The sequence below is a fragment of the Motacilla alba genome, chromosome 1 (assembly GCF_015832195.1).
Source record: "Motacilla alba alba isolate MOTALB_02 chromosome 1, Motacilla_alba_V1.0_pri, whole genome shotgun sequence".
NCBI classification, from domain to species: Eukaryota; Metazoa; Chordata; class Aves; order Passeriformes; family Motacillidae; genus Motacilla; species Motacilla alba.
This window is the reverse complement of record NC_052016.1, coordinates 55,507,024-55,650,703: the sequence shown is the minus strand read 5'-3', so window position 1 is coordinate 55,650,703 and position 143,680 is coordinate 55,507,024. Positions and strand designations below refer to the sequence as shown.

General features: G+C 43.4%; 3 protein-coding genes across 6 annotated transcripts; 1 reads left to right on the top strand and 2 right to left on the bottom strand.

Annotated features, from left to right (window-relative positions):
• Positions 1 to 9,768: 9,768 nt before the first annotated feature.
• On the bottom strand, positions 9,769 to 11,446 carry GSX1 (GS homeobox 1). Its single transcript, XM_038145341.1, has 2 exons — positions 11,059 to 11,446; positions 9,769 to 10,607 (listed from the first exon to the last, which is right to left on the bottom strand). Exons 1-2 carry the CDS (start codon positions 11,444 to 11,446, stop codon positions 10,252 to 10,254), a joined length of 744 nt encoding a protein of 247 aa, XP_038001269.1. The 3' UTR covers positions 9,769 to 10,251.
• A 38,091-nt stretch (positions 11,447 to 49,537) lies between these two features.
• Positions 49,538 to 66,932, bottom strand: POLR1D (RNA polymerase I and III subunit D). Of its 2 annotated transcripts, none has more exons than XM_038131666.1 (3): positions 66,754 to 66,932; positions 58,798 to 58,872; positions 49,538 to 50,874 (listed from the first exon to the last, which is right to left on the bottom strand). In XM_038131666.1, the coding sequence occupies exons 1-3, from the start codon at positions 66,777 to 66,779 to the stop codon at positions 50,589 to 50,591; spliced, it is 387 nt and encodes a 128-aa protein (XP_037987594.1). In that variant the 5' UTR covers positions 66,780 to 66,932; the 3' UTR covers positions 49,538 to 50,588. The 2 variants fall into 2 exon arrangements, with proteins under 2 accessions (XP_037987594.1, XP_037987604.1); XM_038131676.1 differs by having other exon boundaries at positions 58,798 to 58,868; positions 66,754 to 66,891.
• A 382-nt stretch (positions 66,933 to 67,314) lies between these two features.
• Positions 67,315 to 126,990, top strand: LNX2 (ligand of numb-protein X 2). 3 transcript variants are annotated; one of them, XM_038131633.1, is made up of 10 exons: positions 67,315 to 67,555; positions 100,047 to 100,571; positions 108,567 to 108,805; positions 109,838 to 110,037; positions 113,591 to 113,962; positions 115,469 to 115,615; positions 117,810 to 117,987; positions 119,698 to 119,929; positions 121,649 to 121,807; positions 124,633 to 126,990. In XM_038131633.1, exons 2-10 carry the CDS (start codon positions 100,171 to 100,173, stop codon positions 124,766 to 124,768), a joined length of 2,064 nt encoding a protein of 687 aa, XP_037987561.1. In that variant the 5' UTR covers positions 67,315 to 67,555; positions 100,047 to 100,170; the 3' UTR covers positions 124,769 to 126,990. The 3 variants fall into 3 exon arrangements, with proteins under 3 accessions (XP_037987561.1, XP_037987580.1, XP_037987570.1); XM_038131652.1 differs by lacking the exon at positions 67,315 to 67,555 and adding an exon at positions 88,624 to 89,342; XM_038131642.1 differs by lacking the exon at positions 67,315 to 67,555 and adding an exon at positions 92,051 to 92,598.
• Positions 126,991 to 143,680: the final 16,690 nt, after the last annotated feature.

Genomic DNA, 143,680 nt, shown 5'->3' with positions numbered 1-143,680 from the left:
TCTTCAAATCTCAGTGGAAAAGTGTGACATATTCACCTGAATGTATATGCCTGCAAACACCACTCTGCTTTTCAGATTGCTCAGATTATGGATGAGCAACACAAAAGCATTTTTTAGGATCAGCTGCTGACTTCAGTTTCACACACTTATGATGATGCTACCATGTGAACAGAGTTTCTGCCTGTATCAGCTCTCCCAGGGGATTGCTCTGCAGAACCTCTGAGCAGCCTGGAGCCTGCGCACAGGGGCCATACGGCCCTTCAACTCTCTCTCCAGCTGATTTAGGCTCTAGTGCCTATCTCAGCCCCATCAATCATTCTACTGCATTTACTGAACCATCCAGAACTTGTGAGTTAAAGCACTGTACAAATCCTGCTTCAGGAAAAGAAGTGGTTCAGCAGGGAGTGAGAACTTTCCCACTGATGAGTTTGCAAAGACTGTAAGAGACTTGGCTAGACTTCAGAATCAAAGATGCCAGAGAAGTTATTTTGTGGTTAGTAAATCACATGTTAGCATCTGGTCCCTGACAGCACTTAAATTATCTTCAGGAATGGGTTTGTATCTGTGGGGTAGATCCTTTCCCCTCTTTTCTTAGGTCAGGGTTTGCTTTTTCCTCATATTTCCCATGAGCTACTGCCAAGGATACCTTACGGTGTCTGATGAGCAACCGGGATGAATACTCAGTTACCACTTTTGCATCCAGCTGAGAATGTTTCACCTCTACACCCTATGCAGTGGCTCTTTGGTGCCACTGCCTCTGATTTCCTTAGAAGAGTTATTTAAGTGCAGCTGCATAAATGAAGTTGTTACAGCTAAGGAACTTAGTTCAGTGAGCAACTATTCTCCAGGGGTTCCCCTGCCTCCCTCTTGGTACTGACAATGCCTCCAACTGCACTGAGGCTGGTCTTTCTAGACTGCCTCAGTTGTGATGGTTTCCAGGGCCTGATTCAGCCAGCCTCACCAAGATTAGTCCTGCAGCAGGAGATAACTCTTATTGTTCAGGGCTTGCTCCTCTGCTCTGACTCCGAGCAGGGATTCTGCTCAAGCAGCTGCAGTACATCTTCTGCGCAGGTCCTGCAGCTGGTGGGAGAATTCCCATCCTTACATTGAAACCATAAGTTAAGGGGTTGCACATGAGTGGTTCAGACAGGTCTTTGCAGATCACCCCAAGTAACAAGAGATGAAACAGGACATCAGGATGTGACATCTCAAGTCCACACAAGCACAGAGAAGAGCCCAATATACAGCAGGGAAGGCCTCAGGCAATGTGAGACAGGTTTGGTGCACTGCCAAGGAGCTCACACACTGCACGTCATATGAAGGGTTATCCTTCTGTGCCCTGTGCTTTGAAACTGTGAGATTGAAGAACCAAGACAGACAGACAGCAAGCTGGTTTTTGTGTTAGTCCCTGTGGCTGGAACCAGTTTGGCTCAGCAGCCCTGTGATTCTCCTTAAAGCCCAGATCAGCAGTGATAAATAGTGCAAAAAGGGGAACTCCTCTGTCTAATGCTCTGAGGTCAGCTGGCACTTACAACTGGCCGCACAACTCTTCAAAAAAAAGTTCATTTTTGACTATGTGGGGTAAAGAGAATTTTTAGTCTCAAACTTACAGTGCCACAGCCATCTAGGAAATGAATTCATTTATTTTGTATGGTAGGACAGTGTTGCCTTGTCGTTGGCTTTGTCTGGGAACGCATTTTCTGCTTGCAGAGGTAAAAGAGGAGATTTGGAGTCAAGTCTGGTGGCTCAGCTTGGATGAACAATTTCCAGGAGTGTATTTTGGTAAATGAGGTGGCTCATCAGTGCCTAGAGTATTTCAGCCCTGAGTTAGTGAGTTAGGGAAAAAACTCTGTAACCTCTAAGTCATTAGTGTGATTCTTCTGTGATGATAGACAGCTTTCCTGTTATCCAGGGGAGGATGGCTGAGTCAAAACCAGGGAAATGCTTTCTTGCTCTGCTTGGCAAGAAGTCATGTTATAAGTGGACAATACAAGGTGCTGACCAGCAGCCTGAGCTCTTGATCCTGCAGTCCCACACAGAGATACTGCTCACAGAAGAGCCCTGCTGCCTTCTCCAGTATTCATACTTCTGTGAGAGGGGAGCAGTTCACCAGTTTAAAAGCACAATTTTCATCACCTCCAAATATAAGTTCTGCATGTCATAACTGCGTTGGTGGGACAGCAGCTCTGCCTGGAGTACATGGTAAATTCCAGTGGTGTTGACAGCATCTCCCAACTCAGATTGGTGTACGCTTGAATATCCTCAGTGACCTGAAGTTGTGTGTCAGAGTAGCTCATTTTTTCTTTTTAAATGGTGTCCTGATACATGAGTCCATTTCTTGTATCTCTGACTCTCCAGAGGATGGAGGGGGTGATGAGCTTTGGACCACTGAGATGCTTTAGCAGTACAAATAAAAACAAAGGTTGGGACCTCATTCGTATGAAGCGGATCCAGCTCTAGTTACCATGACACCATGACAATCAACTTGTTTACTGCTTCAAGGTACAGTCTAAACATTCTTGGCATGTCATTTGCATAGCAATATCCAGAATGCTTTGTGTCACTCTACTGTATTAGGGCTCTGCAAATGCATTGAAAGGTTTCTTTACATGTATGCTTAACTAAAGAGAAAGAAAGGAAGAGAAAGGAGAATGGAGCTTTACTTTTGGTAGCATGTTTCATACAAAGTGTAATCTAAACTGTGTGCAAAATTAAACATAAGAGCTGGATACATGACCCCCATATGTTCTGGGGAAAGAGGGAGGGGGGTAATTATTCAGCAGAGGGTGGAAAACAACTGAGAATATCTAGGACTCATTTTGGCAGAGTATTTAGGCATGAGCTTAACTTTTAACAGGTGATTGGCTGAAATTCAGGAAGGAAAAATAAAAAGACACAAGGAAGTGAGAAAACTTAGATTAGTAGAAGAAAAGGGAATAATGTCCGGGAGCCAGCTTGGCTGTGTGAGCTGGCAGCACTGCAGAAGGGCCAGGGTGGGTGTGTTGGCTGGGAATAGCTGGTGGGTTGGAAGGGTGCATGGAGAGCTGTGCCAGGACAGCGTGTACAGGGAAGCCTGTGTGGTGGTGAATGAGGCACCCAGGTATCACCTGGCATAAACTGATGTGGTTCCTCTGCTTGCTCATCACTGCTGACAACCTGAGTGTTGGCTTCAACAGTTTTGCAGGCAGGGCTGGGAGTGAAACAGAGCCCCAAAATGTCTCTAAAAGGATGAGGCCTGGGGACAAGACAGAAACTGGGGCAAGAATTGTGATCGATGGTAGTGAATGGCCAAAAGTATGCAGAGCTGGAGCTGGAGTCTGCCAGGGAGCTGGAAATGTTACCAGTTAGTGCAGGCAGGAGTACAAGAGGGTAGTGTTGGGGAGGCTGAAAGCCTGGGAGGTGATGCTGCAGCAGAACAGGTTTTTGATATGCTGGAGCAGCTTGTATCTGGGTTGTGAAAGGTTAAGTCAGCTCTACAAAGTGTCAGGGTAGGACTCAAACAGGTCTCAGACACCATCAGAACTATTTCACTGCAGTCATAGGCATCTAGGTAGAAGGCATGAGGTCCAGCAGGTTTGACAATGGCAATACTCCAGTCTTCCCTCTGTGCCCATAGCACATCTAGGCTCAGGACTTGTCATGCTCAAAAGAGCATCTTGATGGCCAGGAACTAAGGACAGGAGTTTCCCACATCACCAGCTTTCATTTACCTTCCCCCTAGTACAGTGTGGTGTCCTCCCAGTTCAGGCACTAAAGAAAACTCAGAGTTGACATAGTGGCATCAAAGATAAGCATCTCTTGTGGATTCAGTGAATCTGTCAGACTCTGAGATCAAAGCTGGTTTTCTCTAGAGGAAAGTATTAATGGAGACGCATGTTAACATTTCTGTGTCTGCTGTAATAAATAATCTGCAATCCTGTACACTGTTCCTAGCTGAGACCATGGGGATAGACTCAGGAGACATCTCACATCACATGTGGACACTTGCTCAGCAGGATGGCCTTTACAGATCAGGCATCTCTGTGCTACCTCCAGTAGAACACCAGCAAAGACACAACTCTGGTCTGAAAGACCAGAGTCTTCACACACCCCGTCTAGTGTGAAGGTCTGAATAAGAGAGCTCCCAGGAGTGTATTTGTGTCATTCCTCAGGTAACAGCCTCTGCCTCATTCAGTCCATGTATCTCCTTTGCACCACCTGGCTTGTGGAGGCCTTTTCTCCCCAGAGTTACTGATCCCCATGAACTTCTCTGGGTTCATATCACACCAAGTGCAAAAAGACTATGACTTTAAAGAAAACGTAAACAGCATATGTAATGTATTTTACCATTCTATGCTTCGTGTTTCACCATATTATGCTTAATCCTTCTGCTCTGCCTTGCACACTACAACCCACACGAACACCCGGACATTTGGCAGGTCTGTAAGGACCATCTACTATTATCTGGTATTTAGCTGAGGCTTGATTGAGAAGGGGATTCTTGAAAAAAAAAAAAAAAAAAGGTGTAATCCAAGGCACTGCACATTTTTGTAGTCTACCCTGACCAGGATCAGTCAAGTACAGGCAGTTAGCCCTCCAGACAGGATATTTAAATATTTTAAAACAAAACCAAATCCAGATGTGTTTGCAGCCACAGCTACCATGTATTCTCTCCAACAATCTGGCTGTATCTGTCTTCTGTGTTTATGTTTTCAGGTGTAAATTCACTTGTGGAGAACCATTTGAGTTGCCTGGATGTGTGCCTAGTGCTATTTCAGATGTACCAGGGTACCTGACATCCTCATCAGACTGGCAGAAGGGACCAATGAGCTGCAGACCTCTCTGGAGCAGTGACTGAAGCCATCCAGACCAGATACTCCCACCCAAGATCTAACATACTAGTACACACCTATGCTCAAGCATGGGAGGCACTGCCCATCCAGCTGCAAAGTGCAGAAAATAATGTATTCATAGTCTATGGCTGTTGCTAAGAGCTTTCATAGTTGGAAACCCGAGGCTGAGTAAAAGGATAGACACATATCTGACAGGAGTTACTGCCTCCAAGGCACGTTTTGGGTCCATGCTAACATCCTATTGATGTGTTTTTCTCCAATTTGGTCTATATAGACTGGTAGCAAATATGTGATAAAAATGTACTCTTTTCCTGGTGTTCTTTGTTGGGAACAAGCCTAACAGAAAATGCCAAGGAGGAAAGGGCAAGTTGGAGAAGGTTGTAGCAGAATAAGAAAGGGGATATAGCAAACTTAACAATGAAGACTTTTTCCTGATTGCGATAATCCCTACTTCTTTATTTGTTAGCTAGTTAGTTTGGTTTTAATTATATATGCTGGATATATATGGGTTATATAAAATAAAGTATATGGAGTAGTTCCAGAGCGGTCAGCTGTCCAGCACCCGGCAGCCATTCCTGTAGAGCTAGAGCCGTATTAAACATCAGGCCCAGCCATTTGCTGTCATCATCAGTGTCAGTATCCTAGGAGATGTTCTGATCTTGCATAATTACACCCTGATAAATGAGTACTTTGTGCTCATAGCAAAAACACTTTCAAAATTAATGTAATTGAGAGAGAGCTACTGTTGATGTACCTGTCTTCAAATCATTTAGAATATCATGCAAAACTGTTTTATTTAGGATCTTTTTTTAACACCCACCTGTATTTTAAAGTAATCACGTTCATAGACCAAATTATATTGTCCTTAGAGAATCAAATTTCAAAGCTGCCCTCAGGAACCTAAGGATTTAGAATTAATGCTTGTTATCCCAGTAAATTAATAGATAAGGTTCATTCTAAGTAAACAAGAGTGATAGAAAAACACCCATTTACCCACAGTGTAATGCAATTCCGAAGCAGCAAGTCTATTTACCCCAAACACTATTCCAAAGCCATGGGGCCAGCTCAGAGCTGGCACTGTGTAAGTACATTAACTGCAGATAAACCAAATTATGGAATTTCTGAGTTAATAATTCTGGTTTTGTGATTAAGAGCAACAACACTTAAAATACCAATGCATGTTTTCAACTGTAAACCTATTTGATGCAGCCTTTATGTGGAGCCAAATGAGGTTGAAAGATAAAAATAGAAATCACGTTAATGTAAAAGCCAAATAATGCAAATTAATATTAAGTAAATGTAAGTACACAGGTAATTAATATTGAAAACGTTCTTCATCCCAAACCTTTGGTTTTTTTCCCCAGGTATCCCTATCAGGTTCACATTTTGTGCCTGTGAAAAGAGAGTGGTTTTGTATGTGATAGGATGGGGTGTAGGACACCAAAATTCAGCTATGCCAGTGTGTGGAAAAGAGAGCCCAGCACAATCTTTGTCCTCCTTCCCCTGCCAGGACAGCCACTTTTGCTCTGGGATACAATCTTTACAGCCTTCATAGCACCCAAAGAGTATCTTCTCTGCATGCTAGGGCAGAAGTAGTTCGACTTTAAGACAGAAATATGATCAAAAAAGTATATGCTGGAAAATATTCAAACCCACTTTGTGCTTTTATAAATCTGTTTCCTGTTTGAATCAGGTGAGACTGGGCATTTTAGATGCTAAAATGCTTAAGTAACTTTCAGAAACCTGCTGCCAAAATGGCTAGAGATAGAAAGTTGAAAATTGGCATGTTATGACATTCGCTTTAGCAGAGGTGCCCACGCTCTTCCCACAGCAAAATGACTTTAATTTGCCCAACCTCAGAGTCCTTGAAAATGACACTCTGAGCATTTGCTGTAATGATTTCTCACTAAATTAGAAAAATGCCCAACTAAGGAGGGATTATCTCTGCATGTGGATGTGGCATAATGACTGTCAAGTGCACTGAGAGCCCCACTGGGCTTTGCAAGGTACACAGGGTCTGCAGCAGAGGCCAGCGTGCATCAGGGAATATTAATACTGTCTTGTTGGGGCCATCCATTGTGATACTCCACTGCTGTTCAGACAAAATTATACCATATGAGGGAATTCTCTTTGCTACTTTACATATATGAGGCACATTTTAGAGCTGAGGATTGCTCCAAATTGTCTGGCTGACAAACTCAGTCCATAAAGGATGCAGTCACATGTGTGCCCATACTCTCTGTAATGTGTACACCAGCTAGGGCAGCATCACTACAAGATCCTTCCTTGCAGCTCACAGACACTGTGCCTGCAGTGAGGATATGATAGTGAACTTGATTCTGCACACCCATAAAGTTTTCCAGCTGTTCCCTTGGATCCCACTGGCTCTGCTTCCTCAGGACAAAATGTGTTTGTCTGCAAGGTACTGTTTGTCTGGCAGGCATGCTGCTGCCCAGCTTTCACAGGGAGCAAGGAGCAAGCTGTGCGGCAAGTGCCACTGCCCCATCATCCCTATCACAGTGGTGAGAAACTCTCCCCGTCTGCTTCTGCTCAGCCTCAAAACACGGGTGTGAGGAGGCACATTTTGTACATCAGAGCTTGTGCCACGGAGGAACAGAGACATGGTGGGAATATGCTGGCAGACAAGGGTGTTGAGAGCTTCAGCAGCCCCACCACAATACCACTCCAAGAACAACACTCAAACGCTCAGTGCTGGTGTTCCTTGCGTGTCCCTGCCAGCCAACTGGCTCAATCCCATGCTGCTGAACAGGCACGAGGAGCACACGCACGCGCCTCTACGGGTGCCACTGACTTCTGTGCCAGTGCTCTGTAAGAGGATGCCAGACCCCTTGCTAAACCTACGTTAGGCTGTTTCGGCCTCTATTTTGCAATGACTTTTCAAAACAAACCTGGTAAACATGAGCAGGATTGGAGGTGAGTGCTGAAAAATCTACAGGGCCCTGCTGTGCAAATTAAGGTGCCCTGAGGGGTCTTTTCTGTTGAAACTGGTCCACTGGGAAGAACGGGCATCCAGGAAATATAACAGGGCCAAGCACCAGGCAAGACTGACTCTTGTATCAAGGCCAGATTTTAGTCTCAAACCTGCCAAATTCACCCCCAACAGTCAAGGGAAAAGAAGCCAGGAAGATGCTGCCCGTGGGGTGTCGTAACTACAAGCTTGCCCTACAGTCCCATCTCAGCTGGGTAATGTGGGAAGCCAGCAGAGGAGGAAGCCAAGACAGAGAGGTAGGAGTTCTAAGGGCCCCAGGAGTAAGTGGGTGAAGGAAGGCTGCCAAGGAGCCTGAACTCTGTCCATTTGCCTCAATCTTGATAATGCAGCTACCTAGTGTCACCAAATCCTTGCAGCTTCCAGACAGGCGAACACAAATCAGGCCAAACCAGCAGGGTGAGAGTATTGCCTTGTGCCTGGCCTGCACTGTCATGTCTAATGGTTCCCCCCCCACTTCACATCGTCCTGAGTGTCCTGGGAGGTCCACAGTGTGCTGTGGGCTGCAGGGTCACACTTTCCACTCATCTATGGGGTGGACCTGCAGGAACCCATAGATCTTCCAGACCCACAGCTCTACAAGGTGTCTTGGGAAGGCTGGAAGGTGACAGCCTTGTTGTTTTATGGACAGGACTTGATATTGTCCCAGCAGTGGGACTTTTACCTGCTCTGTCCTTACCCTGGGTGCCCAGGGATCTCAAACCCACAGCTTCCCACACCAGCTTCAGCCTGTGTGTGGAGCAGCACTGACCTTCTCCTCGGGGATTTCTCATAAAGGATGTACATCTCCCTGCCTCTTCCCGGTGCATGTTTTGGACATGCTCTGGGATGAAAATTGGGTCCCATCCCGGTATGGGCAGGAACCTACGGTAGCCTAGGGACCCAAGTCCATTCCCCGGATTGCAGGGCATGAAACCCGCCGTGCCAGGCGGTGCAGGTCTGGGGCCTCGCGGGGAGAGTCGAGGCATCGGCTGCGGGCACAGGGACGGCCGCTGCACCCGCTGAAGATCGTCCCCGTGAGCCCGAACAGAGCGGGAGTCCCGGCACAAGGAGCTTTTCCCTGCACGAACCGAGCGGCCGCCGGAGCGCCGGGCTCTGAGGGTCCCAGAGGAGGGACCCAGGGTGGGGGTCCCACCCGAGAAGGTTGGTGCCAGTCCAGCCCCGCGCCACCGCTTGTGGCACCCCCGGGGCCGCGGGACCTCTCGGCCGCTTCCGACGGAGCTCCCAGCCGGCCACCGGGACGAGCCACCGCGAGGGAACAACCGCAAAGCGCTGCCGGGCGCGGGGCTGGCGGGACCCGGCAGGCGTGATGGAGAGAGCCCCAGCCCTCGAGGGTTAGCGGGAGCCTGGGACAAGGCACGTCCTTCCTATGTGGCGGCCGTGGACACCGGGACAGAGGAGCCGAGTCGCGGCGGCGGCCAGATGCTCATATTGCCCTACAGCCGTAGGCAGGCTTGCGGCTGGGTTGGCAATGAAAGGTGCTCAGCCCAGCCTCTCCCCAGCCAGATCTTTAGCTTCGCGGGGGAGGACCGAGAGAGTCCCCGCGGTTCTCTCAGAAGGCGGGGGTCCCATGCACCCCGTACCTTCAGCTCGACACGGAGAAAGGAAGACTCCCCGTCATCTGCGCTCGCCGGAGCGGGCGGGTCCCGGTGCCGAGCTGCGGCGGAAAGGTTTGGAGAGCGATGGTGCTCCCAGCGCACGCCCACGGACGCCGGGTGGCTGCTTTCTACGCGGAGAGAAGGAAATAAACCACCAACGAGCTTTTATTGTTATCATAATCATTATTATCATCGCCATCATCGTTTCTCTGCACATAAATAAATAAATAAATATCTCCCGCGGGGAGGGAGTGGGACGGAACGGTACAAGCACAGTTGTGCGCCCGGCAGCGACGAAGTCAAAACAAAACAATTTTGCAAAGGAAAAAAAAAAATATAGGAAAAAAAAGAAGGGGGGGGGGAAGATAGTAACCCAAACAGCCTTCAGCCCTCCCCGTCCGTCCGCCCGCTTTTAGGCACCGCCGAGTTACCGGAGGGAGCCCGGGACAGCATCCCTCCAGGCGGGCGCACCGCCCTTGCCGCGCAGCATCCGCGCACTCCGCGCCCGTGTCGGGGTGCGGGGAGGTCTGCGAGGAGCTTCCCGGGCCCGGGGATGCGCCTGCGGGGAGACAAGTGAGAGAGCACTATGGGGGGACGCCTGGGGTCCTAGGGAGGAGTTTATTTACACCAGGGTGCCGGGACACCCGTCCCCGTGGGCCGGGGGTCTAGAAAGACGAGAAAGTCCTTCGTAAATTACACAAATTATACAAAACAGTATAAAATCCTTCGGCTGCATGTCAGCACCGGGGCAGGCAGGACTCCCTCCCCTGCTTTCGCCACAGTTCCTGCAAAGCCGGTGCGGGTGTGCGGGTGATTAGGGGGTGACTGCGAGACCTCTGTCGTCCTTCCCCGAGGAGGACGGAGACATGCGCAAGTCCTCGTCGTCCTCCGAGCACTTAGTGGTGGAAAGGGACGAGCATTTGCAGCTGTGGCCGCCCCCCCCGCCCCGGTGGGAGCTACTTTTGCCTTCTTTCTTGTGCTTGACCCGTCGGTTCTGGAACCAGATCTTCACCTGCTTCTCGGAGAGGTTCAGGTAGGTGGCGATCTCGATTCGCCGCAGTCGGGAGAGGTACATGTTGGAGGCGAACTCCCTCTCCAGCTCCAGGAGCTGCGTGCTGGTGAATGCGGTGCGCATCCGCTTGCTACTGGGCAGCTGGCTGGACGTGCTGTCTGGGAATGGAGAGGAGCGCACCGTCAGGACCAGCCGGACCCTCCGCCGCCCGCCCCGCCACGCCGGGCACTCGCCAGTCCCCGCTGAGCCCTCCTTGCCGCCCACCCGCGGGTCCGCAGCCCCTCCTCGTCCCCGGGGAGTCTGAGACCCAGCAAGCGGCTGCCAGGCTGGAGTCCGAGCCCACAAGCGTACCGCGGCCGCCTCTCCCTCCCCGTCCACACAGCCCGGACCGGAGGCTCGGCGGGCAGCAGAGGGGCTTCCCCAGCGCATCCTCCGGGGCACCGGCAGAGAGAGGCGCCGGGACTCCCCGTCCAGCCTCCGTGCGCCGGGCAGGCAGCCCCCTCCCCAGGTGTCTTCGGCAGGGTCTCCCGGGTTCCCCATCCCCTCCCCGCGGCGCCCACCGCTGTCATGCAGGCATGCAGCCCCGCTCCCCGCCCCTGCCCGCCTTACCCACGGAGATGCAGTGGAACTGCCGGGGGTCGGGCAGTGGGTAGGCGCCCTGGTAGAGCGCCGGTGCGTGCCCGACGCTGACGGCGGAGACGGAGTGCTGCTGGCGGGCCAGGGGCGAGTGGCAGTACTGGGAGCCGAAGGGAGGGAAGGAAGCCTTGATGAGGGGGATAGCGGGCGGCGGCGGGTGCAGCTGGGAGGCGGTGACACAGAGCGGGCAGACGCAGAGCAGCCCGGCCTTGCGAGCGTGGCAGGCTCCGGCCGGCAGCCCGGGCAGCGGGTGCGAGGGGTGCACGGCGTAGGGGAAGAGCGGCGGCGGAGGACTGCCCTCCCCCTTCTTCTCGCCCGCCTCCCGCAGCACCAGCGAGTCCACCAGGAAGGAGCGCGGCATTGCCCCGCGCAGCCCCCGCGCAGCGCCCCGCGCAGCGCCCGCGCGGCGCCGCTGGCCAGCCCGAGTGGTGCTGAACGGCGCCCGCCGCCGCTTTAAATAGCGCCCGCGCCATGTGATGGCGGCGCCGGGCGCTCAATGGGCTTTCTGTGGCTCTTCTCTTGGCATTCACGCCGCACGCTCCCTCATTATTTCCCTTGTTAACTAAATGAACTGCATAATGTACTCTATTCTTGTCGACCCCACCCACGCCGTAGCAGGCGGCCTCTCCCCTCCTCTCCCTTTGGCGGGGTTATTTTCTCATTCTCTCGCGATTTAATATTCTTTTCTTTCTCTTTATCGCTCTCCTTCGCTTTCAGCCCAGCTTTCAGCCCGCTCCCACTTGTTTATTTTGCCGGCTGCAGCCGCGGTCTCCGCCGGCGCAGCTTCCCCTGCCAGCCCCCCGGTGCCTTTCCCACCTGTGGCACCAGGTCGGCCCCCCGGTGCCGACGGCCTCTCTCTCTCCCCTGGCCTCCGGGACGCCTCGTCCCCGCTGCCTCGCCCGCCGCCTTCCCCAGCCCCGCGTCTTTGTTCCCAGCCTGGGTCCGGGACCTGCCGCTTATCGCTGCCGCCGCCGTCGGGCGAAGTCCCCGGCCGCAGAGATGTGCCAGCCGGTGCTCCACCGGCAAGGACATCCGCCGGGCCTCTGCGCGGGCGTGGGCGCCCGGGCACAGCTAACGGGTGCGGAGAGCCGCAAGCATCTCGGCTGCGCTGGTGCGGGTACAGAAAACCCCACACGCAGGTACCGCTCCGTGCCGGCGGCTCCCGCGGAGGGAGAAGAGGCGCTCGGCACATTCCGCGTGTCTTTACACCAGGTGCCCGTGCCCAGCGCCGGCGGTAACACATGCCATCGCTCCGTGGCACCGTGGCACCCACGTGCGGCGGCCCCGGCCCCGGCCACCACCAAGCCGCGCTAGCCCGACCCCGCATCGCCGCGCACAAGCACGCCGGGGAGTTCCCGGGGCTGTGCGGACGGCAGGGAAACGGCTTATTTTTCCCGAACGATGAGATTTAACTTAAACGCCGCGGCGGTGTCTGGATGTCGCAGCGCAGGGACCTGCTGAGATCACAGCGGTGCCCAAGGCGAGCGCGCGTTCCTCGGAGCTCAGGCGCACCGGCGCTGCCCCGTGCAGCGGCTCCCCGCGCCGCGCTCCTTGGAGCTCGTTGATTTAGTAGGTGAAGAAGGAATGCTAACAAATAAGGGGGGAAAAAAATCGTGGGGATACATATTCTACCCCGGTTTTCCCGTTTAATATGCGGGCAATAAAAAGTGAAACGCACTCTCCTTCCCCTGTCAAAACGTGGGAGGATTGATCCCTACAGTAAGCTCGCCGCTTCGAAACCAAACGGACTTTTTGAAAAGGAGGGGGAAAAAAGGAGGAAAGGAAGAAAAAGCCCTGAGAGTGGTGTACTTCGTGTCTCAGGGCTGTGCAGAGGTTGTTTTGCCTATGGTCACAATTCTTGTAGCAATCCACGGGAATTTTGCCGAGAGACTATTGGTGCCCTAGCCTAAAGATGTACTGATGTGCACAAATGAACGGCGAAAATTACAGAGCGAAGAAAAACGAATGGTAATAAAAACTCAGTCCAGCGATGATATAGAAAGGATTCCCAAGTGTCCTTTCCCCGAAAGTGTTAATAGGGTTTGGATTTTTCTTTTTGATTTTTAAGGAAGAGGTATTTTAAAACATTTTCCGCTGAAGCCGGGTCCCGGGAAGGGGCATTTTTCCCTGCTGAGAAGTGGCTCGCCACCGGGGGTGGTGGATTCAGCCTTATTCCGAGAGATTCCCGCTGCCCAAGGGCTGAACCCCGGGGCTCCGAGCCGCAGGGAGGCAAAGGGTTAACAGCTTCTGAATGCACACCAAGCCCAAAGCTACTGGGAAAGAATATCCAAAAAAATAACCAGTTTTTTTTTCCAGCCGCTGGACCTTATTGAATGTCATTGAAGAAAGTTTTGAATGCCAGATAAAGAGAGGCGAATTAAAGTGTGTGACAGCAGAGGATAAGCAAACACAAAGAGAACTCTGTCACACTTTGGGCAAAATCCGTGGGCTTTTTACCAAGCCTCTTCGCTATGATTGAATTAAGTAATAGGAAAACATTTTCTTTCAGTTTAGAGCCATTAGACAAAAACTTCAAAGCGAATAACACTTTTTAATGTGCAGCTCAACAATGGAATCTGTTTTGTGCTGAAATGTTTAAATGGTTTGTTGTGCAACTGTGGGCTGAAATAACCTAGACTGCAGCAAAATAGCATCCTTCAAGCCGTTTTACGAGCGCTTGAAACTAGCACAGACCTTTAATCCCAGCACTTTAAACTATCTCGCCCCCACCCCCGTCTTTTTGCGCCCCCCTCTTTTCTTGGGTTTTGATTTGTTTTGTTTTTTAATGGAGGAAATTCTCCTTGTATATTTGCTATCTCGAAACGATCGCCGCTGAACGAAAAGGGTTCCGAGAGAGGGGGAAAGAGATCCGCCGGCGGGCTGTGCGCTGCAGGCGGCTCGGGGGGCGCGGGGGGAGCCCCTCCCGGACCTGCGGCTGCTGCGTGGGGCGGGCGGCACCGGCCCCGGCCCCGGCCCCGGGGGCTCCTGCCGGGACAGGGACCCCGGTGGCAACGGGGAGTGCCGGCGCTTGGGCTCCGCACGGGAGAATCGCCGGGCGGTAGCTGCTCCCCCCGCGCCCTGCCCGTGAGGTCACATCCCCCGGGGAAGGGGATGGGGAGAGGGAAGCATCAGGGTGAGCATCAGCTGGGAGACCCTTCGTGAGGGGAACGTCAGGGATCGCTGTGGGGGATGCAAGAGAGAGAGGGCAACAGCGCTGGCACTGAGTGAGCCGTGCCTGCCCCCCTGGGGCTGAGCGACCCGCGACACGGCTGCGGGCGAGGGGACGAGGTGTCACCCTGCCGCTGCCTGGGGGCGGCTGTGCCGACGTCGGCTGAAAGGAGCTCCCTCTTCATTTTGAGGGACCAGCCATCATCGCCTTTTGTGATGAGGCCCTCACTCTCGGCGGGGCTCGCCGCTTCTCTCCGAGGGTAGGTGGTGCCACGGACCATCAATCCCTGAGTAAGGCGCGGAGAGGTGCGTTAGTTTGGGAGCTGTGGGGACGTGAGGATGGAATCCCGCTGGAATGGGAAGGAATCGCTATTTCCAAGGAGACCACGTCCTTGGCAGCAGAGCAGGGCTGACGATTTGTGAGTGACTGTAATTTACCCCAGCCTATCCCGGGTAATTGTTTTCCAATGGCAAATACCAAAATACAAATCAAAGCCAATACTGAGCTGTAAGGCACATCCCATGTGAAGGATTGTCCAAGGAACGTGCTTATACACTGGGCAAACACACCCAGGAGCAAACCTGTGAGACACCTGTGAATCTCTTAAATTAACCTGATCACTGAATGATTCTGAGTTTGAGTAACCTGTAACAGTTTTTGGTTTACTTGGTTTGCTTCTGGCCTCCAGCAATCCACAATACCAGGGATTCCAGAAACATAAGCTATGTTAGTGTTTCATTTCAGTTTTTCCAAAATAAAGGCTAAACTACAGGGAGTTTTGTCATGTGAGTTCTTCTTTATCTCTTGTCTGTTCAACCAACTCCTCTCAGATTTATAATTGTATAATTTTTGTAGCTTATCAGCGATGGTTTTAAAGGAGGTTTTAAAAAAGGGGAGACTATTTACAAGGACAAATATTCATAGCACAAAGGAGAATGGGTTTAAACTAGAAGTGGAGAGGTTTAGATTATTTTTAAGGAAGAAATTCAGAGGGTAGTGAGACGCTGGAACAGGTTGTCCAGAGAAGTTGTGGATGTCCCATCACTGGAAGTGCTCAAGGCCAGGCTGAATGTGACCCTGAGAACCTGCCTATGGTGAGGGGGTTTGGAATATAGATGGTCTTTAAGGTCCCTTCAACCCTAAGTCGTTCCATGTTTCTATGATCCAGCCCTGCCACATTTCCATGTGGTTCATCCAGTTTCATCTGTTTCCCATCACGATTTATCAAGACAATAGCTTATCTTGCCAGTAAAATCTGCGCCACAGGACCAAATGAAATCTGCTTGTTTCTTTAACATTTAATTTCTCTTTCCACAGCAGATACCTAGGGTAGAGATTTACCATTTAGATCTTGTTCAGTTCCATTGGTTCCTAACAGGATTGGTTTATAAGGGGATCTTGTACTCATCTTCTAACAAGACAATTTGTTGCTCTGTTTCTCCTCCTTGATTTGACATTTCACTGAGGAGGCCATTCCAAAGACCTATAGCTGGACATAAATAATAACAAAGTAACAAGAAAAGTGGAAATACGCAAAACCAAATAATTTAAAATAACCTTTTGCTTTTATAGTGAGACCACATTTCAAATTGCTGGTTACCACCAAAGTGCTCAAAGGATGGAGAAGTGCTTGAGAGTAATGAAGACAAGGAATTATAAAAGAGGAGTTGGATATTAGTTCTGCAGATGTTGTTAAAATACAAAATTGTTAGAAATACCATCCTTCAACCTCAGAATCCACCCTATTTCCCAGCTTTTTTTAGTTGCCATCTTCTCCTTTCTCCAAACTTCACACCTTTATGTATTTCAAGTCCTCTACAAACGGAAAGCTTTAGAGGTTGTCAGACTGCTCTTCGAGAACATCCAAGGGGAAATTCTGTCATCTTGCATGGTAAGAAGCTGTATCACGTCTGTTGTTTATATGAAGCATTTGAACAGTTTTCTGTAGCTGATATAATTCTTTTTAATCACATTAATGTGGATGGCATCATCAAACCATATTGATCTGCAGCGTGGGTGCTTGAGGTTGTGGGTACACTGGTTTCAGTGCTGGCTCCTTGTCCCCTTCCTGGCAGATTTGGAGGGTCTTGCAGCAGATGTAGTTATTGCTGAATGAGACATCTGGTTAGTGCATTCTGTAGTGGAAGAGAGAGAACTAAATGTCTGCTAGATTCACAGATAAAGATCTTTCTTCGACTTCTAATTGAAGTTCTACAGAAAACCAACAGAAAAAAACCCCCACGTTTTCCCTATCTTTAAAAGAGAATATCAGAGAGCTGAAGATACTAGAGCCAATAAAGCCACTGAAGAACAAACTCCCAGGTGGAGTTCCTCAAGACACAGAAGGCATTTCCTGGATACTCCAAAGGAGGAGTATGGAAAATGAGGCAGGGTGTTCTGCTATGAATCAGGGGCTGGTAGGTTGCATGTGGTGAGTGGCAAGGGTTGTGAGCTAAGAGGGAGGTTTGCTTACCTGCACTGGGGTTTTCTGGCCGCTGCTGGTGACATGGTGACAGAGCCTGAAAGTTGCAGAACTGTGTAGCTTGGTTCCTCCTCTGACGCTGACAAATACATGTTCCTCAAGTGTTTATCACATATGAACATGAAATGATTATCCTTAATGTTTATTCAGCTTATGTAAAGCAGACCTCACCAAGGTATGTTAATTCCTTTAACTTGCCAGTCCTGGCAGTAGACTGAGAAAATGAGTACTCTAAACTGGCAAAATAATTTTCGTATTTTCATTACATTTTTGAGGACTTCAACACCCCTTTTGAACACAGTAAAGTATCCAGAACATATTAGGTTACTGTGTTTGAGTCTGCATATCCGGACATGAACTGATAAATTATACATGTATATGTTTATGTTTATATGTATTTATATGTAGACATATCAAGTGTGTATGATGGATGTTTACAGCCATGCACAACCATAATGTAGCAATTATATGAGAAATAATTTTCTGGAAACAGAGCCATTTGTTGACCTCCTTATATTTGCATGCTAATCTTTTAGTTTACAGCAGATTGTTTTTTAGGGACAATAAACAATCACTAGTTAACAAAAATAACATCAGGGATATCTAAGCCAGTACATGACAAACATATGTGATGGCACTGCCTTTTTTTTTTTTTTTTTTTTTTTTTTTTTTTTGCATTTCAAATGCCTGTGTAATGCACAGGTAAAGCCTGTGATTTTCTTGCTTCTGCTTGTTTGTTTTGGTAAGCACAGTGACCTAACACTTAACAAAGTTTAGATTTGTGGTTGTTACAGGCTGTCCTGGGTTAGTAACAGACCTGGGGAGTTTCCTACTCAAAATGTGAATGTCACAAATCTGACTTCACACCCTTTTGCTGGTAGGTCTTCATCTTCCACGTTTGGAGAGTGGTGTCAAGGACTCTCCTGTCCTATGCCCCTGTGTACCCAATGGGAAGAATCACAGCTGAGCTACTGCTGGAGATGTGCATGAGCAAACAGGCTCAAGGTTTCTCTTGAAAGAGCTCAATTTTTATCTTTAGTCCTTCCCACCATGGGCTAAGGTGGTTCCTTCCACTGTGGTCCAGCAATACTGTCCACCACATCATCCCAGGCAGCACCGTCTTATATTTTTGGGAAAATAGCCCAAAGCTGCATGCGCTGATATGAAAAAGATGATCCCAAAATATGGACCTTATGCCAGTGAAGTTCAATAGGAAGGCAGCATACTCCAAAGTCCAAGTTGGATTTCTTAGACTTCTGGAATCCCTCAGGCTTGTCAGACCCTTGAAGTTCAACCCTTGAAGTTTGTGAGAAGTACTTAATTTTGAAAGGATAAATTCATGGCTGTATAAATGCTGATCGCCAGCCATTGAAAATATTCTTTCTCCACTATAAGAAACGAAAGAATCTTAGCCGAATTTTATTCATTATATACTTGTACTGGGGCTACATAAACTCTCCTCAGTGCATTACCTGCCACTGCATCTATTACAGACACACAGGGAATGCACTGTTTTAAGAAGAGGGAGTCCACATAAGAGCTGCTCATTGTTGGCTCCCTTTGTACTCAGTGGGAAGAAACACGTACCCGCACAGAAGGGTTCATTTGACTTATTGCAGAAACCCTCAAAGTTAAAAAATACAAATATCCCACCAGAAATGCTTACCTGGTGCTATAAAGGATCCCTAAATGCCTACCCCAAATGCAAGTGTAAGGTGAGGGGTTTGGGTCCTCTGTCCTGCTCTGCCTCAGCTGTTGCCTTCTCTCATGGATGCAGGCTGTGACTCTTTGGAGCATTGAACTCTCCAGAAGCCATGGAGCTGCACAGCGTGAGCTGTGTGGAGCCCCTCTACTCCCACTTTTGAATCACTGAATCTGACAATGAATCATTGTTTTTCTGTCACCTCTTGCAGCTTGTATAGACGAGGTCAGAGCCTTTTAACTCTACTTCTGTCCCAGAGTATGGAAACTAATTAGAACCCTGTGTGGGTTTGGTGTTCCTGTCCCGGGAGACCAGATTGATCCATTAGATTTTAGGCAGCCATTCCCCTTTACTCTGCATCTTCTAACTTTTCCCTCCAGTTTTTCACCTTCACTCCTTTCTTGGATGCTGTCCTTACTTTTCCTTCTCTTCTTCAGAGTGTCTGTAATTTTTTCCATTATCATCTTCCCTTGTTGTCTCTCTTTTCTTCTCTTCAGCCAGATCAATCACACAGTAAATGGAACAAGTCTTCTAATAGCTTTTCATCCAGAAGTGTGAGAGAAAAGTTTTGAGTCTGAAGTCTTCCAGTTATCTCCTCCAAAAGATAAAACTAGAAGGGTTGATAGAGTCTTCTCCAAATTTTTCACATTGCTCAGATGCAGGGCTAGGAGAAAAAATAAAAAACAAAACTAAAACAAACCAACAAAACCCCAAACAGATGAGGAGACTCTGCTGTCTTGGTCACAGGCACATTAAAAAGAAGCAGTAGGTTAAGATCGCCAGGAAGAACAGGCTAGGGGAAAAGAAATGTGGCAATCAGGAAAGAGGAGGAGATAAACTCAGAAATTTCAGTAGATATCAGGAGACTAATTGTTTTCAGAGGTGAATAAATATTTAGATCCAATCTTCAGCGCCAAATGGAAACGCTCAGCAATTGCACAAATTATCCATTCTTCTCAAGAGATTTTAACCAAACTTGTTCTCTTTTGACAGATAAGATGTTTTACACCAAGAAAAAACAGACTGAGGTGTACCTGCCATGATTTTCCATCTCACTTGTCCTATGGACACTCTCTGTCTTTTATTTCATCAAATCCCTTCCAGCAGTATAATTAACCTCACATCAGGGAAACTCCTTCTCCCTTCAGAAGGGAGGGTCTTTTCTATCACTGGTGGTCTCAAAACTACATCTTCCTTTCTGGAGCTGAGGCAGAGAAGGAAGGCTCCTGCTTCTGTGTTGCTGCGTGCATCAGCAAGGCTTCTCTGCTTCTTCATAGAGCAACATGATTTAGATCAATGGTAAAAATCTCCCTTTTGAGGAAGGAGACCTTCAGAGGGAATTACTGTAGTGGTGTCATGTGATAGGCTAAAAGAGCGTGAGAGTACACGTGTGTTGTGCCTGTCTGTTCAGGACCTGTCTGTAGCTGAGATGTCCCTTTGAGACATGTGTTTGCAATCTAAGTTAGATGGAAAAAATGCTTTGCAGACATGACAAAAAATCACACGTAAAACCTGCCCAGAATTAAGCTGAACATCCAGTGGAGGGTGCTGCTACAGGGTCAAAATCATGACAAGTGTTTGCCACTCTCTGAAAACCAAAGAAATAACAGTAATGCCAGTAAAACCTTTAAAAAATTATTATCCAAACCACAAATACACACACATAGATGCAATCCCGAGTCTGAAAGTCACCACTGTGGCCTCCATGAAGCCTATCAGCATGCAGAAATTGATTCAGCTGTTCATTAGCTCAGATTATTTGTCAGGGATCAAAACAACACTGTAATGCTCTTCGGAGACCAGCTCATCCTGCAGACCCCTGGTCACTCCAGCATGAATCATCACAGGTCCTGTCACAATTCTGTCGCAGCTTGGAAACACTGTGTGAGGGCTAAAGAATACTTTCTGGTATGTTTGGTTCATATTTCACCTGGTTGTACGGGCTTGTTCAACCCAGGCAATGTGGGCAAAGCAGCGCAAGTCCAACATTCCTTGCACATGTCCCTTTGGTGGCCCCTTCAGTAACGCTTGGAAGTGAGAAATGGGGAAAGTCATCTCTGCTGCAGCTCCCATCAAATGGGGGGAAGGCAGCCAAGATGTGGAAGTGCAGAAGGGGAAGAGCTCTACTACCTCCAGCTCCAACAAATATTATTTTTTACTTTTAAAATTTTGTGATAAACATGAGGGAATAATAAATAATTAAATAATAATATATAAAAGGGTATTATAAAATGAAGCAATAATCAAGATAAATTTTCCCTTAGTTGTGGAAAAATGTCCCCAGCAGACTCTCACAGAATAGCTCAGGAGAGAGAGGCACATATTTAATTAGAATTAAAAACTAACAAAGGACCACAACCAAAAAACCCCAGCCCATTAACTGGGCTGATAAGTTTAACATCTTTTTAAAACAGCAAAATTAGAAAACATTTCAATTTATGATGCATGTCCTATTTGCTTTTTATTTCTCAGATCAACATATCCATACCTGCTCTGCCACTCTACCCCTCTGTTGTTTCACATTCTCTCCTGGACAGCTGGGCATGGTAGATGGCTCCTGACCTTTAGCCACCTCTCAGCATCCTAACAGGACCAGTGCTGAGAGGCTGTGGGCCCTTACAAGCGAAAAACTACTACATCTACACTTCCTTGCCTCAAATTAAACTTTATTTCTCAAATATTATCACATCTTCAGGTTCCTGATCAGCTATGTTTTGAAGTCAGTGGAAGAACTGCCATTGTTTCCAAGGAATACCTATCACCTTGCAATACTTTCCAGGGGTGTGTTGTTGTCATCTCTTCTAGGAACTTGTTTTGTGCTATTCTTCACACCAACTGAGTAAAAGCGTTCAGCAGTCTCTTACCCTCCTTCCACTTCTTGGTGTATCTTGACAAACCTCTATTTCCCATTCCGACATCAGGGAGCACAGTCCAGCCACCCTCTTCACATCCCACAAGTGCCAAGAGCAGCAGCAGAAGTTGCTGAGCTGTGCTCAAATTTCAGGGGGGCCCTCAAGAGTAGATGCATCCTGTGTGATTAAATCCAAGGTAGGAGCTAATGTCAGGCAATACATCTTGCTTATTTTTGTGTTTATATTACTGTTTTTATAGGGAGCAGTATCTCAATTATTTTGAATAAACACCCTGGCCATCTCCTCATATCCTACCCAGGCTTGGTTGACGGAATGGTTTAAGTACATGTGAGTAGGGTGCCTTCTGGAAAAGAGCAAAAGGGAAGCTTTGCCCAAGAGGGACATGAAGTGGGTACAACCCATAAATGTGGCCATGAGGACCTGAACCAGCTACTGGGCTCTCAAGAAGCAGCAAAGCAGAGGCACAGTGGATGCATTGGCTCCAAATCATGTTCAGAAGATGGCCCCTTATCTGAAAATTAACGTAGAAGAAGGTGTGGCAGAGACTCCAGGCTACACACCTGCCCCTACTATGCTGCATTTCTGCTGGGGTGGATGCAGCCGCAGAAGACAAATGTCACACATCCATGGGGACAAGCTCATTCTCTCCATAGCCACGCCTTCCAAATTCACCGTGCTGAGTCTGTGTCTGTTTCTAAATTACTGAGTGGGTGGAAGGCTGAGCTGTAATGGAAAAACAATACATCTAAACAATACATCTAAAACCTACATACTGTTTATTCTACTCCTAATCACTGTCTATGTTTTGACCACTTTGCTGTAAATATAACAAGGATCTGGGTCTCTAAACCCATCTTTCTCTGCTAGGACATCACTGAGAGCCATGAATGAGACTTGCACAATGCTCATTCCAGCCCTGGAATAGAGGAAGCCACAATCAGCGTGTGGCCTGTCCCCATCTACCTGCACAGTTGTGTTTATCTCCTGGTAGCTCACTTTTATGAAGACTCATGTCCAAAAAAAGACCTAGCTCACTGCTGCATGCTTTGGCTTCTCCGGGTGGACAATTGGCCTGCACGATGCAGCATTTCTGCCAGCACAGGAGGCTGAGCCCCAAAGAGAGAACAATAAGGTGCCTGAGTCACGTTTGTTAACTCCTCATGCATTAGAGAACTGTGTACCCAGAAGTAGGAAAGCCCTAAAGAACAAAGATGTTAGAGCCCAGAAACTACCACAGTCTCATTTTCACCTTATGCAGTACAATACAGCCACCTTACCACACAGACCTGATGGTGAAAACAGTGGTATTTTTAACCTTTGGTAGCACTAGGAGTAGGACAAGGCTCTGAATTTACAGGTTTTACATTGGCTGATATTTTACAGACTTTTTTATTAGTATCATTAGAATAGAATAAACTGTGGCAGACAAGGACATAAGTGCAATACAAATGGTGAATATAATTAATAAAAGGACTGTTGTCTTTCTATGGCAGAAGACGAAAACGAAACACAAACATATTCTTGAACTTCTTTTCTGCATATGTCTCAAAGGTCCCTTTGTCCACTTTCTAGATTTGTCACAGAAATGCCTTTCTCAAGCAGTGACTATTCATGGTTTCACAATGGACATGGAGGTCACTATTGGAATAAAAAAAATTAAAACCTCCAAATTTTTCTTTTGCCATTAACTTCTAATATGAGACAAAAAAAGGCTTTATTTCTGTCAATAATAGATAAGGGTCAAAGGCTACACATTAAAATCCCCTCCATTAGGCACAGTCAATTGGATTTTGAAGTTGGGTTTTTTATTCTGGAGTCTTGGTTGGGAGCTAAATATAAGAAGTCACATTTCCTGGAAAAAAAAAAAAAAAAGCCCGAGGACAAAGGGACCTGCTGATGAGTGTTCACACGACTCCAGGCTATGGCAGCACTGCAGACCAGGTTCTGACTCTCGGCTCTGAGGAGGCAGTGATGGATGATGGCCCAGTGTGAAGGCTGAGCAGTGATAAATGAGGCAGCCACGCTGAGCACACTCAGGGTAGCATGGTAGTTTTACAACACATCATAAAACAACACTGGCTGCTGCTTTGATGGACAAAACTCGTGGAGACTGGAGAGGAAATATCAGCTGTCTGTGACAAGCTGGGAAGGTCTGGCTGGCAACCGAATGCAAACAAGAGCACCTTTGATGGTGCTTCTGTTGGGAGAGCCAGAACAGCCATTCTGTAGGAAAAGACAGTTCATTTTCTCTGTGGCTTGCCACCCTCAGAGGGGCTGTGGGTCAAGATTGCTGAGCAACACAGGAGACAAAACCTCTGAGGTATTTTGAGCCTTGGTCTCAGATACATAGGTATGGTGGGACATTTGGGACCTTGCTCCTGGATTTTGGAAAGAGACAGATGCCAAAAACTTGGTGGCAAAATTTCAAAGAGGTAACCTGAGTGAGTTCATGATTTCATCAGTCCTTTGAGTGGACTTTCCTCATTGACTACTGATGCCCTCAATCCTGGGACAGAAGAGAATGGCCAGCTGATGCATCTACAGTGATAGGGGACCTGTCTCTGTGACCTGCAGCTCTACAAGAGCTCCAGCCAACCTCATTTCCCTGGGACCCCATCCCAAAACTCTGTCAGCCCCCTGTCAGTGTCACACCCTGCCCCTGAGCAGTGACTGATACCACACTGCAGCTTCATTACCCCCAGGCTGAAAACTGTCCTGCACATGCCTGACTCTCCACAGGTGAGCACCTGCTGCTAAGAACATGTGTGACTCCGTCTTGTCTGTGGAAGCACTCTGATGCATTTGAGGAGGAGAAGCAGCTGGAGAATGGACTGGGCTAGGTCAGGCAGGAGGGGATGGCTGGGAGGAGTGCACTGAGCCAGCAGAGTTGCCTGAGCAGGACTGGACATGTGGTGGAGATGTGAGGACTGTGGCCTGGCACAGGAGATAGCCCGGGCACCTCAAGAGTCTGGATCAGGGAATGGGACTGTGAAGAAGGCTGTCACAGAAACATCATCACTGGCTTGTGAGAATGGCTGACAAGATGCACGAAAAGAGAAAAAATGGGGGGGAAATGGCTGAAGTAGAAATTGTGGTGCTAAGGAGATAATGGGATGAGGATGGTCCGAAGGAGTCAGATGGGGGCAGGAGACTATTAGCATCGCACCACAGAATGGAATTTCTGCTCCTTCATTGTTGCTCCTAGGAGCACATAGATGGGTAAAGATGCCACAAGCTTTGAGCTTGGCTTGATACCCTGGGCTCTCCTGCACGTCCTGCAGAGCATTCTCTGTGCAAAGCAGGGGAGAAAGAAACACTTCAGACCCATGAACTGCTAAACTGCAATTCAGCCCGAATGTTGCCCTGCGGCTGCCAAAACTGAATGCAGAGGAATAAGAAACTTGGATTCAATCCCAGGAAAGGCATGTTTGGTCTGATGCAAACAAACATGTTTGTATTGATGTGGACCTCAAAACACAGCAGGAAACAAAACCAGTCCCCAAGCACGAGGGGACTCTCATCCCACGTGATTCAGACCAAGATGTAAGAAACGTCAATGGGGCATTTACAGTGGCAGCTTTGCAAGGCAATGGGACCTCAGAGCTACAGCTGTTGGCCACTGCCTGCACCAGGCTCTGCACCCATCCTGCTGCAGGCCCCTTGACCTGCTCCTCTGCTTAGCTCTGCAGTGTCCCACATCAAGCTGGACATTTCCCCCCAGAATCCTCAAAGAGGATTTGGCTTTGAGGTTTTCCTTTCTTTTTAACTTGTGTTTGGAGAGGCACTATGGTCTTTTGTTGTATGATGCCTTTTGATCTGTGCTACTGTGGTGAAGTCTGTACCTGCAAACTCCTTTCTTTGCGTTCTGGGGAGTTAAATCCGTTTTCCTAACAAGACAGTGTCTTTGCAGACAGGTTCAGAATAAGGATAGACATCACCTCTGGATCTCATCTCAAAGATAAGCAATATGGGCAGCTCCATATCTCAGAGAATAATGTGACTGTAATAATAAATCTCGACTTGTTTTCTTTGTTTCTGGTGTTTTCTACCCAATAGCAGCCACCTTTTCAAGCTCTCCTCTGCAATTTGGACAACATGCAGTATGGAGTTATGGCTGTTTCTTAGCCCAAGCTGAAAACTTCATATAACCCAGAACTGTACAATCAGGACTGAGAAAAAATAGAAATCAAGAGGTATTCACTGCACCTGCCGAACATGGTAAATGATAAAGCTCACTGTTTTTTTGCTGCTGTCCTATTTGCTGTGCTGATCTGGCAAAAAGTAACCCAGGTCAGGACTTGCTGTCTCATTGCAGACTCCCTACAAGGAACTATTTTCCGGACTCTGTGTCCCCAAGTCTTTTCCCTGCCTGCTCCTTCTCATGTGGTCCCTCCTTTCTGTTACCTTGGACACAAGGTGTGTGTTTGTAGCTACTCTGTTTTTCAGCTGCAGGAAAAGCCCAATCTCCAGCTATCATTCAGCCTATGAATTAAGCTTATTTTTTTCTCCACTTCCCTGTCTTTACTATTTAGTTTCTCTTCTCTGCTCTGTCTAAAAAAAGAAAAAAAGTTATATTTGGCTTTTGTTACATAAATAAATGACACACAAAAGAAAAAAGCACAACTATCATGACTTTCACCTTCTCAAGTGAAGCAGCCCCCAACTCCAATATTCTATTGACTGGTTATTGAACCTGGATGGAAACTCCTGAAGACAATTTTCTGTCATATAGATATCTTTGTCAAGAACAAAATGTGTCCAAGGAAAATAACAAGCAAGAAAAATTTTCATTTAGAACTTGCAGTGTGCTATCCTGTTTTTATTATTCCTTAGTAAGGAATGATGGGTATTGTCAAATATTCCGTTTTGATAAGGTCAAAACATAGTGGTTTGACCCTTTTATTCATTATGATGTTACTGTAGCACACAAGTTTTATCATTACTTAACTTTTTATTACAATGCTTTCTCTTTATTAAAGTGAAATTAATTGTTAAATGAAAAGGTACTGAACTACCAAAGTTGAAACTTTCCTAATAAAACACCAAAATGTTTGAACTCATCTACTTTCACCAAGGCCTTGTGCATTGATGACACGTTCACGTTTTGGTTTTGATTTATTGATAATAATTCCTAATCAAATTTTGCTGTTATGGGATGTACATTTAAAGCAAACAAGGGTGTTCATGGCTAAATGTGTTTTAACTCCTGATTTCGGGCAGGCCTTAGCTGTGTTCTGTCACTGATGAGACTGAGCTTATATGTAGAAAGGAAATGTTTCCAGGATCTTGCAAAGCTGAGACACGAGTGCCTGAAACACATCATTCCCCCTCTGCTCTGCCACATGCTCCTCTTCTTGGCTTTCAAGTAGAAGCCTGTATAGTAAAATCCTTTTTTGCATGCCCCTAAACAAAGAGCCTGCTTGTACAACACATCTGGGGGAGAACATATTTGAGTGTGTTTAATCCATCCCGCAAACACTTACCTGGGTGGTTGGGAAAGCCAAGCGTTGAGGTGTTTGTTGGGTTAGTATCTACCACCTCACATGGAGTGGTGGAATAGTGGCAAGAATTACTAAGCCAGACTATCAAAGAATAGAATCAAAACTCTGTGGAAAATAATAGAACATTTCTGACTTCAGTAGTATTGTGAGAAAATATCCGATGTGTTATTTTGATGTTCATAACAGTTTGGAGCTCAGTGGGAAGGCATCAATGTACTCTGAACTTTAAAAAACTAATTTCCCTGCCCATTGTGAAGCATTGTGTAAGGCTTCTCAGATCAAGACAACATTTGTACGAGTCTGACTGTATAAAACAAAGTGAACTCATTAGCTGATGAGATGGAAAGCCTAGGGAGGGCCATAGGTAAAATACTGTTGAATTTCTTCTTCATGGGATAATCAAACAGAGTTCACCTTTCAATATTCTCTGCTCCATGTGGCTTTTGAATGGCGTAGACATGATGTAAAATTTTCCCTTTTTTTTTTCCTCACAGCCAGTGATGCCTTATTCACTGACTTCACCTTTTAGCCCTGCACAAGTATAAATCAGATTTGTAACCTTTTCTTCTGACTTCATCCGGAGTGTTGAGCTCTGACTGACTCTCCTACATTTGCTCACCTGTATCTGCCTTGGCACAGAGGAAGCTGAAAAAGCTGGCTATCATAACAAAAACCCCCATACCTTCTCCTTTCCACAGCAATCATAAAATATCTCATGAGAGACTTGGCAGTTGTCTTGTGAAAATTCCACTGTCCACTTTTTCCAATTCAGCAACCACAAGCAGAAATGATGAAAATGGAGACTTTCACTCTAGAGGTGCATTGGTGTCAGGGCTGGACCCTCCCCAACTCCTGTTCACACTCTGGGAGCCCTGTAAGAGATCTTTTAGTCTTTACTGTGCATTCCCTGTAGACTCAAACTGTAGGGAGAGCACAAACATTTGGCTATTCCTTTCCAAAAACCTGTAGTAGCTTCTACTCCTTTCCATGCCTCCTAGAAACAGTCTATCCACCTTAGTTACAGCCTGGCCCTCAAACTTTACAGCAGAGAAGATGCACTGCCCACCAGAGCTGTCCACCCTGGAGCTTTTGCAGCAGTGCCTGGGCTCTGTGACTGCTGTCCTGCAGCAGGGATGCTAGTTATGGCACTAAAAGGAAAGGTGAAAGGATCATAGTCATCACTATTCCCATTTCCACCACACTTTCTTTAGTGTAGGGTTGTGGCAAGACATGAAATACTGGACAGATGGAAGGTGTACTTCTCTCCATTGTCCAGCTGTGATTCTCAGAGCACTATAAATTGCTGAAGATGTTGCCTTCATGAATCTTACATTCTTCTCCTTGCTGATGGACGTGAGGATATGTATAATACCCCATTGTCTGCCATCCTACATGAAACAGGCACTTGCTCTCTACTGTACTTTGGCTGGTTTTGTCTCCTCATGTGCGAGTGTGTTATACACCCTGTCACCACCAGAATGACTTGTAATACTCTCTACATTTTCAACTACAGAATTGTTAAAATGTTTGGGGCTCATTTTTTGGTTTTTTTTTGGGTTTTTTTGTTTTTTTGTTTTTTTATTGGAACTCAAACTTGTGAATCTAGCAGTTTTGGAGAAAGCTCAGATTGTTAAGGAATCAGCAGGACACATCACCAAGCTACAATAGGTTCACTTTCATGTGGATGCTGTAGCAGGCAAGCCTTCATGGAAAAACTCTGAATGTGAATTTAGCTAGTTTTGGATAAAGACGCCTTTCAGCGTCAATAAACACCATGAATGCAGCCACGGTAGAGTTACAACTTAATGAGATGAGGGGAAGTGCACAGGGTCAGGCCTCATCTCCCGGCCTCTGTCATGCTAATCAGCTGGGCAGCCTGCAGCTGAAAAACTGCTGGAATTTTTATTTGCATTTCATTTAGTTGGAAGGAAATTGACCCAGATGGTCCACAAAGGCAATAGAAGGCTGGCAAGCAGTCTAGTGCTGCACACTTTTCCGAGGGGCTGCACTTGTCCGCCCGTCCCTCTTGGAGCCCAAAACATAAAAGATTAAAACAGCGTAAGGGAATTGATTTCATGATTTTTAGATAATTTCCCTAAGATTCCAGAAAAGACCTAAAAAACCTAATTTAATCAGCCAGGAGCTCAATAGTAATTAAAGGGAAGAAAAGCTGAGATAATGAAAGAGGTGGTGGGGATTTTTGCTGTTGCTGGTGGGAACCTTTCTTAATTAGAAAAAGTCTAAAATCTAAATGATGTTAATGACGACAAGCATGAACATTTATTGCAAAGACACTGTATTCATGGTCAGTTCAGATGATTGATTGCCAAATCTGATAAACTTCCTTAGAAAAAGCTAAAATAATTTGCTACGCATTTGTGCAAGCTGAGTATTTCCATGTGTTTGCTCAAATGAAGTGTATTGGTTATTCCTTTGGCCAAAGCTTAGATATTTGCTCAAGTGTTCTTTGATTCTACACCATCTGCTCATGGTTTCACCTATTTTGCCTTGAAAGCTTAGGTAAAGCTCTGACAAAAATAAGGGCACTTCAGATTCCACCTAGTTTTCAACTGAATTTTTAGAGATTACAACATCTCAGAGCAAGAGCAGCAACCTCACGGACCTGATGGCACATCCACTTAGTTGGAAGATATAAAGCATAACTGTAATTCTAAGGGCAAACCTTCAGAGAGAAATGGTCATGACACCCCAGGAGTACATGAAGCTGGCAGAAATGGCTGGGGATCCTTTACCTTCTAGTGAAGATGCCACTGTACCAGTGAAGGTTCTGCCCTTCACCTCCACCCTTCCCTGGAAGGGGGAACTGACCAGTATTCCATTTCTACCAGCATTACTCCACTCCAGGAGAAGCTTCTGTCTTTGTGGATAGTTCGGTGGCCTCAGCCTTCAGTGTGCTAGCCCCTGTTGTCTGGATTGTTATTGAATATGAGTAAACAAGTCTTCCCAGTGCAAATCCTGGGGGACACCACCAAGGTGACCCAAACATGCCACCTGGTTCCTGCTGCAGTCAAGACAGAGACTTGGCCTGTGTCTTCCAAGAAATCAGTGACTCAGCCATGAGTTGCCTCGAGGATTGGTCCTTGCCGTGGTTAAGACAGTCACACTTCAGTTTTGATTTTATAAACCTTACACAAAGAACTTGCCCTCAATCCTCTATGCAAAGCAGATTGGGATTATTTCCGTTTCCAGCACAATCAGCAGTCCCAAACTGCTCCTAATGTCCCTGTTAACATTTCAGTAGCTAAGAAACAACGGAAGAATGATAGGAGGTCATTAGCTCCTTTTCTTGATCTGGTAGTGGTCCCTCTAGTAACCTAGGGCAATTTATAGGACAAATATTTATAAGGGACATGAGATTTATGTGGTTCTGGAGACCAAATGCCCAAGATGGAACACCTTGAAATCATATCTAAGAGCCATAAGGCAGCATGCAGAGCCGCTGTCCACACTGAAGGTGGCTGAAAGAGTTTTGGGCACTGCAAGTCCTTAAATTACCTCTGAAGAGATCAGTACTTTCTGTGTGGCTTCCAACACCCCAGCTTGCCTTCCACTGTAGATTCTGACTTTTGGAAGTGTCTCAGGAATTGAGCACACTGCATAGGAGTGGTATTGACTTGCTTGGGAGAACAAACCTGTCAACACTTTTGCTTGCACACATCCTCCTATCCACTTAGGAGCTGGGAGGTAATAGGAGAAAATGTGGAGGCCTGAGGTATTCAGATGATGCACACTAAACCTTGAAGCACATGAGAAGCTTCTTAAAAATGCTTAAAACAGCTCTTCCCAATGAGGGCAGCAGTGACTTCACCACAGGATGCTCCCCTGGAAGTAGCAGTAGGCCCAGCAATGTTGCAAAGTGAAAGACTTAGGAAGATCAGGTGTGGTTGTGATATTTTATGAAAATCCCTTTGCTAGGATTTTCTTCTCCTGAGAAGCTGAGAAGGCCTCAGCTTCAAGTGTAAACAATTTGTTATCTGCTACTGTGGAATGCAGCAGGTGCTTCCTCGATGGGTCAATGTGGGATGTTTCTACTTGGTGGCCAATCGAGGAGGCAGCAGCTCTTGGACTCTCCAGGAGTCACAGAACTTTGTTATTCATTCCTTTCTATTCCTGTCTCACCTTCTGATGAATCTTTCTCTCTGTTCTTTGTAGTATAGTTATAGTGCGGTCTTTTTAATGTAATATATATCATAATATGATAAACCAGCCTTCTGAAATGGAGTCAAGATCTCTCCTTCCCTTCACCAAGTCCTAACTGCCCAGAAGACCCGTAGCAATAATCAGGTCAGACATTCAACATCACTTGGACAAACTTACTCACAGACATTGCTGCTTCTGCCTCCTCAGGAGCCTTCTCAGTGCAGAAATCCCACTTTGCAAATGAGTAGGGAGTCAGTGCTATATCTGAACGGGGCAGGCCCTGGTGCACAAGCTACATTTTGACTGGTGCCTGAAATCCAGATGTAAAACAAAAATTGCCTTCTTTTCATACAGGCAAGGCAGAAGAAAAAAAGTCTGAGGTAAGGGCTGAGCTTTTAAATTGTAACTACACCACTGCTGACCCAGAGCTGTCTCATCTGCAGCGTGTGTGACATGCTCACCACCAAGCTGCCCATTCCAGGTTTCAGTGTTGCAGGAAACCACCACTCCAGGGTAGCTGTGGGGAGCACATGGACTGAATTCCCTGCACCACACATGAGGGCAGCGGCAGGCTGGGCCTCAGGAGCCACACTCGTAAGCCCTGAAGGACGCCTACAGGGCAGATGGTTGACTGAGCTTGTTCTCTGCCCCGTCTTGCTCATGAAGCTCATGCTGGAGGAGTTTGGATGAGCACAGTAAAAATGGAAGTTAAAGTAGAAAAAAAAGAAAAAAAAAAAACCAAACAAAAAACCACTTGTGAAAAACAGCAATTTCTTTAGAAATCATTCGTTATGGTTAAAGAGTCCTGCTATCACCTTGGCACATGTTTCAGCAGCTATCACTGAAAAAGGTTGTCAGAACAGAAGCCATTGCTGCTGGAGAAAATGGATTAATTTCAATTAAGCTAAACTAAAAGCTATCAGATAAACTAAACACAGGTCTGAGAACGATGAGTCCAGCAGTCTCTCACTACAACACTCTGAACCCTGCTGGTTTTTAAGCGTGTTTCAAGGCATTTCAGTATCCTTACCACACTTTCCTTAAAGACTGCAAAAGCAAATTTGTTGTTTCTGCTGGAATCCTAAGAAGGTCTCTGGCAAAACAGGGAATGTTTATTCAAATATCTAGCAAGGAGAGCTACAGACTGGGCTGGACTCTGACTAACACTCCCTCCTTGCTCAGCAGTGATTCATGCGGCACCAGGGCTCAGCCTGGGGCCTGCGCACTTGTGAAGGTGCAGGCAAAATAGAGACCCCAGAAAGGACAATAATAATGACTGCAAGTCCAGAAAGGTGATAGACAATGAAAGAACTGGAACTGCTTTATTTTATGTCTGGGATTTTCTGATAATATTTTTCAAATATATCAAGACCTGCAGCAAATGAGCAGAATGCTCTCGCTGCCCGTTCGGGACAAGAAACAACATACTCAGGTGCAGTGTAGGGGTTTCCATGAGACACTTGGAACACTTGCTAACAGCATGAACAGTGAGGAACAGGAGCTGTGCTGGAGAGGTGTGTGCTGTCCAACAGCTTGTGGAATACCCCATCTGACAGATAAGGGTGGTTGTGTCTTACGGTGATGGTTTGTAGTAGAAAACTCCTTGAAAAGCCCTCCAGCCTTATTCTCGTAACCTTTCAGAGTGAATCTGCTTTGATGACTTCAGCTCTCTGGATATCTTTGGTTTTATTCTGTAGAGTCACCTTACACCATCTGCAAGGGTGTCTGCAAGGGTTCATCCCTCTAAAAACAAAATAGTGTCAAGTATAGGTCTCTAGTATGTGGGAACATTAGGTTTGCAACTTCTTGTCCCACGTCTGAATTTGATTTTTGTGAACCCAATAGAAAAGGTGGTATAGAATTGATTAAAGGAAATAATTTCCAAAAAGCTAAATGATTTTAACAGAAGAAAAATCACGCTAAACAGCTCTCTAGTTACACTTAAAATTCAACAGAAAGTTAATTCATTAATAAAGCCACTCAAGCTTGAGTAATAACAGTCTGAGCCAGGAAACCGAGTGATTTAAAGCAAACCCTTAGCTGTGTGCATAACTTGATGCATATGATGCCAGCTGCAGAAATTGCCATTTCAAACCTCGCTCTGTGTTGGCACAATGGGAACAAATAGCTCTCAGCTGCAGGTGAAGCCTACCAGACCTTTCTCCTCAATCTTTGTATAGTGTCAGTTCTTCTTAAAAAACAGCCATTAAATTATCGCCATTGTCTTGGGGGAATGGTGATTGATGCCTCTTCTTTTATGCTAACCCAGCTTGTCTCTCTGCACTAAATGGCCTTGTCTTTGCCATGGGTGTTGGTAGCACATCGTTAGGTTTTGGTACTGGCTTGCAGCTTGGCAAACAAGGCTGTCAGATGAGGAGGCCGTGCAGGATTAACACAACTCTCCTCAACTCTTCAATCCAGGAAGCCACAGGCTCCCACCTGATGGGGCTCAGGCAGGGCATTTTGCAGGGGGTATCCTTCCCCCCCGTGAATGTTTAGGTGACAAGGTACAGTACCAGGACTTTGTGCTCCCATTGTATCAATTGGGTGTCATCCCAGCTGCCACAGGTGGCCTGGGAGGATGCACACAGGAGAGTGGGAGTTATGGGAACTCCCATGATGGCAGTGGAGACAAACCCAACAATTTCAGGTGTTTATGTTGGCATTCGAGTGCTGTTGCTTTGTAGTTGTGCTGGAAATGTGAGCTGCTCCCAGGTGTGCTGGTGCCCTGCAGAGGATGGCTGTGTTTGTACACAGCTGATGCTGCTTGTGAAAGGACAGCCTGCAGAGAAGAACTGAAAAGAGAAGTGAGAACAAGGAGAAAGAGAAAGCTCTAGAGGTCTGTAAGGACAAAAAGCCTGATGTGCAAACACCGGTACAAGCCCTCAGGAAGCACAGAGGTGCTGGTGGCTGTCCCTGTGACCCAGGGTGATTTGTGCAGTCCTGGATTCCCTGGGAAGCACGGCGTGGTTCCTATGGTGACCCTGACATTCCTGCAGGCAGAGTAGAGGGTCGGCTGCCATGGTCAAGAGCAACCTCCCGGCCACACCTGTGTGCTGGGACTGGGACTGGGCTGGAAGTCAGACCTGCCAGCACTGCACTTCTGGATGAAGAGAGTTTTCAGTCTGAGCTATGATTGCAGCTAAATTAAGTTGTTTTGCTAGAGTTGTTTTGCTGTGTCTTCCTACAAAGCAAGAGTAACTGTGGTATACTCACCAGGAGACTTCTGAGAGCAAATTTCTGTGGAGCTGTGGGTGTCTTGACAAGAGGGGCAGGGAGGACAAAGGTAAGAGTGTTTGAAGATACTTTTATTGTGTGAAAAAAATCTTTCTTCTAAGACCATAAATCTTGCAATAAAAGAGCCAGGCTTTACATTTCTCTGGTCTCATGTGTAGCATCACCCTTCACCTCACTGGCCCTGTTCCCCCTTTTCATCCCTCACCCATTTTGATTGCAAGTTCTTCAAGCAGGGAACGTTTCTTGCAACATATCTGAATCAGCATAACATGCCTCAAGTGCTGACTGCAGATAATCAAAACAAAATGAGCTTTAAATGCTTTATTTTATTTCTTTCTGCTCTTCAAACAGCCATAGTTTGAATTAGCTGTAATCTTCACGGTTCATAGGCTTCAAACTTCCAAGTAAAGACAGCAAGTATTAAAATAAATAGGACACATCCAAATTGTTACTTAAATTGATAAAAAAACTTAGCCTATCAGTTGCACATCCTACCCGGGGAGTGTGTGAGGCTTGCCCATGTTTCTGTTCTTCAGAGATGTGTGGCCTGAGCTCAGGGCTTGTTACCTGGGCTCATATTGTTAAGCAGCCTGACCTAGGATGCAGCCTACGTGTGCTGCAGCCACCAGAGCATCCAGTAGGTGTCACATGGACAAAATCTCTCCCACTGTGAACCTTGTTTGAGCCAAAGCTACCCACAGGACTAGTGAGACCAGGACTGCCACTAGTGAGATTACTATGGTGTTCAAGATATAAAACAACCCTCTACATAGTGCATAATATAGTTTCCATTCATCTCATTTCTTCTTCATTTTCTTTTTTCGGAAGAAGAGAGATTGAAAACCTTATTTCTCTCATGCATTGGCTACTGGGTGCAGCTCAGGTCTCCGCATCACAAGAAGGATGTAGTAAAGTCAGAAGACAGAAAAAGACAATGAAAAGTACTCTGGGGTAAGCAGCCAATTTATGTGGAGACACTAAAGAGGCTCCTTAGTTTAGAGGGGAGAGGGCTGAGGGGTTATGTACAAAGTTCACCAAACCACAAACGTGATTGGTAAGGCAAACTTGGAACTGCAGCTCAGTAAATCCCTTAATCCCAGAGAGCGCTCAGGGAAACTTGGGGAGATCAGTTTAAAACAGAGATCAGTGCATGGCTGGTAGCAAATATCTAGAAATCGTGTCCCTGGGAGGCTGCAAAGATGAGTAGTACCAGCAGGTTCCCAGCTGGATTAGACACATCTGGGAACAGCAGGCTCTTCAGCTGGGATTCAGGATCTGTGCAGGTATCTCCCACTAACATCCCATCACCTCTGGGGCTGGGGGCTTCCGCAGCAAGTGATAAAAACCCTGTGCTCTCCCTCACAGGAGCTCCTACTGCCCACAACAAAGGAGGAGTGGATGGGTGGATGGGGGATGACCAGATCTCTACCCTGACCCACTAGGGTGTGTCTCAAGTTCACCTTCTGCAGTTTTCTTCCCCAAAGGGTTCTTGCTCTCCCCAGAGCCCAGGGAAAGCTCTCACTGCCAAGGGGACCACCTTGGACTTGCAGGAAAGGGGAGCATGCCATGGACTAGAAGGTTCTCACATCTCTCAATGTGGTCCTGGAGCTACTTTTATTCTGCTCTGGTGGTCAGAAACTATACTCCTTTAATAGAAACATTGTTTTAGAGTGACCCTGTTTACAGTCAATTCCAAACAGCTTTTTGCAAATGTTTTCCCAAATACAAAATAATCAGTCTTCTTTGGTGGCATTCAACTCCTTCTTCATCTCATTCCTTTCCAGAAATGTGAGAGCAATATGGTTTCTTAGGATATTCATGGACACAGAGGTCTGGCAAACATGTTCCTCCATGAAGAGTCACAGTAGGAGGGATCATCTGGTAAATCTTCAAAGCTCCAGGAATTGCCCAATCGGACATGAGAAAATAGTGTCTCTAAGTTACCAGCTATGACCCAGTCACAAAACATAAAAAAAAAAAAAATCTTGGAAATGTGCAAAGCAATAGACAAGGAATCTGCAGACAATCCAGAGACTGCCCGGTGCTGAGCAGAACGCTATGGGGGAATAATTAAGGCAAACAAAATCCTTCCACAGATAATTTTGCAAACAAGAAAATGTCAAGTAAACCAGCTCTGTTCAGGACTCCTGTTCTAGATTTTGGAATCTTGATTTTGTACAAAATCAGAATAATAGAAAATAATGGCTCAAAGGGCTGTTTTAGATTTGGTTTGGTGGGTTTTTCCCTTAAGTTTGCAATTGTTTCTTTTGGATGAACACTATGTCCTTGGAAGATTTCTGGGAACTACAGAATTCAATCAAAAGTTATAGAAACCTTCCTTCATACCTCCATTTTTCCAGCTAGCCTTTCTGTAAGATGATGTCCTGCCATTAGCCAATGCCAAAGACTTTGCATGTCTTGCTCCTGCTTCTTCCATTCATCTTTGAGGTGATGAGATACATAAAATCATAATTCTGTGAACCTAGAAATAGAAGCAGAGCCTACACTTTTACAGACCTACTGCTATGTGAAAGGGGATTTAACCTGCTCCTGGACTTTCTTTTGAACACTTAAACTCATCAGTGATCCCATATGAGCCGCTGTGTTTACTGAGTTCATTTATTTTATGGACTAGAGCACTGGTTTTGCATCAGCTCGGAGCTGGATGCATTCTGCTGGAAGCTCCTGAGAAAGCATTTTAACTTCTTCAAAGCTCCTGAGAGCATTGCTACTGCAAGGGACCATGAAGAGCTAGCTGTGTTCAGAGGGAAAGAGGAAAAAGGGTGGGTGTCGGGATGGCCAAACTTTGGCTGAGCAGCAATCCAAACACACCACAGGCTAACATCTCTCTGCTCTTTCCTTTTTCTGTCTTCCCCCTCTTCTTATACTCAGTCCCTCATCTCCAAAGGCACCAATCCCCTCAGCCTTTAAGGTGAGTGGGGACCCTCTTGGTTAGGAGTTATTATCTGCAGCCCATGGGCCTGGTGCCTAGTCTGTGAAAACCCTGGAAAAGTCAGGTTTCTCCACCAGGTTATCTTGGTTTACTCCGATTGGATTATGGGGACTCCTGCCCTGTCATCACTGTTCCTCTGTTCTACTTTGTGTTCACAGGGCTGAGCCTTCAGTCACATAACTTAATACCTCTAGGCAGCTGAGTCTCCCTCCTAATGCCAGTCATGAAAACAATTTTTTCTGGAAGGTTGTGCCACCGAATTCTTGGATCTTGCATGATAACTTTTATTGACATTATAAAACTGCAGATCTTCTTAAGGCAAGTTGTTTTTGAAGATCTGTGTGGCCTGTCATTTGACTAAAGTTCACTCTCATGTTTGTAATTTATTTTTATTTCACTCCACTCTTCCCGCTGTAAATAAACCATGAACCTCTGCCAGGCAAGCAAGGTGACCAGTCCAATCCAGCCTCACACAATGGCATCCCAGGAGAAAGACAGGGACCTTGGCTTCTGCTCTCAACCCCATCCCCACGGGGCAGGACCTGCCTCTGGCCTGCCCCTGCCAGCTTACAGTCAGTCTCCCCCTTCTCAAACCCACAACACCAACTGGGTCAGCCACATGCAGAAACATCTCTGCGTCCTTCTTACTGGGGCTGAGTGAAACCCCCAGGTTTCCAGCTGTTTGATGTCTGAGTCCATGCTGAAGCCCAAACTGAGACTTAAACCTATGCTTATTCTCTAAAGGCCTTCGGTTTTATGCTGTGTTTCCAGGCAGACTAAACACTAGTTGCACAATTTGATCTCCAAATGCAGAAGGTTTATTTCCTGATACAGTAAAAGCTGATCACTTCTTTCTCCCTGACAGTGAGGTTGACCCGGACCATGTCGAGAGTCTAACGTAAAGCAACAAATCTCATCCCTGCCTGTCTGTGTGCTAAAGAGATTTAAATATTATTTATCTACCCCTGAACTTTGCTATGCCCTGTTGAACAGATGACTCGGGGCAAGAAAAAAATGGCCAGTGGGACTGTCTGTGAGCTTCAACTTTTGTTGTCCTCATTTAAGAGAGGGAAAGCTCTGATGAATTCCATCAAAGCTCTTGAAAAAACTGGACAAAACTGCCACTCCAGCTATAGCCCACACTTCAAATGGCCGTGAGATGGCCTTTTCTGTATGTTACATAGTTCAAGGAGGCAGTGAAGTGCTCAGTGGAAGATTTTGTATGGGAACTTTAACTTCCCATTCCATTTGACTTTTGGTCTTTAAAATACAGGTCAAATCAATGAATTTAATGAAGGCCGTGGAACACAAAGGCTTTGCCTTGCATTTTGACCTAGATAAAGGAGAGTCAGTCCAGGTCAAAAGGCTTTAGCAGCACTTTAAGTGGTTAGTACACAAATGTGACAGAGTGTTTAGACTCTCGGAGACTTGCAAGACCCGGTGACAAGCCGTTAAAAGTATTTGAAATAGCTGCTTGAATGAACTTTGATAAGGTACCGCTATTGTCTTCCATTGTCTCTTTCTTTTCATACCAAAACACCCCCAAAAGAACAAGAGTCAATGAATGTATAATGCAGTCCCACTTTTACTGGATTTGGGGCTTCTTTTGGCCCTTTGGACTTTTTTTTGTGAACGGTTTATGCCATTTTCATTCATTTCCTCACATTAAGCCTTTCTCAGAAGCCAGTGATTAATGTGACTTGTCAGTAAGAGCTTTTAAAGTGCAATGATACTTTCAGAAGCTATAACATGTCAATCGAATCTAAGATTAAGAACAAATTAAGAATAAATTTACTCTCAGTGAACCTTCTTGAGGGATGGAGCTACCCTATGTGAAGATGGTGGTGGCACTTTCCAGCTCTCACCTCTCAGAGCCAGACATCTGAGGCACAGCTAGCTCAAAGCAGCAGACCTGTATGTTAAATTCTGCATTCATACCTTTTCCCTCACTGGGATTAAGCAACTTGGTGAGACCATCAGGCACTTAACACACGTTCACACGCTCTGTGCTGGCATCTAAGTTAGGCGTTTGAAATCAGCTTGTTGGTAAAGTTAAGTTTCTATCATCAAAAATAAGTATATTTCAATGGTGGAAAGTGTACTGCCGGAAATCACAGGATCTGCCAGATCTGCCAGAAAGCAAATCTCCATTTAAATATGTAATTATTCTTCATTACCAGAAAGCATTTGTCCAAAGAAAACTGGTAAAATGTGTAACAGTTCATTATGCAGGACAAAATTTGTCTAGAAAGACCAAAATCCTAGTTAATTTGTGCAAGGCAGAAAGGTTCAGTTTTGTTTTGCTTTTCAATTTTGTTGTAAAAAGTCTGCTTCTTGAAAGCTTTCCAGGCCAGAGATCAGGTTCCCCCTTTATAATAGGAGCTATTAATGCCTGAAATGGGCCACTCTAAAGAACCACATGTCCGTTTCACATGGTTTGATAGCTCCAAGATTTTGCTCACTGTGCTTTTGGGACTTTTCTCAGTATTCTCTATAGTGAGATTTTTATTGTATTTTACTCTTTTGTCTAGTTTTTGTGTTAGAAATTTTTCCCTTATTCATTGACCAGCAACTTTCTGTCACCCATCTTTGACTTTTCTTCTTACATCTGCATTAAAGCTGTCATTTACTTATGCTTTTTCCCCTCTCTCCATATTTGGCAGCAAAAGCCTTCATCAGCTTTTATCCCTTTTTGTTCACATTATGACATAACCTGCACAAAGTGGCACAGCTCCCCAATTCTTGTATATAAAATTTGCAACATTTTTTGAGACGGGTCAATGCCCATTTTTGGGATCCTTTTCTTTATCTGAGTACCGTGTTAAAACTTTTTGCAGATGTGAGCTATTCAGGAGCAGCCTGCGGCTGCATGCAGAGATGGGGAAAAGAAGAAAAGGCCTTCCTATTTTGTGATTGCCATAGTAACTCAAACATTGCCAGGGTGTTTGTCAGTTTGGTAGGGCACAGCCAGGGAATTTTATTTCCTGTGCAATCAAGCCCTCTACTGGAGATCATGGCTTGTATGACACAGGGTTACAGAGAGGACAGTGGGCTTGTTAGGCCTGGGATTAAGCATTTCACTTTAAAATAATACCCATTTGTATCCATTTTGTTCAACATAACAACAGCTGCTGGCCTTGGGATGACAGGCTTGCCTTTTTAACTGAAGTCTCGTATGACATTTATGAATGAGACAGACTCCATTCATTTTCACTCTGAATTCACACTGGTTATTTTTGGTTTTTTGATTCTTCCTTTCTTTAACCATGTGGTCATAGTCAACATTGTTCCTGCAATTACATTTGTGGTTTATGAGAGGGCAAAATCTAGACTCATTCAGGGTGTCAAAATGTCACTTTCATCTACAGGGAAACAGGTTAAAAAAGAAAGGAGAAAGCAGAGAAGAAAGCATTTTATGTCAGTATAGTGGAAGCTTTTTATTAAACCAATGATACAGATGGGGAAAGAAACCCTCAGGTGTAAGAGATTTCCTTCAGATCTGTACAGGAACCGCAGACTGCAGGCAGAAAAGGTTTCTGTCTCTTTTCTGGGTCAGCAGAAGGACTTGTTGCTCCAAGAACTTCCTGAGTTTCCAGACTGTGACAGACACCACTACTCCCTGCATACTGTGCACCCGCCCATGCCACTCTGTACACCACATCAGATCATTAAAAAAGCTCTCGCCCTCCTTCCCTCCCTCCCCCCTCCCTTACTCTCCTCCCTTCCCTTCCTCCCCTTTTCCCTCTCTCCCCCTCTCCCTCCCTTCCCCAAATTTTTTATTCCTGAATCATAAGAGAGGTTCTAAACTAGGTAAGACCACAAAGCTTCGTTCAGTGCTGGTGACTGAGGGAACAAAGAGGAAAAGCACTTTGATGACACCGGAGGGTTACAGTCTGACTTGGACAGATGAAGCACTTGCTTGAGCTGAGGTAGAGTGAATAACAAAGAAAAGAATGTGCATCAAGATGATGGAGCGGCTGATCTTCTTAAGCCTCTACTTTCCATGAACTACCTGCTTTCAAATTGAAAAGTTGGAGATTAATATTCAGCTATTCCCCTGAAGCAAACAGAATTGTAGGCCATTGCTATTCTTTAAATATGCTTAAAAACCTGGATCCAGATCACTCAGTCCACAGTGCCTTAGAAGCCCGAACGTGCACATTACACATTAACCCTCGGAAAACCTTCCTCAAGGCCAGCTTTCCTCTGCATCACCCTGCTCCACTTTCTGCACTGAGGTGGCAAAGCTAACGTGGGGACTCCTGAAGAGGCTGCCCAACATATGCACCCCTCCTGATGTGCTGCCCACCTGTGGGTGGGCTGCATGGGGCTGCAGTCCATGACCTGCCCTCCTAGTGCCCACGGCTGCAGAGAGCAATACTGTAACCACCTGTAACTAATCATATCACACACAATAAGGCAGAACATCTGGAAACACCACCTCTTGGACTGAGAGCAAGATCCATCTATATTACAACACCAATTCGGCCCTGAGATCAATCCAGTGATCTCAAAAAGGCTCATATGCATATCTTCCTTCCCAGAGGAAGACTTTCTTCATTAGCATAAAGCTGTCTTCATTCTGTGCTCTTGTGGCCTCTCTATTTTGCCAATAAATCAAATTTCACATTTCATCTCTTTCTTCCTCCAAGCCTAAAAAACAATCCAGTTGGGAGAGCCACCGTCAGTAAAACAAACATCTTTATGCTAGCATAATTGATGATCATAATATTCTTGAAGTATTTTCCCATTTCCACTACCAGGAATTCTTCTTGTCCCATTACAGCAGGTACAAAATATTAGAGAGTTGGCATGCTTTTATGGTGTCCATTATCTGTGTCAGTGAAATCAGTCACACTGTTACCAGTAAGCAGCTGAACCAATAAGGAATCATCACAACGTGATGCTTGGAGATACTCACAACTCCTTGGAGATATTCAGAAGTCTTCTGGACATGGTCCTGGTCAACAAGCTTCAGGTGGCCCTGCTTGAGCAGGTGGTTTGGACCAAGTGACCTCCAGAGATGCCTTCCAACTTCAGCTCCTCTGTGATGCTAGGTTGAATGCTGAGTGTTATACTAATGCTAAAAACTCTATATTATATTGATAAACTAATGTAAACAGTCTTCAGAAAGGAAAGGTAGCAAAAATCAGCAAAGGATATTGAACTTTAAGGACAAAATAGACTACAAAACAGCTTCACTTCAAACTTGCACCAGCATAAATTCACAGTAACTTTTTGGTTTACAGATTTGCACAGATGTAAAAAAGGAATCCAGACCAAGTCCTGTAGTTCTGAAGTAGGGTGTCTTAAAGGTAAGTTAAGTACAACAATGCATGGAAAACCACTGCTGTGGAAAACGTCACCTGGAAGCCATTTCACACCTTTCCTACTTACATTATTTGCAGAAGAATTTAACTGCTTTCTTTTTCCCCACAAGACACTTAATTTATAAGCTTTACAAGCCCAAGCAACTCAGAATATTGTATCTTTATTCAGCTGTTTCCATCATGGTCAGACCTATAAACACAGCTCTGCTTTGGTGGGGTCATGGTCTTTCTTCCAAGTGAGTTGTGACTCACTGGGAAGCAACTTTGCCCTTCTTACAGCATAGGAATTAGGATGGCAGAGGTATACACTGCCTTTAGGTTAGAAATATTAAAATTCAGGGAGTGGTGATCTCTGAAATAGAGAGGTTATATGCCTTTTATAGGAATTCCCAGATTTACTCTCCTAAATTTACTTACATAAAATACCTATTTAATTCCAGAACTAAATTACAGGAAAAGCTTACTGAAATAGCACGACACATGGTGTTATCTGGTTCTAGGTAGAGCACTGATGTGTCTCAGAGCTTGTTTGCAAGGTGTGCACATCTTCACTACAGTTGTCACATTAAGGTTGTTATGCAACAGCTAAAATACACCTCTGAACTGGGAAAATCAGTAGGCTGCTATTGCAGCTCAGATATTTTGAACTTAGCAAAGCTTAGAAGCTACTTCCGTGTTTTTATCCTTTGCAGAGAGAAGCTTGCCGTGGGATTTAACTAAACCTCAGTACAATTCTTCTCTGTGTTATTGCTTTACCAGGTACTTCAACGTGATACAAGCACAAAGAAAGCCAAATAAGCCTGCAGCCAACTCCTCCTCAGCAAGGTACATAGTGTACAACTCCGTTGTTGCTGCTGATGGAAAAGGATGCACAGAGCAGAAGCCTAATGGCACAGGAGAGAGGAAAAGAGCCTGTGCTAGCCATGGCACGGCTGTAGTTGGCTCTGGCCCTGGAAGGGTTAAATGCTTTGTGGTGAGGTAGGACAAACTTCACTTAAACTCAATTCTGTGGCCAGTCTGATTGTTTTGACACCTGCACTATGTGAGGGATGGCATGGTCTCTTTTGTGGTGCATAATGACACATCTTCATTATTGTTCTAATACTCTGAAAAAAAAAATCCCTAATCTTTCTGTGGTGCCAGTGACTGTAACAATGCCGGGACGTTTTATTTTCCTCCTTGCTCTCTCTTTCCCTTAACCCGCTATTGTTGCCATAGCCACGATGGTGCAGTACTGCTGGTTCGGGGAAGTTTCTGTACTGTACCGCCCTGAGCTTATTGTTTAAATCTGTATTATTCAACTGTTCTGAAGATTTACATTTTTAATGGCTCATTTATGTAATCCCATAAATAAAGTAGCAGAAAAGCATCCCACACAAATGAGTGAATTGGGGTTTGAAAAAAGCTGCTGAAGCAGGTCACTCAGGGTCTCAGCTGCGGGGCCTTGATTGGTATCAGCGATATAACCACTGTGGCAATGGACTTAAGACCACCCAGTCAGCCCCAAAATGGTGCATTACCAGGGAATAGTGGAATAGTGCTATAGTTCAATCTCCCCTATTTAACAGGGAGCAGAGTTCTGCTGCAAAAACCATTTCAGCCTCAGGCTCATTTACCTTATAGCTTTGACAGCTGCACCTCTCCCGCCTTAAAGTTTAGATGATTAGCTTTTCCCTCCTTGCAGCTGATGGCCATAGGGTTTTTTTTCTTAGCCAGTATATTCCTGAAGGCTGATAAATTCCCTCTGAAGAGCCTGTGAATTCAAGCACCTGTCTGAAGAATTTGTTTTACAAACTGAGCACTGAGATGGAGATACATTCTAACAATTCTAAGCTTCTGCCCACTGTTCCCCTTGCTGGCTCCCTCCCCACACACAAATCTTTCATGAACTGTAAACCCTCTGTGCAGGGCAAGTCTATTTAATTAGTTGTGCTAATAAAAATAACGGGACGATATTTTATTTCTGGTCAGTTCTCACCCTTGAAAGTTGATTTTTGGTTGTTAACTCTTAGAGCAGCCTTGGGGCTGCTGGACACCTGGGGTACTCAGCCTCGGGGCATCCACTGTGGCTCCCGAAGCATCCTGCTCTCCAGGACAGGTACCAGCGGCCGGCTGCGTGGCTGACACCTCATGCCCTTACACTACTCAGCTGAGTCAGTAGCAGAAACCCACCTAATCCCAGGCTTGTGACCCTGGCACAGCTTTGGGTGCACCAAAGCCCCACTTCAGAGGGTGCCCAGCCCAGCGTGGGCAGCTTGCCTGGGGCTGCCCCATTTAAGGTGCTGCAGCCAGGCAGATGTGAGGCGGCATTCCTGGGGCTGAAGGATGAACTGATGTAACTGTGGAGAGCTGGTCCTCAGCACATGCTCTCATCACCAGGACAGCCTGGGCTTCAGGGGAGCTCACATCACAGCAAGACTTGGTAGCTGGGACAAGGGGACAAGCCTGACAAATGGACATAGGACTAACACTCTTCGTTGCCCCAAGAGCTGTCCTGGTGATCCCAGCTGGCACAACACATTTGGAGAACAGTTTGCTCTCCTATCCCCTCCAGGTAGACGTCCTAGCATCCACAGCAGGGAAGCTTGGCAGAGGCACAAGCTGAGACCCTGCACGGGGAGACCTACCCCTAGGGCCAGCCATTGCCCACCTCCCACATGGTACCAACAGGTAACAGTGGGCACCATCCTTCCCCTGGCAGCCAGGCCCGGTTCTCACCGTGCTGCTCCCACACATTCCCTCCTCCAGGAGAGCTGTGGGAGTGCAGGCTCTGAAGACAATGCCATCCATCCTCCTGGCTCTTCCTAAGGCATTCAGGACAAGCGCCAGCCGAGGGACCGGCTGGAGGACAGACAAGCACCACACAGAGCTGGAGTGACATGACCTTGTGTCCAGCACCCCACCTGCAATACCTGGCCTGCTGAGACACACCAACGCTTCCCTATGCACACACGCGCATTTCAAATGCAAAGAACAAGGTGTTTTCCCTAATTCCACAGCAGAGCAGCTCTTCACAGAGGCGTATGCCTGCAGGAAGCTCTGCTGGCAGATAAACTGCAGCGATCCACAGGCGAGGGGCAGACAGACAATAGCCCTTCCTCAGTTTACCTGCTGGATCTTGTTCTGCCTGGCTGCATGGAGCGGAGTCAAAGGAAGCTGCTCGGAGGCAGGGAGCAGGCAGCAAAACAAAGGCAGGGAGAATACCAGCCAGCCCAAAGGAACAGTGGGGAAGCTGGTAATTGGGCCATGTGTGTTTGGCTTTCGCCAGGCTAGCAGGTTTGTTTTTCCCAGGCTGGAGCCTAGACTGAAAGAGACACGAAATTATTAAAGAACTCAACCTAGAAAGGATAAAAAATAAAGGAAAATATGTTAGCAGCAACGGCTGGAGGTGCATCTCAAGTAACGGGAGTGCGGTGGGGGCACACCATTCCTTTCCAAGGGCATAGGGAAAATATTTTCAATGGGCAAAGAAAAATGAAGTTTAGATAAAATTCATCCCAGTTGACTTTTATTGCTAGTTTAACTCACTTCTTAGCTAGGGGCTTACTGGGCAGGATGCAATAGGTCCTGTTACAGAACGGTAGAGCTGTGCCTTCCTGGTCCCTTTCTTGTCACAAGAAATTTCCTGCAGAGATCCAAGTCTAAATGAGACCTGTTGATGAGGCAGATGCAGAGGCACCATCAGGGATTCCCCCACAGTGGGGCTGATTCTCAGTCCTTTTGCCAGGCACACATTGCAAGGAGCTGTACATTTACCTGCAGGTCTGCAGCACTTCTGGCAGGCAGGACGTGTGCAGGAGCTCAGTGCAGAACTGCCCCGATTCACACCAGCTGTGGGTTTACCCATTGACACAGTACCAGCCATGTCCCCAGGAGCCTGTGCTTTCTCACAGAGATTTAACTAGACCGACTCAGGTGCTTGCCATGAAGGAGATCTTTCCAGCAGCCATTCCCCACACAGCATCTTGCTGGAGTCCTCAGGGAGGGAGGTGGAGAGACAGAGCATGAGAAACTTCACCTGCCCCTCCTTGGGGCATCCCCCAACTTAGTAAATGGACACTAGGAGAGAAAGAAGGGGGTAACACTCAAACTTTTCTAGGCAAAACATATTCTGTTCTCCAGGGACTTAACAAGTACCTTCTCTGCATGGAGGCGTTCAGAGCGGTACTGACCATGCAGCACTGCCTAGAGGAGCAATGGCAGGTAGAGAAAACTGTATTTGAATATAATTCAAGAATCAAGACAAGGTAACAGCTCATGTAGGGTCTTGGTTTTCCTTCATGTGTTATACTCCTTTATTAATACTCTTATTATTTAACTTAAACAACAGTTCATTACCAGCAACTGTCAGTTGTTGCTGGTCTTGATGGATTAGTTGCTTGCTGGCTGGCATTTTTCTTAGAGGAATTTTTATTGGCAAGCATTAGGCAAACTTTTCTCCCTCGTGTGGTTCTTTAAAAGACACGGGCAATTCTTTACCAGGAAAAGCTGGAGAATTCAGAAGACAGAGTCTCAAGCAGAGCAGAATGCCCACTCAAGTTTCCCAAAAACAGACTTTGGTTGTAGTCACACAATTGATATTGAGATGAGTGGTCATATTGCTACTGTGGCACCTTCGGCAGGCAAAATTTTTAAGGCTCTCTTTTAACCAGAGCCATGTGCTCTTTAACATTTACTCTTGATTATTTCCTATTGACAGTCACTAAAACAAAGTGTATATTAATGCAGACAGGAGTTTCATTCATAGATGGTGAGCTACAAACAGGATTATTTGCAAGTGCAAAGATCACTCACATGAATAAAGATTTGGTGGATCAGTCACTCCACTGGTAAAATGACTAAAATCCTTCTTCAAACACAATCCAGATATGTTTTCTTGCTACTTATCCAAACAAGTCTGCTTTTGTGTTGTTCCAGCTTAATTAACTGAAAGCACATAATTATTAGTGAGAGCTTCGACAGGACAGGAGAGGAAACATGCTTCTTGGTGATCAACTTGCAGCCACAACAAAAAAGAACCCAAACCAGCTATGTGCAGGAAAAGCAACCCCCTCCTGCTACATTATTCCATTGATCCACAAACATTTACATCTCCTTTGTTAACTAGTTTTCTGTAGAAATTTCATGATCACTAAGGCACAGTCTTTCAACTGCACCTCAAGAAACTTCTGGTTTAGAGTGATCCAGTCTAAAAAAGAGTATGTGTTTTTGCCCTTAAGTTGTGTTATACACGAAATCTGTCGGACTTTTCTTGGACGTTCAAGATTCATTGTAAATAATTCAAACTGGATTTACAAAAGAGAGGAGGCTGTACAATGAATGCAAGAACTGCATGTCACTATCTCTCTGACAGTCAAAACTAACAAAAGCATTTTATGAAGGCTACATAAAATGTTTTCTCCTCTTTCACATTGTTTTGTGATCTACACTCAGTACCAGATTGATAAATATGAACATTTGGAGGATTTCTATCTAACATAATAATAAAGTCTAAAGAACAAATTGTTCTGGCTATGGCAAGAGAACAGTCTCACCTGAATAAACTTAATCCACATAATGTGCACTGAAACTAAACACAGACAACACTGGTAGTTCACAGATTAACAAGGAACACCTGTGAAGTACTGCTGCAGCAACACTAAGGTGAGGTGCATTCCCTTCCCATGGGAGTAACTAGGGAAGCTGAGACCAAGAACATACTATTTATTTACATATCAAGGCACTTTTATAAGTAACAAGGGCACAGCAGTTAGTAACACATTTGGAAAAGTCATGTACAAGTCTTAATTTTCAGGGTTAAATCCTATCTTTAGGTAGCCTTATAAACATGATGCCGGGGCTGCGCAACATGAGCAACTGCAGACAAAATACAAAACTGGCTTTGTGCACCCAAGCTCTTATTAAAAAAACACTGTGATCCTTTCCAAGTTTACCCATTCTGTGATTCTATAAAGAGTTGCCTTAAGAACAGTTAATGAGCAGTGGAGGATTTTGTTTTTATTAAGTACATTTACAAAAGCATTAAAAGGTGGAATTAACCAATGCAAGATTAATAATTTGTGTGCATTCTGTAAGTCAGAAAAATGTGGAATCGAATCTGAACCTACCACCACCACTGACAAAAAGCTTTCTCCAGTTATCAGTGCAGGTCACGTCAGATCCTTTAGCTGAACATTTCCAGTATGCAAGCATTATCAGCAATCCAGACTAATTTTGAGAGCATGCTCTAATCAGTTTCCCTACCTGAAAGCCTGGCATAAATTAATATAGCATCAACAACAGCCCTTATCCAAAAGTGATGTTTGAAGGTCTGAGAACTGAAATCTCTCAAGACAGCATATACCAGCACAAGCCAGACCAGCAATAATTCACAAAAATTTTTTCTGTGGAACATCTCCAGGCCAAATTCTGACCAATAGTGAAATGAATTCTCTGCTTCAAAGTCACATCCATACAGCACTGTCACTGCAGCAGAACTCAGCCCGTGTTATGGCTGCTGTCCTTCCAAAAGGGATTATTAAGGAGTGCACAACAGCGACTGTACTCAGCAAAATAAGGACCGCAAACACCATCTGTTTATTTACACTGAAGACAGTCCTTATATTCTCCAAAGGTACTACCTTTTCATTGATCCCACTTAAATAATTGTAAATTTTCTGAAAGGCTAAGAATTCTATTTTAGTGCTGTGGGTTTTGCAGGGAAAAGAGGACATGTACATAACTCCTCTGGGGAAACGTCGAAAGTATCCCACTTCACCGGATATGCTGACCCTGGCAGTCTCCAGAGGGCTCAGCACCAGTATTTCTACTTTCCCACTAGTCAGAGGAGCAATTCCCAGTTCATGCACCACAATCCAGGCAGAGCAGACCGCCACTCTGTCCCTGCCCCGCAGCCGGCAGGAGCTCGGGAGGGGCAGCTCCGCGCAGGGGCGGCACACGCCTATAGGTGGCACTCTTGCTCTGACTCAAGGCGGACGGGCCGGGAGCGCCGCTCCGCCCGCCCTCACTGGGGCACGCCTCATTCAAGACACGGCACCTCCGACGAACATTTTCGATTTTATTGTCAACACACTCAAAAACAAACCCATGGTGAAAACAGTTATTTCCGAGAACAGTAAAATACAAAATATTTCACGTAGGAGTTTGTTAATGTAACACAAACAGAAGTGAGACATAGAGGATGCCAGTATGTATCATTTGTGCTCATGGTCACAAGTTTAAGAACTGCACCACTACAGAATTGTCACACAGGCTTGGAAAGTGAGCATTTGAGTTTAAGCATCACCTCGGTATTTCTAGTATTACATATTTACTTGGAAACTTTCTAGCAGTAGACAGAAAAGATGGAAATTTCGTCTTCAGGGTTTGTTTTGAAAGCACCATGACAACAGACTGTTCCAACTACTTCCTTACAGAGGGAAGTCTAAACAGAGACAATTATTGCAGCTGCAGCTTTTTAGGGGTAATGTTTATTGTTATCTATGATAGGTTTGTGAATATACATTAACAAGCAAAATCAGTATTTCCCAGCAGTCCCTCCTGGAAAGCAAAACCAGCATTGCCCAATTTTAATTTGTTCTTTTTATATTAAAGACAGCAATCTCTTATAGTCTATACAAAATGCATATGCTTGGCCAGGCACTGGCCAGCTTTCTCTTCTTCTAGATTCTAACCCAAATAAGCAAAACTTCCTTATTGGTTAGCAGCAAAGAAGTTCTGCAAACTTCACACAATAAATAGAATTCTGCTTGATTTATTTCCAAAAGAGTGACATGACTAAATGATTTGTATTAGACAGTGACACATGTATCACACTCCATCACCAAGACTCTAGGCTTAGTCAGAAGGGGAGAGAGGAATGGAGTAAAGGGAATGCCTGTTCTAAAACAACTGAAAGTGTTATGCTGTACTTTGCTTTTCTCTTAAAGGTCCCAAAGAAAAGTTTCTAAAGCTACCTCAAGGTTACTTCTCACACAGTCAACTTGGTTCAAAACTCAAGTCTGAACATCAACTCTTCTTGAAAAACTGAGACACCTCTGCTTTCCTATACTCAATGACATTCCTGACTTGTAACAACATATACTTGTCACTTTCCTCATCGCTTGCTTGATCGCTTTTCACGTTTATCCTTTGTGTGCTGCTTCTTGCTTTGGTGCCTTGGAGGAGAGTAGCTGACCCTCCTTCTGGATTGAAAGCTGGGTGTATACGGGTGAATTTTGCGTTTCTTTGGTTTTTCTTCTTTCCTGCTTTTGTTTGGCTCAGACTCCTTATCATCTTCCTTTTGCTCACGCTCTTGGTCCTGTTCTTTTTGAGATGGCAACGTGTTTTTGATGGTATTAATAAGAAATCTTTTATTTGTACCAGCAAGAGGACATTTCAACCTGTAAAGACATTTAAAAGTCATCAAAAGACAAGGCAAAAACATCCCAAAACGAGTCTGAGATTTTAAATTCAGTGATTTTAAGACAGGTTTGTGATTTTGGCTTTCCTTGCATGCCACCTAGTGTAAAGTCTCAGTACAGAAAAATAAGTTCCAGACCATCACCATTCTTTTGTCTTACTCTTAATGGGAAGAAAATGATTTTACTTCAAAATCCACATGATTTTGAAGGGGGAAGCAAAGGATGCCAGTATATTTTAAGGTTGATGGTGCCTAACTTAGGTATTCAGAAATCAAAAATTTAGTAACATACTCTAAGTCAAATCAGAATGGCTTACAGAGACCATGATCTTCTAAGGTCAGCATTATCTAGTGAACTGCAATATTCAGAAAGTAAGATACACATGCATGAAGAACCCAAATAGCTGTAGCATAAACATATACATGAGACACACCAATTTAAACTTACACTTAGCAACCACCAAAGTGTTTTATTTCTTTTTCTTAAACAGGAAAGATACTTATCCAACTATTTTACTTTCTCCTCTCGCAGCTTAACACTTTTTGCACATAATTGATCAGCTAGTTCTAGGAAACAAGTATTGTAAATTTCATTTATCTTGCTAGCATCAGCTGTACTCTACTTATTCCCAATTTATCATCTCTTAAATAACGGAATAAGAAAAAACAAGTTTAAATATGTTCCTACAGAAAGCAGAAATCACTGAAGACTTTGTTTATAGTTGGAGTCACTGTGGTGTTTGTCTTCACAGTTTTGAGACAAGTTACGGGATTCCTTTTAAAAAATCAGAGCTGTTAGAGATCACAGCAACTTACTGAATCAACCACAGTCATGGAATCCTAACACCACAATGTTAAGATCATCTATTCTAATTGAGTATTTTGCGAAAGAGTAGAAATGATACCCTAACTACCCAAAAACCTTTGACGCCTTGAAACCATCAGAGCTATCAGAACAACAAGCAAACTACAACAAAGATCACGTATGATTATTTGGCATAATTCATGACTTAACTGGACATGGAATTTGCCATGGTGTTTTGCTTCAGGTCTGCCTACTAAGCATTCCTGATAATTGTTCTTGTTCTTCTAAATCCTTCAAGAACTTAGGGGAGCAATTTTAGAAGCATACTGCCACGCTGTTTTATTTCCACTAGGTATTTTCTGATACACTTCTACTGCATAGAATTTTAGAAATTTCTAAACTTTCTTCATATAAATCTACACTATTTTTCTCAAATCCTGGTTTTAAATAAATAAGATCATTAATCTAGTATAACTCTTCTGTAAATTAGATAAATAAATGTCAGTAGAACAGGGTTTCTATTTGAAGCTGCACCACTGATGAACATGGTGCTGAATGAGTCATGGCACAGGTTACACTCAAGACATAACAGAAACCAGCCAACATTGAAGTACTTTGTATGTCTTATGAGTGCATTAAACTATTGTACCTCAACATTTCCTAGCAAGGAGGGCAGCCTTCTCCAGGCAAAATCTATTTCACGTTTGTTCTTCCTCTTGCTTTTTCTTAAGAGCTAATGCACTGATTTAAGCACTAATATATAGTGCCAGAATGAGACAGTCAATTTGCCCTAAATAAATCCATCTGGCTGAAGCATTTATTTCTTTTTGACACTATGAGTGCTGCCTGAGCTATACTAAGAATGAAAATTGATGAGAAATGCTGGACTTGAGAGTCAGCTAAGAGATGCCATTAGTTTACCATCATACTGTGATTAAGGTGAGCAACCAGGCTTTCATGGAGCAGCAGTAAGTCATGGCACTAAAGAACATTAGTTCTTAGTTTTATTGACTTCAGACTTCAACAAAGCAAATGCTGCCTTTAAATCTTAAAGCAAACAAAATGTATGGTGTGTGCTATATTGCAGGCACACACAGAGCACATGTTTACATATAACCATGGTGTATATGGAACTGTGAAGATTAAAATTGAACTGTATGAATCCACTAACATTTTTGAGAGCATCTCTAATGGTGAGGAAATTGACATCTCCGAAGACCAGCCTTGGGTTTGCTGTAGGGTCTGATCCTGCAGTGCTCAATTCACAAATAGGTTTGCCCTCAGGTGAGTTCTGAGGGGCTGGGAGGCAATCTCAGCCTGGGCATGGTGGAACACAATACTGCGGTGACCAGCAAACAGTGCCACAGAACTGATTTGAGAAGCTTTGCTTTAAAACAAACAAACCAACCAACCAGCAAAAACCAAACAAGTTAAAAGAACATTAAAGTTCAGAATTGAAATTGCCCCAAGCAGGGCTGCAGGCATGTGTGAGGCAAGGACACGAACTGCAGTGCTAGAGCTGTCCTGTCTACCAGACTCCAGTTCTGTAGCAGCATGTTCTTCCATTGTAAGGTTCACTTTTTGCTCTGTATGCTCCAAAAACTAGACCAAGCTATTCTCACTGACAGAATAAATCTCACATCCCTCAAAATCTCTCCACTATGTAATAACCAAGACAATGCAACACACTGCATTTTGACAATGATACTGCCTTTTGAGAAAAAAAATAATCCATCATTGTTAATGCAGGTCAAATATTAACCCTATTTTTGACCCTTTAAGTCAGCTTCTGTGCAGTAACACAGAATTTCCAACCAGTGCCTGTCATGCAGTGCAGCAGTGCAGTTCAGCACAGAAATGTACTATACAGGTTCTTAACAGTAAAGACATGCTGACACCATTCAAGACACAAGAGCACAATGCCATGTGCCAGTCTTGTCTCTGCTGAGTAACTGGACACACCTAACAGGATTGGCACAGTCAGCCTTATCATACACAGTAAAGTCCATCTTTCCAAGGAAAAAAGTTCACTATGGATGAACTGACAAGTACATTTCTACCACTTCCAAACTGCCACGGAAAATATAATATTTCAATAGAAGAGTGACTGAAGGGGGAGTGGGAAACAGATGGAGGTTGTTTTGCCAAACCAAGTAATCTATGGTGTTACCCTGTTATGGGGGACCTCACAAAAGAGGATGCCTCAGAGGACACTGAAAGCTTTGAAATACAGTCTTGGCAGCCAGGTACAGCTGGCAGGACTTTGTAGGATCATAGAATCATCTGGTTTGGAAGGGACTTTAAAGATTATCAAGTTCCAACCCCACAGACAGTGACACCTTTCACTAGACCAGGTTTCTCAGAGCTCCATCCAACCTGCTCTTAAACACCTTCAGAGATGAGGCATCCAGAGCTTCCCTGGGCAATCTGTTCCAGTGACAGCTTGACTTAGGATGTGCCCTGATTTCAAGATTTCAACATATTTACTTTCGATCTCTATCTGCATCCTGTTTTTCCTCCTCCTCCTCCTCATATTCAAATGAAAGCTGAGGAGAATCTTTTGCAGTGTTCCTGCACACAACACCCATTCAAACACAAGATGCAACACAGCTCTTCACAGTTTCAGTATCCTCGTCATTATCATAATTTTGTATTCTGCTGTACTTCTAAAAGATTTGGTACTGAACAGAAAGCTATCTACAGGAATGACAGCAATTTTAGGATTGCTTTACAAAAAATAGAAGTAAAAATAATGTAATGCTTCCAAATTTTTTAATTGTCATTTCATCTGCTCTTACAATGCAGAGCTGAACAAACCATCCAAAAATATGTTTTCCAGTTCTTACTTTACATAAACTTTTCAAATAAGATGAGAAGTTACATTCAATTTAGCTTTAGCTCATTTTATCAGCATCTTTGAAGATCAGACCTACACACTGGAAAAAAAGGCATCTAGAACTTTTTTCACACAGTAACTTTTGTGGCATTTTAACTGCCTTTCTTAGTTAAAGCAGAACAACTGCTTAAAATAGGACCTAACTTCACTGCTATAAAGAAGGTAATGAATTATGTACACAGAACCAAGAGAAATACTTCAAAGAAGCTGAATGTTTAGCTTTAACTAAAAACAATGGAAAACCCCCAAATATCCTATTTCATCTATGTCCAATAGCCTCTGATTAAACAAATTTATCTAACCATTTCAAATGTTCTAAGACTATTTGTCCAAAACTTCTCACCCTGGATCCAACTGATCCTTCAAATGTTAGCTTCAGGACAACTGCTCTGCTCTCTTTTCTCATCTCAGAAGTTTCAGCATCACAGCATCACCACTAGGATTCAACCACAGATTCTGCTCTGTTCTGATTAACATTTCCAGGATTAAGACACCTTCAGAAGAGGGTTCGTCCTTACCCTTCTCTCACACATTTCCTTATTTGTGATTAGCTGTACAAATGCTTGAGCCAGATACATTAGCAGCAGGATCTACATCACGTGTTATCATAAGGATTCAGGAGACCCTCCCAACAAGAATCACCACAGCCACAGAGTATATACAAAAGGAACACTGCAGGAACTAGAAATACTGCATTGCTGAATGAAATCGACAAATAAGAATATCCCGCATTTCTTGGATTCATTTACCATGGACCTACATACTGCCTATTGAGCTGTCCTGAGAGTATGGAGGCCAGTGAGCTGAGATTCTTACCTAAGAGATCATGCAGCCCTCTGGCAATATAGACAGTTGCTCCAGAGAGCCTCAGATAACTTCCCTTTCCAAACAAACTCTTGGCCAATATCACTGCCAACCTCCCTGCTGGTTACTTGTCCCAAACAGGGACAAGCCTTTCTTCCACTAGCCTCTAAGTTTGCAGCACCTGCCTGTGTCATCCACATTAAACTTTTAAGACAATGTAAAACCAGCAAAACATTCCCAAACTAGAATACTAACAATACTGCCCTGTATTTCAAGGCTCAGTCTTTGTATGAGAGACTGGGCTGCAGGTTGATTGCTTTGTACATATTTTTTGTACCTGTCAGCTAAGCTGGTTTGGATACTTCTATTTTAGGCTCCAGCAACCATCATCTATCTCAAATGATGAGACAGCAAAAGGTTAGGCAGGGGGGCTTGGGGAACTTTTTCAAACAGTGTACTTGAGCTATGTACTTGAACTAATCACTCTGGACAGTAACAGAGCAATGGCTTGAACCTGAGAGCAGTCCCAAAACAGTGTTGAGAGGCTTGCTGGCTAAGGTTTTGCTGCCATCAATATTCACCAGGAGACGCTACTCTTTTGCAATGGAATGCACAATATAGTCACCCCACCCAGGAATGCCACCTCTCCATATACCTCCCTTAGACCAACTTCTGTCAAATGCCACTGACTCCAGAAATGTATTTCCCAGTATTCAACAGCTGCTGGAGACCAACATAAACTGGAATCAGTGAAGTATGAGCAGCAGTGGCCTCTGCTTCTCCTTACCCAAAGACAGATGGCAGAACAAATCTTTTCTTCACAGGTTGAGCTGCTTCAACTTTCCAGTGCCAATGCAGGACTGATGGCCTTACACTAGATGTCTCCAGGGTGTGTGCATCTCTTCTCCAGGACTCCTCTGACAAAGGGCTGAGGAATCCCAGAAGTCCTCATGAAACACACCTGTAAGCATTTTGAGTTTGGCAAGGAAGGAAGGTTTTGTGTTTTACCTGTTAGCACTGTGCTTTTAGAGAAGTCAGTGATTACCTTGTCTTTGCTTCTATCAGTTATGATTTCCTCAATCTGGTCTACTAATAACACATTTTCATGAACTAACTTTTCTGCTCATTTCATTTGCTATCCACAGAGCACTGAGGAGAAGTTACTTTCTTCTTGCAAGGTTACATGGCTGTAATCTCTGAAGCCCTTCAGGATCAGTAACACTTGACAGCACTCTGCTGGAGTGTGATACTCAACTGAGCACAGTTTTCTTCCAAATATCGTACCCATTATATTGCCCATGTGTTTATGCAATACCTAGCTGTTGGGCCAGTTCAGAAGCACCAGAACAGCATAACAGGACATAAAAAACATTGAACAGGTGACAGCAGTGGCAGCTTCTGTTCTGTCTATTGTCCCTGCAGAACTGGACAGCAAAGACTTAGTGGGAGTTTGCCTTTGGGGGGCTTTATACTTTCCTTACAGCCACACATGCCAGCCGTACACTAGCTTATGCCAAACCCTACAGCAGCAGATTTGTCACAAAAGGGATTACTACTAGTCTCTCTAAGGATAAATTCAGTGAGGTAAAAATCCCTGGAGATGCATTACATACAAAGAAATCATCTCTAAGAACATGATATCCTGAGCTGCAGAAGAAGTACCTTGAAGAAGGTACTACTGAACATATTCAGAAACAAAGATATTCAGCAAATCATTTCCTAGGCACTGGGTATGGGCCCCTGATGGACACAGGGCACTGTAGGGACGGATACTTTGACTGACCCAGTGCAGCTGTTCACATGTACCTCTGCAGTCAAAAGCACTTCAACAGCCTCAGTTCAGGATATCACTGCACCAATCCCTATATCAACAGTCTTCCTCTGCCTGAAGCTGTCTTGACAGTCCTTTCCTCCTACAACTTTAACAGAACCCTAACCTGGCCAGACACCATTAATCTGCAACTGCTCTGAACAACAGGTCACCCTTGCCTATCCCATTCCCTGGCAGGCCTCGGGCATCAGCTTTCAGCAAACTGCATTCTGAGCTGACCATCACAGCCAGCTGAACAGGACCACTATCCTCTTACAAACAAGGAATACGAAGGAGCCACATTCAGGAGCAGATGCCCATACACTCTCCTGGCAGGTATTCCAGACTGCACAAGTGGCAGTAAAATTGTACAGGGGCACCTGTTTATCTCCCTGCAGAAATGTTTCGTTTCCGTATCTGGAATCAACTTGCAAATTCACAGTAACTGGATGCACACATCACTTCATGGTGCTAATTATGTGCACTGGGTTACCTGGCCACATGGCTAGGCTGACAGGGTCAAAGCACGGTGGATCAGTACAGCTATAGCCACTCTGGGGGATTGCACCAATTAAGTTGTTTTAACAGAAAGGGTATGAAAAGAAGATTTCCCTAGAAGAAATACTGAGCAAAACATACAGAGAATCCCAAACCTGTTTGAAAACATAAAGGAGTAACTTTTTTTTTTTCAGCAAGACACTATTTTAATCTCTTCAGAGCTATTAAAACAAACAGACAACTGAGCTGAGACCTTAATGAACAGTGCAGGCTTATCTCTCAGTACTGTTGATGGAGGAAGACAAACCTTATCTACAAGTATGTTTAGTGCAGTCAACTGGTGCACTACTTGTGTGAACGTCCCTAGATCCAATGGCTTCTTATCAAAGTCATATACATTATTTTATGATGAATGACCCTCCTCAGCATGCTATTACTTCTCTAATTACAATTACATGCATTATATTCCATGTCAATCTAGCAGTAAAATCTGGAATACTGCATTGAAGACTTAATGCTGCATTTCATTTAAGATTTAAATACTGTGATTTTTTCCTAGATACAAATTAGCCCCTGGGTTTCAGGTTTTTTTAGTATTAAAAAGTAACCCTCTTCCAAAATTGGATTATATTTTTGAGTTCATTGAGTTCATTTTTGGCTACAATTTACATATGAATTGTCTGGTAAAGGATAGTTTGTTGTTTTATTAATATGAGGCTTTAGGTTTCTTCATCGGGTTATGAATTCTTTTCACTTAAAACAGAGTCAAACCCAGTAACATGTAGCCAGTATGTAAGGGCATGCACAAAGACTCATGAGATTCCAACCCAAACTCTGCAATTCCATCTATTATAGGAACATAGTCCAAATTTTCCAATTGCTTTGTCTTCAACACATTCAGACAAGCAATTTCACGCAGACAGAATTTACCTGAACTTCTTTCTTATTTAGACTGGAACTTTTGCCCAAATATGTGGATGAAGACGAATTATTTAAACATGAAACACATAAAAAGGTAGAGACTTCTGTCACACATTAAAGACAAGATTTATTTTGGCATCAGAATTCATTTCCTCCTGGCACAACTTACCAACCCATAGCTCCCATTGTTTCAGCTCTGGTTCTCCCACGTTTTGCCTCTTTAAGTAACTCTTCCACAGCCTTCCTAAGTAAGAGAAAAAGGAAAAGGTCACCACTTGTGGAACACAAGAACTTGTGACTTTATTCACTTAAGCAAATAAAACAGATAGTTTTATTCACTATACTGAACTAACCAATAAGGAAGCTACCAAAATCACCTTGACTTTCAAGATAATTCAAGATACGCACCAAGATTAAAACAAACATCCTGAAATTTTAAAACCAACTAAAGGTGTTGCAAATACAAAAACTGCAACACTGAATGAAGAACAGGGCTTGGGACACTTCAAATCCTTTTTAAGCATACTTCTGCCTGTGAGGACAAGTTGGGTATCCTGTCATACCACAGGCACTCATGGAAAAGGAGTATCTCCCAGGTAAGCCATCACCTGTTGGAGATACCTTCTCCAAGATGCCAGGTTCAGTGCCAGCAACCCCACCAGCTACTGCTGCCTTCCACGTAAGAGAAGTGACTACTTGCAAGAACACCAAAAAAAGGGGGCAAAACACAGGCTGTAGCACTGGAACATGAGAGATGTTGCATACACAGGTCTTCATGAAATTACAGCAAAATTTGTTTTTTTCTCCAGACCTAGAATTAGCTATCTGAGCATCCTGAGCTGGGTTACAGCGATCATGGTAGGAACACATGGCTTTTATAGAAGCTTGCCCTGAGCCTTCAAAGAGCAATGTCAGACAAAGGTGAGGAAAGAGGGGAAGAAAGTGTCTGACTTTTAATTACCAGTTACCAAACTTGGTGATTCTCTTTTTAAGAAACCTGACTGAAAGATTAAAAGCCTGTCATTATTATTGTACTATAAAATCTGTAACAATTTATAATTGAAATAAGAAACCAAGTAATCTGAGCTACAAAGCACTAATAAAGCATACACATAGGTATTTTAAACAGCTATGATTCAGTTTCAGGGAAAACATCATAATAAATTAATACGGTGAGACCAATTCTATTAACTTAGGTAGGAATTACATGCCTTTAAGTATTTGAGACTTTTTTTTGTTATATCAATGCTCAGACTGACCTGGCATCCACCTTAGCAGCCTTCAAGCTCCACACCTTCATTATCAACCATTGTTTCCTAATACTGTTCTTTCAACATCATCCTTATTCACTGCAGCTTTACAAAGACCATTCAGCTTGCAGAGACAAATGAAATGCAATGCCCAGATCCTCTCTGAAATAATGTTTCCACTCACTGAACTTATATCCTCTACACAAGTAAGCCAAAAGCTACGCAAACAAGTTTTTAAAATTTGCTTTTAGAGGCCTTGTGGGACTCCACATTCCTTGCTCTCTTCATTTTTACAGCTTGGTTACAATACAAACAGTTCCATGGCTGCCAGCTTCAATTCTAAAGGCAGCAGCATGAGCAAAGGGAATGCAGCATGTAACTTTCACATGAGAACCATCCAAACACTGGGGGACTGATAGGAGGGAAAATTAGGGACAGGGGCACATTTAAGAACTCTGTCATCATTCTGACATCTTTTATAGCAAGCATCACTTAAAACTTGCTGTGGCAATTATTTTTGGGCAATCAAGTTGCAGAATCACAGTAACATGAAGGTACAAGCAGTGATATTTTTATCTTCAAGAGTATGGTACAAGACCTATTTACATTTCTTAGGGATTAGAGTTTTCCCTCTCTCTGTATTCCAAGGTTACAGGCAAAGCTCCTATTGCATATATCTTAATCACCAGTATCATTAATGCATGTGTCAAAATAATAGAGTAATTCCTAGTCAGGCAAAATGACCAGTATTTTCTATTCCTCACTCGGGGAAGAGCTTCATAATTTTTTTCCAAAAGGTCAAATGGACAGACTGAAAAAATGAATAATTGGTAATAAAGAGGTATGTCTGATAGTTACAGGCAATGAAAACACCATGTTATTACAGAGACCACCCATGGTTTGTGATTACAGATCACAAACAGATGCTGGATCTGACAGCCAGAGAGGCCAGGCAGCCACAGCTCCATGTCCAGGTCCGACCAGCAGCAAGGCTGAAAACCAGCTCACAGGAGGCAGATGCACACACCAGGCACTTACATTGCTGGCCACACCCATCACAGACAGACACAGTTTGCTCAGACCCGCAGCTTCATCCTGCTCTTCTCTCCAGCTGGATGTGGGAAGCCCCCAAAACTTCAGCCCAACTGCACTGCCAGTACACCCTGGTCCCCAGTATCCACCCCCACTTCAGTCTTGCCTGTAGAGACACACCAGCACACATACACATCTCAGCCCTAACCCTACAGTCTCCTCAGCAGCTGGCCAGGACTCCCTGCTGGCCTCAACAGCTAGCTCCTGCTGGCTCTTGGAGATACAAGCTCATGCTCCAGCTCTCTCCTTACTCACCCACTTACCAGCTATTCCAGTTTGATTTTCACCAACAGCCACACGGTCCCTCATACACATATTTGCTCCAGTACTACAACACAGATAAACACATGGTCCCCAATTCCCTTTCAGGGGCTAACATTTGGTTTTACTCACTCCATGAAATGTCCCCAGTTGCCAGCACTCAGGCCTCCAGCCCACGGCCCAAGCTGCTGGCATCCAAACCTTCACATGTTCCAGCTGCTGACACCATCAACACATGGTCTCTCCAAGCCACAGTCTGACTGTAGCTGCTAGCACTAGGATGTACACCCTCTCCCCTCAAACACAGTCCTTCACCCAAGACAGAGTTAGAAAGGAATTTAACAGGAAGACAGGACACACTGTGATGATTAGGCACACGGCCAGACAAGAGTACCAGTCAGCAGCCTATACACACATGACAAGACCTTTTAATTCCCTTGTTCCTTTATTTTCCCATTCTCACTTCTCCCCACATCACTAGAACTTCCTGCTTTCCCTGTCTTTGGTTTCTCCCCTATACATGCCATAAGCCCCAAGTGAAACAACACAGACTGCTAACCAGGGTGACCACCAAGCCACACCTGAAATGCAGAGCGTGGATTTCTTTCCTTACCTTGCTAACAAGGCCATGCAGCAGGGACACACAGGGACACAGGCTCCCTCAGGCTCAGTTCATCCGAGTGGCCAGGGGAGCCCACTGCTCACCCCAGTTTATCAAAGGGCCTCGCACATGCAAGGTTCATCACCTTGCTGTACTTTGTATCATCTCTGGGCTTTTTGATCTCTCTCTCCACAGAAGGCTCAAGCCTGCCTGTGAAAATGCCTCATAGGTCTCTGATAATGTTTCTGTTATCTCTACAGGCCTGTCAAACCAGACAGAGTATAGTCAGCAGTAGGCACAATATATGAAGTCTTCCCACACTGATATTCTTAGTATTCCCAGCTGCAACATCATTTGAGCAAAACTACTGCCCCCTTGCCAAATCTTCCATTTTTGACCCTTTCTTCCCAACAAGCCATATGTGATCACAAAATGCTTTTCTTCTGCATCCCATAACCCCTCCCACAACCCCATGCAGCTATGCCCTTAAGTCCCAAAGATGCTCCAGGACTGACTCATCTTGACAGATATCATGCCTGGCGGCCCAGCTGTCTCTTGGGATGAGCCCTGGAGTGGGAGGGGGGCCCAAAGAAGACATGCATTTCTCTCTGACCTTACTGTGAGTTCCCACCTACTGTATGTGTCCCCAAGCTCTTTTGGGCTCACGAAGATGGAGCTCTGATGGGCTGGTAATTCTTGGCATGGGCCTGGGAGAAGTCAGGACTGGGTGATGTTTGGGTTCCCCCCATCCATCATGGTGTGTCTTTAGTCCTCGCTGGGAGCTTTTGGCACATAACCTAAAGAACTCTGCCATCTCCACCCATGCCACCATCTCATTAAAGATCCTGATGAGAGCTCTAATGAAAATATATCTACTGGAATTGCTTCACAGCACACAGTCAGCTACAGAAGGGCACAAACCTGGAGTAGGAGGGCAGTGTTCATATCCAACATCTCCCAGCCAGAGAAGGGACATCTTTAACAAACACATCCTCATGAAAGCACTAATAACTGTTTGCAGTCTATTGCACTACTATTAAAGGTCAAAGACTAAGCTTCTTCTTTCCTGCAACTGGCAAAAAACACACTTAAGCCTACTTCCTGAGGCACTCCAGGTCGTGACAGCAAGCTGCAAGCTCAGGAAAAACAACTAGCAATTTTTAAAATAAATTTTCTCAAAGCAGCTTATGCTAACTATACAATTTATTTTTAACGGTGCATGGAACTAGAAATAGAAGTGAATGTTGGTATTCCAATTACAGCTGAATAATGGATATCAAGACCTTCAGTCAAACAAGTGATTGAAGACACTGAGAGTGTTATTTAAAATTAAATCTCATGAGCTGGTCCTATCTGCTCACCCTTACTAAGAAAACTGAGGAAAATAGAAGTCAGGAATAAAACCTAGGCCACAACTACAAGAGGAAGAATGAAAAGAAACACAATACATCACAAGCTTCCTGACATTTGCTCAAAGTCAAAGACATCCCGCATCAGGGATGTGAATGCTCTCATTCTTTGCTGATCAGGTTTTGTACTTATTTAAGTATTCTACTTGCCAAGTCTTGTGAGTGCTATTTGCAGCACATTTCTGTGCTGAAATTCTCACCAGCCTGAGTAGTGAACGTAGCACTCCATTTCGAACATCAATCTTAGCTTGCCGACCACAATTTTTTTTTCCACCAGGGGTAAGGAATACTGAATCCCGATACTTGACTTTAACTGTTAAAATCAATAGTAAGAACCATTCATTTTCTCCAAGGCACAAAGCTTGCTTGTTAAAAATTGTAGATGGGCTGCCCGTGCAGCAAAAAAATTAGATTATTGATTCCCAATTCAACTACAGGCCTCTTGTTACAGAATGATAGCATTCTTTGTGATTCAGAGCAGCGTCTCCTTAGGAAATAATCCCAAGTAAATGATGCTCTAAATAAGCTTGGCAGGCACTCCTAACAAAGTATGTTATCGAAGGTCGTGAAGTATTTGTAGGTATTGAAAGACAGAAAGGATTATGGAAGGGTATGGACACACAGCATAACAAAGCCACTTCCACTGAATTTAAAGAGAAAGGATGCATCTTCTGTGCTTCAAACACACAGAACCACAATGGCACAACTTTAGGAAGCAGAGGGGGAAGAAATATTTATTTTTTTTAGAAAGGAATGAAAATGGTGACCTCCATAATATCTCAGTGTATATTTAGTTGAAATAAACTAGGAAAAGCAGTTTCAGATGCTTGGAAAGGATACAAACTGAACAGCTCCTACTAGCTGATTCCCAACTTTTCCACCTCGTTCTTAGGTCATTATTTCAAATACCATTTATCCCATGTTAACATAATTTAGAATTTTCTGAAGAATCACATGGAACCTCAAGGCTGGTCTTCATTAATGTACCAGCAAGTTCACAGGGGAAAATCTCAGTTCATACTGCCATCAAAGCTTATTGGGTGAGATGGAGTAGAGGATGCAGTACAGTAGAATGCTGCAAATATTACTGTTTTACACACCTGTGGTATTTACAGCTTTTAGAATTTTAAAATCCACAGAATGCAACAGTCACACAGGAACTTAAAAGTTACTATTCAGCTTCTAGGAACACCTCACTTCATATTAAACTGAGGAAAACATCAAAAGCAAGATCAAGTGAGAGTCAGACACAGTAAAATTGAAAAATAATATCTGGAAATGTGGCAGTAAGGATAAAATGAAAGAAGCTAGATGAAGAGACTTCTCCCTAGATAGTAACAAAAATATAGGGCAACTGACTAAACAGATCACTTTTTGGAATACTGGGACACAAAATTCATTTCTGACCTGAAAAGTGCATAAAAATACTACACTTCTTTTTTTCCCTCATGGTAAATTAAATAAAAACCACATGTATAAAAACCTTAAGTTTTTTATTTAAGACCTGTGCATTGCAAGACAAGCCTGAATTCAGAGACAGACTACTCAGAATATTCCATATACACCCATTTTTAAACACTAAAAATCCACCTAAAGTAGCTAACACTGTGGCTACAGAACAGAAACGCTATTATTTGTATGTTGAACCCATATTATAAAACCCTTAAAAATTATAAGCCTGAACTACCATTGCTACACTATTCACAGGAGAATACGACCAGTAAGTTATTGACTATGAATCTAAGGCACAATGACTGTAACTCAAAGGATAAAGAAAGGTCTGTGTCAGACTGGAAGGGCTCTGCACTGAAGACTGTACAGGGAAGCACTATTTGGAGTGAGTAATGCCAAAGCACACCCTCTGAATGCACAGAGCACGAGCTGAATTCAGGGTGCTACTACCAAATTAGGCAGTGGTAGTAGCAGGGCGCTACTACCAAATTGTTATGAAAATTTAAGGTCTGAAGAAGTAACTGATGATAGATGGATCCAGGACAGGAAGAGCTAATTGTCAAGTGCACTACACTGTAGTTATAATGTGTTTGGGGCTGACTAAACACTCTGAGGTGCACAGTGACATGGATTGGTGACACCAAACAGCTAAACCCTACTGTGTCACTTTGATAAGTGACACTGAGCTTCATCCTTATTATCTACCATGCTGCCACAGAACAGGAGTAGCAAATCCCAACTTGGACTGAACCTTCAAGGAAGGGTAAAACTTTGAATGTAGTTCCAGGGAAGAAGAGCATCAGTCAGGAGATGACTGTGGAGCAGTTTGCTACAGCTGGTGAGGTCAGCTATGACCTGAACTGCCCAGAGAACCCCAGGTCCCCAGCATAGCAATAGCAACCAGAAGTCAGCATGGAAGAACAGTGGCATAGTTTCAACTTGCTATGAATGAAAAAGGTTTATGTTTGGAATGGCACTAGTAAAAATAACATTCATGCATACACAGAAAGAAGCTTTAATTATTAAACTGATGATCTGAGAGCAGAAGTAGCTCAGCAAGAATTAAAAGCCTCTTAGAAAGCATTAAGCTCTCTAGCCCTTCCACTGTCTCAGTACTATTGCTTTTGGCACACTTCAAATACCTGCTAGATATAAACAGAAAAAAGTTATTTTCGGTAAGCCTTCCCAGATACAGTTTCCTAAAAGTTAAAGGAGAGAACCATTAGGAGAACAGTCCAGAAAGCCTCTGGTCACCACTTCACTGTAACAGTTGTTTTAAACAGCCATAATGAAAATGAACAACACAGAAATAAGCTTGCAAAAAAAAAAAAAATTCTAATCACGAATAGGATTATTTTGCAAAACATTTGTGACATAAACACCTAAAGTCTATTCCTAAAACGAAAGCAAGAGAGGCCTACTTTGAGTATTCAAATATAGAAATCAATGTTTTATTCCTCACTATTTGCTTGGGAGCACTGCAACTCAAAACGTGCAGCAAGACAAATCCACTGGTCCCAACAAAATGCCAAGTAGAAAAAAATCTATTTTTTGACAAAATAACTGCCAAGTATTGTGTATTTTTTTGATACAAGAATACAATTCTAACAACTCGTCAACGGGCACATATCCAGCACTGAAAACTGAAATTCCAAAAAACATAAGGTGCTCTGGGATTTTTAAAATGTATTTTACCAAGTACACAACTGATCAAATTGTGAACTAATGAGAGGCGAACCACCCAAGTCCTTCCAATCTCGATTCTAAGCGACATCAGCACGCACCCGAAGTTCCGTGCGGAAGACACGGCAGAAGCAGCTCCAGGCCGCGCACCGTGACCGCACACGAACAGGAGGGGCTGTCTGGGGACAGCGGGCAGCGCTCGGGGCCCGTCCTGAGGCGCGGCGCGGTCGGGCCGGGAGGAGCCGCCCCCCGGCCCCGGCCCAGCGCTGCCCGGGCCTGGCGGCGCGGGAGGCGCTGCCGGGCCCTGAGCGGCGCAGCAGCCCCGCAGAGGCCGCTCGCTCTCGGGACCGCTCCCTGCGCTGTCGCTCGTCCCTCACCTCTCCAGCTCCGGGTCCTCCTCCATGGCTCCCCCACCGTCCCCGCTGCGGCTCCTCAGGGGCAGGCCGGCGCCATCACCTGCTGTCGGCCGGGCGGGGCGGGGCAGCGGGGCGGGCGTAGGGGCCGGCGAGGACCCCGGCGGGAGGAGCCGGGGCGGTGCGAGCCGGGCCCCGCCACACCCCGCCGGGCACCTGCGGCACCGGTGGTCGCGCCCCCCGCCAAAAGCAGAGCGGGGGCGGTGGGTTCCCTAGCGGGCAGGACCCCCGAGCACCTCCGACAGGGCGGGGAAAGCAGGCGCGGGGCGGTGACTGAGAATAGGGAGGGCGGGAACGCCGCTGGGGCTCTCAGTCACGGAGCCGCCCGGGGTTTGCTCCTCGGGCGCGGCCGCAGGGCTCGGGCAGGCGGGGACAGGTCCGCGGGCAGTCCCGGGCGAGCAGCGCCCCGCCCGGCCCCTCCTCCGCGCCAGCCCCGCCCGCGCTCCGCACCGCTCCGGGCTCCGCACAGCCGATCAGGCGAGCGGCGGGGACACCCCGGCCCGGGGCTCCGCCGCGTCCCGCCCCGGCCCCGCTGCCATAGGCTGCGGTTCGCCCGGCCCCGCGCCCGGGGCCGCCGCCGGAGTGGCGGAGCGCCGCTGTCACTTGGGCCGCGCCGCTGCCCGCGGCGGGGGGCGGAGGCGGGAGCACCGGCCCGGCCCGGCGAGACACGTTCTCCAAGTGCTGCTGCCCGGAGTTTGCTTCCCCTAAGGCGGGGCGGGCGCAGCCGGCGCGGCTGAGGAGGAGAGCGCTGCGCGGAGCCGGCGCGGTGAGTAACTTCCCTGCCCCGCGCGGTACCGGGCGGCTCAGCCCCGCTCAGCCTCCCTCAGCGGCAGCGGCGCCCGGGGTCCCCGCGGGGGCGGTGGCGCCGGGCTGAGCCGCTCTGCGCGGGCAACAAGTACGGGAGTGGGGCCGGGCCCCGGAGCCGCCGTGCGGGGCTGAGGTGGGAGCCTGGGAGCAGCGTCCCCGCCCTGGAGCCCCCGGCTCGGCGGCGGGGCTGAGCTCGGCGGCGCCTGCCCCTGCAGCGCGTCTCTGCGAGGCTGAGCTGCGGGCTCGAGTGCTGGAGACCCGCTCGGGAAGCGCCTGGTTCTGGGTCCCCCGATACACCTATGCCGCTCTCGTGTGGCTTCATTAAAGAAGCTCTTTTCTGGAAAGGAGTCAGATTACTGCGTGCGGGGGAGGCAGAGGAACAGCTGCGAGCGAGCCCCTGCTGCAGGAGCGGGTTTCAGGTTGTGTGTTTTACAGCTGCGCCAGAGGAACTCGGGGCTGGCCGCGAAATGCCGCTGGAGTCCGTGTGGTTGGCAGCTATTTCCAGACGTTCAGTCTAGCCCTCGGAGCTCTGACCCACGCTCCCTGGTTTCTCCCCTCAATTGTTAGCACTGAAAATGTGGTTAGAAAACTTTTAGTCTTTTATACTCCTAACAAGGCGTGCTTTAAAATTATCATTGCTCTTGACGGAATCGTAGTACTTGGCCAACTAACGGAGAAAACCGTTCCTGGAGCTCTGGTAGGGATGATTCTGGTAGTGTCTGGTGACTTTTCTTACCGTGTTCCTAATGCATAGTGCTGATTGCTTACTTCTCTAGAAATCTATTAAGTACTTCCGAGCTTCCTTTAATTCCTCTTTTAATTACGTGATTTAGGGGTTTGGTTTTTGTTTGTGTGCAGAGTAAAAAAATGTCTGTGAGGGATTAGTTTTGGACAACATTTGATAGTCTCTGAAAATAAATGATTTCCAATCATAAATGCTTTCAAATTTCTGTTCAAAATAGGAACTGATCTGAGCTGCACTCTCATTAAATAAACACTTTGAATTCCTGATTTTATTTTTTTATTCCTCTACCCGCTTCTTCTGGCTTTGTAATGCTTTATTCTAAGCTGCAATCCAGCGGCAGATCAAGGAGGCTTAGGAAGAAACATCAGATGGTTTTGGTTAGTGTCCCTACCACTTGGAAAATAAACATGTTAGTACCATATGCTGCTCCAATTTTATTAAAACAAATTTCCTCAAAATGGAAACAAGTTATATCAGTGTGCTTGCTATTACTGTAAGACTTAATAGGAGTCCTTTATAATTACTCTTTTTCCTAAGTATCAGATCACTGAGTAAAAAATCCTCTCCCCTGAACACCGTACACTATAAAGTTACTAACTCCAGAATCAGCAGGCTGCAAAGAATGCTATTGTGCCCGAGTGGATTTTTTTTAAATAAAAAAGGTTGTTATACCATGTTTTAAAGTGTTTGTACTGTTGCAATTCTAAAATATATGGATATTAAAACTCATAATTTTTGCCATGAGTTTTCAGTTCTGAATTTCTGACTCTACTCACCCTTTACTTTGCTTGGTGACTTCAGTGAGAGGGAGCCCAGGGCCTTGGACTCAGGTCTGAGTTTTACAAAGGTAGTATCTTTTCCTAACACTGCACCTGAATTTTCTGTTACTAAAACAACAAAAAATGTGACAGTTTAGGGACAAAACTTTGCAAGAGGAATGTAAGCCGGTGATTGGGTGGAAAAATACTGTTCTCTTGAGACGAGTTAAAAAATAAGCTTACTAAAACCTGTCCTGCCAAAAGCGGTGGCTTTGACATTGCAACATTTGGCATTTGTTTATTGTGCACTCTCACAGAAGCACTGATTACCTCAGTGAAAGTTTCTTTTTTTGTAAGCCTTTACCCATACTCAGCAGTCTCAATCTTGGTATATATTTATGGGCCTGCATTACTAAAAAACAGCAGAAGTTTGTTAGCTACTAGTTAAAACTGTATATCTGAAAATATGCCAAAACATCCCCCTCTTCTTTCATCTCCTTTTCCTGTACTTCTAAAAGATGTTAACATATTTGAAAGCAACTGGGAAGAAGTTATACCAACAATATCAAAGTGAAATGTGTAAAGACATGATGTGTTCTAGATAATTAATATAAATTATTGCCTTGCATCAGCAAAATGTTGCTTGTTTAAAGAGCTACTTGACGTTAACAGCTGTAGCTAATAAGAAAACAACATTCATTTGGTGTTAAAATGCTCCCTGGTGTAAAAGGCACCAGAGGAAGCTGGTTGCCTATTTGAGATGGCAGTGGCTTGTCTCTGATATTTGAAAATTCTTTGTTGATTTTGTTGGCAAAAGCATTTCTAATGTGACACCATTGAATTGCGTGCTGTTTAATTGCTTTATTAGGTCAGTGGAGTTTGTCCTTTAGAAATTGTAGTGCCTTTTGAAGATGAAAATGCTTTTAAATATTAGTATTAAGTTATATAATTGATAGGTCAAGGTTTCTATGGAGCAATAAAAATTAATAATATTGCGGAGTGTTCTTTTTGTGGGTTTTTTGGTTCTAATTCTGCAGGTATTTGTTCTTGCATATGCTTCATTTTAAACATCCAGGTATTTCTTTTGGAATGACAGGGTCTGCTCTTAGACTTAATGATAAGCCTACATGTAAATGCTTTAGAGGTTGGGATTTATGTTTGCAAAATTCATGGGCTGAACCTGTCATGTGTTTTCACACTGACTGCTCTGTATTCTGCCTGAGATAGTGTAGGTGGCTGATGGGACTGCTCTGCACCTTGGCACGTGTGGAGATGCCCCCAGCCCCGCTGTTGTGTCACAGGGGGTATTGGCGCTGTACCCGAGCTGGCTTCATCCTTCCAATGTGCTCTGCAGTACTACAGGCGTGTCTTTTGTTTCTGAAGCACTTTGGTGGTACCAGAGATGTCAGTCCTTTATGTTCTCATAGATAGTTATTTCAGCTGATGTCAGTTTAGCAAGTAATTTGCAGGCTGGAACCGGAGTGGAATCTCTTGCGGAGTCTCTCCTGCTGAGCTGTGTGTTAGGTGGTGAACACAAAAGCCAAAGTGTGCAGCTGTTTGATATAAAGTCAGATAACTTGTGAGCATACAAGATTTCAAATTGGTTTGCATTTTTTCCATTCAAATAGTGGGAACTATTTTTGACATGGAAACTTGGGGTAACATAGCTCAGTATTTGCAGTCTCATTTTTGTTTCAAGTAAGCAAATTGATATTGCTCTGGAGTTGTGGCATGTTGTTAAGAATGTCAAGAATTTTCTCTCTGTCATCACAATAAACCAGATTAAATAGGGTAGGAAAGAAATAATTAAGTTATAAATGAGTCAGATCAATGTTATATGGAAGGTAATTTTACCCAGGAAGAGTTGGTTCACTTTGGGATGGAATGATAGATGTTCTATTTTGCCTGGCTGTTTTTCCTTTGTTCTGCAGAGAGGAATCATTGTGTCATCACAGAATGGTTTGGGTAGAAAGGGACCTTATGGATCATCTAGTTTCAGTCCCCCTAGGAAGGAACACCTGCCACTAGACCAGGTTGTTCAAAGCCTCATTTTGGAGGAGGTGATCTTTGAATATTAACCAGCTTTTTTGGGCTCCTCTTCTCTTGGAGGACATTATCCCATGGTGCTCAACCAAGTAGATCTCTGGAGAGGCCAGTCTGCTCTCCTGAAGCCAGGGGTGCTGAGCCTGCTGTGCTTGCTGCCTAAAGGTCCTCAAACTCCACCATTCCAAGGCTACTGCAGCCAAGGCTCCCCCCTAGCTTCACCTTCTGTACCCAGACCCTCTTTGTTGGTGAGAACACGATTCAGCATAGCACCTCTTCTTGTTGGCTCTTCTGTCATTTGAAAGAGGAACTGTTTTTGTATTTAATTTGAGAGATTTGACATATTTAACCACTGTTTGATAGACATGCTGAATTTTTCAGAAGAACCCTTGTTTGTAGAACAAAATGCAATTTGCTCAAGTAGTATATCCAATATATGAACTAATCCAGTTTTAAAATGTTGTAAATGGTAGTAACGAGTAGTTCTAGATAATGAAACAGAAGGAACTATGACTTATTCATCCTTTTTCTAGCAATAGAACACAATGAAAAGTGATCCAGGTTAATGGAGAACCCGTAAGTGCCTGGGCAAAGGGAGGCACCCAGTAGTTGCAGAAAGGCAAACCAGGACTTCTGGATTGTGTTGCCTGGAGTGGTGTAGTGCTGTCAGATATTATTCTGCACAGTGGGGAAAAATGAGCTACATGCTTCCTGCTTCTGCTTTGTACATTCCTTGCAGTGGGAGTGATTTTGAAGTGTGATACAGGCTGTGTTCCCTAGCCCCTGAGATCAAACTACCACTGCGTGTTCCCATGACCTTCTCCAAAGAGGTTGCACAAGCCCAGTAACATGTCAGGATGCCTGTGTTGTACATTCCCAGGCGCTGGCTCTTTAGAAGACAATTGGGAGTAAGCACAGTTTATTATTGGGTTCAAGTCAATGCTCTTAAATGCTGACGTTTTTATTGACACTTGCAGTTGTACTTGTTGTGTAGCTTTTTGTTATGTTCTTCACATGCAATTTTTACTTGCATCTGAGCTCTCTGCCACAGACAACCCTCTCTTACTGCAGTATTATGGTCAAAAACTGTGACCTCAAAAGACCAAAGAATACTGGCGATGGAGGATTGTAAGTTCTTACCTTCCTGTGGCCTTCTTTGTTCTTCAGATTGGTGCTAATCGTTGTATCAGAGTTCATGGATAGGGAGAAGAAAGTTGGTGCGGCAAAGGTTTTTTGGCACAACAGAAGAAAATTGAAATTCAACCAAAGTGGATGGAGGCTGACTTGTGTACCAAAACTAGTTTGTGGAAAGTGATTATCTGTGATCGCTGTCTTGTGCTAGGACAAGCGGTTGTGTTTTGCCAACAAGCATGTTATGTTTGCTCTGAAAGGCTTTGAAAGGACCAACCCAGGAGGCTTTTATACAAAGCAACATTTCAGAATCCAGGTGTTGTGATTTTTCTGGACATTGAGTTTTGGTTGGCATTCCTGAATGAGGTTTTAATTTTAACAAGCAAACAAAAAAAAAGCTTGGCTGGTGTCAGTGCGCCACCTTTGTTGGTGTATTTCATTTTGTCATGAAGTAAAAGTGCTTTTGTCTACATACCTCGTAGTCCCCAGATGAAATGAGCTGTGGCAGTAGAATGGAGCCTCTGCTGGGGATTTCTGTGACTATGGCCATGTCATCCAAATAATTCCTCTAATTGACCAGCAAAACCAAAATGCCAAGAAGAAAGCCGATAATCCTTACAAGGCTCTTAAGCTGACCACATCCTGACTTCAACACAGCTGGTTCTTCCACTGCCATCAGTAACAGGCTGCACAGAACAGCACGTTCGAAGTCCATCTTAGGGCCAAGTAGCATCCATCTAGAGCAAGTCACATTTCAAGGAGCCTGCTGGAGACATTAATGTCTGGATGTGCCTCATAGATAGTGCACTGAATATCTGTGATAGATTAAATACTTAAGTATGCATCTTATTAAGTTGCCTCTACATGTTTGGATGTTAAAAGTTACAGAAAATGCCCAAACCAATTACTACTATCGCCCTTTCATGCAAAGGAGGATTCCTTATTGTTACTTCCAAGTTCATGCATTTATTTACCAATGGCCCACCCTTCTTTGTCTTCTTCCCTCTTCTTACTGGATCTGTTGCCCTGGCCCATGTAATTTTCTCTTGCGTTGCTTTCTTTAAATCGAGTTGTTTAACGCTTGTTTATAACCAGAATGAATTAACCGTAAGTGAAAGCTGGTCGATGCATCACAAGACCACATAGATCCTGATGTGTTGTGTAAGCATTCTGATCATGTTGGAGAGTTTGCCATGATCCCTGTCCTGATCGAACAGCTCTGAGTACCCTTGGCACAGTTGCGTGTGCACCACAGCTCTCCCTGGTGCTGGGGGCGGCCCCAACTCTGAACTGAAGTAACTTGTTTTTTAAACTTCTTGGAAAACATTTTCAGTCAAGCTTCTTCCGGAGCAGGTTGATGAGGGTTTCCTTCTGTCTGGCCTCTTTTTCCTGTTTTTATGTCTTGTTTGTTCTAGAGCAGTTTTCTCAGCCTTTTATTGTTATTGACAGAAGGTAATGAGGGCTCACCCAGTTCCTGCCTTTATGTTAATTAAAAATTAGTACCAGTCAATTCCTGGTCTATTTTTACAATTAGTCCATTGCTAAAGTGTCATTTCTGATTCAAATAAAGATTCAAGGTTTAAAATTCACAGGGTTTCCTGCCTAGTATTAAACCAGTTTTTAATGCCTTCAGATTTTGGGTTTGCTTCTTAGCTATTTTAATCCCTTTTAGATCTTAAAGGTAAGGCTAGACTCATTCAGATTTGATTAGGCTAAAAATACTTGTGGATCTGTCATGCATTTCATGCAAATATCTTAAAACTGTGTGTAAGTTTGGTCTGTACATACGCACAAGAAAGCTTCATAAGAATTCACTGACAGCTCCCAAATGTTTTTTGTTTTTTTTTGAAATCACCAATAAAAAGGGTATGTTTCTACTTTGTCTGGCAAAGTAACTACTCTTCATTCCTGTTATCAGGGGGTTTGCTCAGCATGTCTGTTCAGCACTGATACTTTTATATTCTGTAGCTGGAAGGGACATGAACTGAATTGGACTTCACCACATGCACAGTGGCAAATATACCTGTCGTGGTGTATTTATGCCGTGTTGGAATGATCCTGCATAAATAATCTATAAGGATTTATTTGTGAGGAGGGGTTTTTTCTCACTTTAAAATTCATTTTGGCTGTAGCTGCTGACTTTCTATTGAATGCGGCTCTGCTGCTTTTTTGCAGGGAAAATAACTTTGTGGTGAAGCAAAAGTGAAGGTGATTCAGTGGTGGTAAAAAGGAGAATCAGCAGCACAGCTTGTCTGAGCACTTGACCTGAGCTGTCTTGCCGTGTAAGCAGAAAAAGAGAATCTGTGGGAAAATTAACACTAAAGTGAGTGGTAACACAAGATTTTGGGTTAGTGGAGTGTGAAATGAAAACTGTTAACAGTCCTTTCTTCTGTGGTAAGGGATGTGTGCCATTGACCAGAGAAACGCTGTAGAAGTGTAATGCTTTGCTAACTCATATTTTGAAAAGTTTGGAAAGCTTTGATGTTCTGAAACGTTGTGCTGTTATGAAGTTGAAGATACTTGACTAGGAAATTTTGGGTACAGCTTGACTTGCTGCCTTCTACAAACAATCACCTGTGAGTTTCACAACAGGTGAAGCCTTTAAGTAAGCCTCAAGTTCAGTGAAGGCAACTTATTTCACACAGTAATGTCAACATTGTGCTGAGATTTTTATTTTTGCCTCAGATTGTCAAAGAGGAGAGAGTTACATTTTAGCTGATACTGACTTTGAGGATAAAGAGCATGGTTTGTTCTAGAGTGTTCCTATAGGCAAGTTTAAAAACCTGCTAAACAAGTTAAGTTGATATGCAGGAGAGAAGGGACTTCACTACAATGCACCCATGTGTGTTAGGAGCAATTGCTATCCTGTATATATAATTTTTCAGGTGATGGAGGAGCGATTGCTATCCTGTATATATAATTTTTCAGGTGATGTATCACATGTTGAGTCCTATTTTGCCATCCCTGTAGCTTGACCGTACAATTGAATCCATAGTGGTGACTCCATAGGGTTCTTTATGGGTATGAGAGTCCTTTTGCCTGCTTCTGCTCCCAAGGAAGTCACTGAATTCAGCACAGTTTTGATGATATGGTTACAACAGAGCATCCCTGATGGGCTTTCTTTGCTAAGGTTCAATTGCTGCTTGTACAGATCTGGTTAACATTCTGCTTGTCATTGAACTTTACGTGCATGTGTATATATATATATATATATATATATAAATAATTTCTGTATGTGAAGAAGTAAAACAGCATAAAAAGGGAAAAAACAAACCCTTCCCTTCCCTTCCCTTCCCTTCCCTTCCCTTCCCTTCCCTTCCCTTCCCTTCCCTTCCCTTCCCTTCCCTTCCCTTCCCTTCCTTCTTAGAAACCCTGCCAGATTTAGCTCTGACATTAAGTATTTTTTTGAGGAATGGAAAATACAATTTGATGCATGCATAGCCATGACTTTAGTGAAAGACCTTATATGAATATGTGCTAGGATGTTTTTACCAATTTAATTATTGTTCAGTTCTGTAGTTTTTACTTTTTAGTTGTGAAGTAAATAGTCTTCTGATGCTGTCAGCAGTTACAGCAGTGAGGAGCTTCAGTCATGCACTGTTCAACTAGAAGAGCAGTACTGTTAATTGTCAACACTGATCATAGAAAATGTCAGGAACAGTTTATGGGTTTCATTGTTGGGATTTTCACATAAATTGCCACACCAAAACTTCAGAACACAGTAAATGGGTGATGGAAAAAGAGTAGCCTTTTTAAGATAAAAGTAGTTATTTTCCTAATTTTCCAGCTGATGAGTAAACATGAAAGACATCAAATTGCTTTTGCTATCATGATATATTTTTCTTAGTCCACAGGTTGTTCTGTCCTTTTTTAATATTAAACTTAGTTTTTTGACATAAAATTATCCTGCTTCTCGACTTTGAAATAAATTAAAGCAATTAATAAGTGAAATAATCAAGCATTTAATCAGAGTTAAAACTGTATGTAAACATATTTACGTATTTATCTATAAAATTGCATTTAAATATAGTGATAACAGTCTTTATTAGAAGAAGTACTCTGATTTAACACAAATTGACAAGGATTAGGATTTAATAATGAGTTAATTACTGTCCCCTGTTTGAGGGGGAAGATATTTTCCTCAAAGATTTTGCTTTTAGTACTACCATCTTTTTCCCCAGATGTTCTCGAATACATTCTGCATTGTTTTAAAACAACGCTAATCTTTAATACGATTATCTCTAAATTTCCTTTGTTTACTGAGGGATTTTTTCAGATTATCAAATCATTTTATATACAAATCCTCCTTTCCTTGGTGCATACTGTAACTCTCCGTTGCATGCCCAAGGCAGTGCCCCAAATGAAACCAACTGACATCAATTATTGATGATTACTCTGCCCGCTGGGAAGCAAAATCAAGTTCCAATCTCAATTCAGGTTTTGTTTCAAGCACAGGGTAATGAGAGCAGGTGCAGGGAGACGCTGGAGTGTGTGCATTGATTTGCAGTGTAAGCATAGGCAGGTGATTTGTGAGTACATGGAATTGAGAAGAGCAAATGGTTACAGCCAGAGTTGTCATTGCTTCTGAAGAACTTGGGTGGTGTGTTTTCCTGGTACCAACACACCAGAATGAGAGGAACCTTTTTTGTCCTTATCATGGTGGTAATGTTGCATTACACTGGGGCATGTGATAGCACTTAACAGGAGGAGAGAGCCCCTCTGTCCCTCTTTGTCCCGCCTAAATATGGCCTGATTTGATTTGCTCTGACTCCATCAGGCTTCACAAGCTGAAACTGTACTCCCTATTTCTCATGCACCAATAACTGTCTTTCAGTGGGGTTTCCTAAGTGTGAAATCAAGTAACTTAACAGTGGAAGTATGCTAAAGCATCCTTTATGCCACTCCCTTTTGTGTCTGTCCTTTGTGTGGGATTGAGTTGCGGAGGGAAAAAAGCTTCAGAACAGAAACTAGTAACTGAATTACAACATAGGTTCAGGAGAAGTGAGGGAAAATTGAAAGGCAGTGGGTAAGCTAAAGCATGAGACTTCTTAGTTTTGTAAATTACCTCCATGTAATTGTAGGCATCGTTGACATGTAATTTTTGACATCGTCTTTTTAATGCAACAGTTGCAGCAACTACATCATTACTAAAATCCTTATTGCTTGTGAGGTTTAGAAGGAGCTGGAAATACTGCCTGAGCTACAAGACAGCTTAGAGACAGCTGAAAACTGTATTATCCTTTAGGGGAAAATAAGTCTGCTTGATTTGTTTCTGGAGGACAAAGTAATTAATGAGTGAGGATTTGGGTCCAGCCAGATTTCCCCCACTGCAACTTCTTTCCAATGCTGGCAGCCCCTTACGGCTGCCTGGGTTCCCCGTAAAGCACTTGCATGTTCACTCCTGCATGTTGTTTTGGTGCACTGTTTTCAGGCTTTCAGAACAACAGACAAAAGAAGGGAAATACACATTGATTTCAAAACCCAGTGTGGATTTCTTGGGCCAGAGCAAACTGTGCAGAAACATAAGCATTTTTCATGTTTGAGGTTGTGAGAATCTGTTGTAGGAATTGTCAGATATCAAGACAAGAGTCTGATATTTCCCCATCAGGACTGCCCCTCCATTTTCTGGATTCTGGAGTTCCAACTCCAAATGTTAGGCAGGAGTAAGAAGTAAGGGAAAGACGATGCATCTTCAAAGGACAAAGCAGTGCAGCGAGATCTTCCCTTGTTGGCAAAAGCCTGAGTAAGCAGGTGGGGCTGGCAGCATGCCCTGAAGGTTAATGCAGTCGGTCACCAAGCTGGAGGGGAAGGTGAAGCCCTCACTTCTGCCCAGCTTCTCAAGAAAGGTCCTCTGAGCAGGCTTCTGGTTGCTGCCTCTCATTTCACCTTGGTGCTGGGAGAAAGAAATGGTAGCTAGGACTGAGACAGTGCAAGGCTAAAAAAAGCCCACCCAAAAATCAATGTATATAGTATTGATGGCATTTAGAACCCTGTTGGTTTCTTTCTTTGGTGAGCTCCAAGCAGCAGCAGGGCCAGTGTTTCCTTTCTTCTGCAGCTGAGCTGCCCCAGTGGGCTCAGAGGCTGCTGTCTGCCCACCCAGCCACCCCAGCTGCGTGTTGTGCTGGCTGGGGTTTTATGGTGCCCCTGAGGCTATTCCTGGATGCCAAGTCTGTATTAGAGAAATATATTTTAGTGCTAATGTAGGAACAGTCTAGCTGAGTACAGACAGCAGTATTGTTAATTTTCCAGGCTGTTGCTATCTTACTCTCAGCCGTCCCTAGACATCCTCACCATTTTATGTTTCCTCTCTAATGGCATGAGCCAGGATGTCATAATATTCAAAATCAAATGTACCAGAAAATATAATAAATTAGAGTTGGGCTAGCAGAGTAATTGAAGAATAAACTGAATTTAAACCGAACAGGATTGTGTTATGAACTGATTACTATTCACAAAATGCACCAGAGGAGTGTGACTTCATGTAGATTTACTATTGATGGCAGCATTTCCTAGATGGCTATTGGCAATAAAGAAATGAAAACGGTGTGAACTTTTGGGTTAGTACCAGAACATAATAATGCAGTAAAGGAAAAGTACTGTTCTCGTTACACTGCAAAGTAATTCTGAAAGAAAAATTTTCCTGTCTTTTATTTATTTATTTAAGATGTTTACATGTATTTAGAAATCCTTGCGTTTATAAAAAGGGAATACAGGCCTTGGCATGGAAATAACTGAATTTTCCCCCCTACTCTTAATGTAATTCTTCTGTAAGAAACTACTTAGGAAATGTAGCAGTAGAGTGGATTCCACTCAATTCCGAAAATTGAGTTTAAGGACATTTGATGTCCTTAAGGAATTTTAAAGTTGTTTGCCCAGACAGTTTTACAGCAGATAGTCAGTGTATTTTTCTTTGAGTAGAATTTTCTATTTTCTGTTTTGCTAAAACCAGGTAATGCACATACGTAAGACATTTTAAAAATAACCCTTCAGCAGTGATGCTAGTAGAGGTGTAGGGAGATGGCATAAGATCTGGATTTGTGAGCTACAAGTTACCTGAGCTGAGCCCTGTGTTCTTCTGTCCTCTTGAAATGTGAAATGAAATAGAGCTAGTGAAAGGCACCCTGAGGGTTGCTTGTACAGCCAGAAGCCATGGGAAAGCCTGTGCACGTGCAAGCAGTCAGCAGCAGGTACTTGCTAAAACATAGGAAGTGCTGTCTGAGCTGCTGGCTTGAGGAACCTGCGTGGGTTGTGTGAGAGCCAGCCCTGTGCTGAGCAGGCCTGTTGATGTTGAGGTAGTCAAACTGCTGGTATGCAGAGAAAGTGAAAATCCATGCTGGACAATACTTTATTTTCTATTCTTGTTTTGAGAATGCAAAAGAAATTTTGGAAGGATGAGATTTTGGGGGGGCAATGATCCAAGCTCAAGGCAAGGCTTACCTGCTTTGAAAATTATGTGCTGTGGTGGAATACCAGCAAATGGAAGGGTTGTTCAGTGCTAGAAATTGAACAAGCCTTTGGTGGCAGTGGGGACAGATGGGAAAAAAGCAATGTTACTGCACCAAAATAATTAATTTTGTAATCATAAACAATATGATTTGTTTAATTGAGCTCTTTTAAGTTGAAAGGTTTAAGTTGTGTTTAAATGTGAAATGGTATTGTTTATTTTCATTACTTTTGTAAAATTTAAATAAGGTTCTCTGCCAGGAATGGTAATGAAATCCATTTGATTTTTAAACTAATACTACAGAATGGTAAAAAAAAAAGCAGCTCTTGTGAGTTAAATACTTGAATATATACAGTAAGGTTTAGCATTATTAAAGTAATTCAAAATGCTGTTAAATCCCTTGATTTAAATTACTTCACTGTGCCATGACCTGATGGAATTAGAAATTAATCTAGAAGATGCAATTAATAGACTACTTATATCTCTCTTGTAATACTTAAAATTAATTATTTTTCTGTGTGTATTTTGATCACTTAACTTATTTCCTTGCATCCATCCCATATCCTGTAGAAGTAGGCTGAGGGATCACCCCAGCAGGGAGGATGGGCAGCTACTGTCTGTCCTGGGCTGACTGGGGAAATAGTGAGGGCCAGTTTCATAAGAAGGCTGCCAACAACCTTGGCTCTCTCTTCAAACTTGTGTAGGAGACAACTTGGGAGAATGCTGTTATAAAGGAAAAAATAATCTTCCTAACAGTAGGGGGGAAATAGGCACCATTTAACCCACTTAAACAGAAACAGGCAGTACAGGAATTCCTACAGGAAGGTTTTGAGGAAGGTAGCCTTCAGGATCTGGTATTTCTGCTTGCTGCAATGGGAAATTTTGATATTTTGTGAAAAATTAAGAGCTCTTCTGTGCTAGTGAGGACTCCCTGTTACTTTCCATCTATCCTGCATCCCAGGTGACTTTTGGTGAGTTACAAAACACTGTTATCTTTGAGAGCTTTCCCCAGTGGAACACAACACTTGTAACAAGTGTTGTCTGATTAAGGTTTTTTTCTAGCTGTGGTCAGTATCTTTCCTAGCGCTTCTTACCTTGTTAACTTAGCACATGGAATCTGTGTACTACAGGTGGGCTCTTACTGCAGGTAAGCCCACTGGAGAAACTTTGAGTGCAATTGTTAGGGAGAGATATGATAGCTAAATGGAATCTTTCAGAGACTTGTGGACCATGATTTTCTTTCAAAATATGCTGGTGGCATGGAAGAAGGTAATTATTTCTGATAAAGTTCATTTCAGTAGTAAACATTACAAACAACTCAGTTTGAGCAGTCCAGATTGTTTTATAAGCTGCAGGCAGTTGAATGATATATTAGAATTTAAGCAGTATATTTTATAACATTTAGAAGCAGAAAATCTAAACCATTTTCACAGGGTGAATGCATCCTGGAAACATGCAACAGTTACTATGATTAACCATTGGAAAACACAGTTGTGCTCAATCTGTAATAAAGTGCCCCAAAGTCCTTGGAGGACCAAAAGGAGTAGTAACACAAAAACCAAAGGAAACCCCAGGTTGCTGGGGTATGGGGCACAGGCAGTACCTGGGACCTGCCAGTTTCTGGTGTGAATGCTTGCAGTTAACACGTGAAAGCTGGAAGGACTTTGAAGAGAAAAAAGTTTAGAAAAAAAATTAGAGGATGCTTTATGGTGTTTAAGAACTCGTCTTTCCTCATCTGACTGGTAAGTAAACCATAGTGCATGAATGTAATGGAAGCTTTCAAAATTTAAAAAAGATGTTTATATATCTGGTGGCATCACTGATGGGCAGCTAATCCAGCTAGGTATGGCTGGTAACAGTTTGCTACAGACTGAGTAAATATCATAAATACCTAATGATGGGAAACCCTCAGGAACAATCAACATGACCAGCTAATACCACTAGGCAAAGATTTCACTCTTGGATCCAGAATTGCTGGAGTGTGTATTTAATGTGTACACATGAACTTATCGCTTCAGGTAGTTCCATTGTGCAGTGATGCTGTTGGAATCGACATTTAATGCTGCAATTTCTGTTGAGGAATGCTTTTTTCTGTGCTAGGTGGGCAGGAAGACAATGTTATGTAAAGTCATTGATGTCATTGCATGGTGGCTGATAAGGCGGACAGGTGGGATGAGAGATCTGAGACTGATGTACAAGACATACATCCTCGTACACCCTGCTGCTGTGGTGATTTGGACTGCCGAGGATCATTGTATGGTATGTTGTTGAATCCTGCAGGGAAAGCCTTTTAAAAGTCTGGCAAGTCAGCTTTACCACCGAGACTTTTATGCCTGAAAAACCTCCTCAGTCTGTTATTTTAAATTATGTATGCTCCAAAGCAAATATAAGTCATAAAATCAGAAAATACCAGGGTGGAAGGGACCTCAAGGATCATCTGGTCCAACCTTTCTTGACAAAAGCACAGGTTAGACAAGATGGTGCAGCACCCTCTCCAGATGCATCTTGAAATTGTCTAGCATTTGGGAATCCACCATTTCCCTGGGGACATTATTCCAATGGGTGATTGTTCTCATTGTGAAAAACATTCTTTTTTTTATCCAATCAGAATCTTCACAAAGATAACTTGTACCCATAAGCCCTCATATTTTCCATGTGTCTCCTTGTAGAATAGGAGTCTCCCACTTCTTTGTAGCCATCCTCTAAATACTGGAACATGTTGATAAAGTCTCCCCTAAGCCTTTCCTCAAGGCTGAACAAACCCAGTTCTCTCAGCCTCTCCTCATATGGCAGACTTTCCACTCCTTTGATCATCTTTCCCCTCTCTGGGCCTTCTCCAGTTTCTCCACATCTCTTTTGAACGCTTTTAAGTGTGTCCATTAGATAGGGAGATGAACAGCTCATAAATTCAGATGTTGCTCTGTTTCATGTTCAGTCAAATAGACTTTTGATGGTTTTAATGTAGCAGCACAAAGGCATTTTGAGTTTTGTGAATGTGAAAAGGAATATTAATTCCAGCTTTATCCCTGAAAAGTTCAATGAAAAAAACCAGGGTACACGTTTCGCTACGTTCTTTTCCTACCTTGGTAAGAGCTGCTTCTCTTTTTCCTTCACAAAGGATGTAGTAGCTGAAAAGAAGCTTTCTTCATGTGAAAGAAAAGAAAGAAAATGCGAAAATGAATTTAGAAGATCATCAGCAGAAATATTTCATGGGGCTTACCAAGGGTCTCTTTGTACAAAAATGGGAGAACTGCAGATACAAACTAAGTCCCTGAATGAGGCAATAGTTTGTTTGAAGTGGCATACCAGTAAAATTCTTGGTTTTTTTCCTCTCAGCTCTTCCACATTTCTGAAGAGAGCACAGAAGAAGCCCATCAGAAAAGTTCATAAAGGTTAAAACCTTTATGGTTGTCAGTGACTTAGAAATTGTAGGTTAAAGGCATTAAATAAGTGGAGTATACAGTGACTGTATCGTGGGCAGTATGTTGTTCTGTTACACCTTACAAAGTTAAAATGTCATGAGTTGAAAATGTGTTTCCTCATATTTATGCACAACATAGACCAGCACAATTGCTCAGCTAAATAAACAGGACATTTTCAATTATAAGGTGCCATTACCTTTGTGTGTTCTTGTCATTTATGAAATCAGTGGGTGGTTAATTAAATTGCTCCTTTGGACTCTCCTGAAGGCTGTGTATTAATTATATTTTAGTGGTGGTGTGCACATTTCTCAACTTTTTAATGAGGGTAAAAGTTGTTTACCTCTTCCTTTGTGAGTGCTTTTTTTTTTAGGTTAGTATAATATGGGGTTTTGTGATAAGTTTTTCTTTCTTTCCCGTAAATCTCATTATTCAGCTGCTCTTTGCAGTTATGTGGCATGCCTTAGTTTAAATGAAATCTTAAAATGTTAAATTTTGTGTTGCAAAGTACTACTAAAGCTGCAGAGTCTGTGCGTTAAACTCCACGTTGTTGGAGGGAACAGGTTCAACACTCAGGAGAACAGGCTTCCTTCAGCCACTCAGGTCTTTTGAAGATGTGGCTTCTGAAAGCAGTTCTGGAGCTCACACCCAGAATTCTTGTTCAGCCCGTTGGCTGAGCAGGCAGATTTTGGCTGTCCTACTCCTTTCCTCCATAGAAGGAGCAGCACTGATGCTAGTGAGCGCAGAGGGAGGCTTGTGGCAGCAGTGCTGGGTTGGGGAGCAGCTTTTGTGTGGCAGGGTAAGAGCTGTGCTTACACCCCCTTCCTTCGCTGTGTGGTGTTTCACCACGCCGTTCCATACAGCTGAGATCCTCGTGGTAAAAATCGTGCTAACTTAGCAAATGCCACTTCCAGCTATGACTTTAAATGATGACACATGTGCTGAAGGAAGCCCATGTAGGTGTAGTGCTGGTGTGCTCACAGAGGGATACCAAAGCTGAGATTGGTTTGTGTCGGTTCTTCAGCTGAAATGGGGCATTACAAGGAGATGTAAAAACCCAAAGAAAATGCTGCTAGCCTAGCATAAATATCATTGACATTGTCATTTTAATGCTGTTGGAAATATCTCTAGCAGAGGTCAAAAGTTTTCTTAGTGCTATGTCTTTGAAACAGCATCACAGGTTTTATCTCATGGGAAGGAGCAGAATGGGCCTCACTTCTGACTGGACAATTTATTTAACTGGTCTGATCATCTCTCCAGGGGTGATGTCTTCCCATCTAGGCCATGCAGCTCTTCCATGAGGCAGAACAACATCACTCCTCTTCATTATGCTGTTTATCCAAGCCTGTTTGTTTAAAGCCATACCAAGCCAAGAAGAGACAGGAAAAACAGATTTGTTGCTTTTTCATAGGGATGATTTACTTTGCAGTCATATTTTCTCAAGTGGAGGATATTATAAAGGCCACCCTGAAGTCTTCTGAAGTATCCACTGAGACCTCAAACTGAACCCTTTGCTGCTGGAGAGCGCTCTTCTACTGCTCATTTATCATGGTGTTTGTAGATTTGGAGGGTTTTTTCCTTCCACTTCATGGAACTAAGTGAAGGAAGAGGACAGTCTTAAGGGATATATGATGGTTATCACATTTAGCTGGTTGTCGACTCTCCTGTATGAAATTTGTATAATGCCCAGTATAAGGGAAAAATAATACTAAAGTATTCAGTTTTTAAGTGGAGTTACTAGACTTTATAAAAGCTGCTATGGAAGATAGTTGTTTGTAGTTTGTGAGTCTGCAAATAAGCATGATTTTATAGTATTCAAAAAGCCAGAAATTTAGTTAATTTGAAAGAAAACTATAATAATATTCCCCTCCTTTTTTAATCGACAAATGTAAAGCAATTTCAGGATATAAAACAGACTTTCTGCGTTGAATACACCTCTAGTATTGAGATACTGAATAATAAAACTATACAGAAATTTAAACTTTTTCAGAAAGTATGTGCAGTTTGAGAACAGTTTCAGTGTTCCACTTTAATTTTTTCTTTAAAGAAGTAGAATTTTCTGAAGTAGAGGAGTAGAAGAAAGAAGAAGAATGTTACATAATCCACTTTGTTGTTTTTCTTGCAAACATTGTGTAGCTTTACATAATATTTATAGCATATAGCACGACAGGGACTTGAAATGTCCCATCTGTGTTGTAAAGCCACCCTACACACGGAGTTACTGTAAGGATTCCTGCACAGGTCATCCCCACATTCCGTGGGGTGTGCTTACAAAACTGTGAGGTGCTACGTGGAGTCGCAAGGTTTCATTATGCATTCACGAGAAATGGCTGGCGACATTTTAGCCTGTAGTTAATTTTAATGTTAAGTTTAGGTTTTGAAAAGGACACAGTGTAAGAGAGTGCCTGCAGATCTTCTATACTGGCTCCTGCTCCAGTTAGTATTTGCTGAGCCACAGCTTTTAGGGCTTCACTCATATTTGTGAGAGGTTAGGTGCTTAATTTACTGCTTTAAGGAAATAAAACCCTGAGAGCTGCTTAGTGGCTTTAGGAGGAACTGGTCCTGTTTTAATTACCCATTGGTGAATTAATTTGTGTATACCAGCATGCCGACAGCCTTTTTCCTTGGAGTTCCCTGTTACCATGTGATATCCCCTCCTCCAAGAGATCAACAGTATCTTCTTCTTTTCCTGTTGGGCAGGTGTTCTGTGTTGCCGCCTCGCCTCCGCTGGGATGGAAGGCTAAGAAATGTAGACTAAAAAGGTGATGAAGGGAAGGGGCTGTTGTGCTCTGTGTTGCAGGTTTTGTAACAGATCCTGGGTTCTGGCTGCCAAGGAATTGTACCAGGGTGTTTCCAGGGCTCTGCTCTCGGCATTTTAAGGATGCTCCTCTTCAGAGGCTGGGCGCCGAGTCCTTAACTGCAGGTTAGACCCTGTGATGAAAATGACAAACAAGAAATGAGGGGGATGCTTTTGATTCGGCTTGTTTCAAATGCATAGGCTATTCATACATGAAGTGGAAAGTGAGTCTCTTTTAAATTAGCTGGTTTGTGCTTTTTGTTTACTTTTTTTTAAAATTCCTTTTTCCTAGGCTTTTTCTAAATTATGTGGTTCTCTGGTATGTTAGGGTTTTTTTAACAGGCTGGTGCTTTGCAAAATGTTGTGGTCAGGAATCTAGATTTCACTTGACTAAATACAAAGGCTTTTGTGATTTGTATGTATGTGTGTGAATTTTTAAAGATTAAAAAAAATTTAGCTATGTGCAGTAGTAAAATTCAATTTTAAAAACACATTTCGTGCATTAGGTGAGATAATACAAAGATACAGAGTATCTTTGTAGTCATAATGTGAGAAGAAGTGAAATAAAATGAAACATTGATGCAGATACAAGCAGAGGTCTGTGTACCTTCTGGCTGAAATTAAACCAACGTCCTCCTTTCTCATGGCTATTTGTATTATTTATAATTGCGTGAGATGTGTATCGAGAGGGTGGCTGGGAAATAAGCTCTTAAATGTGAAAGCTCTTTGGTCTCCTAGGATACGTATGTAGTAATAGTTGTACAGTTATCCATAAGGTTTTCCATTGGGCATCCTAGAAACCCTGTAAACTTCCAGGTAGCCTTTATTAACCACCTTGCCAAAAAAATGTTGCTCATTTTGCTAGGCACTGTGTAGGGCATGCAAACTTTAAGTAACACAAGTCGTTTGATTAAGACTTTTTTAAAAATTAGGAAGGGATTACTTGCTTCTGAAAAACAGAATAAGAAACTAAAGATCATTCAGGCATTTGCTCCTTCAAATTTCACTAAATCTGTTTGCCTTCAGGATTTGTTGATGTATGGGAATTTTGAAAAAACTGCACTTAATATTTCCAAGTGGAAATGTTTGTCTGAAAGAATAATTCCGATTTTGCTGTTTTTCCAGGATTTGAGGAGAGGAAGGAAGGTAAGAGAAAAATGGGGGAGCAAGTAGGGTGTCAGGTCTGGCTGTCAAATGTTGTTTTTTTTAATTGAAGATTGGAAAGTGTTGGAGAGGTTCAGTGGTTTTGTTGGTGATTTTTCTTACCCCAAGCACGCTGTGTACTAATGTTAAACCTAATTATTTGTGCTAAGGTTTTATAGTAACTTCATTGCACACTTTGGCCCCCAGTTTTCCACTAACTAGGAATCTCTTAAGCCAAAGCACCCCCTTGGTTGCATTTGAAAGTTTGAAGGGAGTCCCGAGGCCAGTGGAAAATAGGGGTCTCCTGCCAGCCAGATCCTCAGCAGATGTGCTGGTCTCCAAATCTATCATCTAGAAAAAAACCCACACCTTTTATTATATATGGGAAAGCTGCAGTGATTTATTTTCATGTACTCAGTGGAAACAAAAAGAGTCTTTGTAAACCCTTTCTGTTTTAGATTCCATTTGGTAATAAGGTTTGGCTAAAGCAACAGAACATGCTTTAACAGCAAAGTATCAGTTCAGAATTTAATTTTATTGTAACTTAATATTCAGTTAAACTGGTCTGTGTGGACAAGCACTAAATCTGAGTTCATACATTTCTAGTCCTGAAGTTTACAAAGGGAAATGTATGCAAATTGCTCCCTTCAGCCAAAGTATGGTATATTATTGTAGTAGTTTTCCTGTGTAACTTCTTGGTTCCATGAGCAGTTTTATCTTTTCCATCTGAAAATTCTTCAGCTAGGATGGCCTTTCCATGACTCCGTCATCCCTATATCTTTAATTTACAGTGTCAAGTTGCCTGGGATATTATCTATTGTTTCTGTGTTCTCATCCATATGACTGACATTAAAAGGCTGTGCTGCTTGTAGTTGAGTCTCCTGCTCTTAAAGCAAGTTGTCTCCTTTGAATGAAACTCTGATCATGTTCTTGCCTGGACTTCTGGTTTTCAGATTGCACACAGAAAGGACAGGATAAAGGCTTTTAATTACTGCGTTTGCCCTCCTCTTGGTTCATTAAATTTAAATTACTGGCTTTTTCGCTCTGAAAATCAGTGGAAATCAAGGCTATTCTCTTACTGCAGTGTTAAACAGTTCTTCACTGATGTGTGAAAAGTTGGCTTCTGACCCAAATGTCTGTGTCTAGGTGGAAACTGGTAACTGTAGAGCAAACAATAGTTTGCTCTGCACTAGATCCCGTTCCTCTGAGGCACTGCACTACTCTGAACTTGATGGTAAGTTTGAGTTACTTCTTAAAAGCTCTGGATTTTACAAACAGGAATTTTGCAGATGAACTTCTGAGTAACTCATTGAATCCTTGTTGCTGCTGATAGGAGCCAAAAAAGCTTGGAAATCTATTTCCAAATAACCAGTTGCATACTACGTCTGTTGCATGAAGATATCCTGGCCTTATAAACACAGCAGCTACTGCTGCCGCCTCTGTAGAAAGGGTAGGCAGCTGTCTACAGCCCCTCTGGTTCTCGTGTTGCATTTCCTGCATCCCACAGTCTTTGTGCACAGCACTGCTCCCTTTTTGAGGGAAAGAAATATGTCCCATGGGAATGTGCATCCTTATCTTGGAGATGCTGAAATACTTTGGGATCGGTTGCTCAGCTCCCAGTGGAGCAGGAGTGTTGTCTGGGGTGGTTTCTTGCTTTTGGACAATGTAACAATTAAAAAAAAAGTTATAAAGTTAAAAAAAAATGTTTCATTTAAGTATCTGGCATAAAACATGTGAAAGTGTTTAGTATGAGTTGTAAGTTAAAAAAAGTATGGAAATAAAAGGTGGTTTGAATTTTTTATGTTTGTGAACCTAGCCTAACTTGTTGAGAAGTGCATGGTTTGGGAAAATGAGAATTGTGGTTAGGGAGTGCAAAGAAGATGGATACTCCAGAGGGTGAGTCGTCTGCCTTTTAAAGACCTTTTTCCAAAAGCACTGCTAATGAAGTAATATCCTTCAAAGCAAGACTGGTATTTTAAAAGCTAGCTCTTAAGGGTTGAATACATAGAACAAATGAGGAAGCGAAAATTGTATCATCCCCCACAGATGCAAAATTTCAGCCTGCTGAGAAGAGATTGGACAGGGAGGAGGAGGAAAAGGTTGGCTCCTTCCCGATGTAGCATGTTTTTGTCAGCCTCTGTTGCTGCAACCATTTTGACTGTGGATACAGAAAAGTGGTGCCTGAAGTTAGGAATCTGAACTGGTAGGGCTCTTCAGCACATCGCTCCTTTACCCAAAACGTGGTGAATTGGAATTCCTTGCAGATGTGAGTAAATGTCTTGTATATATTTTACAAATTCATTGTTAACTATCTTAAGAAGTGAAATGCACTTTTCTTTCATAATGTCGTGCCTTTGGTTTTTTTTTAACAACTTAGGGTTTGTTTGCTAGATGAGTGTAGCAGTTGGAGTCCTTATGCCTCCCCACCCTAGCAAACATCTGAGCTTTCCCCCTGTTTGCTTGTAGCCTTCTGTGAGGACTTAACTCTTTTTTATTGAGCAATTTTATTCTAGTTTATTTCTTGATTTATAGTTCTATTAATGTATCTCTTCTGTATAATTTCTGCATATGGCTATCAGTTTGATGTTTTACATAGATGCTGCCACTTACCTGGTTTTAGTGTCTTTTTATTCTTTAGTTTTAATTTTTGCTACTCACTTAGAAGGTAATGATTTTAATTTTGTGCCTTTCTTTAGGAATATTACCTTTTCTTAAAGAGAACGAGACTACTGAGGAAAGTGGACAGAAATGCAGTAACAGCAGTTCAGCTTTTCCTCTTCCACATTATTCATTCTGCAGAGGGGAGTTAGGAGATTGCTGTTTAACATTTAGCCCCTGTCACTGGAATGAGAATACATAGTAGAGCCTGCTGGCCTGCTGTGTGTGTGCACTACGATGCAGCTTTCCTAACATTTCTCACTTGAATCTCAAAGAACTGCTTTTCCTCAGTGTTACCACTGAGGTAGATTCTTTCTGAGGGCACTAACCCACTAAAGCAGCCAAACTTTACACCTCAGGCAGGCAAAAAGCTACACCATAGAAGCTTCCCTTTGTTAGCTAGTGAAATTCTATTTTTTAACATATATGTGTGTGTGTATATCTATAACGTGCAGTCAGCCAAACTAATAGGGAATGTGAAACAAAAAGCTGGCAAACATGGTTAGGGGATAGAGAAGTGTTTTTAGAAAAAATGCCTGTGTTTTTTCATTCAGTAACTGTTGTCTCTACTCTTTCGTGGTGGCTGTGTAATTACAAAGGCTGAAGTGGAGAGTATATGATTCCTACAGCAGAACTGAAAACAAATGCAGTCTTTGCTGCCGTATTTTTTGTGTCTGTCAAATATGTGTAACCAGACTGGATTTTACATAGTCAACTCAATGTCCACTTCCTTTTCTGAATCCTGTCTGGAGGCTGCAGATCAAGCACTAGTCTACTGTGTATGTAAAGACCTGTTTACATACAAAGTATTTAAATGGGCTTTATTTAAGATAATATTTGTATATATTAAGACTACAACTTCTAGATCTAACATGTTCTTATTATGTTAATTTTGCTGATGTGTGGAGCCATTTATTTTCAGTATCTGTACAGAGTACATCTGTTGCAGTATGACAGGTAGCCTAATTGGAAGGTCTCAGTGTAAAGGTTTTAGTTTCTGAAAAGCATCCTACAAAATAATATGAGGGTATTTTGCACAAGTCATGTTCTGCCTTTTTTGTGTCCCCAAAGCTGGGTCAGGCAGCTGGCTCTGGAAAAAATCTTTTTACATGTATCAGAAGGAAAGTTTCTCCTGGAAATTAACTGGAAATCAAGTTATGTACAGCAGCAAAATGAAGTGTCTTCAGCAGACTTAATAGGGAGAGGCACAGGCATCATCCTAAAGTGTTAAGAATCAAAGAACTTGTCTTTATTGTGGAGTTAATTCAAGTGTCGGCTAGTGCATAGCATCCTAACATAATTCTCAGGCATGAGTAGAGACTGCTCAGCCATGGCAGTGAATGAGTCACCTGTTTGCCAAGGGGTGGTCAGAGCCAGCCCAGCTTTCCCTGATCCCTGGTTGTGCTGGGCTGCAAACCAAGTGGGGCAGTTGTGGTGGTGAGTCGGTGACTCTGCGTGCAATACTCCTGCTAATGGGTAAGTCATAATTAGGCCTGCGTGTAGGTAGCCTGAGTTAAATACTTGTGACTTTGGGCTCAATAAGGCTCTTATTTTCCTCTTTTCTTTAAGAGTTCTGTTGTGGTGGTATTTGTTTTATTTCATTAGGGGGAAAATAAGCAGTCTCTAGGCAGGGCAGACCGGTTTAAGGGGTTGTCTTAGCTCACCAAGTGATGTTCCTTAGCTGCTGGGATTTGGCAGGTTGAGGCTGAAAATTGAAGCTGCAAGCTCCAGACCAAGTCTAGACCGTTCTCTGCTCTTTCTGCTGTACTTTTAAGTTTCTTTCTCTGGCCATGGGTTGTCATGGGTTCCTTGCAGGCCATGGGCACTCACTCCTGCAGAGGACTCTGCCTCCTTTCCTGCAGGAGGAGGACAGTGTGTACTTATAATTTATCTGAGCTGTCTCTAAACCATGTCCTCTTGGCTCTGTCTTGCAGAGACCTTAGAAATGTTGTTTTCAAAGAGATTGGAGGTTTTTGTTAGCTTAGGAGGTAGCTTCATATTTTTCACCCCATGTCTAAGCTAAGAAACTGCTTAGTAACAGCATAGTTTACCTTTGAAAATAGCTTTCCCCATCACTCAAGTTGTGATTGATGGGGGAAACCAGCTGTAACAAGTTACGCAAGGTGGCATATGCCTGAAGGAAGAGATGGGATGGTGTTTCTCTCTGAAAATAGTTAAGTCCTATAATTTAACTATTCAGAAAGTTCTTTTATCCTTTCCACCCCTCCACCTCCAGCTTCTCTCTGTCATCAAAGCCATTTCATGATTAATCCCAGTGCTGTCTCCCTGAATTTCCTCCACGCACACCCGCAGGGATGGGGGCTGGTTATAAAGAAGTGCGGGAAAAGCGAACATAGCTCTCTGATTCCTTTATGTTCTTGAATCACTGCTGCTCCTTAAAATTTGAATTCATCAAATCAAATTCTCTCTGTGCATATCCGGGAATGAGCTACGTTTAATCTAGTTAAGTGTATTCTGTTCATCCACAAAAGTCCCTGTTTCAGGGCAAAGTGCATAGGGGAGGGCTTTCCAGAAGGTTTAGCATCTTGATGGACAGCTTTCTGCTGCCTTCATCTCTCCCAGCAGAAAGGGTGGCACATATGGCAAGGGCTGGTGGACAGATTGCACGGCAGAAAATATCCATGGCGGATAAGCAAATGTTTTACTCTTTCTTGCTCTTCTCCTCTGCTCCATGAGCAAGAAGAAAGCCTTACTAATTGTCTGCTTGTCTTTTTGACTGTTGGGGTACTTTTTTCACTTCCACTGGATATAAAAGCCCACCTGTTACAGCAGCAGTAATTAAATACTGCATTCCTTATTCTTTTTGTGCTGGGAAGGAAACTTGTCTTTGGGTCTTCTGGCAGGTAAGTCTGTGTTTCTTCACTTCTATTTAATTATGTTTCTTTCTATTTACTTTTTCACTGCTGCAAAAATCCAGAAACAAGTTTAGATACTTGTAGGTTTTTTCTAGGTTTTTTTTATACACTTAGGCCTAAAAGTTGCAAACCTGCTCTATTGTTGAGTCCTGGGAGCATCTTAAACTCCCCAGGTGCTTGTCCTGTGTTGGAGGGTTCCTAGCATGGGGTGATTTCGGACACAAAGCAGGGTTAGCCCCCAGAAACGGGCACTTCACTTTCCACTTAACAGAAAATTTAGTGTACCTACAGAAAATAGATCTTCTTGCAAATTGTAAAGGGAGCTCCTACCTCTCTTATGAAACATGATGACAGGGAAAGGCAAATACTTAAGCAACACTTTTATAGGGTGGGTAGCAGTGCCTGCTAAAAAGACGGTGCAAGTTCAAGTTCTTTCATGGGGTTTGTGCTCCCTGCAGACCAGGACATCTGACTGGCCATCCAAACCTGGGTGGCTCTAATCTAGCTTGGCTTGTGTGTCCTCCTTTTTCAGCGTTACTCTTGTTCAGTAGGACTATGCAAAATTTAGCCTGTAGACGTGTAGCTGTATCTTTGTTAGAGATTCATACTTGTCTCCTTTTCTTCTATGCAGAGATGATGTATTGGATATAGCTCTGTATTTGCTATAGAGAATGGGTATTTCATTGTAGGAACCTCCATACAGTCAGAGTCCTTATCTTTCCTGTCTCATTTGAGACCAATTTGACTAAAGTAAAGCTATTTTAATCTCCTGGTCCCAAAATAGAAGTCATTCCATTTGTGCCATAGAAGATGGCTGCAGCAGGATTTTTGCCTGTTCGAGCAAAACCTTCTGCCCACTTGTTTTATCTCTGGGTACCGAGTCCCTCTTTCCTCCTGTCACCCCCTGATGTCGAGCATCCCTGGCTTTGAGGTGGTGGTTTTGGGAGGTGGGCGTCATCTCTTGTAAGGATGGTCAGTCTTGTGCTGCCCCTCGGTTTCCCCGTGCCAGACATCCCTTTGCTCTCTGGTGTGCCGGTAGCTCAGATCCCCTGGATCTCTGCAGGCAGCTGTGGGGCAGAGAGGAGGGCAGGCTGTGCTCCTGTGGTCCCCCTGCCTGGCAGCACCTCACGCCCCTGTGCAGCAGGGACCCTTAACGTTGTGATGGTAATTAAAGCCCGTAGCCCCCTGTTGCCACGGAAACGCAGCACTCCACAAATACAAAACTCAACTTACGGTCCTGTTAATTTTCCCAAATGCTCCTTATTTGTCAGATTTAAGCAGGGTTTCGTGTCGCCTCCTTGAAAAATGCTGGACTGTGAAAATGCCCAGCAAGGGAGTGTGTGGGCACTTTTTATTTGAGGAATTGCATATAAAAACCCTCACTCCTGGGGCAGGGAAGGACAATTGCCATCTGTGACCTGTTGCCTTTGCAGTGATGGTGCAACATCAACACCTGGTGTAAGGCTGACTCCTTGGCTGTGAGGGCATTCCTTTGATGGAACAAAAAGACTAGAACAGAGGCAAAAAATAATCTCTGGAGAGATGGTTTTACTGCAAGCCCAGCGTTGCCTGTTGTGGTTCAGTGGAACAAAGTCACCATTCAGGCACAATATTATTTAGTTTGAATATAAAAATTCCAGTCATTCTGCTGAACAACTTAAAAACATGGGAGAGGTTGCTTATCAGCACAAAAAATAGGTAATAAAAAATAGGGTAATTGGCATGTGGGGCTGCAGCAACAGCAGAAAGTGTCCTGGGCTAATTGCTGTGCCCTGTCCATCTCTTGTAGATTTTTGACTTGGAGCTGTCAGGTACTATGTTTTGACAAAACTTCCATTTGTTTGCTTTTTGAAAAGAGGAGTCGTCTAACAGGATTATTTCCTCATAAACTTGGACAATCAGGGTTTGGTGTTTCAAGGCACTGCAGCCTTTGGATATCAATATAATTTACATGGATATTGTAAAGTCAATACATGTTGCTAGTACTGCTTCACTTGTTTGCTATGTGGCTTTAATATTAAAGCAGAGATTGTATCTAATGAGCTAGGTCATGCTTATTGGGAGGTGGGAAATAACACTTTTCCCCTATGGTGATGTTTGCTAGCTATTTATTCTCATTATCTTTTTTATTCATTTCTTCTGTCTTTTATTCTTTCACTTAAGCTAGGGTCTGCTTTGAGAACAGTTACAAGTCATCAGCCTGATGCTGTAATTCCTGTGAAGAATACTGGACTGGGAACTAAGAACTAATGTTTAATTAATGTTATGATGTGGTTTTAAGCAATGGGTTTAACCACTGTCTAGTTTTTCTTTCCTGGGGCTTATGTCAAACACTCCTGACTGCTCAGAGATCCTGTTCACAGCCATGACATTTGAATGAAGCAGGGAAATGTGAAAATTATGAGACCCTTCCTAGCTAGCTTAGGCAATCAGGGACTATTGTCCACGGAGAACAGATTGTGGAAATCCTGTGACATTTTAAAATTAAGCCAACCTTTCCTGAAATCCAGGGTGATGACTGTGGTGTTGTTCAGAGTTATTGATTGGTGTGTGTTATGTATTACCCCTCAAGGTCAAATCTGCCTGGCCAGGACAGGACTGCTTGAATTTAGGGTCATATGAAATCTTCACCATAGCTGTTACCTTTTTTTCCATAAGCTATCTTGCCACACTGGAGAGGAATTATGAAGGGTTATATTGAGGCATTCCTGTGATGCCAGCTGGCAGCAAAATTTTGGGATCTCATCTCCTCTGGGATGAAGAGAAGAAGCAACCCATACCCAGTGGCCTTTAATCAAGGGGAAAATACAGGTGGACAGTTTTTCACTTGCAGCTGGTTTAAACTACACTGAAGAAATTAATCATTGATTCAGTGCTTAGATAGATCTCAGTGCAAATGCATCCCTCTGGTTAGAGGGTTCTTAGGTGCAGAACTGAGATTTGCATCCCAGCCATTTTGGGATACAGAGACAATGGAGTCCTCCAAAGGAACAGGAGTGTCGTTCATCTCAGGGCGTTCTTTTGACATTTGCTTTTGGTTGAGAAAATTGCATAGACAGTTGTAAACAAAATAAAAAATTGGGGTATATTACAGGTAGTTTTAAAAGGGATTAGTTGGTAAGATGAATATTTTGCATAGTTGTTTACTTCTGGGGTATACTTGGGTTTTTTGTAAAATTTTGAACAGTCAGTTAATGGGCTGTAAATCTCTAGGATTTTAATAAGATAGTTTAGAAATAGATTGATTAAATCTCTGAGAGCATTAATTGCACAATACGTGTTGCCATTAACTTCAAACTGGAATTAGTGTTAACTATTTGTGACTTATGTAAAGACAGCTACAGTTAAAAGGTTATCTTACTGCTACAGATCCAGTTTGCTTGTGGTTTTTTTTTTTTTTTTTCTAATAGCACCCATTCAGACAGAAGGAATAAATATTGTGAAATCTGATGTAGGTATAAAGCCTGACATCTAATGCTTTTGTAAAAATGTGTTGAGCTTCTCCCGAGAATGTTCATTGCATCAATAAATCAGAACTAGGGGAGACCTAAGGATAAGACTGTCTTTTTCAGTCCAAAAACACTCTTGTGCACACTCCACTTAAAAAACTGAAATAAAAATTTGCACATAAATTTTGCAGTTGGGTGTCCAGTCTTGCCTAGTTCCCAAGTGGATTGTAATTTAAAACTGAAAGCAGGGCACCACCTGCACTATTTGACTGTTTTAATGAAGTCCTGGGAAAATTATTTTCTAGGGAATTATATTACTTGAATAACAGGCCTGGCTGGCTCTTTTACCCACTTCATATTTTTTATAATTCTGGTTATTTTTCCTGTTTGCAGCTTTTCTGGGCTGTTATCATCCTGTGGAGCTGGTGATCTGCTGTGATAGGAGATGGAGAAAATAATAAAAGGGATGCAGAAAGAGGGTTTGAAGTAGGGTATTATAAATGGCAATGGTCTGGTATTGTGGATTTCAGGGATATAGTACTTTACTTTAGGGGAATTTAGACCTGACCTGTCATCCCAGCTGTTGCTCAGACCACGAACTCTGTGTTTGTGAACTTTGTAAATAAACTGATATTTTGCACTGGGAACAGATGGTGAAATGCCTTGAGATCAATAATTAGGCAGCCACAGTATATGATCAATAAAAATCCTGTTGATTGTTTCCTTGGTCGTGGAATGGGCTTGCCCCAAGTACAGCACAGCAGTGTAGAAGTAAAGAAATCTTGATTTTTAATTTTTTTTTTTTTTTGGGTAGTGGTGGTGGCATCTTTATTTATTTATTTTTGTTGGTTTAGGGTTTTCTTTGTGGTGACAGTGAGATTTTTCTTTTCTTTTGAGTCTTTATTCTGTAATCCACTATCGCTTTTTTCCACAGCTCTGCTGGCAGAGAGGTGGTGGGAGGGTGGCCGCATTAGCTGCAGAAGAGGTGCTGGGCTCAGGTTATGTGGCATTTATTGGTGGTTTAAGTTACCAGGGCAGTGGCAGCACTGAGGCAATGTCGGCTGCCACCAGGAACAGCCTGTCTCTGTCCCCGTGGGGCAGCACCTCTGCAGCAAAGCACAGCCCAGGGTGTTTGTCCCTGCACCAGCAGCATTCAGACCCTGGGATGGGTCAGCCATAGGAACAACTGTGTCTGCTCACCTCCTGCAGTGGTGGCAATAGAGTGACTGCCTGTGTCAAGCTCTTGTGATTACAGTAAATAGAACCTGTCTCTGTATACCTTTGCTAAGAGAGAAGGCTTGTGATTATAATTTTTTACATGGCAGTGAATGCCTGGTTGCTTGATAACTTTTCTCTGGTTTTACATTCTGTTCAAAATTTAAAGGAACTTGTTAAAATTTTTAACACAAAAAAGGATTAATTACAACCTCCTAAAAGAGAGGTGCAGATTTCTTTGACCACAGCCAGTTATAGATGTCAAACTATCTCATGGGTATATTTACTGTATGGCACTGACTCATGCTCTGTCACAGACTGCCATGTGAGTAACATGGACTTCAAGGGATAGAAATTCTAGAAGTCAAGGAGGTTAATTTGGGATGGTCACACTCTGGAGATCTAGTCAGGACTCCTTTACAGTAGTGCGCAGAATGGTGTTGGGTTTTTCAATAGCCTCCATGATGGTCTTCAACATGCTCACGGTGGGAAGCGGAGGGGCAAGTACCAATATCCACACTTCTCATGGCCAGTGACAGGACTCAAGGACACAGCATGAAGCGGAGGCAGGGGATGTTTAGTTTGGATATCAGGAAAAAGTTTCTCACCCAGAGGATGGTTGAGCACTAGAATGGTATCCCCAGGGAAGTGGTCGCAGCACCAAGGCTTACAGAGTTCAAGAAGTGTTTGATCAAATGCTCTCAGGCACATGGAGTGACTCTTGGGGTGTCCTGTGCTGGAGTTGAACTTGATGGGTCCGTTCCAACTCAGAATATTTTGTGATTCTGCGTATCAGGACTTGATTCTTTCTTGGATTTTTGGTTGGTTGGAGAAGGAGGAAGAGTCCTGGTTGTAGTCAGTAGTAGGAACAGGTCTACAGTTTGGACAGCACACTTGTACAGTGGTTTTTACTGCCTGTTCTGTGTGTCACTTTGCAGGACCTGTTGGTGTTGCAGGTACCCCCCCTCCTGCCATATATTCCTCCCCTGCCTTGACTGACAAAATAATTTGGTAAAGTCACAAATGAATGCTGTGTTTTTCTAGAACATTTATCTGGTTTATTTTGCATTACATAAAGACCCGCCATTAGATGGGTCTCATCCCTTCTGCGTTAATCCAGCAGCATGAATGCAGTGTGAGAGAGCTGTGGTTTGAGCACGAGGGCCCCGTGCGCTGCTCTCCTTATCTGCTCCTCAATCTTTGAGCTATTACATAATATGTTTAAGACTGTTTTTTGACTAATCTCTTTTGGGGTCTCATTTTGCATTCTTAGTCTCCAGCAACAAAGAACTGCTATGCTCTTCCCTTGTGAAATCCTTTCCAGAAGGTGCACATTATCTACTACAAGACAGGGCAACGATGAGCATCAATTTCCATGGCAGAATAGAAGCCTGGATTACAAATTACTATTTAATCCTTTTTACGTCAAAGGATATAATAATCCTTGTAAAATGTGCTCTAAGTCTTGTGCTTGGCTGTGTGAGGTTAAGGGGCAAAAATCAAAATAGGGAATCTCGTAAAAAGTAAGACATGAGGAAATGTGCATATTTGACATGAACTTCAGAATATATGTTTAGAACTACATTTCAGTAGTCAGAAATAAAGATGATAGGCTGATACCTAGACTACTAGTTTTCATTTCTCTCTATCTTTTCTACTACTCTGCTAGAAAACAGTCTCTGTTATGAGTGATGCTTGCTGAATTGCAGTAAAGAATCTAGGTACAAAATAAGCATTGCTCTAATTTAATTTTTTTTTAAATTAAAAAAGTAAGAACATTTACCAAAACTAACAAATTTGAAGGTGCCTTAAGACTGTGAGAAAATCTGTTTTATTTTCTACATCATCATGCTATGTGTGTCAAGCAGTGTGATTCTGTAAGGGAGAGAAGGGTAAATAAGGTTGGGAGGGATAAGGATTTAGTGTTTGAAATTGCAGACTGATGGCTGCACCACTTCCTGCCCAAGCAGCTATTTTAAGAGGGGCAAAGTTTAATAACATAAAAAGTTTAGAAAATAAATCCCATGGTGACAGACCTAGAGTCTCTTCTTGCTGCACTGAATGTGCTGTAACTCTGTTAGGTAAAAAGCAAAACAACTTGTTTGAAACCAGTAGTTTCATATGATTCGTTTTTTCCATATTTTTATTAATGGCCTCTGTACTAACTCAGATGGGGCATACGGGATAGAATCTGTCCTTCTTACTGTGTAGCAATCCACAGAGAAAACCTAGAAGTATGTGATGGTACATTTGCAATATTACTAATGGAATGAACCGGGCTAAGCCGTTTGCTGTTATTTTCAGTGCAGTGTATTTAGAACATTACTAATAACCTAATATTCTGTACAGTCAAAATCCCAAAAAGAGAGTAGGACCAGATTAAAAATGTTATCTCATTAAAGAACACAAAAAAAATTATTTGATCATATAACCATCATTCCACAATAGGGTATTTTTGTGGCAAATGCTAATTGCGTGGTTCTAGTGTGACAATGCATAATGTGGTGTCCTTGCTGTCACAAAATGGTCATCTTGCAGGTGATGACTGTGCACTGCACCAGCCCTTATGAGGCCATAAAGTGTTTGTGTTGTAAAAGGATTTGTATTTGTAGATATTTTGTTGTTCTTTTCTTTGACAAACTTACAGAAAATGGGAATATTCCCCCTGATCTACCTTGGTGTTGTATTTTGGTAAATCCAGAAGTCAGATGTTTTGAAGAGAACTTCCATATTTCCTGCTAAATGAATAATTTCTATTTCCTTTTGTTGCAGAAAATGACTGAAGAGCATATATAAATCACCCTGGAAGAAGTTGCTTTGCTGTGAGCTTTACATGAGCATCCCCATCCTATGAGAAGGAAGAGGAGAAGGATCCGTCAGCCTTCTTAGCTGTAAAATGGGGACTGCAGGTGACGACATGGCTGCAGTGGAGCAGAATGCCTCTTTGAACCCTCTGTGCTTTGAGTGTGGCCAGCAGCACTGGACAAGGGAGAACCATCTCTACAACTACCAGAATGAAGTGGATGATGACTTGGTCTGCCACATTTGCCTTCAGCCCTTGTTGCAGCCGTTGGACACTCCCTGTGGACACACTTTCTGCTACAAGTGCCTAAGGAACTTTCTGCAGGAGAAGGATTTCTGCCCACTGGATCGAAAAAGACTCCATTTTAAACTCTGCAAAAAATCCAGCATCCTTGTTCATAAACTGTTAGACAAGCTCTTTGTTTTGTGCCCCTTCTCTTCTGTGTGTCAGGAAGTGATGCAGCGATGTGACCTGGCGGCACATCTTAAAAACAGGTGAGCGCTGCAGGTGCTTGCGTTGCATTTTCCCCACTCGCTTGTTTGTGGCCAGTTTGTGTAGCAGGAGAGGGGCAGAGAGTTGGTGGTGGCTTTTAAATTCACAGCAGAAGACCCTAGGAAATGGTCAGTCTGTAGCTGTGCACAGGCAATGCACTGGATTACCCTTTTTTTGTACATCGCACCAGAAAATAGTGAAGACTGCTTGATAATAGCCATAGGGAGAATGACGTGGATCATTAGAGGTCTGAAGAAAATTATTCATAAAAAATAATAAAATACAGTGGCAGTTGATTACAGTAGGGGAAAAAAGGCTATGGGAGTGGGAAAATTAGAGATGTGCAAACGCTGTCTGCAGAGAGGAAGGAACCTGGTGCAGCAGGAACAGAGAAGATCGAGTTCAGATTTTAGGGGAAAAAGCTTTATCATGGTCAGGCACCAGCATAGCTTGGTTAGGTAGTAGTTGTTCATTCCCCGTTTTTAGAAGTGTTTATGAACATGTTAAACAAACTTTCATCTGGAATAGTTACATCAGAATTGATTCTGCTTTGAGTTAGGCAGATGGACATGGTATCTGTCAGGACTGATGGGCCTTCTCTGCCTGCCCTCAGTCCAGTCCAGGGACACTGGTGGCCACCCAGACGGATTCATTTGAGAGGTGCATGGACCCTACTCCATGGACTTGTTTCCAAGTCTTGGTCTTTGTCCATGTGGAGACTCTTGGAGACCATCTTCGGGTGGAGAGTGGTGTTGCAGAGGAGATTGGGAGCGTGTGTTTGGTGCAGGTGTGCCTGCAGGCACATGCTCTGCCAAGAAGGGGAAAAGGACGGAGACCACCTGCCTTGGAAACTGTTTGTTCACATTCATATTTCCAGTGTGCCCTCTTCCTTTTTTCCTTTTTCCACACATCCTGAAGGCTTCTGGGGATTCAGAGGTTGGGAGGACCCTGGGCATGCAGAACATGATGCAGCCCTATGGACTGTGGTGAGCGTGGAGCTGCCTGGCTGTTTTTGATTGTGGTGGTATGGTGTCCATGTCAGGGAGGTACAGGGGCTAATTTGGAGCCTTTCTCTCTAGGTTTTTATCTTCTTTTTCTTTTTTTTCTTTTTTTTCTTTTTTTTTCTTTTTTTTCTTTTTTTTTCTTTTTTTTTCTTTTTTTTTTCTTTTTTTTTTCTTTTTTTTTCTTTTTTTTTTCTTTTTTTTTTCTTTTTTTTTCTTTTTTTTTCTTTTCTTTTTCTTAATTTTCCACATAGCTTCCCTGTTAGTTTAAGCACTTGCATGTTTATTTGTGGCAAGTAGTTTCTTACCCATATAATGACTTGGGGGTGGTGAGGAGGCCTAACTGTTTTACGATTCTGTTTTAATAAAAGGCAAAATTTAACCGATTTGATTTTAATAAAAGGCAAAATGCTAGCAAGACTACTGCTAAATATCTGATTCATCTTCTGCTTTCCCACTGTCATATCCTTCACCTCTTCAGTCCTTTTTCCTTGGCTGACATAGTTTTGAATTATATTAGAGATGTTTAGAACAGGGTCATGTAATTTATTTGTACATAGAACACTATGTGTGCACTCTTTAAGTATACATGAAATATCCATTTACTTCATGCACAAGGTTATGGAATCCAAGTGAGCTGAGTCACAAGCTTTTCCTGTTCGTCGGCTGGAAAAAGCTTTCAGTTGCAGAAGGCTGCTCATTTTCAATTCCTTCTGTTGTCTTCGTTATCTTGGCTGATACACATTTGAGTATATGGTGATTTACAGTTTTCAATTAAGTTTATTTGCAAACATCTCAACCACCTATAAATTACCATTGCTGACATAAATGATGGCAGCAACTGCATGGTTTGAATTTAATTCTATATGGATTAGAGAATCCAGTAAGCTTCTACTACAGATCATTACATTTAGGAAAGAAATACAAAATTCAGTATTGTTGTAATTGTCGGCATTGATTAATATAAACCAATCTCAACCAGACTTTACATGAGGTGGTTTGTGTTTCTGAAGAAAGCAGTATGGTTGGTTAATTTTCACAGTCTAAAAATCTTCACACTAGGGTTTTCCAGTGGTTTTTTATTGGCTTCATTTGAGCATAAAAGCTGGAAGAAAATGTTGTTGTATCCACCAGGTGCCTCAGAGTGTAAGGAGCATTACGATAAGATGCTCCCACAAGGAGATGAGAGGCATCAGGCACAAACCTGATTACTTCAGAGTCACTAATTGCACTCCATGATACCTCATTGCGCAAAGAAAATAATCTTGACTTCTCGAACTCTTGAGTTTCATTACATTCACTTGCAAACTTGGTTTTTAAAGTTAAACACAGTGCATGTAATATAATTTAAAGGGAAGAACCATATGAGTCATGTACTATTTTTCAGTCACTTAGTATAGAAAGTTTGTTAGTGTTTGGTAAAGTCAGTGTCAGTTTCATTCCCTGGAGTTGTTTAAGAAAAGACTGGATGTGGCACTCAGTGCCATGGTCTAGTTGACATGGTGATGTTTTGTCATGGATTCAACTAGATGGTCTCAAAGGTTTCTTCCAACCTAGTTAATGCTGTGTTTCTGTGATTTCTAAATATCAAAGGTATATTTATGAGAAGAAAATCTGACAAAAAGTTAATGAGATTTTCTGTGTATGATTTTAATTGAGTTAATTCTTATGGGTTATTCAGAAGTGAAAGAAGTCTATTGTACAAAATCATATTGTGAAATTCTTAAAACTTTATAATGAGAGGGTTGAGTATTGTATTTATTGCTTTTTAGTTGGGTTTTAGCTGTCACCTCCTGTATTCCCCTATGGTAGCTTAAGTTACCAATTTGGATGGAGACATTTTTCCAACTGGGTAACATTGCAGATAATTTTATGTCAAATTAAGTTTGACCTTTATATAGGATTGCATTTTTTGGAATTGAAGAAACAATTGAGCTCAGCATGCTTAATATATGGATTTAGAGTAACAAAATCCATGGGAAGACAAGTTGTAAAGATGCAGAACTTTATCATTCAAAATCATGGCAATCCCAGTTATTTTGGTGTTTATGACAGCACTGGTGAGCCCTGTTCTTCCCATCCTCTCTCCTGTTAGCTGCAGGCACTGTCCCTGCCCGGCACTTTGGAGCACCAGAAGTGAAGAGGATCTATGGGATTTAAACCTCTTTTGAATAAGTGGATAGGCAGCAGATTCATAGTTTTTAGATGCCATATGGACTCTAGCCATTGCTGGAAAGGTAAACAATCACTCTGTGGTTGTTCTCTGCTCTGAAGCCGCTTGACTCCTTGTGAGCTTCTCACATTGTTGGATGGTAGAGAGAAGTATGCAGCAAAACCACTCTTATTTTTCCTTAGTCTTCTCTGATTCCCAACCTAGATAACTCCTGGTGCCTCATTTTCCCCACTTGCTTGGTTTTTTCCTTTCTTTTTCTTTCCTGTCAAAAGAGAAACTAAGACCCAGACACTTAACTTTCCAAAGCCACACCAGGTTTTACTTTGAATTGCAGCCGTAAATCTTACCAGAATTACTGCTTAAGGTCACTTTGCTGGCAAAGTTTTATGAGCAATAGCAAAGGCACTTGGTTGCTTCTTTGCTTAAATACAGCTCCTGCTTGGAAAATGATTTAGTGCAACTGGTTTGAGGTTATTTAGTGTGTTTGCTTTTATCAAACCACTAGGCTGGGCAGAAGCTGATGGCGTAGGTTACAATGAATTCTTTCTTTTCAGTAGTCAGTGAGCAAATGTGTTTTTCAAGCTCCTACTGTTATTCTGCAGAAATGCCCTGTAAACTACATCTTAATTTTGCATGAAAGCTCTTTTTATCAGCAGAGAGGGATTGCTGCTAGTGTTCCAAGAAGTCAGCTTTTAAATGAGAAATCCAGCAGACTTGGCTGTAACAAAAATACAACAAAAACCCACCAAACAAAAAGACCAATTTTTCTTCTCTGTCTGACATGAATTAAGAGAAATTGAAGGTAAAAGCTATACTTTGTCACCATCCAGAAGTGAGCAGAAGCTGGTACTGAAGAAAGTAGAGGAAGAAGCTGAATATAAGCAGAAGCTAATTTCACATCCCTAGAATAACTGCCCTTCAACCTTCCCAATAAGTAACATCACTCTGTTGCTTCAGCTGGGTAGTTTTGCTATCACAGAATAGTTTGAGTTGGAATCTTACTCTTGAGCATCTTGATTCATGAAAGAAATAAAGGAATTTCTAAAAATTCTTAAAACAGTCCCCCCTTTGCTTTTGCTGCTAGACAAGGTGTTCTGGCTTTATAGGTAAATATAAAATACCATTTCTCTAAGTTTAAATTCAACCCTTATTTATGCAATTTGTTTTATGAGAATGTTTTTGTGAGTAAAGGAATCCAATCTTCAAAACTTGTTTCGATCACAAGATGCCCATCTGTGTCCATAATGTGTTACAAGTTTAGTCCAAAATGCTCTTTATCCCAGATATTTTGTGTTAGTGAAAGTGTGCACCTCTGGAGATTTATTGTGACTTAACTGTTACAACTGCTGTATGGTTTTGCTGTTTGTGAATAATACACTCTTACTGCAAACAAAAATCTTTTTATGTTGCCAGTGGAAAGAAAAAATCTCTGTATAGATGTGCTTGAATACCAATACAGGGCTTTGCTGCTTGGTAGGTGGCATGCTGTGTTTAAAGACCTAGGAACTGGCATCCCTTGAATTAATGTCTCCACTAGACTGCTACTTTCCTGACAATGCAGTTGCCCTGTACTAGATTGAAATTCAGAGTCTATTACAATTACTGGTTAATTTGGGGAAGAATCTGTGGGGTTTTGCCCTTTTTTGCCTCATACAGTGCTGCACAAAAGTCATTCCACTGAACTGAGTAGGTGCTCAGGAGGCTGTTTAGATTTCTTGGGTACTAGCTTTTGAAATGATAATTAAACATCATTGGCCAAAATAAACCTCAAATCTATTTGTATTTTGTATGATGACTTTCATCAGCTGCCAGGTAATGATGGGAGAATGTGCTATGTGAGGGAGGACCTGGCTGTGGTTTAGGAGGCTTTGACAGAAATAGGACACTTCCAGGGATGAGTTTCGTGCTGTCCTGGTTTGACACAGCTTTAAAAAACCCAAAACTCCGAGGTGTGCTTTGCCACCTCGAGTGGGTCCTTTGGGCTCCTCAGGCCTTGTGGGATGGCTGAGTCAGAGTCCACAACAGTGCAGTGGTTTGTAGGTGATACCTGAGGAAGTGTCTGGCTCACAGAAGTAGTCCAGTAATGCAGGACTCTGCTGTCAGGCTCAGAGGGATTGAAGTGTGGTTCTCTGACAGTGTTGGTTTTGAACTGTTCATTCACCCCTTTGCTGAGAAATCACCACTTCTATAGCACAGCAGTCCAGGGACAGCAGGGACACGCAGCTTGGGGTGGTTTTGTCCTAAATTCTGGTGAATCACTGTGGGAGAGCATGTCTGTCAGAGCTCCCAGCAGACAAAAGGTTTTCTCTGCAAGAGCATTTACCCCTTGCTGTGTTGCTGCAGAAGTGAGTGATGTTGGAGATTGTTCCTTTTTTTCCCCCCTGTTTTCAGCATTAAGATTTGAGGGACCATGAGGCTAATCCATCAAGTTAAAGTATGCTAGAAATACTGAGGGAATCGATAGCATCTATCCTTTTCTTGGTCCCTTGGGGCTGTTGTTTTGAGGATTGCATTGTGAAATGATCAGCGATAGAAATTTCCTGTTGATTTTCACATGTAATTGTGTGTTTCTGGCCACCAGACAGATATATTGGCTGATCTGTACCATGACACCAGTAGTTTTCTGTAGTAAATACTGTCTGGGCAAAGCCAAGAAATAGGGTTATGTTCCATCATTAAAATAAGAGAAACATTTTCACAAAGCAAAACCTTTCAAATAATTTTCATCTTTCCTGCTTACACTTGCTTAATTTTGAAGAACAAAATGACCAGCAGTTTCTTTGGGAAAAGCCCCAAGGAATTATTTCTGAAGTGCATCATGCCATAATATGAACTGTCTCTAATGTATGTTTTTATGCATATTTCGGAGCATATTTAGGTTACCTTTTTCTACTCTTCTAAACATGCAGAACACAAAGGGAGACATGAGACAAGGGGAGAACACATGGAGAGCTCCTCTGGGGAGGCCTTATAGCCTTTAGATACCTTTGGATACCTTTCAGTATCTAAAAGGGATATAAGAGCTGGAGAGGGATTTTTTGTGAGGGCATGTAGTGATAGGTTAAAGGGAATGGCTTTAAACAAAAAAAGGGTAGATGTAGGTTAAATAATAGGATGAAATTCTATACCATAAGGCTGGTGAGGCACTGGAAGAAGTCTCCTGGAAAAGCTGTGGATGCCTCATCACTGAAAGTGTTCAAGGCCAGGCAGGATAGGCCCTGAGCAACCTGGGGTAGTAGAAGGTGTTCTCTGCCCGTGGCACGGGGTTTAAACTAGATGATCTCTAAGATCCCTTCCAACCGCAGCCACTCTATCATTCTATGCATATCATTAAACAACAAAAAAGTATTTTCATATATATATATATATATATATATATATATATATATATATATATATATATATTTAATGTTATGTATGTATAACATGGCTGGAGGTCACAAAAGCTTTATCAATATTCTTTGGATCTGAAAACTTTATTAGCAGGTTATCTTCAAAATTCATGCTGAAACAGTCTAACCATATAATTACCAAATCTCTTTTACAGAGTGTCAGAACAGAATTGTTATTCTCAAAACATTCTGCTTTAATAAGTTAGGATGTCATTAGGCTTCTGCCGTCTTTTACTCTGTTAACACATTTCTTCTCTTGCAAGAATAATTAATTTCTTCTTTTGTGATAATAGTCTGCCAAGTTCCCAAATGCTGAATCCCTTCAAGAATGTGGTTCCTTTTTTTTCTGACACTGCTACAGTATGAGCATTTTTGGGTGGTCAGCAGCTTCAGAAGCAAGAACTTTAAGGACATCAAATACTGTAAGAAGTGATTTATCAGACACTGGCAAAACTGTCACAGAGGCAGATGTAAGATTGATGTCCACATCTAATTATGTGCTTATAAGTGCAAGACGATTTGATAAATGAAGGCTTTCCATAAATTTGCAACATTGGGGCCCTTTTTTTTGCAATGAACTATTGTAGGCTTTTAAATATAAGCAAAAAAAATGCATTAAGAGTAATGTAAACTTAAAAAACTGAGTTTGTAATGAAAAGCATCAAATACTGTTGCATAAGGGAAGCAAAAACTGCACCTCCTATGTGAAGTAAGAAAGAAAAAACAGGAGACAGGAGGGAGATGAGAACACCTATTGGCCCAAGAGACAAGTGATGAACAGAGCTGTTACTTTTGCTAAACCTCTCATACAGACTCCTAGAGAAGCAGAATTTTATTTCAGTATTTTAACACTTAGATTGCAATATAGGGAAATTTTTCATCTCTTTCCTCCTTTGAATAAGCCCAGGAAAATATGATGCTTACTTCTTTTGGCTTACTAAGGTGAAAGGAGATAGTTTCAGTAGGTCTTCAGTTGTGTCTTGGAACAGGGCTTCTCTTATGTAGGTTTTTTTTGACCATCTTTCCAGCAGGTTATCTTCCAAAAACTGAAATGTACAGAATCCATCTTTTTGTAGAAGGTGTCCCTGTCCATGGTAGAGGGGTTGGAACTAAATGATCTTTAAGGCCATTTCCAACACAAACCATTCTGTGATAACAAAATATGTCCACATGCAGAAGGCGTTACAGCACATTGAGTTCATGGCCAAAAAAACTACCTAGTAGAAGTTTTGTGAAGAAGGCAGTATTGGGGTTTTGTCCACTAAAATGTATTTTGGCCTTGAAATTCAGTGTGTTTAGTATTTTTTTAATGCTACGTTTAAAGCTATGGCTCTGAAGAAGACACTGATTTAACTTGATGAAATACTTGGGCATTTTGTGCTATAAACAGGGCTGCAGGCTTGAAGTATGATATCAGTGTTGTCTTTACAGGTGTCCTGGGGCTTCTCATCGGAGAGTTGCTCTGGAGAGAAGGAAAACTAGCAAGCTGCAAGCAGAAGCAGAGGGCGAGAGTGGTCTCGGCGGGCCGGAGCAGCCCAGCAGTTTGTCTCCGGACGCTGATCAGGGAATAGTGCCAGCTGAGCCAAGCTTCACCTCGCCCGCCCTGCCCGCGTGGACAGACGAGCCCGGCATCGACAATCCGCCTTTTGAGGAGAACACAGTAGCAGACAGTATGTCATCACTTATCTTTTCAAGTCTCTTTTATCAGATGTGGAAACATTTGTGGTGTCAGGGCTTGTCTCTTACCGACTGTGAATGTGCATCTTCATCTTCGGCTCTTTTCTTTGGCAATTTCTGGAGAAATATTAGTGTATTTTGATTATGTGCAAGTTTACAACTGAGATAAAGTCACAGGAAGGAAAGAAATATCTCCGAGTGTATGCCAGCTACTGTGGTGCTATGTCATCATTTATTGTGTCAGGGTGCAATAGTTCATGTTAATCTGCTAGTGGGACTGGCCTCACAAGTGAGATGGAAGTAGTGTAGTTTCTGTAGAATTACAAAAGTTGTTTTCTAAGATGAGATTTGTTTTTCCCCCCAGCTGGATCAGCAGCCTTCTCACACACAGAGTGCTGTCGTGCTCGAAGAAAAAGGCAGCTGAGTTACTCCAGCATTCATCTGCACTGAATGAGCAGTAACACCTTTAGCATCTGGGAGTTTAGAGAGGAAGTGCTGAGCCTTACCACAGAGCTGTCCCCTTTCTTCTCCTCTATATTTGCCATCCTTTAGCATTCTCCTTTTTCCTCTTTAGCTGTCTCCATGTTTGCTCCCAAGAAATGGGCTCCTTCAGTTGATCCAGTAACTCAATAGCAGCTCCTCATGCAATTGCAAGACAAAGAGGTCATCGTGGGCTAACCCCTAAAATACATTTTTATCATCATCACCAAATGCAAATCCCCAGGTGACCCAATGAAGGATATGAAGTTGATTATAAAGGATGAGATCCAAAGGGTTCAGAGTATCCTATTCCAATCCAAATGACCCCATTTCAAGAAGCATGGATGCTACTAAGTCACTAGCTGCTTTCTAGCAAGCTAGGGGTTTCAGCAAGTAGTGGAACTGATCCATTTGCACTGGTTTAGTTTTTTTGTTAAACTGCTGCTTTGTGGCCTGTCTACATTATCTTTTGTTGATTTATTTCATTTGAAGTGAATGAAGTAGAAAAGATATTAATTGTCTTTCTTTTTAAAAATAATTGGCAGCAAATCAACAGCCACCTACCTTGCCTGAAGGAGAGATCACTACTATTGAAATTCATCGGTCCAATCCTTATATTGAATTAGGAATTAGCATAGTGGGTGGCAATGAAACACCTTTGATCAACATTGTCATTCAAGAGGTTTATCGAGATGGGATCATTGCCAGAGATGGAAGACTTCTTGCTGGAGACCAAATACTTCAAGTATGGAACCTATTTACATATTCTGTCTGCTTGCTTTCTTTTCACTCCTTGCAGAATTGTTGTTAAAATGAGATGGAAGATTTTCCTTGTCAGACAGTGTTGTGTCAATGTTAGCTTTGCAATTATCAGTTGGAAAGCAAATTAATATTCAGAGCAGAGCCTGTTGTTCTAGCACTTTTGGCTATCATGCTTTATGTTGTTTGTCGGACCAGTCCCTGGAATTATCTTTCCTCCCTAGCATCTGTTGTCAACATTTGAAATACAAGTTTATTTTTCTGTTTTTAAATGTTGTGGGACTTAGTCCTTACTTCAACTTTACTCATGCATTCCAAAGGAGCCCGAGGTTATTTCTGGCTAACAAGTTGGCGTAACTTGTCCTATGTAAGAAGCAATTTGTGGATTGTAAGGCTGGCTTCATCTAAACTGTTATTTTAAGGTGGCTTCACTATTGTCTTCCAAAAGCTGAGGCAGTTGACTGGCATCTTTCAATATGTATAGAAGACTCAGTGATATAGGCTTCAATGGAAGGATTTAAAGCAAGATGCTTAAGCAATTAAAGAAAAAAAATAAACAAAATGTAAGCTGGTTTTGATTTAGTGTGTACTTTTGTTTTGGTTTTAAGTATTTAACCACAGGCAATAGAAAAAGATCAAGTTCTATTAATTTTGAAGTTTTAGTTTTTATATTAAGGGAAGGGATTGTTTATGTGACACTAAAGTAACTGAGTGCTGCATAAACAGAACAGTCATCCAGCTTCTATTTTTAATCATTCCACCTGAAACAAATATATTATCATCAATTCAAAGCTACTTCAGTAGGAATGTTTGCTTTTGATCTGGCAGCCTAAGATCAGCCCTAATGTAGCTGTAAGCCTTCTTCATTTCACTGTTTTGAAATCAAGCCGATAGAAGTAGCTTAAATACAGTAGTTACCCTTGGAATAAAATTAGTTCGCACTTCAGAAAATAAAGTCCCTTTTGAGAAATGTGCCTTTTTCCGCTCTTGGAGTGTAAGCATAGTGGCTGGCCAAGAAAACAACCCAAGAGGTTTCCAAGATGTTTCCTTTTCAACAAGTAATTGCAGACACTGATTGAATGCTGCCTCATTTATTTTTATACTAAGGGCTCTACTTGTTTGACAGAATAGGGAGCTTGAGTTCCAATGAAGCTTTGGAAATTCCTGCTGTTTGGGCAGGTGTCAGTTACAGTTTCCAAAGCCATAAATGCCAGTGAATTGACTGTAAATAGGAATTTACTAGCTGCAGTGAGTCTTCCCTATCAACAGCCTGGCAGTGGGGCTGTCAGATGCTAAGTGGGTGTCCATGAGAGACCTTCTCTCATGCTAAGGGAGAGGTACAGAGGGTAAAACCTAAATTTTGAGGGAAGATAGACTATCTTTATTTCTTTGAATTTGCCTGTGCAGGTGCTGGGCTGTTGTATTAAAATGATCAGGTTCAGTCTCTGCCATCTGTAATTAGGTGCACTCAGCATGCACACTTTGGTTGGATATTTCTGAAAATGTCTTCCAGGGCTTTTATGAGCTGTATAGGTCTAAAAGAAAGAGCCAGAAAGGACTGTAAGGTGAAACTCAGCATTTTCTTGCCCAGTCAAACAAGAAGTATTACCCTTTTAAGAGCTGTGGGAACAGCATTTAGTAACAGCTGCATAAAAGCTTGTGTTGTCTGCAAGGTGCAGATAGGTGCCTAACAATTTCAAAGTGCTCTACAAATTGTGTCTTTTTTGTGTTGGACTGTGACTGTAATTCATGTGAAGCATGTCCTAATGAGAAGCTCTTTCCCCAAGAAGTGCTAAGGCTGTTTTGTTCTGAAATTTTAAACTGCCTTATAGAAAGAAGAATTACATTTTATTGCATATATTCTTCTGTGCCCTTTAAGTGCTCACATATTTTATGTATTTACTTTAGCTAGCTACAGTTAAAAATAAAAATTGATTTAATTTAGGGCTCTGATGGATGGGCCCTAGTGGTTTTTGTGAGAGGCAGCTCTAAGTGTTATTTCTCCTAGCTGTGCCTCTTTTCCTTCTGCCCAAGGTTACAGCCTGTCTCAGGGCAGTAGCAGAGCAGGACACCACCGTGGTTCTGTCTCAGCTCATGGTGCTGCCAGCAGCAGTGGCTTTGTGCTGGGTTTTGGGCTGGAGGTGTCTCAGGGAGGGTGCAGTCCTCCTTCACCATCAGAAACCACCACAGCCAAGTCTGTTTGGCACAGACTTCTGGGGGCCCTTCAGCTCAGATGTGTGATGTAAATGTGGCTGCTGTTGTACAGAGATCACTTTGTATATTTTTATAATTGTAATATTGCTATTAGATGGTGAGAAGCTGCATGTTTGGTTTTACTTACTTAGGTTGCAATGGGAACTATTAAAAGGATTAGGTCAAGCACATGAGTTTCTATCTGCTGAAATCGTGGGGCAGGGGTTCCACCACCAAGGCTTAGGATGAAATTCTAATGTTAACCCTAAATCCTTTCTTACAAAACAAGGCAGACACAGCTTTCGTGCTGAATTTTTGTTATACTCCTCTTTTCTACCAAATCTCATTGTACTGTCAGTTCCTATTTTTACAGCGCAAGAAATGACTGAAGATTACTGATCTTTGTATCAAGTGGGCTGTATAACAAACACAATTCTTAGTTTTAGGTAGAGGAAGTTTAATATGTTTTTCATTTACAACTGAGTTTTTTGTGATACAGGTCTAAAATTTTGGGTGGTAGAGTCTAAAGCTCTGGCCTACTTGAAATATGTGGAAAATGTAAGTTCATGCTAAGACTTTAGAATTAGTACAACTAGCTTTTTTCTACTGTCTTTATGAACCAATTTCATTATTCTCGACTTCAGTTTTTTTAAAATGTTTTTTCACATAATGAAAGTATTTCATATTGTAAGACACAAGCTTGCTTCAGAGATTTGGATGCATTCTTATAGCAATTATTATGCAGTTTTGAGTGATGCTGGACTTGACACTGAAAGCACATGCCATGTTCTTGTCCTGGAGATCAAACAATGTAAATATCTAAGGAAGACAAGTATGGGAGACAAGGAGAGCAAAAACCTTGGCCTGTGATGGCAGAGGGCGTTCACTTTTGGGGACATGTTGTCACCTTTGTGGGAAAAGGCCTAAAATATTGCTTAGAGGAAGCTTAGATTGGATATTAAGAAAAAATTTCTTCACAAAAGGGTTGTTAACCACTGGAACAGGCTACCCAGGGAAGCAGTGGAGTCACCATCCCTGGAAATGTTGAAAAGACATGTAGATATGGAACTTGGAGACATGGTTTAATGGTGGAGTTGGCAGTGCTGGGTTAACACTTGAATTTGATGATGTTGAGGGTCTTTTCCAACCTAAAAATAAGTTTGTAGATTGAACATCTGATGCGAGTTTGCAAGAGATAATGGAAGGATAAGAGAGGAAGCCTAGTAAAATGTAGGCTGCTCCAAGGCTGGTTTTGCAGCGAGTGATTTTGCAGCGAGCGAATTTTGGAAAGGACTTAACTAAACATACGAAAACATCATTGTTACTTCTTTTGCTGTTGTTTGCAGGTCAATAGCTTTGACATAAGCAACGTGTCCCACAACCACGCTCGAGCCGTGCTGTCGCAGCCGTGCTCGGTGCTGCACCTGACGGTGCTGCGGGAGCGGCGGTTCGGCAGCCGCACGCACAGCCACGCCGACGCGCCGGGCGCCGGGAGGGAGGACAGCTTCCAGGTGACCCTGCACAAGCGCGACTCCAGCGAGCAGCTCGGCATCAAGCTGGTGCGCAGAACGGACGAGCCGGGAGTTTTTATCCTCGACCTCTTGGAAGGGGGCTTGGCTGCTCAGGACGGCAGGCTCTGCAGTAATGACCGCGTGCTGGCCATTAATGGGCACGACTTGAAGCACGGCACACCGGAGCTTGCTGCTCAGGTCATACAGGTAATTTGCTTTCCCTACCTGAGCCCTTAGCTTGGCTTTATTTCTAGAGTCTGTTCCCAGACAGAACAGCTTGTGTGAGGCCTAAAAGCCTGTGTCAATGTAATTTACAGTGATTTATGTTTTGAAAATAATAGTGAAGAACAGGATCTGCTTTGGCACCTGCCAGATGAACTTCACCTCCTCAGAAGTGAAAAATGCGTTAGTCTTCCCTGGAATGCAGCCTGAAGGTTAGAAGACAGTTCATGTAGCAAGGAGAGTAGCCTGTTGTAGCATACTGCTTAGCAGGGAAGAAGAAAAAAAAGAGGATTATTATTATTCTATTTATGTATGTATTGTATTTTAATCTCTCAGTAAGCTCTATAGAAGTGGGCTTTGTTTTTTTTTATTGATTTGCCTGTGCATGGAATTGAGTTAAAACAAGAAAGTAATTTGTCAGACATTAGAGTCAACAAGTAGCAGCTGGGAAGTCAAATAGAGGTTTTCAATGAGTTCTGCATGGTACAAATAATTTTCTGAGTGTTCAGAAAAGAGCGATTTCCAATGTCTGGTTATGTCCTGGACACAAATACTACCCGAAGCTTGTTGCAGTGTGACATATGACCCATCTGTGTCCCCACAGGAAAACCTTTACCTCCATGCTTTTCTCCCAGTCTGTAAGGAAACAGATGCAGCACTTTGCTACTTCCTGCTGATGGGAGGTTGGTGAAAATAGCTTTGTTTTTAGGAAAGTTGGAATATACCAGCAGTATATTCCTGCAGTCTAGTGCAGTCATCTTTGCTTAAAGCACCACATAGAAAACTCTGATACAAATGAGTAGTAAATACTTGTTTCAGGAATCATTTCAAGTTTTCCTTGCAGTGAAATTAAAATAACAATGATCTTGGGAATTGTAATTTCCTTTTCCCAATTTTTGTATACAGTGATTGGAATTTTGCAATAGGTAACTTTTACCTTTTGAGTGTGGCTTTGCAGCAATAAAAAGAGTTGCTGTTTTATTAACATCTAATAACTGGGTCTACCAGTATTCCCCAAAATTCAGAATATTATGGTATGCTCATGCATAACATCTTTCTTGCAAGTATCTTTGGGAAGTACCAGTGGTGTTCAGAGCTTTTGATCAAAAGCTGCAGATCTTGGAGCTATCACATAGTCATTTCTTCCATTTATTGCTGTGTGTTGCTGGAGTTCACAGAGGCTGCAAATGGAGTGGGATGAATTTTAATGTTTGGAGCTTTGTTTCACAAAGTGAGAAATGGTCCTTTTGGCAAAGGATTTTTAGCTGATGTAAAGACAACATCAAAGGTGAAGGAGGAATGTTGATTTCCCCTCCATTTTGGGAGGAATTGCAAAAAGAAGCAAGTAAAGGAGTGTGCAGTCTAAAAAAGAACTGGAAGACAAGGTCTGCTGTTGTCTTGTTTCACGTTCTGTCATATGTTTTCCTCCCTTTCTAATAATCAGTGTCCTCTCAAACTTGATGACATTTGATGACCTAATGTATTCAACAGGCGAGCGGGGAGAGAGTGAACTTGATCATCTCTAGACCTCTGAAGTCACAGACAGTCAGCATTCTCCGAGACACTGGGACTCACAACAGCAACTCCCACCAACACCAGTCCCAGCAGCTGTTTCACAGCAGGCCTAACTCACATAAGGTTGGTGTTTCTCCTTCTGAAAGGAAGAAATACTGGTTTACTCATGTGCTGGTGTGTGTAGCAAGGCAAAGCTAGAAGAAAGGGATATATTATTTTTTTTATCAAATTGATAAAAAAATGATTACAACTTCCAAGTTCGCAAGCCCTGCATCCTGTCTGGAGTAGGAACAAAAGATACACAAGAGGTTTTCAGTATGTTTTTGGATTTGCTGACCACAGTGACAGAAGCAAGTCCTGTGAGTTCATACAGCTGTAGTTGTTAGACCTTGTCTAAGACAGTGGCTGGTACTCCTGCATGGAAGGGCTGTCATTCAAGACAGCTACACTTTTTGTTGCTCTGTGCTGGCTGCAGCCAGGAAAGACATGAGGTGCCCACCATCCAGCATATAAAGAGCTTGTTAGAGGGATGTGTCACCTCCTTCATGAGTCAACAGTCCTGGCTACAAGGCTGCTGAGTCTCAAGCAGGGAGAGAAAGGCAAAATGAAGAGACTTTCATGAAGCTAGTATTATTTGGAAGACATGCTAAAATAGAGCCTGTGCTCGAGATATCCTTGTCATTAGAAAAATGCAACTTCTCACTCTTAAGAAGTTGACTTTGTGAAATAATTGTGATGTTGACCATGTCAACAGATCCACCTTTCCACCTGTCCACTCTGTTTGCTTTACTGTTTAGCATCACATACTTCTGTTGGGATAACTAACATTCATTTATAGTATTTTCTTTTAAAAGTGGGGTTCATTTCAGAAGAGAATAAATGAGTCTCTAGGAAGGTTGTTTTCCTCCTGAGGGATAAAGGTGAGACTCCCGAATTCCATGGCTACAGCACTGGGCCATACCCACACAGTGATTAGTTGTTGATGTCAGAGCTTGAGGCAAGTTTGCATGTGCCAGCATGAGCTGTGCTCTTACCACAGTTGATCCAAAGTTGGATGAGTGGATTTCCCTCACGGATCAATGCTATCTGTGGGCTCTTTTAAAATTGGAAGCCCCATGGAACAGAAAGTGAATATTTCTCATATTTTGTATCATTTATCTTTCTCTCATTAACCTGCAGTTGGCTTTGAAGCCTTGTGGCTTAAAATATGTTTATATGATTGTGTGGCAGCAACCAGTCTTGAAGCCTGAAGCCCTAGAAATGAACTGTCTTTATAAGCTGCAGTGTGTTTACATATAGCTACTTCCATGATTAAAGTGTATGTGAGGAGCAGAGCCACTCAGGAGCATGTGGCATCGGAGGTCAAAGAAGACAATGTTGTCATTTTCCAAGAGAAGGCAGGAGAATATTTACATATATACATTTTGAAGAATATCCCAGGTTATTTCTTTCATTATTTTGGATTCCTTGCAAGTATTCTGTCAATTTAAGATGCTACTACAGGTGTATGTGCAGTGGTTTGAATCTTTAACTTAATAACCTGAGGGAAAGGCTTTGGCAAATAAAATTTACTTTGATTTAGATCTTTTTTTATTGAACAGAACTAAATACAGGCTGAACTTCATCATTCAGTTGTTGGAAAATTCAATATAGGATCTCCTCTTGTTTCAAGCTTGAGTCTTCATTATAATCATTAGGGAGGCTGCCCAAGGTACCCATTACAAGCCATTAGCATCAATTGGCCTTAGTTTGTGCTCTGGGAGGTCTTACATACCAGCTGCAAAAGAGAGCATGATGCATAAGGGCTTTAAAGAGTCTCTTACTGTCATCATGAAAACACATGTTTTCATTTCTTAGGAGCTTCTTTGTAGTTCTGGGCCATATTCTACTGACAAATGAAGTAATGCTGATGTTCACCAAGATTTTAAAAGGTTTTTATCTGGTTTGTCTCCAGACTTTTGGCCATATGGTTTCGTAGTGCAGTCCTAAAATTTAGCCTTTTCCAGTGCAGGATGTAAAGAAAAGCTAGAGTGAGATTTCAAGATAGGTCTTTATAAGCTTTCTATCTATGTTTAAGTATCTACATCCAGGAGGCTTTTGGTGGTGATTTGGGGTTTTTTTTTGGAGTGGGCAGGGATCTGAGCTAGAAGAAATCCAGCCAAAGCTGATTTCCATTACTTAGTCCTTTTAAACTGTTCCATTAAAGTGCCAAAGTGTGGCTTTCGGGTGTATTTAGTTGGTTTGTTCTGGTTTTCAGTTTTGATTTGCTGGGTTATTTTCCTTAGTTTTAACAATGTTATTTATCCTTATTATACAGGATCTCTCCCAGTGCGTTACATGCCAAGAAAAGCACATTACTGTGAAAAAAGAGCCACATGAATCTCTGGGAATGACAGTGGCAGGAGGCAGAGGCAGCAAAAGTGGCGAACTGCCCATCTTTGTGACAAGTGTGCAGCCTCACGGGTGCTTGGCAAGAGACGGCAGGATTAAACGAGGTGGGGTTTGGCTTCCCTGGTGGCATGGCTACCTCTGGTTGCTTTTTGATCACTGTGTTCTCTGGAGTCGGGTCGTGTCAAAAAATCTGCTCACAGATGTAGGAAAATGCTTATGGATGCTTTTCTTCGTGATTTAATAATGGAAACACAGTATTTAGTGTTGCACTTTCACCTTTCATGGGAAGGGGATGTTTGCAGCATGATAGCAGGGGAAGTGGATAAGATTAGGAAATGTATGGTTAAATTCTTTAAAGCTGATGGTAATCCCCTGAGCTGAGGGTCTGCTGCGATGCAGACACATCCTGTTTTCATATTTGATTTAGTGGGTTGTACCACATCTCTGTCCAAGGAATCTCTGCTCCCTGGTGTAATACCTGAACAGCAGAGAAGCTCTGATTACAGGCTACAGCTCACTCACACAAAATTTGCCCTAGTAGCTACATCAGTGTTAATCCTGGTTCCCAAAAGCTTTCTTATCCTCTGGGACATCATGAGTTTGCTGGTCTTTGGGGGTGCTGCAGCACCTGTCCTGGCTTCGTAAAAGAGAATAAGGAGGCTGAGGTTAGGCTCAGCATAGGTGAAGGCAGTCCTGCATAATTGATAGCAAAGCATTTGATGATTAAAACGTATTATGTCATATGTGAATCAGAGACTGCCTATGGGATCTCTGTGATTCACAGTTCACAGAATTACAGAATGTTTCAGGAAAGAAATTTAGGGAAAAAAATTCACAGATTGTACATTTAAAAGAACAGTGTGGGAGCATCCTTCTATGTTTCTGAGAAAGGGAGATTTCCACCTACACACCAGCAGGTATGCTTTCTTTTTCTGTACTACTATGAAAAACACACTTGCTAGAACAATCACTATTGTTCTTTCATTGTGTAACGTTAAAGTAGCCACAGAAGCTACTGGGAGGAAAAACATTTCAAAAACGGAGTCTCATACCAAATGTGACCCAGGTGTTTGCACTTTTGCTCTGTTTTTTTCTGGCTTTCATTGGCAAGACATTGTGTGAAAAAGGAGTCTCCCACTGGATAGTTAATAACATTCTTGTTTACATCCTGGCGCTTTTTAAAAAACGTAAAACTAAAATTGTGGAAATCTTTTTCTGGCTTTGACTTTTTCCAGATTAGCTTTGTAGAGATGCTTCTTTTCTTTCTTTGAATTAACTGAGTTTTGTACCAAACTTTCTAGTAGTTTTTAAATTCCATTTTCTTTTTGCAAGTAACAAGTTATTAAAACCAGATGAATTAAAGCACTCTGTGGAACCTCACCTGCCTACAATAATTGGTTACTTTGGGGTGCCTGCATTGTTCCTGCCATCATTCTTCCTTCACTTTTAAAGTTAGGGTGAACCCAAGATCCTCATCTGGAAAGAGTTGTGTCGTGGCATCTGCAGTAGCAGTTGCAGCCAAGCTGATGAGGTACTTAAGTAATATCTATTTCAGATTTTCAGGGCATTATACATAGGAGTCACAGCATTTGGCATGTATGTGGAAATAAATTGCACTGATCCAGTTTGATAAAAGCTCAATACTTTAAAGTTTCAAACTGATAATATAAAGTCTTCAGAACTATTAGTCTGTTAGTTCAGACTGTCTCAGGTCCAAAGACTCCAGTATGGAATGAAACCCTGGTGTGGGAGGTGCTGTGTGTGGGCAGATCTGTCAGACTGATGTGCTCTCCCTCACGGCTTTGTACATACAGGTGATGTGCTGCTGAACATCAACGGGATTGATCTCACCAACCTGAGTCACAGCGAGGCCGTGGCCATGCTGAAGGCTAGTGCTGCCTCTTCAGTAGTTGCCCTGAAAGCCTTGGAAGTCCAGATTGTGGAGGAACAGCCCCAGGCTGATGAAGAACAATTGAGTACCATCAGTGAAAATGAATACGATGCTAGCTGGTCACCATCGTGGGTCATGTGGCTGGGACTTCCAAGGTACACAATTAATCGATTAAGTACTTAGCTGTTTCAAGCTAAGTCCTGCAAGAGGCATAAAGAAGCATAGTTGCAGCACATCTGCTCTTTTTTCTGCCTGGCCATCTCAGCTGTATTCAGTTGGCAGTGTGCTTAGGAAGTGGGCTGTGAACAGGAGCAATGTTTCCTTAGGAAACTCAAAGATGAGTAGGCTGGATTTATCCCTTCACAGACCATAGTAACTACCCATGTGGAATCTTCTGTTCAGTTAATCTGTTAATTAATCTTTTTTATTGTTTTATTGTACTGTAACTTTCTGTAGAATGTCTAAAACCAGAGCACTTACTAATAAAACCACCAAGTATATATCCATCTGTCTGCTTGCTATTCTGCTACTAAGTTCATAAGGCCAAATACTTAACTTCAGAATGTTGCATCAGATTTTGGCCATTCAGACTCTTGACATGTCCTGTGCCAAGACTGTAGCCATGTAACTATAGGCTCACATTGTTGTTTTTTTTTTCCAAGCATTCTCTACCATCTCTGCCAAACACAGAAACTCGTAGAGATTTGCAGCAAGCTCCCTCCCCTTAACTACTCTGCAATCTGCTGGACATCACTTCATTTGTACTCCTCACTCTCTCGAGGCTGCAGCTGTAATCTCATTCTGGCATCACTTGTTATCAAGAAGAGCTCCTACTGCAGCTAGTAGAGTTGTTAACTTTAGTCAGGGCATGCAGGTTAATTCCTTTCCCTCTGATGGATTTACCAGATCTGTACTTAAAGTGTAAAATCACAACACAAACCAGACAGACTGGGAGCAGAATGCAGCTGAAGATAACACAGCCATGCATTGGCCCTCCAGAGGCTTCGCTATTTCTGAGTTTAACTGTCAATTAATTTATCTTCTAATTAAGTAATAATGAGTAATCTCAATAAATGGCTCTCGGTTTTGGTAAATATACTTCCTTTTCTTGCTTAAGCAGCAATTTATTTCTTGCCTGGTGGTTTATTTCTTTCATGCTACAGATGCCCATGTGTGGCTCCTAACATTATGCTATGCATTGTGCTTTAAAGCAGTGCCAAACAACCGTAAAGAACTTGGTATCTTTTTACTGAAAACTTAATTTCTATGTCTGTTTATTTTTTAAATTACAGTCATTGCCAATTTCACTGGCAAGAATTAATTTTCACTAGGGCTGACAACATATAGTTAGTGAAGTGTGATCTGAATTATTTACATTCTGTGTAATAAAATGGTTAGTCATTTATATTTTCATTACTGGTGATGAATCAGTACAGAGGTAATGAAGATTGTGCATGGATTTTTAATTTTTACTTAAAGTAGTAGAAGCTTAACTGGCTGGGAGTGGAATACAAATGCTCTGCATTTTTGACTCGCAGACTGAACACATCAGGTATTGATTTTCCACCCACATTGTTGCCACCTGTAGAATGCCTAAAATGCAGTTCTGTTACTGTCAGTCTGCAGAGTTAACTGTGTTTAAGTAATTATTCTAGCACTGCATTACTTCTTTTAAAACACTTTTCTGCCTCAAGATTGTGGGGTTTTTTGGTAATTGGTTTGAATATTGCAAAATTACTTTGGGAACAGAGGTCTGATCACCATCCCTCCTCTCCCACACTTAGCGCATTGGTAATGATGAGATAGCAGATGTTGTGCCTACTGTAAAACCATACATGGCTTTTTCTCTCGTTGTCCTGTGTTCCCTTCCCCAGCTGCCTGCATAGCTGCCATGACGTGGTGCTGCGGCGGAGCAATTTGGGGAGCTGGGGCTTCAGCATCGTCGGTGGCTACGAGGAGAACCACACAAACCAGCCTTTCTTCATTAAAACCATTGTTCTTGGAACTCCTGCCTACTTTGATGGGAGATTAAAGTAAGCCAAAGTAACAATGGGAGAAATAATAAAAACAGTAATAAAAGCAGCAATAGTGAACCACTTTTAAATAGTTATGTGCAACTAATTGCTTAAGGAAATGCACTGTAGCATCTTGGGCTGCTGGATCATGCAGCCCTGTAGTGCTTTGCCTCCCTGATCAGTGGGATGCAGGGAAGTAGCAGGGTGTTTCTGTTGGGGAAGGGACATCTCAGAGGAGATGGCATCTCCTGTGATCTTCCGCAGCTGTGCTGCTGATGTCGCCTGCTGTCTCCCTGTTAAACTCCACTCTTGGCCAAGAGTCAATGTGCGCTGGATATGTGCAGAACTAGCTAGTTTTTGTCTTCCTATAAAACAGCTAAAAGTTAGAACTTCACTTCTGCAAAGTGGGCAAAACTGCTTTATGCTTTCACATAGCCTTCTGAAGCAACTGGAAACTGATACCGAAAATGGGTGCTGCTGCTTTAATAGAAGGGCAAGAAAGTAGATGATAACGGTTTCTGAAAAGATTGTTAAGGACCCAAGTCCCCATGACATTACCCTGTCATTAGCTGGCAGGAAATTCACTGATAAATGAAGCAAGTTCAGTAGAAGCCCCTGAGATGGTGGAGCTGGAGCACTTGCCCCATAAGGCTGCTTCAGGGGCAGCCAGCAGCCCCTCCAGTACTTACCTGGACATTGTCAAGGAGACAGAGCCCAGTGGTGCAGGGTGAGAGGATGACTGACAGCAGGCACAACTTGAGCTAAAGAGCTTGAGATTGGTTATGAGGAGAAACTATTTCCCCATGAGGATGGTCTGGCAATGGCATAAGTTGCATGGTCTCTGCCCTTGGAGGTTTCTGTGACTACTGGGTAAAGCCCTGAGAGTCCTGGTCAGAGCTTACAGCTGACCTTGCTTGCAGTAGAAGGTTGGGCTATAGAGCTCCTGAGGTCCCTTCTGACCTTAAAGAATATATGATTTTACTTACACATTGCATTTGGATGCAGCCCCCAGGTTTAGTAGCCAGATATACATCTTAGCCTCGTGTAGGATTAGTTCAGAACTAGGACTTAAAATTCCCATTAAGGGTTCTCTTGTTCATAAACTTGATTTTTTGTGAAGGTGGTAGTCAAGAATACACAATTTGAAGTTTCATGGCATGAGTTTTTACATGCAGATTTTCTTACAAAGTGACTTAAGAAAAGAATGTACTTATGCCTAGAGCCTTGACAGTAATTGATTTTTCAGTTCAGTGACTAAATAAATAAATGAAAAAATAACTTGGCTGAACATAAAATTACTTTTTTTTTTAAAACTGTGGAACAGTTTGGATTAAATTAAAGATCTCAGTTCAACTCAAATAATTTCAGATTAGGGACTTAATAACTAGAAGTCTTTACACAAATGGAAATTCAAGCATCATTCCTAAGAAGAGTGGAAGAATCATCATGGTCACGTTTACCCCCATGTAACCTATGGAAAATATGCTCTTGTGTGATAATGTGATGTAGTGCTCTCTTTTCAAATGTACTGTTCCACTGAAAATACGGAATTAAAATTGGGCCATCTACAATGGAGAGCCCCTTAGAACCTGCACCTTGAGTTATTGTAGAGCAGGTCTCTTCTAAAGCTGTTCTGTTTTGTTTAAATTATCTAAATGTTAGGCTGGAGGGGAAGGGAATAAATAACTTCACAGTTCAATAGATTGGACAGGTTTTCTGCTTACATGATCTGTCTGGTGTGATTTTATAGAAGATAAAATGGCTTCCTCGGAAAGGCTGTGGGAGTGAGATGTCATTCAGTGAACTGTAGCACTTTGGTTTGGGTGATGGGGCTCCTTGGTTGAAGCGGAGAAGGACTTTTGAGTGCACATTTGACTGGTGTTGGTAACTCTGCTCCCTCTGCTCTGCCCTAGGGAAAGCTCAGACGAGCATCTTTTTGCCACCCATTTTGGTGCCTTCAGTACTTGAGAGGATCAGTTTCAGGAAAAGTCCTTTTTGATCTCAAAGTCACATTTGACTGCTCTGGGGAATGTCACACACTCAAGTTGCAAAGCAGAGGTGTCTAGAGAATGAACATGCTTGATACAGAAAGAAATTTGGTGCATTTTTGAAGCTTCTCTCGAGGTTTTAAAAACCAGAACTTAACCCTTTGAGGTCAGTTTTCTCAGAGCCAGCAAATGGCACCCTCACAAATTCTGTTATCCAATCCAAAATGCAGAGATGCTGCAATTGAACCATCTGCTGAGGGACATTTCAAGCCAAATGGTTATATTTGACAAAATCATAAGCCACTGAAAACAAGGCTCTTAGTTGGAATGTGGTTGGTTGGTAACCATAAGTATCTTTACTTACACCTCCTACAGTAAAGGCATGTTTGGTGTAAGTGTGTTATAATCCACACAAACAAACAGAAATGCTTCTGTCATGCACATGCTATCTCATCTTCTCTTGACTCCGTTAGGTCTTCCCAAATGTTTCGTATCATGTTTCTATACAGGTCAGCTCTTAATGCAGAACTGTCTCGGTATTAGAACGGAAATAGAATGATTTGGGAACTTCCCAGATGAGTTTCTGATTAATCCTAGAATAGTTGGAAGTTGGAAGGGACCTTTTAAAAGTTACCTAGTCCAACACTCCTGCAGTGGGCAGAGGCATCTTTCAGTAGTAGGACAGACTTCAAATTGAACTGCTTTGGGAATTTTAGTGACACTTTCCAGCCTGATGCAAAGGAGGAAAGTACCTACCTGCTACCACCCCAGCAGTGAAGAGCTGTTTGTTGGTGTGTGCTAATTACTGCTGAGCAGAACTCATAATGTGTTCTTTTTTCTTCTTGTGTTTTTTAGGTGTGGTGATATGATTGTTGCTGTAAACGGACTGTCCACGGTTGGAATGAGTCATTCTGCACTCGTTCCCATGCTGAAGGAGCAGAGGAACAAAGTGACTTTAACTGTGATTTGCTGGCCTGGAAGCCTCATATAGAGTTGCGAATCACTTTGTTCAAGCAGCATCTTTTTCTAGATAGCTGGCACAAAAATCTCCTCTTTTTTTCCCTATTGATACAGCTGGTTTAAAGCAGGGCCAAAACTGCTGTATGTTCCTTTTTTACAGGCCTCTCAGACTTACTCTACCTGTTCTGCCATCCTGAAATAGCTATTTCTGTTTGCTATGTCTGTTGCTGACACAAATGCAGATATATTTGAGCTCACTCCACTGTGGCTGTCATTGAGCTTTTCCCATCAGGCTTGTAGGGTCTGCAGAAGAACTTAGCGGTTCTTTGCGTTTCTCTGCAAAGTCCTCAAGTTGTGTTGTGATAGATAAATGTAACATTCATGTGCCCTCTCTTCCTGGCAGAGAGAACGTGTCAGTACCAGAGTGACACATCTGTCTGCTGCTGTGAACCAAAACCTGTTTCCAAAGGTTACATCTCTTCATTTCGTAAACCTTTCCGGTTTGATCCCATATTTCAGACGGATTCAAGTATGCCATCTTACTCATCACAAATTACTTGGTCCCCCAAATTTTTCAATGTTCATAGAAAAGTAGGAAAAAAGCCTGATATTACTAGAATTTTTATAAAGTGCAATAATTGGACTCTTTGTTAGGAAACTTTAATATATTACAGAGTTTGTACCCTATACAAGAAATACGGAAGTAATTCCCGTTGCAATGCTGGCAAGGATTCATGTGCCCAAGGTCGCCTTTGAGTGAATGGCTTGCAGTATTAGACTTTACTTTACAAATGAATGTTTTGCTATGTCAGAGAATTTTGATGAACATTTTTATGAGGATCATTTTTACCGTTTCTATTGTAGTTGCAGCTCTCTTTATTCAAGTGTGGAAACAATACTTTGACTCGTACTTTCTAAATGAGAGAATTATTTCCAGGGGAAAAATGCAAGCTATCAAGAAACCGTGTGTTATGGTTTACAGGTGAGCGGGCTAGAAGGAAAGCTCTTTGATTTCAGGTTCAACTGCAAAGTAAGCTGCAAAGTTCACTCTTACTGTCACCTCCTGACAAATGTGCAAATGCCTTGATATCAAATGCTGAAAAGAGCTCTTTTGCATTTCAGGATATTTTTTTTTCCTTTAGAGAGCACCTGCTATTAAGTTGTCAGTAATACTGTTTGTCTTGGATTGTATTTAATATTTTTACAAACCAACCTGTAACTTTTAGACTTTGCCTTTCCATGGTATTTGCAGGCTAAGCACCCACTTGGTTAAGAAAAGAGGGGTGGAGCACAGAAAGAAATGTGCTGACCTGGAGCTAACCCTGTGTGTTGTCAGTGTTCTCAATATTTGAAAAGAGCTTCATTTATAAACCAGGTTCCCAACCTGAACTGATGTTATGAATGACCTCTGTATTGTATTATTAATTACCAGAGAATGTATTTGAGAGTCACAGCATATTTCAATTGTGAAGCATGAACTTTATTTTCAAACTTAGCTGGTGTAATATCGGGGCATATTATCGCATGTCATCAATTCCAGTAACTTTGTTTTCAAAAGAAATAAAGTTACTCGTTTACAAAAAAAAAAGAAAAAAAAAGAAAAAAGTTTAAAATCTCATATGAATGGTTTTATTCCTCTCTGTAATGTATACTATTGGTTTAATTTCATAATATTAAAATACAAAAGAATGTCCTTTCCAGTATATTACTGTAGTGAGAATCCTTGTTTCTGAATCAAACACCAAATTTATTTGATACTCTAACTGATTTAAGAACCAGTTTTCTCCCATCCCCAGATGGTGTTTAACTGTATGCTTTGCCCTTAATGCAGACTTTTTTGTGAAGTACATCTTAGTGTGTAGGCTTTAGGGAAGTTTTTGACATATGTACTAGATTTAGTGGGTTTTATTTTAAAAATTACACTTTTCATTCAAAATCCTGAAAAAATATTTTTAGATTTTTTTTTCTTTTATATGTTAAATGTAGCAAAAGCATGGGTTAGCTTAAACTGTGCAGTTTTGTTTCTGTGTGCTGTAGCTTTTGATCAGAATATCTAAGCGATAAAACTTCGGAATAAATTCACTTCCTGAATCATCTTTCCCCTTTCTCTTGTAGCAGCATAGTTGGGTTTGGTTTTCTGTGCCTTCTGTTTTAAATTATTTCAATATTATTTTTTCCAAATATTGCTATCTAATTGTATGGTATTAATGAAGGATGAATGAAAATAAAAGTTCATTCTACACATTGTAATAACTCAGAAGTGTTGACTCACTCTTTGCAAAAGATATGGGGAGCTCGGTGCAGACTTGGTTTAAAGATAATTTTTTCTTCTCCTGTGAGAAAAATCCTGCCAGGGTGACATACCAGCTGTTTAACCATTAATCCCAGCACTGAGAAGTGTTTCTAAAGTGGAGGTAAGATCTGTGCTTTATGGTGCTTTGCCACAAGTAGTGTTTCCTCTTTCCCTCTCCAAGCCAGCTGGTACTGATCAGCTGGAGGATGTTTTCACAGCAGAGACTTGATGCAAGGAGACAGTCTTGCTGGAAACATCAGTTTTACAGCTGAAACTTGAGCCTCCTGGTTATCAGTTCCCATCTCCATCTCCTGCAGGCAATGATGCTCTATCCTTAGATGTCTGCAATGCTAGAATGAGTCTAAAAACAATTTCTCAGTAAAATTGCCCAGACTCTGTATTGCTGCTTCTTGCAGTAGTTATGAATAGTTGAGTTCCTTTACAAGAGAACCATGCCTATGTACAGAAATGCAGAAGAAACCTGCCACGTCTGCCAGTAGGTTATGAGGTCTGGTATTTCTTGTGAGGTAGGAGCCAGACCATCAGAGTTTTGGTTTGTAGACAGATGAGGGAGTTCATTGCTGCAGGGGGAGGTACACCGAGCTTTGTGTAAGGTGGTGGACTTGGTTATCTGTGTGCTGGCACTTCATGGAAGGAACACCTTTTCCAAACACCCCTGGGGATCTCCAGTTAAGAATGTAAGAGAGTTTATTCTGCATCACAGCATGCCAATAATGTGAAATTTAGAAGTCTTGTTTGCCACGCTAAACTTTCTCCTTACAGTCATGAACAACTGAGGGGAAAATCAATGTCACAGGAGAATTCAAAATATATATTAAGAATATATTTCCAAATTCTGTAACAGATCTGTGGTGGATATGTTGAAAATCTGAGCTTGGCTCTCAGAATGGGACCCAGACAACATCAGAAGCAAGGCAAATTCCTTTTTTTTTTTAAAAAAAAAACTTGAGGTAATTTTAATGGATCACAAATATTCATTCACAAACTAAGGTAGGAGATCCTGATGACTTAAAAGGTGTGCGTATGCCAGGCAGGACAGCAGCGATGGCAAGCACTGAGTTAAGGCAATACATGCCACATGGGCCAAGGAAAAAGGTGGTATAATGCCAAGGAAGGTCAGTGAGCATCCTCATCCCAGTTGTCTCAGGCAACTTCTAGGTGAGCTTACTTACCTAAAAAATGTCTCTTTGTAGACACATGGAGAGACACCTTGCCACACCTGAAATAAATCTGTCTTGCTAGTGAGGAACAATTCTTCAGTTACATATTGCTCAGAGGATGAGGAGGTTTTAGACTTTATACTTGTGGGACAATTCAAATAACATTATATGGATAAGAAAGCTTACTCTTAACTAAATGTTGATGTTGTCCTGTTGGTTGCCATAGCTCACATTGGATGAGTCTTCTGAATATCAGCAGCGTATGGATGCAACACCCATGTCAGTGATGCGTTGCAGCTGATACAGTGGTGATGAAACCCCTTCTGAAGAGTCACACAAGAAACTCCGAAATCAGATTGGCTCAAGAGCCTGGTTACAGACAGCCTGCTCAGCCTCAGCTGTGGCATCCACTGTGCCTGAAGCAGATTATGGTTGGGTTTGGGGGTTGTTTTCGTTGTTGAGCTACGCTGGTAAAGGCTGGCTGGAGGAGTCTGTGGGCTGTAAGCACAGCCAAATAAACAGCATGCTCCTCAGTGGGAAAGCCAAGTTTGTTTGCACAAGGAGGGATGAGGGCCAAGTGCTCCCATCGCAGGCTGGGGAGGAATTGGGTATGAAATAGAAGGGCAGAGCCTGCTCTGTGACTGTAAAGGGCAAATACCACATCTAGGAGGGGCTGCCCCTCTTTGCTCTCCTTCACAAGTAGTGGCTTTGACTTCCAGACCTTTCCTACTCTGGCTTAGCCACAGCAACCAGGTGTAGAGACCCTGTAGAGACCATGGCTGATGTTTAGGGAGAAGAGGGAATAGCTTCGAGGCTGCTCTGCATCCCACAGCAGCCTGCCGTGGTGGCGAATGCCAGCTTCACCTCCACGGGAGCTGGTGGTCCCAGTGGCGACTCAGTTACGGGGGGTGTTAGAGGGAGGTGGTCTGCAGAACAACCACCCCCCTCTTCTAAGGTGCTGGTACAGGGGTTGATACGAGCGCACGAGGAGCACTCTCTAACTTGGGTATTGGAGCTATGCTTGCTAACGCTAGGATCCATAGCACACAGAGTAACCTCTGCTGAGTAGGGGGTTCATCTGTCAAATCTCTTTTTACCCCAAAGCATAGTACATGGTGATGCAAAACCACCAGGCAGCAACGCCAAAAATGCCTTTTTTCTGCCCATGAACAGGCAGCTATTGAGCCTTAAGCAGCCTTAGGGCAAGCCTGGGCATCTGGTTCCATAGCCCTTTCTCAGTGAACAGCTCCACTAAAGGCAAACAAGCCAGGTTTGCAGTTTGGACACAGCTTTGTAGGGTAAGGAATTAAGTACACAATTAAGGAATCAATTTGGTACTTTGATCTGGGACAAACGTAAGTGCTGGTTGCTTTGCTCCCAGGTTTTGCTATAAAGTGATTGTGGAAAGCTACAGAAGAGAAGCCTTTTAATCAGATTAGAATAGATAAAGAGTATAACCCCTTGGTTATACAATTGAGCTTTCTAATCATATTAAACTTTAATTCCGGCATCAGTGCCATATTGGAACAACAATAGCAAAAAGCTGTAAGCATAAAATATTACAGATCCTTAAACATATTACAAAATGTCATCCACTAAAGTTAAAAAATGTTATCGTGTTTGGGGAAATGTGCCAGCTGAAAAAAAAAAACAACACCCGTGAGGCTGAAGTCCTGTGTACATGTGTAGATTAAATGCAGCACAGCAGAGGCAAGGCTTGACCTTTTTGTTTCTTACATTTCTATTAATTAAATTGCTTCCCAAGCAGCTACTTCTGTCGTGGCTATTACCCACCTTAGCCCTCATCTACCAAGGTTCTAAGTACACTTAACTCTTTTTGCAATCAGTTAAAGTGTCCCCTGTTGCAGGATGCAGCAAGAGGTGGCTCCTCTTTACTAGTGAAACCCCAGGAAAGCAACATCTTCAGCTCTCTTGGCCCTGCACTGCTGCAGCCAGTGCTCAGCATCCAGCAGTGCTTAAAGCCAGAGAGGACAGAAGCCAAGAGCCAAAGGAAAGGGATGTTAATGCATTTCAAACGCCTGATTTAAGTGGGTTGCTTTTCTGGCATCTCTGTGTTCCTACAGATCTGAATTTCCTCTGCGAGTCAGGTTTGCGAGTACAAAGGACCCTGCTTGCAGTCACGGTCCTGCACTGAGCCTCTGCCTGTGGCTGCGAGTCCTGCCAGGACGCCTCTGGGCTGCGGCCGCCTTGAGTCGTACCAGATGATTGTGGCTGTGCCTCCTTGAGCAAAACAGCCAAGCAGTAATTCAAAACTGAAGGTTTTCCTTTCTTCTTCCCTCCAGCTGGAGTTGCCTCTTCCCCCAGACGTGCCGGAGGTGCTGGGTGGTTTGTTTTGATTGAGCAGAGTCAGGGTACCGAAGACCTCAAATTTCAACCAGACAGTCCCTTCTGGCAGTGGTGTGAGTGTGGCTGGCAGCTTGGCACGGGGTGATGGCTGAGGGGGCAGTCAGGACAGGCCAGGAGCCACCATGCCACTGCAGCCCTCATCCCATCCCGTGGAGCTGGTCAGGGATCCTGGGTTAGCTGTCCAGACGCAGCGGGCTTTCTCCTGTTTTTACCCCAGGGTGAAAACCACACCAACCCATCTATGGTTTTTACCTTGGGGTGAAATTTTATTCTGCTCAATATTTTTTGCACCTCACAGAGTCTTTCTCATCCTTAAACTAAACAGCATTTAGCTGCAGATATTTCTTCCCAAACTTTCCATCATTTTTTCTGGCCCTTTTGCGTATTTCCTGACCGCTGTCCCTCTGCAGTCCCTATAACTGCTGCTTCCCTTCAACATCCCTTGGCTGATTCTCTACACTTGTCTCAAGTGCTGTTTTTTCCAAGGCATCTTCCAGCCCACTAATGCCTCCTCCAGGCTCCCAGGGTACCCCTGCCTCATCCTCTGACACGTAGCACACAGGGAGGTATAAAGGCTGCTTTGAGCCGGGGGTTCAGGATGGCACCAGGACAACTGCTGGATTTTCTTTCCCCACTTGGGGCAAGACTGGGAGCCAGCACAGCTGGTTCTTGGAGAGGTCCCCCACCTCTGGTGCCCTCCCCAGCACCCCACACACCTGTGGCCCCAGGCTGGCGGGCGGGGCCCACTCTCTAACAGCCTGGGAAGTTTGGCTCTTTGTGTTTCTTTGTCATTGGCGCCCTGGTAATTATGCACCTCATGAAGATATCCCATGTAATCATACCCTTCTAAAAATGCCTCGGATTAAAAGCTTTTCCTGGGTCTTTAGGTGATGGGCCTGCAATTACAGAAAATGAACTGCATTTTAGCGTTCCATTGAAATTAATAACAGTGGTTCTCCAGTTGACTCTGTGAGTAGTTAATGGAACAAACGGGATGCTCCACTACAATGAGGGTTTTAAAGCTATTTGAGAGAGATTCTGTGTTTCAAATAGGAAAATAATTCGCACAATGCAAAATCATTTTGTGTTTGCATCTTTGAGAAATAATGGCTCTGTGTAGCTTCGAGATGCAACTATTTATCAATAATTGTTTCAATGTGCTCTTCCATCCTTTGCTGCACTGGAAAAGAATGACCTGCGGAGAACTCTGGAAAAAGAAAACCAAGTCAAGGAATTAATGATGCAGAAAGAAGCTCCAGCCTGGGTTGAGATCCGTGAGGGGGTTTTACCATAAACCTTGAAAAATAGGTTTGTATGAGTTCGTGCAAGGCGGAACAACAAATATTCTGAGACTTGATGAATTTCAGTTACTCCATCCCCAACTTGGCTCAGATAAATAAACTCAGCCTCTGAGAGCTGTCAAATTTTGGAGTGCTGCTGGTGGGTTGCAGCCCACGGCAGGGAGAGAGGACCCAGCCCCTCTCCTACATCCCAGTTAACCTGCCCCATAGGCAGGGACAAAATAGCTCACACATCTCCTGCTGCATCAGCTTCCTTTCATAGATGCTTGCTGACAGAGCAGAGGTGGTTTAGTGCATCATTCTGCAGGGGAGTGGAAAAGCAAGTGATCCCTCTGTCCCCAGAGTCTTTTTCATATGAACTGGGTGGAGGATGGACCAGGATTCAGCTCTGCACCTCTCACCAGTCCCACTGCTCCTCTGCCCTGGGGATACAGGAGTTTCAGAGCAGGTTCAGACATTCTTCCCATGGAGCCGATGTACTGCAGGGCCACCCCATCTTTACAGACACTATTTCAGTGTCCCCAGGTTTATCTCCCATCCTCTGAACACCTTTGCAGCCTGATACTGCAGCAGAAAAGGCACTGACTGAGTGGCACTAGCAGTTCCCTGGGATTGACACCAGGGCTGGCTCCCTGATCCTGGTTCCTTTGGCAAAGCAAGAAGAGCCCTGAGCATTCCCCCTCCTGCCCAAGCAGTCCTTCCCGTGGGCTGTTCTCCCAGGGTGTGAGCTTGCTCCCACATGCTATATCCTGCCAGGAGCTGCTCATCTGTCAGTAGTGCCAGTTTACTGCCTTTCCCCTGGATGATGGCATCACCGATGTAAGTTTTACTGCCTTCCCTGACATCAAAAATAGTTCTGTTTTCAGGACAAGTCTCTCAGCTGTCCAAAGCAACCTGAACTGCAATCTAAGGAAACTGTGTTTTGCATGGAGTTATGGAGTTCCTTGAATGAAACATTCACCTTTTTCTTTTTTTTTTTTTTTCTCTCTCCTGAAGTATCTGCCAGAAATCCAGTAATTTACCTGCCTCCTCAGGAAGGGTGAGAGGCACCAATTTCCAGCAACAACCCAAAATCTCTGGCCTGGGCCCAGAACCACTTGTAACAGCAGTTCTTGCACAAGAACAGGTTTTGGCAAAGTCTTGCTTCCCAGCCAGGCTGGATGTGATCAAGAATGAGGGTGTGTAATCAACAAAAACCTCAGGACATGAGACTGTAGGTAGTTTTCTAGCATGTTTATAGATAATATATTTTCATGGTCTGTGTGTTACTTATTACCCATATATTATAATTACCCATATATTATAATTACTCATATAACTAACTAAAACTACCTATGTGGTATAGGTGACATATGATATAGGATAATTACCTAAAGGTTTGCAGCTTTTGTGTGGCCTAGTGGGCAAGACTGAGCTTTGCTTGTTAGTTCTCCTTCCAGAGCTGCAGCTCCTTGAGGCACAGCTCTGGTTCCTTGCGCAGCTGTAAATCAGCCTAAGCTAGGTTAAAAAACCACCCACAGACAGCTTTCCTTTTTTTCCTTCTCTCCTAATTCACCTTTCCCTCACTGTTTATACAGCCCACCTTTTCCAGAGGACCAAGATCTGGGAAGGTCTGACCCCACCACCCTGGCGCAGAACTGCTGCTGTGAGTACAGCCAGGACAGGTGGTGCAACCCCAGCACAGGCTTTGAAGGCATCCAGCAGCAATGCTTCTGTCTACCCTTACTTGATTTTAGGTCTGTGTCTCATTATTTTTGTTGGCAAGGAAGGCACAGGGAGGGGTTTTTCATCAGGAGTGGAGTCAATCAAGAAGCACCACAGAAACATCTTTTGGCAGCTGCTCTTCTGCAATCCCATCTTCCATGAGGCAGAGGAAATCTTGCCTAATCTAATGAAGTCTGACGGGTTTGGTTTTAAGAAAATCCTTCTTTTATTGCTGTGATTGGTTAATTCTGTTAGCAAATACATCAACTGCACCCACATCTTTGTGTGTGTGTGTGTGTTAGAGTCTCACGTGCCACACAACCACGTTGCACCTGGGTTATCAACAGGAGGTCTCTGTGATGACTGTGCCTTAATTTGTGCTCTGCCAGCACAAGAAGCCACAGCTCCTCAGCTACTGCTGCTGGTCATGGCTAGGACACTCTAATTAGTGTTCTTGGACATATAATTACACAAAAAACTCACTCCCTAAACAAACTCCTCTGTGCAGAGCTCCAAAGCAAATCAATCTTTACATGCATGTGCTAAAGTCCTGGAAGGGGAGGAGGAGGTTTAAGTGGCAATGCTGCCAGTCCCCTGCTCAGAGCCGCTCTGATGACTGGCCTCACAGCCATGACCCTGCCCAATGCTGGTGGCCTTGCTGTGGCCATTGGCTGCCCCAGGCTGGCAGGGTCTTCCTGGGCACCAGCCACAGCTCCTTCTCAGGGACTCCAGCTAGTCAGTCAGGGTGAATGAGAGGAGAGGCTCAGGCTCACCCTTTGGTTGTTATTATCCAAATGGGCAGGCAGATGGACATCTTCCTTGGTTTAGGGCAAATGCCTTGTCAGCCCTACCCTTCAGATGCTGAGTTGCTCTCCCCTTGTCCCCCATTTGCAGGAGATGCTCACCTGGGCTTAAGAGTGTTTGATTACCAACCCTATGGGTTCTGATGCTGGAAATGGGAAACCTATCTACTTTATCTCAGGGTGGAAGGCTGAGCAAAGAGATGCATCTTTGTGATGCAAATTTCCCCTTTGTTTAACGTTATTTTTCAGAGTGGAACAGATAAAAACTAAGCAGGGAGCAAGGAGCAAACCTGGCATGTTGTGACAGGCACTTGAAAACAACAGACAAAATGTGCCGGTTCCAGCTTCAGCCAGGTGTGTCTGACTGTCACTCCGTGAGTCTTTGGAAGATTTGAGTAGCAGATATTTTAATTATAAATGCTCAGCCAAGTCAATACATTTCTCAGTACAGAAGCAGTGACAGACAAAAAAAAAAGAATTTTCTTAAAATTCAGCATGCACAGCAACACCAGCAAAATTTAAAAATAAGATAAGCACATCTCAAAAATAAAGTAAATTAAAACTTATATATATAAACCAGGAAGAGCAATATACACCTATAGGGAGACTCCAGGTAAGCTTCAGTCCAAACTTGGAAAGATACATAAGCCTTGGAAGCCTGGAAAAACTTGCCATTGTGTAATTATGCTGCACTCCCATACCTAGAAGTAAAACACAGCTGTGCAATCTTTGGGCTACCCAGGATGTTCATGACGAGGAAGAATTGCAGCAGATGAACATCTCTCCCACCCACGGTCCAGGAGAGAGGCACAAGGACAGAGCTGCTTTGCCCGGGCACAGGTATCTGTCATGTTGATACCTAATGCTGATGCCAGGGAGCTTGGGCTCCCTTTCTCCTTAATGAAGAGAAACTGGCACTTCTGGGTGCTGTTCATCTCATCCCAGTGTAGTTGTCTAAAACAAATCAGACGACTCAACACTGTGGGCACAGCTTCTCTTCCCTCTTCTCTTGAAAGGGAGCAAAGATGGGCAGAGCAGCTTTTGCACAACTGTCTAAAGCTCAGCAAGAGGAATCCTGCCATAGACAGCAGGGATTTTCCAAGTCAGTCAGATGTAAAGCCCCTGAGAAGGGCTGCTTTGAGAGCAGCCAGGAAAGCATGCCCTCTGACTGATGAGGGGCTCAGCTGAGCCCTAAACCCTGATGAGCAGGGCCATCTTCACACTGTCACAACCAGGCAGCAGTGCTGGGATGCTGCCTTAGAGGGCAGAGATTTACAGCAGGCATAAGCAATGTGATTTTAAACACAAAAATAATGCATTAGTTTGACTATCATGGTAACTCATGGTTTCTCAGGGCCTTATGTTGCCTGCTGTACCTAAACTGAAGAAATGTCAACTCCACCTTGAAGATATTCAGAAGCTGGCTGGACATGGCCCTAGAGAACTGGCTTGAGGTGCTGGACTAAATGACCTCCAGAGGTCCTTTCCTACCTCAAACCTTCTGTGATCCTATGAAATAAAACAATATCATTATTAAAAATAACACAGAGATTAAGAATGTTCTCAATCAAGCCTTTCTTGAAAGACACCTGAGGTTTTCAAAAATACTTCCATCAGTCAGGAGCACTATGTGTTTGAGATTCCATGAAAATACACTTTCATGGAAGCCTGCCAAGATCCATAGCTCACTGAGCACTTTCCAGGGGAAAGGATCATCCTCCTCCCACCTGGCTGGACAGGGGGTCATCACCACCACTGCTCAGCAGGGAGGCAGCACCAGGGCATCATCCTCTCCCTCCCCTCCTGGCCTGCCCCTGCTCGCTGCCACATGATGAGGCCGTGGCCGTGGTGCCAGGCTTCCCTCCACGGTCACCCCACGCAGCCAGCCTCACATCTCACTCCTTCTGTTCTGATTTGCACACACACGATGGACACACCATGAGACACGGACAGCAAAACCTCATCCCTTCCTCCCCTTCCATGGCTCTGCACCTGCAGGGGAAAGGGACACTGATGTTGTTCAGAGACAAAGGTAAAAATGAAAGAAAAGGAGCAGGAGGCAAAATAATTCTTCCCCGATGGAAAGCTCTTCTGTTTGTTCAGATCATTACGGTATCAGCAAACCCACATAAAAGTACCATTAATTTTAATACTTTCCCAAGACTAATTAGGTTTAAATTGGGTAGAAAATATTGTGCAAATAACTAGCCATGCATAAAATCCTCGGTGAAGTTTAATCAGGAGGAGTAGAAAACAGGGAAAATAGTTTTTATTAATGTATTTACACCATCTTAGAATTTCCCTGAATTGTGTTTTACCTTGGCTATAAAAATGAAAACATTTAAATTTCTTTAAAATTACATTTGACTTAATTACAGCCAATCCCTAATACCAGCAAACAACCCATTTTGCCTACTTTTCAGTATAAATAGCCACCAGCCTCATCATTTCATAAAGAGTTGTTTTCCTACATGATGTTCTCTATGTGCAGAATGTTAATAGCTACTATAGCTGAATATGAATAGGCTTTGTAGCTCCACTTGAAATATAGAAAAATGGCCCAGACATTAAAAAAGATAAAAGGGAAAAGGGCAGTAATGAATTTAGAGGAAAATGAACATTAATGGTACTAGCATTACCTCATGTTCCACATAACAAATTATTGGAAATCTGTCAAGCACACCAAATTATCTACTCATCTGCTGTTGTGGGGCCCTTTGGAGCCATCCAAAACCAGCAAAAGCAAGACAATTTAAGCTAATTTTACTATTTATAACAATAGAACAGACCATTAAGATAAATTAATGTCATTATCAAGTTTCTATGAAAATGACAAATACCGCTATTTCAAGCAGCTTTAGAAGCTGTTGACTATAATGAAATCTGCTGTACAGGTACTAAAAAGAAACACTCCAAGTAATTATTTTCTAGTAGCTTGTTTGTTTCCTTCACATTCATTTACTTTCACCACAATTAGTTCTGTACACAATATATGGTAACTAAACAGTCAACACTACGCAGCATTAGGACTAATTAGACAATTATGATGCAGTTTTCAGCCTTTTAGGTCCTAAAGAGAGCCAGGAGTAAACATTTTAGAGGCAAAAATAGCGGCACCGCATCGATTTGGGGGTTTGGAGTTTGAAGGAATACAAAGCAATGCGAGAAATAAAGCCAGGTAAAATGCTTTACACAAAACAGCCTGAATTGAGATGGTTATTAAATGATCTAATTGCTGAGGCTCTCAGCACGAGGCTGGACATGGCCAACAGGAACCAGCCAGGGTTAGGATGTTGGAGCAGGCTGGCTCCCGGGTGGGCTGTGGAGCTGGGGTGAGAGCAGTGCCAGGTCAGTGCTGGCAGCCCCGGGCTGGGCTCAAGGCAGCCAGCTGACCAACAGCCAGTGCGGCACCAGATGTGGATGGGGGGTGGAAAAAAATGCACGTCCTGGGAATTTTTACATGTATTCTTTCACAACTTCCTTGATGTGGTAACTCCAGGTGTTTCACACGTACTTCAAACCTCCCGCACCACAGCGCTGGACAGAGTCCTGCAAAAAGAATGTATTTGCTTACTGCCAGTGCTGACTGTCTGCTTCAGAGGATGAAGAAAGCAGAAGCCCGTGGTGCCTCCTTCTCTACCACTCAGGATTTCCTGGACAAGGCTAGGAAGGATCCATATGTACTGCAAACACAGCACAGGTGCCACTTGGTACATGAACACATTCCAGCCAAAGTATCCACGTTCAGCTGCATTAACCAAGCACACTGGAGGTAGCCATAGAATGCTAGGTGGAGACATCACGCTTTCCCTGGCCAGCCTTGAGTCTTTTTCCCCACCTCACTCACTCACACAGAGGCCAAAAATAAGATGAGGAAGCTTAGCATCCCTCTTTGAACTCCTTTTCACTTTCCCCATTTCTGTAGCTGCCAAGCTTTTATCTGCTCTGTGTGTGCCACTTCATGCCAGAGACATAATGAAATAATTTGCATATTTGCACATAATTTCCAGGGAACCATCTCCAACTTTGAAGCCCCTGTACAGCTGGGTTGTGGGGCCAGCGTGAGTTGCAGGGGCTGCTTTGCTGGTGTGGTGCCTGGGGGAAAAAGCTTTTTCTTCAACCCTGCCTGGGGGCAAGCAAGTTGGGCCAGGAGCCTCCTTCTTGCTCCAAACACCACAAGGGGTTGGGCTGGGCCTCCCCAGACTGCTGTGGTGCAAGCCACAGTCCTCGTTCTCAGCTCCCTGCTGTAAGCTCAAGGCTCCACAGGGCAGACCCCATGTGGGGCAAGCTGTGCCAGAGAACACCCAAGAGCCTGAGGACAGGGCTCCCTGCCCCCAGGGCCACATTGTCATGTCCGGGAACTGGTGAGGAAGGCACCAAAACCAGCTGCTGCTGACAAGAAGACCCCTCCTTTCTCCTTTTCCTCCTGGCTGTTCCCTGTCCTGCATCTGGCAACACCACCGTGACTCTGAGATATCTTAATTTGGGTGCTTATCAGCTGTGTGCTAATGATAATGAAAGGTAATTAGTCTATAAAAAGCATTATCACAACATTCATTGTTATTTATTATAGTTTATTAGTACTATCAGGCAGGGATTTTATGAAGCAGAGGTTTTATTTTTCCTTAATTAGACATTTATGAGAGAATATCAAATCTGACAGTCCATTTAGGAATTTATTGCAGAATAAAGAGACTCCAGCTGAAAGCCAGCTTTGGTTTATATGACCGGTTTTGCACTGGATTTAACAGAAGCTGCATCTATCTGCAAATTTGACTCAATGTCCCTGTGATAGACTGTTGTTTCTTACAATGGACTATGCATCCATCAGTTTAGGGAAGGCTGAACCAGCCACCCTGCTCAAAGCTGCTTCTGAAGGCTGGAGATGCTTGGGTTATGTGGGCATGCAAGAGCAAAGGTCCTGGGAGCTCTGGCAATAAGATATTTTCTAATGCTTTTTTGTACAGTCACTGCCCACATGAGTGCTTTAAAGAAGTGCTTAAAACCTTCCTAAAGCTCTCCCAGGAACAGCTGGAGCCCAGCAGCCATCACACAGCAGGGCTCAGTGAGCTCAGTCACTCAGAAGGATGCCTGAGCCCCTGGGAGCTTCACTTTGGATTCTGTCGTGTTACAGTCTTTGGCCCTTGTCCTTTGTCCTGCTTTTTTCATTACCTAGATAGATACTTGCATTGCACCACCTCAGAAAGATGCTGAAAGGAATTAAAATTCAGCACCTGAAAGGGGTGGTGACCTGGCTGCTGGTCCCTCATCCAGCAGCTGCCAGCAGCACCAGGACACTCAGCGGCCGGTGCAAGGTGGGTGGCTTCCACAGGTGACAGCAGGGACTGGCAGTCCCTCTGGTGACCAGGAGAGCAGCACCTTTCCAAGTGGCTCAGGAGCAGCTGCAAGGCACAGGACAGCCAAGCTGGACTTCTCAGACTGCCAAGCCCTACAAAGAAAAGGCTTTTGAAGCCTGGAACTAGATGCAGAGCAGTAGGGAAGGGAGCAGGACAGCAAGACTGTGTCCAAGCAGGGATGAGGAATTCAGGGAAATACAAGAAAGCATGCCCCTTGTGTGCCTAAATGGTCTCTGCATACCCAAAGCAGCTGAAAGGGGTATTTTAACTGTGCACATGGATCACTGTATTCACTTCTCTCCTCTGCGATTCTGGAAGGTGTTCAATATTTAAGAAGTTACAGTAAAAAACAAAACAAAACAAAACAAATTAAACATTTCAAGACTTGGAGAAAACACCACTGCGAAAAACATTAAGTGCTTGTAAAGGATAGTGAGAGCTGACCTTGCTACAATTTGTATCAACTTTTGTTCAGGGAGAAAACTGCAGTTGTGAAGGAACAGATAGAGAGGAGAAAGCCATAGCAAAAAAACTGAGGAATGAAGCTGCAGCCACACAAATTCAGCCTGGAAGCGGAGTGCAAACCTCCACCAGCCAGGCTGCTTAACCATTAACTCTCAGTGCCAAAGGCAATAGCTCTTGCCAGCTCAGGGCTGCATGCCTGTACTCCCACACAAGTAACCGGGCTCCAGGCAGAGGTGAGCAAACGAAATGTAATAGCCTGTGATAGACAGACAGTCTGCCCAAGAGATTTGAGGTACCTTTCTGCCCTTAAACACTGCGGGTTTGTGAGAAGGATCCTCAGGCTGAAGAGCTGGGTCCGCAAGGAGCTCACCTGGGCACTCACTGAAAATACACACCAGCAAGGGCTGTGATGGAAACAACACAACAGTCACACATTTGCCATTTTTCCCAGAATTTCAGCTCTGTAAATCAGATACACCCCGGGAAGTCTCTGAGAAAGCAGGATTTTTTTTGTGTGGTCCTCTGCAAGCACAGGACTGTGATGGAGGCAGGAAGGGAGAGATTAACCACAGGAGCCAGTTACATGCTTAAATACCAACTCTCCTTGTTCCACTACAAACAGATGGAACCCCACGGACACCCACACTCATCCTCGCCTCTGACAAAGGCGGCTGGAGGTCAGCTCGGCTTTGGCAGCCGCGGACGCTGCGCCTGCCGTCGGTGCAGAGCAGCAGACCCAGCCAGAAGGCATCAGATGCCTGACAGGAGACCAGCCCCACGTCTCGCACCTCAGCTGCGCTGCCAGGCGCCTGGGGCTGCTCCCTCCTCATGGAGGCTGCTCTGCATTTTCTCTGTGCAATAGTAATAAAAATTAACGCTTTTTCTGCAGCAACAGACCCAAGCAGGGAAATGAATATTCTTCTCCGATCCTTCGTGCCGTCTCTTGACAAAACTGCTTTTATCTGTGTGTGTGTGTGTGTTAAGGAAAGGGACACAGACAGATGATGGGAAAAGCTGCAGGAGCACTGGTGAGGATACAGAGAAAGATAGAACAGAGCTTTTCCCCATTTCTCCATGCTTCAGCAGGAGATGCAGGACACCATGGCTGGCTTTTCCCTCCTGGCCCTGCCTTTGCTTGTGCAAAATCCAGAAAGTCCCAGTTCACCTGGCAAGTCATTCTGCCATGACATAAAGTACAGAAAATTATCAGCAGATTTCCTGTCCGTCAAGCTGAGACTTTGCCACAGATCGATCCTGAATAACCCAGAAAACCATATGGTCACCGGTTTATGTTGTTCTGGACTTTTCTGAGTCTGCGTTTAAGCTTTCCCTCTACACCCAGAAGCACAGCCTGGATAGAGACAAAAAAAATCTCCTCCTCCCACTACCACAAGTATTTTTTCTTTCCCCCTGCTTATAGGTGATGCAAGCATGCCAAGATCAAGGGAATGAGATGGTGTCAAAGTCTGCAGGCAGCCTGGCACAAGCCACTCCAAGGCATGGGCTAGCACGGTAATTTAAGCAGCAGTGAAGTGAGATCCAATGTTATCAATGTGCACCTTACTGACAATGGAAGTTTGTGAGCACAGAGGCAATACAGGAGTGTACTAGCAAACCAAAGAGCATCAAACTGGCCCTATTGCATAGTTACAGTCCGGTGAGTTTCATCAGCACTCTCCATTTTACGAAGCAGATGGATTTCAAGGACTTTTCCATTCAAAGAGAGCAGGCAGCAGGAACATGGTGCAGAGCTGACAACCAGCTCACCGCGGTGCTCAGCAACCTGCAGACATGATGCTAATAGCTGCTTATTACATCTTTCTCCAGGCTGGATGCAGACACTCAGCCTCTTTTGCAGGAAAATGATCCATAGTACAGGGTGTGCCAGGCTGTACTAAAGGAAAAGCTGTATTCTCCTTAATTGTCTCAAAGTATCTCTCCTTCTTCCAGGAGAAATTAACCACCATTCCATTCTGAAGATGGACAAAAGTGTGTTCCCTTCCATAAAACCAACAAAAGATTACAACTACCAAACACAGTTGCCCCCAGATGAATGGATCACCTGGCAGTAATTGCTGTCCCTGCACTGATGGAGCTTTTTAATTCCAGCAATGCTCCAGTTTCCTCCACAGCAGCCTCCTGGGAAGGCTGCAGAGCTGGGTCTAGAGGCTGCAGCCCATATTTGCTGCCCCTGTGAGCAGGTGACCTCGAAGAGGCTTTGCCATGGAGTGTATTTCATGCCCAGTGGATGACAGTGGATTGCCTTTTCCTTCATACTCTCTGCATGCAGGCGGTGCCAGGCTGTCCAAGCCTCTCTCTGGTGCCCTGTTACCAAGAGGAGCTTCTGTGTCTTTGATGGCCAAGCCATGTCTGGCATGTCCCAGCACTTCACCCGTATTAGATGCCACTGGACTCTGCTGCCCTCAGAGCTGGAAATGCTCTCAGAAGGATCCACCTGGGTGTTCTTGGCCTGAGAGAGATTTGGGGGACAACACAGCCTGTGTGATTAATAGCCAGCTTGGAACAAACTACTTTAAACTGAAAAATTATTTAGTCCAACAGGGTTTCGGTGCAGTGTTGGGTGACATGGGGATTATTTGACTTGCTTCAGCAAGTTAAGGAAAGGAACTGGCACAAAAGTTGTCTAGAGAAGCATTTTTCTGATGTACCTTCCTGGGGGGAGATGAGCAGCTCCTGCCATGCCTGAGGGGACCCTGATCTGCCTGCTTCAGGGCTGCAGGATGGACCTGCTGTCCCTACCCCTGCAGAGTTCTGCTGGCACACAGGGTACAGACACCTTGCCAAGACACAGGGCTCAGGGGCACCCACAGTGTGTGTGCCTGAGCTCATGGGCAGGGCTGGAGCACCGACTTATTCTGCCCGCAGTGAGGAGAGGAAAGGCACACACACACACACACACACACACACACACACACAGAGAGAGAGAAAGATGACATAGAAACCTGCTAAGCAGCCTTTTCTTGTGTCTCATGTCCTGGAAATGGCTTCCAGCTGAAGAGCAGATGGAAAGGAAAGGCACTAGCATGAACACATCGGTGTGCCACTGTGGTATTTGAATTCAGCACTTTATCACAGAGCAGCTGTGGGACACAAGAACGTGCACACAAAGACTCTCAGGCATCAGGGCAGCCACTGCTGCTCTGCCTGTGTGTTTGGGCTCCAGAGAAGGGATGGGGGCACAAGAATACCCTGGAGGTATCACAAGTCCAGCACTGCATGGGGGATTCTGGTGTCTCCATATAAGACATGGTAGGACCTTGGAAACAAGGGAAGCACAGAATATGATTCCTGGGCTGTACACATTTCAAGTATATTTGTATTGCTTACATTTCTAATTGCCACTAACAAGACCGTCAACACATATTTCCTCCCAAATCTATCTTCAGCGTTTGCTTCTGCTTCTGGTCTGCCCACCAATTGCACCAGCATAGTCATTTGTGCAACACAGGGT

What these genes read in the sequence shown, in the direction of transcription:
- LNX2 (XM_038131633.1), top strand. Translation starts at nt 100,171, where the DNA reads ATGGGGACTGCAGGTGACGACATGGCTGCAGTGGAGCAGAATGCCTCT. An exon ending in GCAGGCCTAACTCACATAAG is followed by an intron (nt 115,616 to 117,809) that starts GTTGGTGTTTCT and finishes CTTATTATACAG; the next exon opens with GATCTCTCCCAGTGCGTTAC. An exon ending in TACTTTGATGGGAGATTAAA is followed by an intron (nt 121,808 to 124,632) that starts GTAAGCCAAAGT and finishes TGTGTTTTTTAG; the next exon opens with GTGTGGTGATATGATTGTTG.
- POLR1D (XM_038131666.1), bottom strand. Translation starts at nt 66,779, where the DNA reads ATGGAGGAGGACCCGGAGCTGGAGAG. An exon ending in GAGGACCCGGAGCTGGAGAG is followed by an intron (nt 58,873 to 66,753) that starts GTGAGGGACGAG and finishes TCTCTTACTTAG; the next exon opens with GAAGGCTGTGGAAGAGTTAC. An exon ending in ACAATGGGAGCTATGGGTTG is followed by an intron (nt 50,875 to 58,797) that starts GTAAGTTGTGCC and finishes ATGTCTTTACAG; the next exon opens with GTTGAAATGTCCTCTTGCTG.
- GSX1 (XM_038145341.1), bottom strand. Translation starts at nt 11,446, where the DNA reads ATGCCGCGCTCCTTCCTGGTGGACTCGCTGGTGCTGCGGGAGGCGGGC. An exon ending in GTTCCACTGCATCTCCGTGG is followed by an intron (nt 10,608 to 11,058) that starts GTAAGGCGGGCA and finishes CTCCATTCCCAG; the next exon opens with ACAGCACGTCCAGCCAGCTG.